Consider the following 101,056-nt stretch of genomic DNA (forward strand, 5'->3'; position numbering starts at 1 on the left):
GTTGTTGTATCATCATCAGATGGAGGAAACCTTAATGTTCTGAAGGCTATTGCAATCAGAACGTTCGTCTCCAAGTCTCAGCAAACAAACCCCTCACTCAGTCACCATGACAAGCGGTGTTCGCTTGCTTTGCTGGGGGAGGGGGCAGCGCCGTTTGTGCCGTTTACGCACAGCTGTTCCATGGCAGAATTTCAAACGTATTTACTGCTAGCGACTAAACTTAGAAAACAAAACTTGTCACGCAAAAACTGTCCCATAAAGGTGCTCCTAATACAAGAACTTGCAACGCATGAACTTCTACTTGACAGCACATCAACTGCATAGGCTTCTACACGGAACAACTTTTAACATCATGACGCAACCTTACCATAACGATTTTGTCGTTGAAGCATTATCAGCCGACCATGTAAATCTCACATCGCTATAACTAACTTTTGTTTTGCTCAATTCACCCTGTGCCGCGTAAACCGAACGACGGGAGAGCAGCATGCAGACGATGTGGTGACCCGAAAAAGTGCTGATCATCAGACTAGATTATTTTGCTGTGTGAATACGAAATCTCAATGCATACGTATTGCATGCATGCCATGCAATACGTACACTGGCAGTACATCAGCTGCCGGTACAACACACCCGTCAGACTCCGTCCTAATTTTCTTTTAGTCGACCCCTACCTCTCCCCCCCCCCCCGCCCCAACAGCGTATCATTCAATGTTCCCGGGCCGGGCTTTAGCCGTAATTTGCACAGAAACGGCGTCAAATTTCAAATACTTTGTGCGCGGGAGGTGCAAGCTTGCGCACACCATGTCACTGCGGAGGCACTCTCGGCTGGCAACGTAAACCTCATATCGGCCTTAACCTTTGTTCAAATGACCCCTTGATAGCGGAAAGGTAACGGCGGCCGGCCTGCACTTAGGGTGATGGCTAAAACACAGCGGTACGGGAGAAATATTTGTAGCACAGCCCGAAGGTTGCCACCGTGGGTATTCCACAGCACTGGTATGGGGAAATAGTTGCCAATGCAGCACATTCGTCAGATTTTGTTTCGTTTTTTTTCGGTCGACTTGTCGATGGTTTATGATTCAATGCTGGCGGGCCGGCTGGAGTGGCATTTTGCACAGATACAGACACCACTTCATTATCCTTTCACTAGTGCGCGATAGGTGAACCCTGCGATAACGATGTTATTGTGAGAGCGCAGTCGGCTGGAAACGTAAATATCGTATGGGTAGACGTCGCATGTTTGTTAAAATCGCCTCTTGACAGCGCAAGCCTAGCGGTGGACAGAAAGCACGTCCATAAAGCGACGGCCCGGGAAGGCAAGCCTAACGGTGGACAGAAAGCACGTCCATAAAGCGACGGCCCGGGAAAAATACTTGTAATCGAACTGCAGTATTGTGACTGTGTACATTCCATGGCATTGATACAGGATATCAACGGTCAGTTCAACACACATGTGATATTTTGTTTCGATTTTTTGGTCGTCGCTCCCCCTCTCCCCTCCCCCTTCCGACAGCGTATCACCCAATGCTGTTGGGTCGACTGGAGTGGTGATATGCGCAGACACGGCGTCCAATTTGAAATCCTCATTCGTTTGCGCGGAGGCCGCAACCTTGCACACAGGATGCCACATTGACAGCACTAACGAGTGGCGATGGAAATCTCGCATAAGGAGACGCGACTTTTTTGTTCAAATCATCCCTCGACAGCACAGAGCTTCAGGCGGTCGTCATGCATGTAGGGTGATGGCCACGATACGGCTGCCAGGGCAAGATTCTCATCAAACTGGAAGACGGTGACGGCGTGAATTTGACAGCATTAGTATGGGGCTATCAGCTGGCGTTACAAAAAAAAAACGCCAGTTTTGGAGCTTGATTGTATCGTTCGATTGGATTCAATTCTATTTATTCAGTCACTTCCTCCCTGCGTATAATGTAATACTCTCCGGCCGGCTGCAGCGGTGATTTGCACAGATCCAGTGGCCAATTTGAAACACTTCTACTTGTGCGCAGAAGGTGAAACCTTATCGCAACGGTGCCCTTTTGGGACCACCATCGACCGGTAATGTACATGTCGCATCAGCAGTAATGACATTTTTGTTCACACCATCCACTGACAGCACGGAGCTAACGAATGCCGGTCTGCTGGTAGAGTGATGATCAAAATACTCCGGCTCGGGAAAAGAATATTTGTGACCAAACCCCAAGATGTGAGTGTGTGCATTGGATAGCAATAGCTTCTCGCTACCAGCAGTCAGTACATCACACTGGTCAAATTTGTTCTCTCGATTTGCTTCAGCCGACGTTACGACAGGGCACCATTCCCTGCTGGTCAGCCGGCTACAGCCTTGATTTGCCCCAGCCGACCCTACGACAGCGTACCATTCCCTGCCGGCCGGCCGGCTACAGCCTTGAGTTACCTCAGCCGACCGTACGACAGCGCACCATTCCCCGCTGGCCGGCCGGCTACAGCCTTGATTTGCCTCAGCTGACCCTACGACAGCGCACCATTCCCTGCTGGCCGGCCGGCTACAGCCTTGATTTGCCTCAGCCGACCGTACGACAGCGCTCCATTCCCTGCTGGCCGGCCGGCTACAGCCTTGATTTGCACAGATATGACGTCCAACTGGAAAGACTTGGGCACAAAAGTTACAACTTTACGCACATGTAAAATTGTATGCACTTTGCAGGATGCAGCATGGATGTTATTGTAGGAGCAAATCTCGCATCGGTAGACATAATTTTTGCTGTATGGATGACCCCTTTGACAGTGCTGAGCTAATGGCGGCCGGCCTATGCCTAGAGTGATGGCTTTAATGCGGCGGCCCGGGAAAATGCCTGTGATCAAACTCAGAGATATAAAATGTGTGCGTCAACTGCCTCGTAAGGTTTTCAGCAATTTAATCAAATGAGGCAGCCAATTCGGAGAAGATCTGCTTTTTTGGTGGGATTGATAGACGCTCGATTGAAATTGACGCCTGTTCTGGAGAAGGTTAAATCGATCAAAATTTCTAGATCCGCCCGTATAGTCAGCCAGAAATCAATGTAAAGAGCATAATTTGCGCATGGTGGTCAGCTTTTCCTATACTTTTGTAACCGTTCAGCCTGAGATATTGGCGGCAAGCCAACATCGCGGCGGGGGCAATCCAGCCTTACGGGACTAGGGCCCTTCCCATCGAATACAAATCGACACCCATGTTCGCAGTAGAAAAATCATCGTTGATGGAAACATCAGGAAAAGCATACGAACATCAGCATCAGGAAAATCATCCAGTCAAAGAGACTTGCGATAAAGAAAACAGCAAAAGCTCTGTAAGCAGTACTGGTAACAATAAATGACGGATATAAAGTGAATATTTTTCGCTGCGCCGAGTGCGGAATGTGGCGAATTAAGCGCGGAGTGTGGAGTGCGGCAAATTAAGCGCGGAGTGCGGAGTGCGGAGTGCGGCGAATTGAGCGCGGTGAGCGACACAACCGTCATTGCAGCTCTGATGGCTCACGTCACAAGCGTTCTTTACCAGCTCCAGAAACAACTACACCGTGAAACTATCATCAAGCCAAAGGTTGCCCACATGAACAACGCTCTGATCCGTACAACTCAAGGTAGCCGCGACGCCCGATGCCCGTTGGACGTGATGAACGGCTGAAAATTGCGCATGGCACTGACGTGTCGAACAAAAAGCGATAGCACAAATTCTTGATGACGATCCACCGTATCTCTACTGCGGTGCGAGGGCGAGCGATCGTGTTGACCAGGAACTCCCTGGAGCGACCGGCAAGGACCTCTGTTCTGGCCTGTTCAGCGAGGACAGCCTGGTTTAGTAAGCCCGTGACGTCTGTGACCAGTGGCCTTCCATCGAACTCTCCAGACGAGATCACGTGCAGGCAAGTGCAAAGCTGGTGGCGATGCGGACGATGGCTTCGGGAATGTTGAAGTGGCTGCTGTCAGCCTTCATATGTGTTACACCGAGCCAAACATGTCGCATTAAAACAATATCAGGTCACCGCGCTTCTTCAGCATAGCAAACGACACGGTAAACGACTTTGAAAGCAAGAGAGATTTAATTGAGAAGTTTTGCCGTTCAGAGGAACCGTTATAAGCAACGTATTCCCACTGGGTACTTTGACGACACGTTGTGTGTGCCGAATATTAAATAGTCATTGGGAAGAAATGACCCTTTTGCTGTGCATCATGACTATTTTTAGAACACATTGCTACTTCAGCGCTTTGCCGTTTGCGTCTGCTTTTGCTTATAACATCATGTCAGGCTTATTCCGTATAATCAAGAAATCTTCCCGTCAAAATTCCTCAAACGAGCCGCACCGCTCCACATCCATGTTTCAACGATCTCAGTTGCAATGGGATCAGCCGGCAGGTGTAAGCTTATACCTGATATAAACCTGAAGGGTCATTCATCAAGATGCTTACGCGCCATGGGAACCATGCTGGCGGATACCTTAGAAGATCTGGAGAGATTCTCAAAAGAATTGTCTTCCTTGAGCATCGACGAAATTATGACTGTTGTCGGTTGTGGACTCCACAGTACTCGGTGGAGAGCCGGGCTTACGTTAAATCATCTTTTGATTCCTATGTTTATCTCCAACTCTTTGCAGAAGAATCCACTCAACGCATTGTCGATGATGGAAGAGGGAAATAAAGTACACATCTCAAAGGCAAACTGGCATATGATAAGGACCAAGCCGTTTGCGCCACGGCATGACGCGCGCTTGGGATACATGCTATACCTCTGCAGCTACTCTGTAGCTACGCTTTCGTATGGATGTAATTTATAGGATGCGTATCTATGTCATCCAAATCAACCAAATCAGATTGCATTATTTTTTTCTTTGAAAATCGTCTTTTTGATCGCCCTGCAACCGTCTAGGACTTTTTATCTTTGGATATATGAGATAGCAGTGTACTCGAAGCCGCATGTTTTGCTCCATCAAAATTGGGCTTCACAAATTAGGATGAAGAGCATGCTGAAGCACATGAAGTGGTGTTTGTCCCACTAAAACCGATCACGTGATTTTCAAAATCTGCGGCGCAGACTTTGCCCGCCCCATTGGTGGCAGCACAAATCTCACAGCCCGCACAGGATATGGTTGATACATCTAGCAGGTAAGATGTTTATTCGTTTAACACAATGCAATGCTAAACATCCTACAACTTCAAAGCTTGGGTCAGCACGCTGATATTATGAAATTGATGCGTTTAATAAAGCTATTTCTGCCGTTCAAAGAAAACTTCATATGTTAATTTTTGGTTATTTTGCGTTTTATGTCATATTATTCATCTGCTTACGCCGATTTCAGTTATTTAGGCAATCGGTTGAAATTTTCACAAACCTTGAACTTTTTTGGCTAAAAGTTTGTGTTTCAACCATTGGCCTAGATATCCGAAAGCAGCATGAGAAGATGAATCAGATGACATAAAAAAACGCAAAATGGCCAAAAATCAACACGTGGGATTTTTTCTTTGGAAGGCAGATTTGCTTTGGACATTTTTGCATATGCTCTAACAGACCGACTTATTGATAATAACCATAGGCTGCCACTGGAGAAAGGGCGCAGAGCAAGCGCATCAAATGTGATTTGAATCTGTTAAAAAAGATGTTGGTGCATCGTTCGGCAGGGCATGCTTTCCCACAAGCAGTGGAAAGCAGAGAAACATTGAAGTAGAGTAGTGTAGCGTAAAATTTTCTGGAGTAGGAAAAAAATCGAGAACGGCCCACGGCTTCAACAGCTGTGAAGACTCCGTTCAGTTTTTACAAAGCTTTTCTGGTTCATGGGACGTGTGAAGTCTTTTCGGTAGCTCGAGTGATGCTAAACTGGCATGTTTTCATATAGCTTTTGACAAACACGTGAGGCTTGGACGAAAGCCGTTACAGCCACTGCAGTTTAAGTGCTCTCGGACCCCGGAAATCGCTTGAGCCGGCTTCACCCACGGTGCCACACCTGATCTGCGCAGGTGCGAACGCTTCGTGGTGTAGCAACGAGAACCAAACAGCGGGCGGCTTCTCTGCCCGCGCCAATAATCGTCGCGCAGATGACAAAGACACTCACGGCGGGATGGCCGCTGTGCGGACGCTGTCCGCGGTGCTCTGCTGTGGCGCTGTGCTCGTCAGTAACTCGTACGTCCGCCGTCCGGACGTGTTCTCCGTCGCGCCGTCGTCGACGTCCGTGACGTCCTCTCTCGTGAGTTGCGCCGCCTCCTGCGAGCGCGAGCCCACCTGTCACGGCTTCACTCGCCAGGCGAACGCCTCGTGCGAGCTCTTCTCCGACACGTACGTCACCCAGTCGCCGCACGAGGGCAGCAGCGCGGTCAGCTACAGCCCGCATCGGTGGCCCGAGTTTGTGCCATGTCATCCCGGCTGGCTGCTCTTCCGCGAGAGCTGCTATTTGCGCCGCTCGGTGGACCCGCCGGTGGATTGGGAGACGGCGAGGACCGCGTGTCAGGCGCTCAGTCCCTGCTCGGACCTGGTCTCCCTCAACGACCAGCTGGAAGGAGCCTTTCTGCTGCACCATACGTCCCGACCCGCCAATGCCGAGTTCATCGGGCTCAAGTACCAGAACAGCATGTTTATCAACGTGGACAACAGCTCGCCTTCCTTCCAGCCGCTTTTAGTCACCGATTACAGCCAGGGCTGCATTAATCTGCGATATGAGTACTCCAAAAACAAATATCGGATGCGTCTTTGCTCGGACACATTGCCGGCATACATCTGCGAGTCGCCACTCAACTGCCGTACGGGCTCACCATGCCCTCACGGTTGGCTCGGCTTGGACAGCTACTGCTACCTCTACATCTCCACCCAGCTCAATTGGCAGGCGGCAGACCAGCACTGCGCGGCACTGCAGGAGAGCGCACGGCTCGCCGTCATCCCCAGCATGAACGCCTGGCGCATTCTGCACACTCACTTCTGGCAGGCCACGTCTGTCTACGTGGGCATTTCCGACGAGGCTCTTGAGGGCACCTGGCGATCGGTGGACGGTTCCATCTGGTCCCTGACCTGGCTGTCCGGTGAACCAACCAACAGCGGTGGGAACGAGGACTGCATCGAACTCCGCCCAGATGGCATGAACGACAGAGCATGCTCAGTTTCGCTCCCTTTTATGTGCCGCCTGCCCGTTGCAATGTGCTGAGCTTCATGTTTGCCGCCTTGTACACGATGCTGCTTGGTGCTTAGCACGGCTTGAAACTATTGTCATTAAGCCATAACGACGCATTCAGCAGCAGAGGATATATGGTGTTGCTTGTCTCTCGCCCTGGCAGGTGGGACTGGCGCCTCGCGGCTGGCGGCGATCGAACTGCACGCTTCAGACAGGGATTGCACCTAAATGTGATTACTGCGAGTCTGCAATGTGCTACATTTATTTTTATCAGTCCTTTGGCTATCTGTGGGAATGTTGGGCGCATGGTAGTTTTCATGGCCTATTCTGAGCGCCAATCGCCGGGGAATCAAGTCATTTCCTTGTACCGAGATACTCTGCCACTCGATTGCTCGATGTTCAACCCACACCTCCCTGCTGGTGAGCGAGGGGGTCACTTTATCAATCCTGAAAGGGACTGCTTGCCTGTTAGAGAGGTACGAAAACGCTGATGTGCTGTGCGAAGGCACCTTTCCGTGTCACGATTTCCGAAGCACAGCACTCGTCACGGTGTAGTCGATTCACGGCGATTCCCCGGAGGCGAACAGGCATATATGGTTTCGTTCATGAGCGTCGTGACCAACGAGTGAGCAAAATTCAAAGTTATTCTTTTTTAGTCTCTGACAGGCAAAACCACCTTAAAAACATGAAATGAATACAGAATGGCAACAAAAATGTCAATATGGTACATGTGAGTCATAGCGTCTCGTCCTGCGGGTTCACGAATTCGAAACTGTTCATTGTGACCTGCTGAAACGGTACAAAACGTAACTTTACTTGGCTTGATCAAAATAAGCTCAAATTGATACAAACTGAACACAAATTGGCACGATGTTGTCGGTAAAACAGAAGCAACCAAGTACGTGACGCTTGGCCCATGGACGTCGTGATTCGCTGGCCAACAGAGTCCAAAGCTATCCCAAAAGTAGTAAATGTGTTTTGCTGGCGTGCCAGCAGCCGAAAACGGATCATTCTAAACTCGGATGTCCCGCGGGTCACGACCAGAGGTGCCGTATTCTGGAAGCTCTTGCCCGGAGTCCAATCCAAAGTCCAAGGGTGGGCTAACTGCTTGTACAAAGTATTCAAAAATCAGATTGTCCAAAAATTCGCAATGACAAAGATTCCCAAATTTCTGAATTTGATCGGTACTTCAGGTCACGGCGCGTACGATCCACATGTCCCTTTTGTGTTTGCATCCGGTGAATCGCCTGTTTCCGTGTTTAATCGTGTAGGTTCTGAATTTGAACACTGGCATACGGCATTTGCTTGTGAACGTGTCTGAATTTTATCTTGACTAGGTCAAAACATCGGTACGCCCTTTTACCTAAGCCCACCAGTCGGACTCGCTGGATTTTGTGCAGTCTATTTTGCCCCACTTTCGATCGTAGCACTTCATGACATTGAACCAATTTTTTGGGAGCCGCTCAAATAGCCAAGCGGGAAGAGTGTATAATGGTGCTATCATTGCCCTAATTTCTAGTACTTATAAAACAAATTGTTTTGCAGGCAAGGTTTTGAAGCCCATTTGACATGAAATGTGCATCTGCGCGTATAGTTGTGTTACGACAGAACTATTAGCGCACAACGCAACTTACAACGTGTTTGTCAGTTGTCACAGTCTGCCTGAAGTGCGTCGGAGACTTACATCGGCGTGAGCTGCTGGCAAAGAAACATATTGATTTGGGGGAGAGGGGGAGTGCGCCAGAGACTTACATCGGCGTGAGCTGCTGGCAAAGAAACATATTGATTTGGGGGGGGGGGGGGGAGGGGGAGTGCGCCAGTGACTTACATCGGCGTGAGCTGCTGGCAAAGAAACATATTGATTTGGGGGGGAGGGGGAGTGCGCCAGAGACTTACATCGGCGTGAGCTGCTGGCAAAGAAACATATTGATTTTGGGGGGGGGGGATATATTTAGCGATCACTGGTGGAGAGCCGTTGTTGTGGATGCAAAAACAGAAGCACCAAGTGCTATGTGTTCGTACAATGACCGACAAAAGTAATAAATGGTTGCATCGAATGCATCGGAGTGGACACCAAAACATGGACCAACGCATCATTCAAAATCCATTACAATATGAATATCATACACAAGAGACACAAACTTAACACGTACCAATAAAAAATATTTACGTCTAAAAAGCAACAAATATTTTAAGAAATAGGCCATATCTTACCAAAGAAGACTATGAAGTTGAGGAGAAAAATATTTTGCCTTATGCTATACCTATCGACCTAGAAATGATCGGAAATTTAGATTCTAAAGAGACAAAACAGCCCACAATGCAGCGGAATGCATAGAAACACAGAAAAGCATAATCATCGCTGCCTTTCAAAAGTTACTAGCATGCCTTGCAACGAGATGCTCATCGCTGTTGTTTTCAAGTGTTTCACTTGTTTCTTGCTTGTATTGTATTTCTTGTCTAAAAAGTCAAGTTGTGCAACAACTTTTGACTCCAAAAATTCAAAAATTTGGAATTCAATCGGCACCTCCAGTCACGGCGCGCACGATCCACATGTCCCTTTTGTGTTTGCCCCACTTGCAAAAACAGCCCTCGCTTGTTTTCAAGCGAGGGCTGTTCATATCAAGTGAATGAAGCCAGGGACGGACTAGGGTTTGTGAACGACGCGTTACCACGTACTCGAATCCCACGACATTCTGCACGCACTCATAGCCCGGGCAGGATGACTTAGAGTTAGTTCCCAAACCGCCAACAACTTGACCACCTTTCGGCCACCTATCAGCGGTTCTTCTACTGATTCGTGTGCCGACGAAGACCTGGCCCACCGCCTGGTCGTTTTGGCACAGTCAGAGAAAGACTCGTGGGAGTACTGCGAACTGAACGGTGCCGTTCGATCCGCCGTTCGCAGCCATCGGCGCGGTGAGATCCAGAGGCAGACCAGCGAGCAGGATCTGGCCGGAGTGTGGCGGTGCATGAAGCCGATGGTAGCTGGGGAATGAAGAGTGGCTGATCCGATCGGACGCGACAACTGATCAGCTCAACGAGTTTGTGTTGCTGTTCCAGTTGGCCCGCGTTCACCTGCCGAAGTGAAGGCAGGGACCAGCCTTTGATATAACGTCACGCCCCACCCCCGTGTTGAGGCTTGCTGGCTTGGGCATCGCCTGTTACCCGGGAGATGCTTGGACACACGGTCCTCGGCGTGTGGAACTTGGCGGCCTGTGGTTCAGATGGCTCGTGTATCCGCATGCTGAGCGCCGGTTTCCCAGCTATCGGTGATGTCATCCTGCACATTGTCAACTCCCGCCTTACCCATTCAGAGATCCCTGGCGCTTGGAGATATGCCCAGGTACATCACATATTAAAGACTGGCAAGCCATGCGACCCATCCAACTTCTGTCCTCTATCCCTTGTCCCTGTTATCACCTCACTGGAAAGGCTGTGTTGAGCCGGAGCGGGCGTGTGCGACCCACTCGGCGGAATGAGCTGCTACACCTCCGTAGGCCGAGAGCCGAGGTCGGCAGGAGACGCGTCGAGTAGCACACACCAGCATTGTGCAGTATATCGCAAGCCCACATAACACGACTGACGCGGCGGTGTTTTGTGCGCGCGGTGAGAGCGCATCTGGTAAGCTCTACTGCTATTGGCGGCCGGTGAATGGGTGTCTGTGCGTTTTATGTTTTGCACCAGCATGGTTTAATCTCGCGCACCTTTGACCACGTTCCATTGTGGATGGCCCTGTGGAAGTAATGCACACATAAACATAGGCAAGGCACACGAAGGAGGCGGGTCTGTCGCAGGGGCGGATCTGTCGCAGGGGCGGGTCTGTCGCAAGGAGGCGGGTCTGTCGCAGGGGCGGGTCTGTCGCAAGGAGGCGGGTCTGTCGCAGGGGCGGGTCTGTCGCAAGGAGGCGGGTCTGTCGCAGGGGCGGATCTCGGCGGAAATGCTTATTTCGGGTACAGCAGGCCACGCCATACCACGAAACGTGGTATGGCGTGGCTGACCACCACTTCCCTGCTGGTCTGTCGCGTAGCTGACTACCACTTCCCTGTTGGTCTGTCGCGTGGCTGACCACCACCCCTCTGCTGGTCTGTCGCGTGGCTGACCACCACCCCTCTGCTGGTCTGTCGCGTGGCTGACCACCACCCCTCTGCTGGTCCGTGACGTCGTGCGCTAACATATTCCGCGTTATTATTCCACAATTGCACGGACTAGCGACAGCCTAGTAGCGGAGCGGCAAAAACAATCTGAGAACAAGCCGCTCCCAACAGCGAACGCATAGAAAAAACACAGGCACCTAACGAGGGACATTACCACCAAGACAATTTGCTTTGCAGCGAGCGTGAGACTTGCGGTAACGTAACCCCTCATTTCCCGCTGGACAGCCTGGATCCAGTCACGGTGCCAAGCTCAGCACTCAAAAATCCCTGAGAAGTGCTGCTTAAACATACCTTGCAAACATTCATCAGTTATTCGCATCACATTCGCGGCGTCTCTCCTGACGGCGTCAGGGAAATTACCAGTTGGATGGAAGTGATTTGTTTTATAAGCCGGTGCTGCCTGTGGTATCATACGTTCACAATGATGTTGTGCGGCTCGGTGGGTGTGCGTGCCGGGGCGCCTTTCGGGAGCGATATTAATCAGTGGCTGTCTGGTGGGTCAAAAACAACTTCTTTAGAGGTCCGGAAGCGACCTCCGGACCTCAGGGCCACACAGCAAGATTCGCCAATTCCCAGTGTCTGACAGGTGGTTATTTTAAAACAGTTGAAAACTAATAGTTGATCTGTCTTATGTCAGTCTGCCGCGTTATGACACCGCCCATGCGGTCTTGCACAGCCGTTTTCGCTTACGCATGCAGTCAGCCACGGTTTTTTCTCTTGTTCTCGACTACTCTATGCAATGGATCGACCGGCGCGACGGTCTGCCAGTAAAAGGCAGTTACATTATACGAGATCACATCAGATTTCCAAAAGGGGTCACGCGAGGCTATCTAATAAGTGTTACGCCAAAGGAAGTTGTCCAGCTGTTATCTCATATGCATTCATAGCCAGCTGGCATGTGATCTGGAAGAGAGAAAAATCATGTCCGATGAGATAGCCCGACCTTTATGTGACCTGGCCTTAAGCTGGCCCAATCAGACCTCGATCATTGATCTTGATCATTACAATATTGCTATGAGCCCAAGAATGCGTTATTTTCATAGTTGTCCGTTTCAGGGCGAAAGGGCCAAAATTAGGGGTCTCTGAAGCCGCTCTAAGATTTTACTGATTTTTAGGTGTTTTCTACAACCTGTGACGTTATCGTTCACTCATCCGACGTCATTTTAACGCTCGTCTCGTGAGATTGACCGGTCTGACCGATTTCCTTTTGAATTACTTTTTTCCGACTTTTTGATCCTGAAATACCGAGTTGGTCTTTTAATAGTCCCCCCTGTTCGGACTTCGTGTGCAGGCGTTCGGGAGCTAACCGCCGCCTTGGGTTGCAACGTGCTGCCATCTATTGTCCGATGATCAATCTGATAATGTTTGAGACTTAATACTGGCACGCCGCTGGCCCCGTCTATGAGATAGGTCCCTATCACCCACGCAAGTAAGTCAGTTGTACATAGCAAGGTTAGCATCGTGGAAAAGTATGCTTAAGCAACTGGCGGCTTGAAAGGGGGATGTTTCGGGGCGACGCATCGTTGGCCGTATCGCGATGATGGCTCTGCAAAGAGCAGTTTCTACAAGCGGACGTTTCGACTTTGAAGCCTAATCCTAAGGAAGAAAGTCTATGCACCCTCTGCTTTAGAAGAGGTTCCATACATCAAGGGGCGTGCCCATGGAATGTCTGCGTGTCGGCCAGAATAAGTACCCCTCCCCCCGCTGTTGTTTCAGGTCACTTACACAATACGGCATGCGGATTATCAATCCAGTCGATGGTTTAATCGGAACGTTGGAAATTTGGTCTTCATGGAAGGTTCACATACCCGCTGATGTGGCCCTCGCGAGCTAGCGCGCATGAATAGCTTGTTTTACCTGGCTTGCTGTTGGCCTGGCCGAGGCTGGTATCTTCAAAGACGAAACGTCGCAACACGAAAACGACGATGAACGACGAAAACAGCGAATGTTCAGTAATCTTTATACGATTCTAGCGACTATGAGAAAGGTGTTACTAAAATGCAAGGATTTTTCATAGGCATTGGACGCAATGAATACCATGAACCTTTGCATCTCCCTTGACCAAATCTTACTTTGTTTCAGCTAAAGCGTGTGGTATCTGAAATAGGGAAAGGTGGCATTGGCCAGTTTCTCAATGCAACATAGCGAGTATGTAGGCTGAGCAGTTTTGAGATCTGCCAATGCATTGTAACCCGTACAATTGCTGATACCATGCAGTCTGTTTTGTGTGTTTATCCCGTCTGGAATGCCTTGAATTCTCAAGAACATTCCAACCTAGGCGCCTCAATCGCTCGTCCACGGGGTCGTGATAACACGCGTTGATACCACCAGTGCGGGGGATGTGCCGACACGTAAAATAATACAGTACAATTCATATGAAAATAGTCGTTTCAACGAAGTATCACTGTCGAACTTTTAAAAAGATTGAAGGGCTCGAGCGAGTATTTCCTAACGCCTTTCATGGGCGATTTTCGGCTAGAAATGACATGTAGAGATGCAAGAACATGCTTGTCAATACGGATATGCTGATACAATTGCAATGATGTCAGGCCTCTTCTATCGAAACGTGTCTAAGCTTTTTAAAACGATTCGATGGCATGTCTGACGCAGACGCCACAAAACAGACTTCTATGTCCTGGCTGCATCCCCATCAACAGGTATAGAGTATTTACAAAGCTTACTTCCCTAGGCACGATCCACGATGAATGGCCCTTGAAGTGAATGCTCCTCAAAGCTCGCCTTGTTCCACCGGACACCGGTGTAAGCAATGGTGTCGCCAGTATCCAACGCCATTGCGCAATCCACGCCGCTACCAGCCCAGGTATCGGTCTAGAATTTGGATGACCCAAAGGCGCGGAGCGCAAAAAACAAATGTCCATCAAAAAGGCTCATTTCGTACTATAAACGTGCTTTGTGTTGGATACATGCGCTTTGGCTGTTGAATGTCAAGGCCATTGCAGGGAAACGGTTATTTCTGGGTCAGAATGTTTATTCTGTACAAAAGCTTTCAAAACAATTTATTTTTCTTAAGTCCATTTATCCATCCGAAAACAGCTAATGCGTAGCAGTCTGCAAGCATCGACACACACTTCTGCCAATACGATTGTTCGCCCCAGCCGCCACCACCCCTCCATCAGGACATAATAGCCTCATGTGGGTGCAATATTTAGCCGTCGAAATGTGAGCCTTGCTTGTAATGACCCAAGCTCAGTAATGTCAATCTTTTTATGATATTATTCCGAAGAGAGCGCAAAAAATCGGCATTCCTTATCTTGCTGTGATTTTCAACAAAGCATGCTTTACATACATATGAACGCTTATATATATATATATATATATATATATATATATATGCGCATCACTTTTGATGGATGGCATGATGAACAGATGGCATAGCCAGGTATTACATCTCGCCAGTCCTCCTGAGACGTTCGTCGGTGCTGGCCGGCCGATTGATGCGATGGGACGGTGCGCGCCCGTCAGTGAGATAGAGCCCCTCTGGAGGAGACTTGCTGCGGCTGGCAGCAGAGACTTGCCGACGCCCAGGCGTGGATCTAGAGACATGCCATGAGGCCATGAGGCCATGGCCTCCTCCTTGGTCACGTCGCCAATAGGAGCAGACGACCTGTGATGTTTCAAAACGAGTTCTTTGCATACGAAATAAATGCGTCAATACAGACTTGTCTGTTACCACGCACCGTTGAAAGTTTCGCATGCGTTTATCGTTAGGGAAGGCGTATCATTGATGTTTCTGAAGGGCACATATGGTATGACCTCTGCTAGTGACGTGCTCCCAGAATTGCGGTGATCATAGACGCGATGGTGGCACATGATGTTCGTCACAAGCAAAGTTTACAACTCGCAAGCTTACACTGCACAAAACCAGCCGGGTCGGAATGGGGTTCGTGCCCCAACATCCCAAAGATGGATTTGGGGCCATGAAAACCTGCAAGCACATGCAAGTAAGAATCTGTTGTCACTGCAGTGAGTTTGTCCGTCACTTGTTACACGTTAGTTGAAATGGTAAACAATTGTTACCAAATCTAACGGCAAGTTTTCGACACCAGTGTACCCAACCCTTAGAATAATGACGCCGTTGGGCGAGTGTAGAACCAGCTCCATATCAGGCGTGACTCAACTTTCCCCGAAAATTGCCTTCGAAATGTGTTCGAAGAACTAAACGTTGCTAGGGAGTCATAAAATTCGGCTTATTGGACGCGGTAAGTATCAACGCATATTATCCCGACATGTGCGTACGACGGCATAACTTCGGATCTTGGCATATCAGCCCAAATTCATAGGCTCTGGCTTTAGTCAGCAAACTGGTCAGCTTAAAATACTTTGCATTCAAAGACGTCTTCATGTTTTACAAATGTGAGTTGAAACGGAATCTGTCAACTCACGGCCCATAAACAGGCAAAAAGTGAACAATTTATAGCAAATAAAGGCAAGGTTTTTAGGAAGGCAATTACCTTTATCCAACCTTTTGAATGTCAAAATATTTAGCGCACAGTTTTTGGTTCACAACGTAGTTTCGTGATGTCAAATCAAAGCCATACGAGCTTTGATGCTTAATGAAGTAAAATTATCCTTTCATACATCATTTTTGGACGGAAATGATGTGTCTTAAACAAAAAAGTTTTTTTTTACTTAACCTTCATTGAAGGTTCGGGCGAAACACATCGATCATAGCGACCTATCAAGGTTGTAGTAAATAGTCCAGTGCATGTACGACAAATATTTGAAAACACTGGTGATAAACACAGCAGTCATTCTGGAAGCAAAATTGCGTGCTTCAAAACCACTGATATCTTAGGTTCCAAGGTCTTCTTTGATAGCTCACAAACCAATCCTGTAGTTTGGAGGATATCAAGGACTCTTGTTTTTTGATGGTCGCTTATTACATCCAGTATGTCTGCAAATCATGCCAAAAATGCTAATTTTTTATTTTTTGAGAGGAAGACAGACAGAAGCCTGCCTCTGAAAGACGCCAAAGTATGTGCTTGGTGGCATTTGTTGCTTCGCTCCAAAATATGATTTATAGTTAAGTTTGGAAATCTTGTTAACAAGTCCTTACAACGGCGTGGAGGTCAGAAAATGACTTGTGATGTTTATCGGATTAATTCCAGTTCGAATTAGTATTCATGCTTTTATTAGCCGGTACATCTCATTCACCGTTTCGTCTTTTCTTATTTGGTTTTCACTTCCGATAAATCTTTTTGCGGACAAATTTTTCACTTCCCATCTTCGCTCAAAACCATTTCCAGCTCACCGTGTTCTCTGCACAACTAAAAGCATCTAAAATTTGACGCAGTGTCTGTGCAAATCACCGCTGCGGAAGCGTTCGGCAGGATTCCTAAGCATTTAGTGATACGTCGCCCTAGATTCAACCGAATAATTATCGTTGAAGTCATTAACATTCAACATCTTAATTGAGCCTTTATTGTAAGCTTAACGGGGGACGGAAGGACTGTCCCATACGTCGTCAAAAAAATGAGTGCAGAAAGCAGGTACAATCGCATAACCTTGGAGACGGATGCCTCTATCAAGCCCGCAAACACTGGCGGAGTTCTGCGCTGCCAATCTGCACAGCCAACTTCCACTAAAGAGAGTGCGACACGGATGAACGTAACGAAGCAAGCGTCAAATGTGATGAAATATGCTCTCTTAAAACCATTGGTACACTTTTAAGTTGGAAATGCTACTCCAGGAAACATAATATCTCCGTTTAGTAAATATGCTGCCTAAACTGTTTTTATTTGATCATATCATCGCACCCTGCACAAAATGGATTGGTTGCCAATTGCCGGCTGTTATGTCTGGGAATCATGCTTACCAATGGCAGATTTGAATGACTCGACAATGATATTATTGCTCCATGGCTTATGGCGTGGCAGGATTTCAGTGGCGTTATTATGACGTGATAGATGCCTGGTTGACCTGAAGCAGGTGACGTGAACAGGTGACGGACGAACGGGTCCGTCATACTAATGCGAATATATATGTACCTGACCACCTTTACCTACACCATACCTGCTCCAAATAATTCCGGCTTAGGCCCAGCGTTAGAAGCAAATGAAATTTAAAAATGCATATTGAGTGTTTATTAAAAGAGGAGTGCGGTAGATGCGACTGCATCCCTTTACCCTGTCGTTCCCAAGCTACAAGCGATAGGACCTCGCGGAGAAGAAGCGTTGGATTGATCTCAACGAGGTCGCACGACTGGTAATAAGCATTATGTTGCTGTCAATAATTCACCCCACAAGGCGAGGTCAAAGACCAATGCCTGAAAAAACTTCATTCCAGTTCAATCTTACCCGCACCAGTCGCAGATTACCGTGCAGTATTGTTAAAAAAACCGTCGCTGCTAAAAAAACAGAGAAGCTAGAGACACGTTTTTGGTATTAACGCATGCATAATGAATGCCCCAGGGGCTGAAAAAATTAGGCACGGATCCACGGCGTGCTAAAGAACTATCCTTAGAAAACCTTTGGGGGTCTCATCGACCCCCCTTCCCCCTACCAGACGAGGGAGTCAACTGCCTAGTGCTTACAGCTAGTTAATCAACTGCCTAACGCAGAAGAAAATACTGCAGTGAAATGTGCTCCCACAAATGTGGTAGGTGTGCATTGCCTTTTGCACGGGATCGGAAACACTGTCATGAGCATTTGTCATGTCCTTACTGAATGAGTTTCCAAGCTCATATAAAGGAAATGTTACCTTCTTAGTGTTTTTTTTTAGGTCGCTGACTTCATGATGTCAAAAATCCACAACTTGAATTTGTGTTATCCGAGCACACCGCCAGTCATCTTCTATAGCCTTGGTCGAAGTTTCTGGCGGTTGCATGCAACTGATTGGATGCAGTTTCTGTGGGCTGCTTGGTTTTCAAGGAACACGAGCCCAAGAGGTCGTGCTTGGACTTATTGACAGCGCTTGTGTCAGAAGTCCGACATGGGCGACTCGACTCGATTGTTTCGCTGTTTACAAGCTTATATCATTTCAGTTACTAACCGTTTGTAATGACTCCGCATGTGGGGAGGTTCGTCCGCCCAGGGCATTGATGGTTGGATGGTGAGATTGGCTGGTCGGCTCGTAACAGTTTTCGACTTGGCACTATGTCTGCTTACAGTGATGAACCTGGAGCCAGCGTTCCCAGCTGGGAAGGGCTGCCTGATTATGCAGCTGCGTACGATCTAGCTGAACCACCAGTTTTTATAAGATTACCGATATATTTGTATGCAACGGCTTTTTAAGGCAGGAAATTATTCGGACAACCATCGTATTACGTCGTTGAAAATTCGCCCAAAATTCGCTGGGTTTCATGAAGATGGGACGTGATCGATATACTCTGTCTTCACCAAATTACGAAAGAAACAGTCCTGCCGAAAATCCAGCGGATTGACTCCATCGAGATCTCGCGATTGGTAGCCGGTTTGTTGTACCTAGGTCCATATTTTGTCTCACTGGGACAGACTAAATGGCAATTTTTCCTAGATATGATGTTCTTCAGCATTGCAACACATGTTAATGCAATGCGGCTTAACAGCATACAGCTTATACAAACGTGTTTCTTGCTTAATTCTTAGTGAAATCATGTATGTATATATGCAAACATTAAATTTGTGACCAGTGACGCCGTGTCTCTCCAACCCCTTTACGGCTTCATCCTCTGCTATTCCGCGCAGGTTTCAACGGATGACGCCTTTTTATAACTTTTTAGTAGGTGCAGGCTACCGTAACAGCGGCGCTGAGGCCCCGCCTCTCACGCAAAGTGTAAGCTCTTTGGTCGCGAACCATTGACTGCTTTCTTTTCCGTTGGTGTAGGGCACTTCACTGGAGTCATGAGAGCATATTCAGAGATTTCGGGAACACTAGCTGGGAGAACGCCTGTTAGCCCTGGAACGGGATCTAGTTCAGCGGATCTAGTTCAGCGGCAACGCCTTCTAATTGGCCTGGCTTCCCGCCGAAGTCTAGCTTATAACGCTGGACCGTCAGGTACTCTGGCAGTGGTGTGTCTGTGCTCTGCTCATCAGCCTTGCGGCGGGCGTCCAGCTCCCGCCTCCCGATCGCCAGTCGCGGATATGCTAGGTCCCCACCAGGAGGATCCGTTATGGTCGAGATAGCGTTTGCGGCTGACATAGTGTTGCTGACTGCTGACATGTATTGGGCGTCTGCTCACATAAAAGCCGGCTTAACAGAGCTCAGTTCATACGACGCACCGCACTAGAAATCTGCTGAAAAAAACGGAGGTGTGGGTGTGCGGTTGCACTGATGAATGGCACAGGCAACTTAAGGTAACATTTATCATGCCGTCGCGATGACCGATTGGATCCAGTCCACTGATGGTCCAAGCGCGATGTTGACATCCGGAAACTCTTCGCTACCACAACCGACTCCAGCAACAGCCAACCCCACTGCATACCACCTCGTGATGTCACCCTCCCTGACAACTTCCATTAACACAGAACCCTGGTCGCCTCCATTAATGGCACACGAGAACTCCGGTGTTGATTCAATAAACTTCGTACAAAACGAGCCTGCATCAAAATACTGGGTGTGTGACCGGATCTTCGTGTAATTGCTTCTACAACCTCCGAAATCCACCACCCTCACCCTGGCCCATTTCAGAGACAAGAGCGCAGTGTTGGCACCAAATCTGGGCGCGCCCCAGCCCGCGAAGATGACGTCATTTCCCACTGGTACAGTCGATGTGAGGGATGGGTCTGGCAGACAAAGAGGGCCCACAGTGCTGGAGAACGAAATTTTTGACGCAGTCTTCAGCAGGGCAATGTCTTGAGCTCCGTTTTCCGGCGGCGCAAACTGTGGATGTCGCACAACTTTTATGATGTCCAGTTCGAACGAAGGAGCGTTGGGATTGTCGTCAGAGGTGTCCTGCAAGTCGAGGTCACCGAGACGCACACTCAGCTGGCGGTCATCGTGAGCGCAGGTCGCCCCCGTCAACACCCATCGGTCAGAGATCACGGCGCCCCCGCAAAACGGCGTACCTCTGCCGCCCTTTCGCCTTTGGGAGATGGCCGCCATCCAGGGAAAGTTGGCGGCGTTTTTGGCGAACGCGGCGCCCAGCTGCGCCGGTGGCGAAAAGCTGGTCCGTCCGCAGTCGGCGCGGCGCGGTTCCCGTCCGGGGCAGCAGAGCAGCGGACTGGTGGCCGCGTCTAGGCCGCAGAGAGGCCGGTTTAGTGTCACTAACAGGTCCTCTCCGCCCGCCGGCAGTAGGTCGGGGCAGTCCCGTAAGTGAATGCAAAAGCCGGCTGCGCCGTCCGGGGTGGAACAAGGCCGGCCTAGGTCGCCCTGAGGCCGGTCGGCGGCATCTGGAGCTGCGGTCACTGCCGTACTCGGGGCCGCATCCTCCTCCTGGTCCAGCTCAAGGCGGCGCAACAGCCAGTCAACGTAGGCCGACAGCTTAGTGTAGAGGCCGGGTCGTTGGCCGCAGCCAAGCGGGTCGCCAGACGACACGACGCCATACGCCACGAAGCGGCCGCTGTCCGCGTCGCCACACACCAGCGGGCCGCCCGAATCGCCCTCGCAGCTGTCGGCGCCGCCACCCGTCGGGCCCGAGCAAAACATGCCGCCGGGCAGGAAGCGGTCCTGGTAGATCTCGGGCGCGCCGCAGAAGGCGTCCGACACCAGCGGCACCGAGACGCCGCGCAGCACGTCCGAGATGGGCGCGAGATCCGCGATGCGGCCCCAGCCGGACACCTCGCATGGCAGAAACGTCTCGTACTCGGTGTCGTCTGCCGGCAGGCAGGCCGGCTGCACGTAGCGGCCGAACTCGATGCCGGGTCCGACGCGGCGACGTAGCCGCAGCAGGGCCACGTCGTGCCGCAAGCCAGTACCCGTGCCGAACCGGCTGTGCACGTGGTAGCTGACGACGGCAAATTCCTGCTCGAACAGCTCGCGGTCATCAAATCGGAGGTCTCCGACACGCACCAGCAGCCGACGGGGGACCACCTCAACTACGCAGTGGGCGGCCGTCACCACGTGCTCCTGCGAGACAATGATGCCTCCGCAGTGATGTACGTAGCCCTTCACATTGGCATCGTACATGACCAGCCGCGCCTGCCACGGGTACTGGCCATAATAGGCGGAGGTGTTGCCCGGCCCGACTATGAACGGTCGGAGCGCCTCGTCCGGCCGCACAAGGCGGCGGCCGCAGTCCGTCGGCAGAAGGTCCGGCCGGTTGCTGTTGGCTGTGATAACCGCGTCCGCCAGCCACGCCGTCAGCACAAGCTGGAGCACAGCCCCGAGCTGTGTGCGCACACCGACACCCATTTGTGGTTGAAGACAAACGCCTTCCACGGCCCGACCGCCGCTCCTGCCGCCGCCCAACTGGTCAGATGGCGCAATTATGCGTGCCGCGGGCTACAGCCTGGAAATCCCAGCGTCTGAGGCATGCAGAGGCGCGCAAAGCTTTGGTGTTTGGGGGAGCGAAGCAACCCCGTAGACAGCTGCTGGAACATTTACGCAAGTTTGATGTGCTGTTCAAAACTCATGCTAAGAGACTACTAGTCCAAAAGTAACCAGTTTATGGGAAAAACGGGTGGAAAAACCGAGGCTCATGGTAGATCAACAAGGGGCATGCCATCCCAGGCAGACATAGGCGTAGGAACGTTTCAAACAGTGGGGGGGAGGGGGGGGCAAGCTCAGGGCGTACTTCAGGAACTTTCTCCGCAAAACAGGCCCGACGACCGGGGGGACTGCTATTCTAGGTATGCGCCTAAAGCTGTTTCTCGCTGGCACACACTCGCCTATCCGACTCATCGATATCATTCGGGAAATGACAGGTGTGTGCGTTCGTGGCTAAGGTGTGTGTGTGTGCGCGTGGCAAAGGTGTGTGTGTGTGTGTGTGTGTGCGTGCGTGTGTGCGTGCGTGCGTGTGTGCGTGCGTGCGTGCGTGCGTGCGTACGTGTGTGTGTGTGTGTGTGTGTGTGCGTGTGTGTGTGTGTGTGTGTGTGTGTGTGTGTGTGTGTGTGTGTGTGTGTGTGTGTGTGTGTGTGTGTGTGTGTGTGTGTGTGTGTGTGTGTGTGTGTGTGTGTGTGTGTTTAGGCGCATTTTGTTGATCAATGGGCATGCAGCTATGTCATGCATCAGAGTTCGCGCTCCGCCGGCCCTCCCTGATAGCGCCGTTGTGGTCCGGTTTGCGGAGCCCCGATCAGGCCTCGCCGGCCCTCCCTGATGGCGCCGCTGCGGCCGGTGCTGATCCGGTATGATCGGCGCCGGCGTCCCCCGGCTGCGAGACCCATCTCCGAGGCTCACCGCGTGCGTTCTCTGTGGAACGCGCATTAACGCTGCGCCGAGTGACTTATCTTCACTCATGTTAGAATTAAGTATAAGAAGTCTGCTGTCATTCGCCTGTTGGTCTCCCGCAATTTTAAAGGGAGGAACAGTAGTTTGGGTCTGCGCCACATGCGTTACTCATGATTATTACATGGTCCTTTTCATAACTTGGATTGTCCTGTTTTGTCAAAAGTTAAGACTTCAAGTGATGATGTTGTTTGGACCAGTCGTTAGTCGTGATAACCTTGTCGTCACCCTTGCGCTCTTTATATGTGAGTGAATAAAACCATTTTTCAAACATCGAAATAAGTGGTTTTTTTTCTTAACTGAACGTTTATTGCCATTCTGCAGGCAGGCACGCATCTGCCTATCATGAACAATCTGAGCTGTCCTCTTTTGCTGTTTACTTAGGTCGCGCGTTGCGTCATTCGGCTTCACGGATCGTAGTTAGGATGCAATCACCTGCGCACGCCTTCTCACCCATTTATGCACGCAGGTCTCCTATATTTTTGTATGCATTTATGCCACACCACGGTGTCACGCTCCAACAACGTGACTACACTTAGCCGTTAGCCTAGTATCGTATAAAGCTCTACATGTATGAGGCGAGATGTCCGGGAACTTGGCAATATTTCGCGATCAGCTCAGATTTCCTTGAAAATATGTCATATGACTAAGCATAGCACAGAAACATCGAAAATGGCGTGTTTCTGCAATATCATGTGGCCTTTAAGGTTAGGGACCGGGAACCTCATACCATCAAAAGATGATCAGGAATTTAACATTTGCAAGCACCAAAATATTTACAAGCCCAAGAACTAGCGTCCGTTAACAAGTCCTGACCTCTTCAGGTCGCCCTTCAAGGTCAAACTCAGGCTCGACGGGCGGGGAGCCCGGCGCGAACTTGACGTTCGTCTGCGTGCTCTGGTGCCGCGGCTTCTGCTGGACCGCAGGCCTGAGGCGGACAGCAGCAGTACGGGCCTGTGCCCGGTCTGCTGGGGCGCGGCTTATTGCGCTTGTGGGTCGCGAGCAGCGGAGTCGTGGCCACATACCTACCGCCGAAGAATAACCATGGGCTTTACCGCAAATACATGCATGATACACAGGTACATGGTACATAGTTAAGTGTTCTGTATTTGCTGGATGAAAATGTCCTCGACTCCCACAGGCTACGTATAGTCATCGACTTGCTACTGTCCGTACAGAACATAGTGCCCAGAGAAGCGGCGCGTGCCTGCGATGGAACAGCCAGGTCTCAAGAGCCGTTTAGTCAGTTCCACATGAAACACGGATCGAATAGGAGCCCAATGAACCAATGGGTCACACAGTGACGACACGACACGTGCGAAAGCCGGACACAGCACGCCCGTCGCTTGCGGAGAGAGCGCGACAGCACACACGTACGGACACTCTGCGCCCCCAAGGCCGGGGGACGGCGCGCCGGCGGGCACAGGGCGGCGCTGGAGATCGCCGGCGCGGTCCCGCCCGCCCGCCACAGCACGCCCGACGGCCGCGGCGAGACGACGGCGCGCGTCTCAGTAGCGGCCGGCGCGCCCCTCTCGGCCCTCCCGGCCGCCGCCGCCTCCTCCTCCGCCACCGCCGCCGCCGCCACGCTCACGGCTGCGTGAGCGGCGCCGCTCACGGGAGCGCGAGCGCCGACGGCGGCCGCCGCCGCCACCACCGCGGCCGCCGCCGCCGCCGCGGTCCCGCGAGCGCGAGCGGCGCCGCCCGCCGCCCACATAGGCCGGGCCGCGCCGGCCGTACAGCTCCTTGCGCAGCTCGCGCGAGATTGGCTTCAGGTGCATGAAGTTGCAGAACCCGGAGCGCGTGCACTCCCTGTAACGGAAGCGGGTGGTCAGCGGTGGCACGCACGTGGTCGAAGCAAAGTAACCCTTCGCTGCCCACCACTAGGTAATAACTGCAATGCGCAGGCCCGCCATCCAGTTTTGTAAAACACTATTTGATCCCCCACAGATGGTTCAGTGCAGCGGGCCTGCCTCTCCCACCACATGGTTTTCCTTCAACTGAATACGCGTCGTCACGTGCCCGCCCAAACAACCGCGCGTTAGCCCACATGTCACCAACTTTGTCCGTGCCGGAGGCCCAGTTGATTAGAGCACGTGCCTTCAGATTCACCCACCCGTGGCGCCCTGGGTTAGAGTCGTTTCAGGGCACTAGTATTTGCCCTTGATAGGTATGGCCAGTGGCCGATGGCAGTGGACGCACTAAAGGTCAGGTGACGTCAGAGGGCAGGACGGACCAGGCTGAGCATTGCAGCATGTAAAACTCTTGCCACCAAGCTCCGCCGTTGACATGACATTACGCGATCGAATGATAGGGGTCAGAGTTCACACAGCAAGAACTGCTTAGCAAAAGCTCTGATCCCACAGAGCCGTGTATTCGAAATGCTCGGATTACATAAAAACATCTCCAACTCCACCGCACCACCAAGGGACAAGTGCAGATATGGTCACCGGCGCGGCCGAGCCGACCGTGGCCTGCCGTCCGCTTACTCACCCGACTTCGTACTGGCGGCAGCAGGCCTCGCGGAAGTCGGTGACCGGACTAAGCTCGGCGTGCACTGGCTGGCCGCCGAACCAGCGGTTGTTCAGGTCCAGCACTGCCTTGTCGGCGTCTTCCTCGCGCCGGAACTTGATGTACACGTTGCCGACGAGGTGGTCGCCCAGGTTGTCGCAGACATTCATCTCTTCGATCTCGCCGAACTGCGGAGGGACTCTCATTAGCTAGTGCGCTCGTGATGCCGAACGGTGCGCGACGCCCACCGTCGCACTGCCGCTCGATCTGACCTCTATGCTGTTTAACAACATATGACATTGGGAGCAAAGGAAGAGGGAGCGATACTGTTTGAGCCACGCACGGAGCCTGGGAGACTGAGACCACGGGGAGCTGCACCACGCTTCACGTTCACAAGATCACGACCAACGGGTGGGACCAGTCGCGGCGCTTGTAACCACAGTGGGCACACGTGTCCCAAGACTGCAACTTTTTCCCATCCTGGGGTACCAGCAATCAAGGACATAACAAGATCCGGTGAGCTCACCTTGGTCTCGCACTCGACAAACACGTCCTCGAAGAAATTGTCAAAGTGCTCCTGCATCTCCTCGTCCGAGATGTTGGCCAGGTGGCTGCCGTCGGCCGACTTGGCCGAGTTCTGCGGGTTCACGTACAGGTTCTGCAGCACGATCGTCTGGCTGAAGGTGGGCTTGTTGTGCATCCGGGAGCAGCGTTCGCCATGGCGGCACGCACCGATCTTGAAGTAGAAGGAGCAGTTGACTCTGAAACACGTGTCAAACGTAAATGTAGCCAGTCAACGAATGTGTGAGTCGACATGACTGCGAGATGATGTCACAATTGTGATAACAAATGAGGTATTACAAGTGGTTGCCGGCTTTCTTCGCCGAGCGACGGAGTTCCTATGGACGATTTGTGTTTGCGCTGTCTTCGGATTCACTGAACACCATTCGTGGGATTACCTGGCCCTCCCGAGCTCTGGCTGTCGGAATGCGACGAGAATCGAGTGTGACATGCTGACTATCAGGGACGTAGGTGGGTGATGGGAAACAAAAATAGTTTGTAAACCTGTTTTAAGTGCAGCAGTTGAATCGCTTGTTGCTTTCACGGATATCAGTTGGCGATAGCCCATCGTTATACGTGTTTGCGTGCCCCGCCCTCGTCATACGTGTTTGCGTGCCGGTAGGTTGCTGTTCCAAATGCCTGAAGAACCCCATTCTATCTGTTTCAAGAACCAAGAAGATATTTATATTTCTGTTCTAAGAAGTTGTTTCACTGGCTGTGAAACAAGTTCTGCTGGCAGTTCACCGCAGATGCTACATGACCAACATTTAAAAATAAAACAGTAACTACATAATCAATGGAGTAAAATAGCACACCTATCTTTCTTGTTTTATGCAAATGCATGCTAGAGATGCATTATGCTCTAAATGCAGCTGTGCAAGAATGTCACCCTGGTTATAGAAACCACAGGTGATGAGGTGGGGCAGTCCTGAGAGGTGAAATCATCATATCAATGATTGACCATATCTTTTGATACCTTGCACTTCCTTGGAAAACAATGGAGCAGTAGAAAATTGTGTGTTGCATGCCATGCAATAACACAAAATGCATTTCCACTTCAAGAAACTTTCACTTCATTTCAAGTTTGACAAAGTGATCTTAGGCTGTAAATGACAAAAGGTACTAACATGCAATCCTTCACTCAGATATGCTCTTAATAAACTTTTGATCAGAAATATTTCAGATGGCTTAGCAGTGGTTTAGTGTTGAAAGGGAAAGCTTCTTAAACGCAAAAACTATTTACAAACAAGGGGTTGAGCAGAAGCCTTTCATCCCTTAGGACAATTTAAAAGCCATAGAGAAAATGTTTGACAAGCATAGCATCATCAAAAGGTCACATATTTTTCAAGTCATCATGTTGTGACCTTGGTCAGGCAACTTAACACAGCAAGCATTCTAAAACTTCATGACACTTGATGAAACATTTGGCCTAAAACATCAAAATTAGTGCTGTGAATTTGCAGTATGGCTATGTGATCCAGAAATATCAATGTCATGCATGCAACATTAGCATTTGAGTTCCTACATGGGTCTGCCTGAATTCATGCCATTTTCCCAAAGTGTCTATTTCAGGATAATAATGATAATGATTTCAGTTTGAGGGAACATAGACTGTATTTATCACATGGTGCTCATGTCTATTTAAAGAACTGTATTTTGGTTAGCTGATCATGCAGGGCCTGAGATGTCCTTCCATCTACAGGTGAGCAGTCACAACTTGTTGCATGGTTATGCAAAATTTTGCATTTCAAATCATCTTTCACTTTTTAATTGTCCATTCCACAAGTGAAGTTCAGTTCTTTAACAGGAGCATAATACAATTCCAGTGAGAGGTGCAATGCATGTCATTCATAATCTCAGCCCAGTCTGAAACTGACATATCACTTCTCTAACCAACTTCTCTGTTTTGAACAAAGAGCAACACTGAAGAGCAAAGTTTATGAAACAATAAAGACAAGGTGTAAGTATCATGAAAAAGTTATTGGACATTATCCTCATGTAATGTGATAATATATATATATATATATATATATATATATATATATATATATATATATAAACATTTCAGTCAGTGAGCTATCCAGGCATGACCACATGTTATGGAGCCTTGAGAAGGACTGGTGATGTTTGGCTTTTGGCCACCAAATGGCCACAGAAGTCAGTGTGCTCAAAAACCCCAATAAACAATAAAAATGCCTGGCTTTTAGCCCCCCATATATATATATATATATATATATATATATATATGTATATATAATATCACAACTTAAATGCAAACCAGGGTCTTCTGGATTCAAAGGATTGGAATTAGGATTAGGATTCAAACCAGGGTCATCTGGTTGTGAGGCTAGTATACTATCAACTAAGCAAGTTGGTGAGGACCGAAAAGGACCAGAAGCCCTTTCTGGATGATTGTTAGCCAAATGTTGTATAGCACAAAGTCTTTTCTTTACAATTTGAAAATAATCTGGAAGAACAGGAGGAGTTTTCCAGTCCATTTAGTTGGTAAAGTTCTTGATTCCAGTATTACATAAGTAGAGAATTTGATTTGTGACATGTGCATGCCTGAACTAAAATGTCATCCAGACCCTCTTGAGACTCAATAACACCTCAACAGTGGACAGAGTTAACTGGCCAAAGCATTATGTACATACTAATACACCAGACCAGGATGATAGTCAAAAGCAATTAGCCCATCCATGATCACTGAAGAGTGTGATGTGGTATACTGTACTGAGTGGTGTTCTCATGGGCAATACATTTTCATCATTCACCTTGCAACCTTTCTTTGACACCAGGTGAGTTCAATGCATCTTACAGAAGACAGCAGTAAAATGAGAGTGATAGAAATGGGCAATCAACTTCCAAACTAAGCTCTGGAGCATAGCTGTGGGTTATATTGAACATGACCAGCATGGCAACGGCACCATAGCCAAAATCTATGTGCACATCCATCATAAATAAAGTGCATATTCTGGTGCATGATTGCCACCAACTTCAACACATAGGGCCAGTAATTTGGGGGTCAGGGTGTACTTTCCTACCTAACATTAGAAAAAATCATTGTACACCATTCGTCATGTTTAAGGCATGACATATCATAAATAATCTCACAACAGGTAGAATCATGCTCCTACCTTCGAATTTCAATAACTTCGATGGCGGGCCTCCGAGCGCCGCGCGCACCGCACCGCCTGGACTCCCCAGCGCCGTTTCCGCGTGGCCGTTGCGTAAATACAATATTTCTGCGTGCCAAGAACTGTACAAAATGTACGGGACCAAAGTGAACCATTCGTCATGTTTAAGGCAGGACATATCGTAAATAGTCACAAAACAGGTAGATTAATGATCTTAGCTTCAATTTTTTTATAATTACGATGGCGAGCTCCCGAGCGCCGCACACACACAGCACCCGCGACACCGGCGCCATTACTGCTCGGGTCACATTACTGCGAACCATAAAAATGTACCGGGACAAGGTAGCAAGAATCCATGAAATTTGATCCTCGACGCCAACGGGACCATGGGTTGCAGGGGAATTGGGTGAGGAATGTAAAGCAAAATGAGAACATAGCAGCTAAATAAAAGCTCACTATATGGCACCTATATATGGCATGGAACATGGATGCCAATGAGATGCTGGGTTGAAGGGGATATAGGGTGGGGAGGGGAGGTTAGGTTAGGTTAGGTTAGGTTAGGTTAGGTTAGGTTAGGTTAGGTTAGGTTAGGTTAGGTTAGGTTAGGTTAGGTTAGGTTAGTTAGGTTAGGTTAGGGTAGGGTAGGTCAGCTTAGCTAAGCTTAGGTTCTGGTCTATTCTCAGGTAAGGTTAGGTTAGGTTAGGTTAGGTTAGGTTAGGTTAGGTTAGGTTAGGTTAGGTTAGGTTAGGTTAGGTTAGGTTAGGTTAGGTTAGGTTAGGTTAGGTTAGGTCAGGTCAGGTCAGGTCAGGTCAGGTCAGGTCAGGCTAGCTTAGCTTAGCTTAGCTTAGGTTCTGGTCTATTCTCAGTTAGGTTAGGTTAGGTTAGGTTAGGTTAGGTTAAGTTAGGTTTGGCTAGTTTAGGATATGTTCTGGACAATTCTGGCCTGCGTGTTTCATAAATGTACCTAAACTCGATAAGAAACGATTTTGGTTGCTTTATTATTGTTACCTTGGACCCGTACATGTTTTATGGTTCTTGATACGCAGAAATATTGTGCTTTCGCAACAACGTAGAAACAGCGCTTGGAAGTCGAGGCAGTGCGGTGCGGGGCGTGCGGCGCTCGGGAGCTCGCTATCGTATTTATTAAAATTTGAGGGTAGGAGCATGATTCTATCTGTTTTGAAACTATTTACGATATGTTCCGCCTTAAACACGACGAATGGTTTACCTTGGTCCCGTTCATTTTGTAGAGTTCTTGGTAAGCAGAAATATTGTATTTACGCAGCGGCAACGCAGAAACGGCGCTGGGGAGTCCAGGCGGTGCGGTGCGCGTGGCGCTCGGGAGCCCGCCATCGAAGTTATTGAAATTCGAAGGTAGGAGCATGATTCTACCTGTTTTGAGATTATTTACGATATGTGCCGCCTTGAACACGACGAATGGTGTGCAATGATTTTTTCTAACGTTAGGTAGGAAAGTACACCTACACCAATTTGGGGTAGCATGCTACTACCAAGTTTGGGGCAATAATGAGCCATAACATTTACCACATAGAGAACAATTTCAAAAATAGCGTAATTCGGCACGGTTCAAGTCAAGCGCACGACAGCGCGAGGTTCTGCACACCAATGTCACATAGGTGGCCTGCGTAATGAATGGATTTTTGCACACGAATCACGCTACCGGAACAGGTTCCACTCACTTGTCCTTCTCGGTTCCAAAGATCGAGGCGAGATACTCAGCCATGCTGAGAATTAACTGTTTTACTCGACGTAACTGGCAACTGTTGGTCCCATTCCCTGAAGGGTGTCAGCTTCAATAAGAATCGCAGTTATCACCCACAGGCCTACGCTCACTTGCCACACAATTTTGGCGTTGGCAATTTTGACGCGCAATGCGCGCACTGCTTGTAAACGTTCTAGATTCGAACGTGGTTTGGACAAATACCGAGTCTGGCATTTTTGATGACGTATGCATTATTAAGAATGTACTTTTCTCACAAGAAAATAGTCAACTGCGTAACACCTTTCCTGAAAAATATACTTATTTTTAAAGCTTTTGTCTCCTTATTCTCCCTTAGTACAAGACTGTATTGATTTTCCGCAGTTCTGTTCCTGCGGCGTTTGACCGTTTTCTGCAGTTGGTTACCACTTCCAGTATTTTCGAATGCAGGTGATATTAATGCAGTCAATTTCAGACACGATGATGATGAGAGCCGCGCAACCTTTTGTGAATTTATGTGATTAATGTTTGATGCATCCTAGTGACGTCATCAAGGGCGTTGGCAGAAAACCTTGGCAGCAGCTGACTGAGGCACGGAGGCTGATGCAGCGATGCCGAGACTCGGTATCGAGTACGCGCACTGCGTGTTTGGGGTTCTGGAAGGGTATGGGCGTACATGTCTGTGTTACAACAGTTTCAGTTTGGTTGATGTCAGGGTGGTTGATATCAGGGTTGATATCATACTGAGATCCTTGTTCATCTGTGTGACTTAGTTGTCATGTGTGTGACTTACCATAGGTTGCCTTGTAAGTTAGGAATATTTGTGATGTGTAGGAATACAAGAAAACGAATCTTTGGTGGTCTGACCAACAGGTCTCCTCCCTACCGCGTCCATATGCAGTTGTATCGTTGAACGTCAACGCATGCCTTCAGTGCAGCCTGCAAAATTCGTCTACTGTGCTGAATTTTGTTGCTGCATCATTGTAGTGTATTTGACACAACTTAAGCCAAGCCATATTTGTGCAGAATTTGGCATTGTGTTTTTCAAAATGCTTTGGAAAGTATGTCTGCCTGAAATTATTTTTGCAACTTCATATTTTTTGGTGATGGTCCACAATGCAATGAAAGTGGGCATCAAACCTGCAAGAAGCTGAGTTGCCAGATTTGCAGTGTGTGTGTGTGTGCCAGTTGCCAAAACATGACAGATTTTGGACAAAATTTTGGGGTAGGTTTGGGACAGTAAGGTATGTTTTGGGGCTGGAATTCCTTAATAAGGGCAGCCTATTGTACCCCTGGGCTGGCATCAAGCTTAGTCAAAGATGGGTGGAGCAGGAAACAGCATGGTGCTTAAGAGAAACAAATAATGGACACTTACAGAAGGCAGTTGCAGCCATGAAACCCATGTGTCTTATTTGTCCTAACTGTGTCAGAGTGGCCTTTGACACCATCTTCTGTTCTGCTCAGGGTGCAACTACTCGTTCAACTCATTATGTGGTTAGAGGTCCTTCAATACTTGAGAAGGCAATTGACTGTCAATGGCCTTGTCAGACTAGGTGAACCAGCCACAAACAACTAGATACCAGCTAGGCTAGTGTCCTACAAAATGGCTTCAAAACCATGGTGGCTCTGAAACAAAATATTGTTTGCATTGTGAACTGTGTGATGCGTTTTTTAGATGCTGTGAATTTGGTAATGTTATAGTCCAATGCATGATGTTGAATGGTTAATTCAGTATGCACCCGACCAATCTTGAGTGGAGTTATAGGGGTAATCAGCTAGGAAGTGCAAATTAGATTGGAAGGTGTTGGAGATGATCCCCCAGTCTTCAAATATCTTTGGCTCAGTCCCAGACAAAGAAGATGGCTGCCACATTCAGAACTGGATCGAACATGCCCCAGATATTTTGACTGGTTTGCCACCTTTTGCAGTGTGCATGTGTTGACATTGCTGGCAAGATGTCTTGCTCTAGCTGCTGCAACAAATATGGATTCTTCACAAAGGAGGTAAAGTGAGAAGTTGCTGATGGAACCTTTGCACACAAAATGAATTTGGCTTTAAGCTGCATGATTTTTGTATTTTCAAAACCAATTTTTCATGCGTCAGTGTTTTTTAGCAATTCAAGTTGATATGTTCCTGCATCAATGGTCAGTGCACTGTGCCAGCTGTTACCTTAAAATATCACATTGCACTAATATTGGCCACATGATTGCATCATAGTTGAGATTGATGCATGCTTGTTCCACCTGCCGCATGGTACGGGTGTGCGGATCTGGATGGGTTTGTTTAGCATTCACGGCGGAGTGGTCCCTGCATAGCGCACCAGGAATGGAAAGATCAGCTTGCTGCATCTGTTAATTATGCTTGTTACTCGACCAATCATTAGGAGTTTTTGTAGCCAACAGACAATTATGAATGCACATTTTATGTGAACAAAAACATAGAGTGCGGATATTCAGGGACATGTGAAGGAATCCCCCCCCCCGCCCGTAAAGGCCGTGGAGTCTCACGCGGAGTGCCTCAAGAAACCGCGCATCACGTCCCACGTCGTGCCCGCCCGGGGATGCGACTTTCGCATGCTCGCGCATGCGCAGCACTTGGCGCGGCACCCAGAATGCCTGGTACAGTTGTTTCTGCCACCTAGCGGCCGGCCGCGTTTCCAGCGCCGGCGTTGCCGACAGCCCGGGTGAGAGCCGCCTGGCGACAGATCTCCGAACCAACCGCCCCGAGGTTTTGGGTGCAACCGGGCCCGCGCCCTACACGGGACGGTGCCCGCGCTCCTTCCCTCCTGAAAGCACAATACCGACCGCGAGCGGCAAGCAAGTCCCGCACCGCGGCGGGCGAAACACAAAGTGAACCGACGATAGACACAAACTGCCGCGCCTATATTGACCATGGTTGTGAGCCAGGGCAAAGCACTTTGAGTGGGATACAAGTGCTTAACGTGTTTTAAATAAGAGTGTGCCACCCATGAAATGTTCAAATCTATGAATTTAACATTTTTGTTCCAAAGGAGGAGCTCCACCATGGCAAGGAACAGTTGAAATTTTTCAGGTATACTGCCATTAATTCCCTGTGTGATGTCTGTTGCAGGATGGATTGGGAGGATGTATTTTCTGATCGTCAATATTCATATGCAAAAATTATCAGATTAGCTTAAATATACATGACCAAAATGTTGCTAACTGATACATGCTTAAGATCAAATATGTACAGGCATCCAGTTAAGTTTTAGGCATTGCAGTCTACAACAACACTGCATGGCCTTTGGTGGCATCTAGCAACAGCTACTAACTTTGGCTGTTTGGCTGGGATGGTAGTAATGCCATTAAAGTTCATGGGCCAGCCACTGACCTTTTTTTAGGTAGATGTAAGTGCCAGATTAGATCCCAGTGGATTCACACAACAGCAGAAAGAGTGTATCAAATCGAATATGTCACTTCTACTTGTTTCTTCTTTGCCTCTTTACATACAGTTTTTGCTCCCATGCCACAGGACACTGAACTGCTTTCTGCATTTGACCATTTCATTATTGGCTATTGGCCACTGGAGTTGTTCTTTGTTTCCATAATCCATCTAGGTGTTTTGTTGTGATTGACCATGCAGAGTTCCTCATCAAGTTCCAAACCAATTGCACCAATTCACTGTGGTTCTCTTAATGTATCCGTGGTCAGACTCGGTCTGTTCCTATGGGCGGTAAATGACCACTGCAGTTGGCGCCCCCGAAAACCCCAATAGACAACAGCAAAAGATCAATCTGCGCAGCTGACAGGCATTGCAACCTGCACCTATCCAGACTCCTGCCTAATCCCATTACTGTATTCCAGGGCTTCTGACTCGGCCCTCCCCTGTTCCAGAGGTCCACCAATGACATATCCCTCCATACTCCTGAGGCACGCATGGTACAGCGTGGTAACAGCACCCAAGTTTTGGTTAGTGCCAAAAGTTCTGGTATGCTCATTCAATGTTTGGTTCCACTTTCAAAGTTTTTTTGGACAATGAGTCCGAACCTCTTGACCGCGTAGATTTTTACGATCAGCGCCCATGCTAAGTAGTGCTTGTTATGCGAGCCCTTACCCCAATATTTGACTGTGAATTTCCGGGTCAACACCAGAATTTTGCGGCGAGAGCGTAACGTGCCGCAATGCCCGGTATGGTCCGTCCTGCCCTCTGTGTTGACCCGATCTTTTAGCGCAGCCGCTGTCACCAACCGCAGGCCATCCTAGTCAGGGGCAAATAGTGAGCCTATAAAGCAACTCGAACCCAGCCCGCCACGGGTGGGTGAGTCGGAAGGCAGGCGTTCTAACCATCTAAGCTATCGGGACGAACAGCTCTGTAAAATTGCCATCGGAGTTTGAAAGCTAACGTCAGGAAAGTGGACCACATTGTTTTTGCTTTTGATTACGATTGTCACTGGGTAGCCTTGAGCACGGCGGTTCGGTGAGGATAAAACAGTTATACTTTTATCCTTGTGATGGCATTACAAGCCTCCGGCCTCGGTATCGCTATCTCAAGTGTCCGATCTGCCGCCTGTCGCTCTGTTCACATCCCCTGTGATGAGCTGCCCGTCGTTTCTGGTGCCGGCAGCACGAGTATCCGATCTGCCGCGTGTCGCTCCGTTCGTGCCGCCTGTGATGAGCCGCCTGTGGTTATCGATACCGGCAGCACGAGTGTCCGATCTGCCGCTTGTCGTTCTGTTCGTGCCGCCTGTGATGAGCAGCCTGTCGTTATCGATGCCGGCAGCACGAGTGTCCGATCTGCCGCTTGTCGTTCTGTTCATGCCGCCTGTGATGAGCAGCCTGTCGTTATCGATGCCGGCAGCACGAGTGTCCGATCTGCCGCCTGTCGTTCTGTTCGCGCTGCCTGCCCGAGAAGTTGCCGGTGCCGGTGCTCGGTGGAAAGAAGCTGGCCGTCTGCAGGAAGTGCTACAATAATGCCACCACCATTGAGGACGAGGCGCCGCCGCTGCTGCCGCCCGCGGCACTCGAAAGGTACACGGCGCACTGAGCGGTACAGCAATTCACAAACTGTACAGTCTGTATCCTACAAAACCGCTCAAGGCAGGGAACACACGGGAACGTTTTGATCAGTTGTGCTCGGTGCGGCGGCTTTTCAGTTGGATATGCACAGCTTTGAGTGCCGGCCTCACGCTGAGTTTACGCGGACCCGAACGATGCCATCTGATGTGAGTGTGACCGTGGCCATGCGGTTGTGAGTGTCCCATATGAAGCGGTGGCCGTGACCGTGCGCCCCCTGTGATGCCGTCACATCGGCTGCCAGGCGTCTGGAGGAGCTGGAGAACCCGGCGCGGCCGCCCTATCACCGTCTACCGCGAGTCGTCGCGTGCTGCCTCCCTGAAGCAGGGCCTCAGTCGCCAGGACTCGGAGCTGGTGGACCGGCTCGAGGCGCTGAAGGCCGACAGGAAGGCCAAACAGTGAGTGGGCGCTCGGCACGGCCGGTCGGCACGCTGCTGTTAGCCTTTTCAGACAGTGCCCGTAGTGTCCAAGATGTCTTGTTGAAACTCAATGATCCATTCATTCCGTTGTGGTTTATAGTTGGTACCAAAAAATTAGAGACTAAATGACGACTCACAGTTTTTTCACGTTGCAATGCGGTCAGGCCTCCGGCACGTGTGGCACTAAACAACCCCATTTTGTAACTGGTCTGATTGCGAGAGGAACTTTTCGCATACGCGATTACGATTAACGCGATAACGCGATAACGATTCGCATACGCGATTTCTACCGTTTCGCATACGCGAACGGTAGAAACGTGCCGGACAAGCGCGGCCAAAGATTGCATCGGTAGATTCATTGTTGCTGGGATCTGGCCTAGTTTGATGTCATTTTCTGTAGTGAAATATGAGCAGACTTTCCTTAATTGTACTGGGTGCCTGACCAGCGACGCCAGCGATAGTTAGGCTCAGCCACCCAGAGGAGCGCCACACCACCCACTGGGTCAGCCAGTGGAGCCCGAGCAGTTCCCTAAAGACATGTGACGGGCTGCGACGTCAGCTGACCAGCTCTGTTTGATCAGTGTGCCCACAGAGCGGGAGATGGAGGAGCGGCTGTCGGCGCTGAAGGGAGAAGCTGGCGGCGCCGGACCGTCGCAGGCCTCCAACCTACCGGTCAGTGCAGCGGTACTAGCCAGGCTGACCTGGCGCTGCATACCCGGGTCTCCATATACCAATTTATGCAGCAGATATTGCTCCAGCTGTTGAGTGGTAACCGTAGACTTATGATTATAGAGGAGCGTAATCAGATGTCGGTCATAAAATTCATTGATGTAAGTTCCTTCTCATAGCCACACAATATCCACTGTATCTAAGGAGAACGGATTTGTTTTAAAAAGGTCCATGGTGTTTTATGGGTAAAAAGGCCCACAACTATTTGTGGATGCATTGGCAGTAATCTTGGACCGCACGGCTTTGTCTGATTCGAACCGCCGTCGAAGTGGGCGTCATTGGAGCAGAGTACGACGTTGCGGTGTGCTCTTGACGGCGTCCAGGGCTTGATAACCTCGGTCGACGGGAAGGAGAACCGACGGGATAGTAGGCGGCCAGCGTGTCAAAATCGCCTCAGCAGAAGATGTGACAGAGATCGAAACGTCGTCTTCAAAGCTGTGAATGAGGCCGAACCAAATGAGCGGAAAATTCTAGGTTTCCATGGATTGAGACCGAAGTCTTTAAAGGTTCCGAAATAAGGGCTCGAAATCTTCCTTAAAGTTATCATTTTTAGCGAAACTCTTGAATTTCGACACATTAAAAGGTGTCACTCGCGATCGTAATTAATCAAAGAAAAAAAAACTTAAAAAGGGAGGTATCAGGTGGGTGGTTCAGAGCCACGTTGAACATTTAACATTCTGGCGCATGACTTCGGCTTTTGTCGGCTGCAGCTTCATGCTGCAACTTTCTTTGAGACAAGTGCACCCCAAAGTGGTGATCTTTCTTTAGGTAGCATGGCTGGAGTAAAACACCGAGGGTATGTACCCACCCATGTTTTTTTTCTCTCCTTTTGGTGTTGCGCGGGATACAGACATGTGGTTTGATCATGCGACGCCAGCGTTATGCACAATGTCCTGGAGAAGATCACGGTAACCTCCCCACTTCGCTCCTGCGAGAAGCCGCAGTCACCAGATCGGTCCTCGGAGGAGCGGCGCCGGCCCTGACCCCGTCCGGCGCGTCTCACCGTGTCCCTGTGCACCACCGACAGCCCGAGGAGCACCGCTCGGCGGCCGAGCAGGAGGCGGCGCTGCTGGCGCAGACGCGCGGTGAACTGGCCATCGCCGGCCGGTACCGGCCCGAGGAGGGCCTGCACGAGCGGCTGGCCCGGTTGCGCGGTCTCTCCACGGACGAGCCGGCCGAGCGCGACCAGGTCAGGGTGCGGGCGGCCCGGCGTGGGCCTCAGCGCTGGGCCAGGAGAGGGTGCAGTGGGCCGCCGTCGGCACGGCAGCCACGGCTGGTGTGTGGGCACGTCACACCACTCACTCATCCGCTCTATGGTGAAGACAGGCCCGCGGCACGGCGCTGTGGAGCTGCACAACTGCGAGCGGTGCAACGATTGTCATTGTTCTTCCAAGGCTGCAGGGTTGAAAGCACTCTTTATTTTTGCTGCATTGCTTTATGATGTTTCATCACCTGGGGTGGCGTGTTATGAGGTGGTTTGTCATCCATGGGGTGAATTATTGTGTTCTTCGCAAACATAGGTTTCTTGGTCTTGTACACACTTCCTAACATGAAGGTATCTGGTTTGTTGTATTTGTTCTGACGGCGAATTTGCCTCTTGCTGAGAACCATGATTGCTTTACCATCCCCTTTGCTGCTTGAGACCTGTGCTATCGGCTCTGCGTAACCACGCATTTGAAGCGGTCTTCAGTCTTCCAGGCCGTCGTGAGCTGCTTCACATTTGGTTATGTTTGGTTTGGTAAGAATCCCGATCATCGTCAGTATCGGCGGTTCCAGCCTGTTCGCTAGCCGAGCGCGGAATCGGATGACAGTCCAGGTCTGCCTCTCCGGGTGGGCACTGGCAGCCCCTGAGTCCGTGCCCCCGCCTCCGCGTGTTCCTATTCGTGTGCAACCGCCGGCCCCATGACCAGCGGAGTGGCTGTTGCGCTGCAGCCGCCCGAGCTGCCGCCCAGCACCGACGGCCAGACGGCCGACGAGCTGATGACGGTCGTCAGCCGCGAACTTAACACCGAGGTCGAGCGCGCCGACCGGCTGGCGCAGAAGGTCGCCGACATTCACCATAGGTCAGTCGCAGAAGGTCGCTGACATACACCACAGGTCAGTCGCAGAAGGTCGCTGACGTACACCACAGGTCAGTCGCAGAAGGTCGCTGACATACACCACAGGTCAGTCGCGGAAGGTCGCTGACATTCACCACAGGTCAATCGAAGAAAAGTAGAAGAGGGCGCCGATACCTAGCACGAGTAAGCGGCAGAAGGTGCCGACTTCCACCACCGGTAAGTAACAGAAAGCGCCGACAGACACCACATGCAACATGTAAGTGGCCGAAGACGCCGACATCCATCACAGGTAATTGGTTGAGAGTGCTGGCACCCATCACAGGTAAGTGGCAGAAGCTCGCCGACGGACACCACAGGTAAGTGGTAGAAGGCGCTGATATCCACCATAGGTGAGTGGCAGAAGGTCGCCGACAGACACCACAGGTAAGTGGCAGAGGGCGCCGACATTCACCACAGGTAAGTGGCAGAAGGTGCTGACATTCATGACAGGTAAGTGGAAGGTGTCGACATCCACCACAGATTAGTGGCAGAAGGCGCCGACAGACACCATAGCAAGTAGTAGGTAAGTGGCGACAGGCACCATAGTAAGTAGGTAAGTGGCAGAAGGTGACGATATCCACCACAAGTAAGTGGAAGGTGTCGACATCCACCACAGGTAAGTGGCAGAAGGCGCCGACACCCACCACAGGTAAGTGACAGAACGCGCCGAAATTCACCACAGATAAATGGAAGAAGGTGTCGACATCAACCCAGGTTTCAAAATTCACCACAGGTAAATGGAAGAAGGTGTCGACATCGACCACAGGTAAGTGGCAGAAAGCGCTGGCAGACAGCACAGGTAAGTGGCAGAAGGCGCCGACATCCACCACAGGTAAGCGACAGAAGATGCAGACATCCGCCAAAGGTAGTGGCAGAAGGTGCTGACATCCAGCACATGTAAGTGGCAGAAGGTGCCGACATTCGCCACAGGTAAGTGGAAGAAGGTATCGATATCCACCACAGGTAAATGGCAGAAGGCGCTGACATCCACGAAAGGTAACTGACAGAAGGTGCCGACAGACACCACAGGTAAGTGGCAGAAGGTGCTGATATCTACCACATGTAAGTGACGGAAGGTACCGACGTCCATCACAGGTAAGTGGCAGACCGCGCCGACATTCACCGCAGGTAAGTGGAAGAAGTTGTCGACATATTCCACAGGTAAGTGGCAGGAAGCGCCGACATCCACCACAAGTAAGTGGCAGAAGACGCCGGCATTCACCACAGGTAAGTGACAGAAGACGCCGACATACTGCACAGGTCAGAGATAGAAGGGCACTGACATCCCAAAGGTCAGTCGCAGAAATTCATCAGTCCTCGTGTGGAGGATAGGTATGTGGGGCTGTGATCCGTTCTTCCGTGTCTTTAGCTTAGCTGATTATTTCGCAAGCGGAAGGTCGTAGCGCGGCCCGCCGGCTCTCGCCGTGCTCCGCTGCGTGAGCTGCGCCGCACCATCGCTGACTCGCCGTGCTCCGCTGCGTGAGCCGCACCATCGCCGGCTCTCGCCGTGCTCCGCTGCGTGAGCCGCGCCGCACCATCGTCGGCTCTCGCCGTGCTCCGCTGCGTGAGCCGCGCCGCACCATCGCCGGGTCTCGCCGTGCTCCGCTGCGTGAGCCGCGCCGCACCATCGCCGGCTCTCGCCGTGCTCCCCTGCGTGAGCCGCGCCGCACCATCGCCAGCTTTCGCCGTGCTCCGCTGCGTGAGCCGCGCCGCACCATCGCCGGCTCTCGCCGTGCTCCCCTGCGTGAGCCGCGCCGCACCATCGCCGGCTCTCGCCGTGCTCCGCTGCGTGAGCCGCGCCGCACCATCGCCGGCTCTCGCCGTGCTCCGCTGCGTGAGCCGCGCCGCACCATCGCTGACTCTCGCGTGGCCGCTTGACCGCCAGACTGGAGGAGGTGAAAGGAGCGGCGCACGGGCCTGGCCGGGGCGCGTCGCCGCCGCCGCCGACGCCGCCGGACACCGCCGACCCGTCCGAAGAGGAGGAGGTGCAGAGGCTGATACAGCAGGTGAGCGGCGCGGGCACTGGCCCGGTGCAGTGCAGCCTGCGCTGGCACTGGTATCGACGCTCGAGGCCCGGTGCAGTGCAGCCTGCGCTGGCGCTGGCATTTACGCTCCTGGCTTACGGTCTATGGTGCCTGATGATTGCTTCTCAGCATGATTTGTGCCCGTGTATTGACAACCACAAGATGTGGAACGAGCTCTATAGGCTGCTCGAAGAAAATGGTGTCGCGTTGGTGCGCGCACTCTGTTTTCATCCAAGTACACTCCACGCTAGCGTTGTGATGTGCAACAAACGTGACGGACTCCGAGCAGACCTTCTTGTGAGCGTGTCTGAAGTCACGTTATTTTTTTTTTTTGTCAATTGGTTGGTTTGCATTTAACTCGTTACTCTCCCGATTTCAGTCAGGTGTGCTTCCGGACGGTTTGTCACTTGCTGCTATGCCTCATTAGTGATGAAAGTAGTTGATTTCTACTAATATCAACTCTCGTGGTACGGTGATGCCATACTCCGTAGCTGTTGTGTCTTTATGTTGGCGTAACGATCGTTTTACCCTCTTCACCCCGCGCTTCTACCTCCTCAGATACAGGAGAGGGCAAAACTGGAGGAAAAGGAGATGGAGGAGGAGCTCGAGTCGATCTCTTCAGTGGACGACGAGGTAAGACTGCAGCTGGGTTTGTCTGACGGCACATCCGCCTGCCTTGAACACGGAGGGTACGAATAGGTGGAAGACTGGCGGTACGTAAACAGTGAGGGCCCAGCTTGGGCTCTTAGGCGGTGGCGAAACCATTCATGGTGCCCCCTTTGTCGCTTCATCGATGGCTGGTGTTCAGGGGACCGGGCTTGCGCCATGTCGCGTCCCTGTGGTCTGGGCCGCTACCTATGCTTGGTAGTATGGCATGCTGTTCGCCCACATCGGGCGTAAGTTCGTTTTGGTGGAGCTGTATGTAAACGTAACTGGATTTGCCCAGCTTGGACAGTCACCAACATGACGTTAGTAAATGATGGCAATGTTAGCAACAGTGCTGGTGCTCATTTGCGACACCGACGACACAGAGGAGAAAGTATATCATGGAGCATTGTCTTACAACTGTGTGTTCCAGATCGATGCGGCTCCCATCCCTCTCTTAGTCGCGCTTCAGTCTAGCCAGGGGCGTGAGTGGATAACTCCACGCTGTGTGGTGGGGTGCTGGTAGTGTAGTGGTTAGCGCGTCTGCGTTAACCACTGCGCGTCTGGGAAACCAGAGGTACGGGGTTCGATTCCCCGCGGTGCCCGCCCTTCCTGCCAGGGTGGGAGGCCGGCGACGCCATATAGCCTCAGCAGCTGGGTGCGTCGTAAAGCCCCAATGACACACACACACGCTGTGTGGTCGTGTGCCATACCTCCAGTCCAGGACTGGCGATGGGCGCAATGTGGCGTGAGAGCTCCGGGTCAGCACCAGCAGTGCGGGCCGCGCCGTGACCGTGCACCGTCCTCTCGTCGCGCAGGAGCTGCCCTGGTGCTGTATCTGTAACGCGGACGCCACCGTGCGGTGCGGGGGCTGCTCGGGCGATCTCTACTGCCGTGCCTGCTTCCGCGAGGGACACAACGCCGAGCTTCGCGACCACGAGCACGAGCCGTTCCCGGCGCCCAAGTAGCACCCACGCGGCCTTGTCGTGTCTCCTCATCATAATTGGTGTCAGAGTGCTGTGCTCAGGCACTCGGGCAGTGTCAGCAGGTCTGCAGTTCGGCCTGAAGTGTGCCGCGCCGTGCCGCAGCGGCCGGGGTTCATCGCTGGACGATGAGATGCGGGGGCGGCAGGAGTCGGCCTCCGGACCACGTCGGCTCTTGGTCTAGAGGCCGACGAGTGGTCGAGTCGCGCCGCCCGGGGGTGGCAACGCCGCGGCAGCTGAAGGTGGTGTTGAAGATGAATATGGAAGAAGGCGCTGAATGTGTGGTTCGCACCGGCTACGAGGACGCCTAATGAGCTATCTGCGAGACACACTGCCGGCGCCGTGGTCGGCGTTCCTGGGCGGCTGCGGCTGGGCCGTGGGTGGCTGCAGCATTGCTGTGTGTCCGGTCAGTTAGGATGTAGTCACGACATCCAGGGCTGGCAGGCCGGTATGCCGGTGAAAAGCTAACGTGCTGCTGTTGAGCTGTCACCATGGGCTTTGTCTTGCAATTATATATATACATACACCAAATATACACGTGATATAGATGTGACAATTTGGTGCTTGAGGTATAAGTTTGATGAAAAACGGTTTCGACTCCGGAAAACTGCATGGAATCGCGGAGTCATTGCGGTACGCGCGGAACATGGTAGTCACGGAGGTGACCTTTGCCAGCCACAGCCAGGTTATTCTATCAGTTTATGTGGTCTCACATTCTACAGATGTGTCGAGTACGAGCTGATGAACCGAATGATGAATCACACCGTGACGATGAGATTCTTGGAGAAGGCGACATCCCGCTCGGCTGGACCAGGCTAGCCCGGGCGGGACGCACAGTAACCCGGGGCCGCGCCTTGACCTACCGCGTAGTAACGTGCAGGGCAGCCCCAGAGGCCCCTAGTGTGGCCTTTTCCCAATGGCTGGTCAGAGGATGCGCGGGAGTATAGAGCTGCCGGTGCCGGCGTGAGCCGCCTGGCCCGGCTCAGCTGCTCGACCCTGCTGCCAGTGACTGGAGAGCAGGCTGTGCCGTCTGCACGCAGGGTGCCAGCCTGCGGAGATGTCCCTGGTCCACGCTGGTGTCAGCGCAGATCTCGGGCCGTATTTCTGTAACGCTCCCTAGAGTAGTCTGAAGCCTGACAACCGGCAGATGGTCAGCCGATCTGGCCACGCTTCCCGATTTGGCCGAGAAAGGCTCGGGGGCGGTGGCCACACCGTCCGACTGTACAAGTAATACCTCTCGGAGATTGAGCCCGTTGGTGTGCCATTGACACTCCAACCGGTGCACGAGGTGTCTGTGACCCACCACGACCAGGCGGTGTACTTTTCCATCTAATTGGTTCCGCCGTTGTGACCCGTGTTCACCTCTGTTCTACCGTACCCGGGGGCAGAAGTATCCAGTAAAGCCTCAAGCAATTGAGTGCAGCTCCAAGTGTACTTAAGCGCCTTTCGTTGAGTGCCGACACGAACATCACTCCATGGACAAGAGCCTTACAGTCGCTTGGTGCTTTCGTCCGGCGGCATGCGTTCATTCTCCATTCAGCACATCCAGATGAGCGTTTGCAGCTATCCTCTGGAAACGATCTCGAGCTGTCGCGATCTGTGTACTATCTACTAAGTTGTTACTTAGTTGTTACTGTACTAAGTTGTTCAGTGCATTAGCGAGGGGCATTAGTCACATAGATAAGACAGTAGTATTAGCCTTACCTTCCTTCCTTCCTTCCTACTTACCTTCCTAGCCTAGCCTTCCTCGGAAAAATCAGGAGAATATAGATAAAGTTAGGTTGATAATTCGGCAACATGCCTTTCTCGAAACAATAGCAAATGCTTCTGCTATTGTTTCGGGAAATGGATGTTGCCAAAATATCAACCTAGCTATTTCTCTATTCTCCTGTTTTTGTTATTGTCGAGGAATAAGACTAATACTACTAATGTTTATCTAAGTGCGTTTTTGAAGGACATTTTCCTCAATAGTTAGCGTTACTTTCGATGTCAGCCGCCGAGATCTGAATGTCCTGAAGTTTTGACAAAATTAGCAGCTGTTTGTAACTTTCTGTTTATTCCAAATATACCCTTGTATCTGCGTCATCATTGCGGGAAACGCACCGATAAATGTAAGAGTTTGGCATGCCGGCCAGATTTCGTGCGACCTGGGCTGTACTTTTCGCACTTTGTCGGGATTTCGGTCGTATTGCGAATTTTTAGAGCCCTCCGCGTCTGAGGCAAGTGTACGTAAAAGAAGATGTGTTTGGTAAGCGTGGATAATTATGGCGAATAGAAAATCTCAACGATGGATAATTTTCTATCGCTTTGATTTTATACCGATAACTCGCGTAAGCATTAGTTATATACCTTTTCGTAACCAACTTGATTCAACAGAAAAGCAGGCTGCAGTTTCGCACTCACTTCGATGCTCGTCTCCTTTCCGGTCCTCCATCTTGGTTCGATGTTGGTCTCCATTCCGTAACACCACTTATGAGAAACGGGCGATCAGATTCAAAATATATTCTAAAGTTCAATGTAAAGGCGAATCTGACTTAACAAAACAGCTGTCTTCGCATACAAGACCAAGAACAAGCACGTTTCGGCAGGCACTGCATACGAGGAGAAAGCTATATCCACCTGATTCAACCACGAATCAGTCACACGAATGCGCACGCCCTTGAGAAAAGCACATACAAACTGGGGCCGACCGGGACCCGTAAAGAACAGCGGCTAAGGCCAGTATACCGAAGTCTAGAAGTCCATCTACGGAGCAGAGGTTCAGATGCAGTTGCAAGCCTCGCGATCCAGGCTGGAAGTGGAGATGCGCTGCGCGAACACGAAGGCCACCTAGTGGCGGTGTCGGCCGGCCCGCATGGGGGCGCCGCCCGCGGTTAGTACCACGCGTATCTCGCTGAGTGCTGTCGCGTTAGCGCCGGCCGACGGCGCGTGCCACGTCTTCGCGCCGAGCCGGCCGTCCTGACTCCTGCCGGGAGGGGCGGCGCCGCGAGCCACAGCTGCCCGGCCGGTCAAACTCCTACCGGGACAGGCGGCGCCGCGAGCCGCGGCTGTCCCGGCGCTGGCACGGACTACGAGCGGGCGGCACAGCGACCTCACACCCGCGCGCATAGCGACGCGGCACACTGCGGCCCAGCCCGGCTCGGCTCGGCTCGGCTCGGCTCGGCTCGGGTCGGCCCGCCCGGCCCGGCCCGGCCCCAGCGAAACGTCCTGGGTGGCAGGCAGGCCCCGCGCGTGACAGCTGACCCGCGCTGGTGTGAGTCGACGGGCGGGATACTGCGGGCGGTCCTCGCACCAGTGGCGTCTAAGCCGCTTACGAGTACATGTTGTACTCCATCCAGTCCTCCAGCGAGAAGATGGCCTGATTTGTCTTCTCCGGGTCACGGTCGCGGAAGATCTCTGCGAAGAATGCCGCATATTTAAGATTGTCAACGCTTTTAACCGCACTTGCAATATTCCTCACGAACTTAAAAGCCGTAAGAAACACTTAACCGCTATCAAGTAATCCATTTGATTCAGTCATACATGATAAGCAAAAGGTCGGCTTCAAATCGCTGACGACACAATTAATAAAACATCAGTGGAAGCCAGTGGCAAGCACATGTTCAACCGATCTCGGCTTTGCTCACATGCAACTGGACACCCGTTAACTGGATCAAGGCACCAACAGAGCAATCACAAAATAAGACAGTGGTGATTATTATGCTGGAGCGGTGAACCAGTATAGAACCAGTAGAACCAACCAGAACCAGACAATGTCCTCACCTATGCAGGTCTTCATCTTCACAGCGCACGCCATGAAGTCGTCGAAAGCCACTCGGCCCTCCTTATCGCCGTACCTGAAATACGCCATAATGGCATGATCGGCGACCGAATAATTCATATCGAAAGTGGCAATCAAACACTTCGGTGATAGCCGAACAACAACCCCACAACGAAACTATCGAACAAAACAACACGTCGTGTTTCAAGACTCGCTACCGGCTTCATTTTTTTTCTGGTGAGATAAGCGTGCCAAATTGTAAAAAAAAAACATACATGGATCGTCAACAAGGACGAGCAAGATCTTGAACAGAAACGGCAGCGACGGTCTGCACCACAAAGTGCCTCATTCTTAGCCAAGCGGCGACCATCCGACCCTTAGGGGTAGCAATAGTGGGGTGGTTAAGCTGCGCGTCTGGGAAACCGGAGGAACGGTGTTAGATTCCTCATGGTGCGCGTCCTTCCGGCCATGGTGAGAGGCAGGCCACGCCACACAGCCTCAGCAGCTGTGGGCGTCGTAAAGCCCCAATGCCAGCGCCAATGATGTCCGTCCGGCGAGCGCCGCCCGACAGCCCGTCAGTTCCCCGGCGAGCGCCGCCCGACAGCCCGTCCGTTCCCCGGTCGCCGCCCGGCAGACCGTCCGTTCGCCGGCGAGCGCCGCCGACAGCTCGTCCGTTCGCCTGCGAGCGTCGCCCGACAGCCCGTCCGTTCGCCGGTCGCCGCCCGGCAGACCGTCCGTTCGCCTGCCAGCGCTGCCGACACCCCGTCCGTTCGCCTGCGAGCGTCGCCCGACAGCCCGTCCGTTCGCCTGCGAGCACCGCCCGGCAGACCGTCCGTTCGCCTGCGAGCGCCGCCCGGCAGACCGTCCGTTCGCCTGCGAGCGCCGCCGACAGCTCGTCCGTTCGCCTGCGAGCACCGCCCGGCAGACCGTCCGTTCGCCTGCGAGCGCCGCCGACAGCTCGTCCGTTCGCCTGCGAGCACCGCCCGGCAGACCGTCCGTTCGCCTGCGAGCGCCGCTCGGCAGACCGTACGTTCGCCTGCGAGCGCCGCCGACACCCCGTCCGTTCGCCTGCGAGCGTCGCCGACAGCTCGTCCGTTCGCCTGCGAGCACCGCCCGGCAGACCGTCCGTTCGCCTGCGAGCGCCGCCCGGCAGACCGTCCGTTCGCCTGCGAGCGCCGCCGACACCCCGTCCGTTCGCCTGCGAGCGGCGCCCGACAGCCCGTCCGTTCGCCTGCGAGCGTCGCCCGACAGACCGTCCGTTCGCCTGCGAGCGCCGCCGACACCCCGTCCGTTCGCCTGCGAGCGTCGCCCGACAGCCCGTCCGTTCGCCTGCGAGCGCCGCCCGGCAGACCGTCCGTTCGCCTGCGAGCGCCGCCCGGCAGACCGTCCGTTCGCCTGCGAGCGCCGCCGACAGCTCGTCTGTTCGCCGGTCGCCGCCCGACAGCCCGTCCGTTCGCCTGCGAGCGCCGCCCGGCAGACCGTCCGTTCGCCGGTCACCGCCCGACAGCCCGTCCGTTCGCCGGTCACCGCCCGACAGCCCATCCGTTCGCCGTTCGTCCGCAGGCCGACAGCTAACCTGTGCATCAAGGAGCCAAGCAGGTTGTTGTTGACCCGGTAGCCGGCCTCGTTCAGCGCCGACCGCAGCTCGAAGGCGCTGAGGAACCCGGTGCCGTCGGCGTCGTGCTGCTTGAACACCGTCTTCCAGACGCGGATGCAGTTCCACAGCGTCTTGAACTCCTCCAAGCCGAGCTTGCCCGAGTTGTCTACGTCCATGAGTGCGATCATGGAGCGCGCCGTGTCCTTGCTGAAGCCCTCAAATTCGAACTCTGCGGGGAGGACATGGTAAGTACTATGCTTTAAAGACCAGCGCCCAAAAGCTCCATCACACATGCGACAGCATGACATTTGGAAATCGCAGGCCAGTGGAGATGTGGGTTTTCCATTACTGTTAATGGAAGGGCATACTGATATGTGCTCTTGTCGGCCATCTTGGTAGTCTCACTCTGTAGCATAGCGCGCACACTGAGCTCCAATGCAAATATACAATGGCAAGCGCAAACACCGGCAATGCTTGCAGTGGCTCCTTGTGAGCGAAAGGCATGCTGTGTCCAATGAGACTGCCGAACACCACATAACGTTGGATTCCTTAGGTTACTTGATCTAAGCAATCGAGTTACAGAGCCTGCATAAAATACTTACGACTGAATTCTGTTCGGTGGCGTGGAAAGATGGGGTAAAGCAAATTAGGGGCGTATTTGCAGGTGCCCGTTTGCCTCCGCGACATACTTTGCATTGCACATGAAACCTGAGATGTTTTCTGTACTTGGAAATGTGCAGCAATATAAAACGACCGTTGTTAAGTCTCAAGCAGGAAGAAATGGCAATCAAGTTTCTGTTGACTAGAGCACTGATATGACGAAAGTGTTCAGCCGCGATTACGCACATCTGCAGAACGTGCACATCATGTTAAAACTACGCGAAACTTTTACCAGTTGCACACCGACAACCTTCGTCAGCAGCCGCCGTCCTTACCCTTCTTCAGGGCGTAGTCCAGCACTTGTTTGAGCTCCTGCCAGTCAATCTCCAGGTCGTCTCCGGCGATTTTGTTGAAGAACTCGCGGACCATCTGGTCGTACTCGGACTCCTCCTCCAGCTCGGGTTTCACCTGGTGAGTCACAGACCGAGGGGGAGGCGTCACCCAGGGTTCAGACCGCGAGGCGCGGGCCCTCCGCCCACAAACGGATGACGGTCTGTCAACATGGAGCGTCCAGCACAACCGGCGCCGGCCGGCCGGGCGGTTTGTGCCATTGCCAGCTACCGCAGTACCAGCTGTCAACATTGAGCGAGCGTTAACAATCAAACGTGATTGTGTGGTTCAGCCGAGGATGGCTGTCAACAGAAAGCACTTAGCCCCTTATGAGGCGTCTGTGAAAAGCGTCTGCAACTCGGCAGAGACTGTCCGACAGCGCTGGCTCTTACGTGGATCAACCCTGGCAGCAATGTATGGCGCTTAACGACGCAATTAACACCTTGGGTCATTTGGGGCCGACATCGTTCGCGTCACTTGACGCGGAGCATGGCCAAACGTTCGGCCGAAGATCAGTCTGGAGCCTCGTGACTCTGCACACTGTCACACCAAGGTCTTCACAACTGAGCAGTCCATGATTCGTTCACTCCACCCGAGATCTCAGAGACAACCTGGCAACACTTCCCGCAAGCAATCTACGATGAATTTTCGTTGTACAAACACTTCGGAACAAAACAGAGATCACCAGCGGATTCCGCACGCAAACCTGGGCAGGCATATCAACATAACCGCAAGCAACATTCACTTCGGCACAGCTCCAAATGTAATGCACCTGTTTCGTTGTGGCTGAAAATGTTCAGTATGCCCCACCAGACTTCGAAAAAACAATAATTTAAAGAAAAAGAAAATCGCGCGTCAAAATCTGATGACCTTTCCACGTTGTACGCTGTTTTGCCGAGGAAACGATGATGTTTTTGTACAGATAGACAGGCATTTAGCAGCTTCCACAAAGTGGATTTTCTACCTTCCACGTCAATGTACATGTAAAAGTCGCGGAAAATAAACAGTTAAAACATTTTTATGTCTCCAAACCTTCCTGACGTGCCAGTAAATGTCCCATATAGGGTATGAAAGTACGTATCACTAGACAACATTACTTTACATAATTCAGACGTCTTGCATTGCAGTATATCATTTCCTTTCCCTCGATTAGAGGGCTACAAGAATGCCCAGAGTTTCGTGACTACGCTCATCCAAACCACCCTCTGCAGTCGCCACTGATTACATAACTCTTTCTTTCTTGTTTTTGTTTCTTTCTTGAATTGTTAAAAAAGTATTTCTAAAAAGCATAAGAAAAGTCCTTCTCGAATTGTTAACTTGATGACATGTCAAGAGTCAAAATATTTGTAAAGCGAATGATCAATACGTCACTACGTTTCATAACTCTGGTCTACTACGTTTCAAGACCCTGGTCTCGAATGGTTCATTAACTGCGCAGCGGAAATCCTCAGACTACGGGTCTTTCAGTTCTCTCTTACAAGGCCTTAATTACAGCACACCGAAACAGGCAATTTTCTGTCAGAAACAAAACGCACAGCAAAGAATAGTTGGCAGAGAGAAAACAGAACAAACAGAGAATAGTTAACAAAAATCTCCCGTATCGCGAACATGGGAGGCCTCCATCAACAAGCATGGTTCGTGCTGCGACGTAGTGGTTTAGGTATACTTACCTGTTCTGTGCTAATTAAACCCTCGCCCTCAACTGAATCGTAGCCACCCGTACCGTCCGACCAAACGAGAGCAGACCAGACCAGACCAGACCAGACCAGACGAGACCAGGTGGACCACCGCCCGCCTACGCTTTCCTCAGTTATCATCTGGAATATTTAGTGGACAGGACGGCTGGACGGCGCGCTGACCAGTGATCATCGGAGGCTGCCGACCAAGCGGGTACCGAACGTCGGCTTTGCAGCACATGCAGACATCACACAGCTGGTCAGCCCACGAACGGCTTCTCTTCAGAACAGTGTACATGTCACGACTCTGGACACTTGCCAGGCAAACTCAGGCAACCACATGCAGATGATGTCCACTTGAGCCGGCCAAGCCAAAGCGATCAAACTGCATGGGGAGGCACTGCTCGCAGGTCACAGATGCCCGTGAACTCTGACCTGTTCTTGACAAAAACATACGTCCATGGATACTTAGGAATTGACGAAACTGACGAAACAGCACAATGTGTCAAACATGGTCACAAGTCAAGAGAGCTGACGGCATTTACCAAGCAATGCAGTAGAAAGCGAATACTGCGTGTTTACCAGGCAATGGAGCAGAATGCGAATAATGCATGCATTGAATGTACCTGGAAGCTTCACAGATAACTGCGAAGCAGGGATAGGCGTTGCCAATATAAAGTGGCGCGCGAGCCAACGTGACACGACAACCGCAGGGCACGTGCCTCAAGTTGACCCAGGACACCTGTAAACCCTACATAGCCGCGTACTTAGGTGTACGGTATTATGTGATGCGCAGGCGCGCTAAGCATAACGCGGCAAAACGCAGGCACCGGATTGTGTGAAGCGGCAATGAGCCCGATAGCTGATAAGACACGGATAATTTGTCATTGGCGCATGCTTCGAGATAAATACGTTCTGAACCAGAGCAAGTGTCCAACTACGGGAACTCGCATTGCCCGCGCAGGCTTCAGCGCATTTCTGGGTGGTGACGGTTGTGGCCAAGGGTAGCAACACATGTTCATAAAACTGACAAAGCGCCTATGTTTAGGTATCATTCAATGAAACCGCATTTACATTTACACTACATTGAATCAAGAATCAAAGCTATCTAAATGTTGAATAATGCTAAAGCTATCTAAATGCTAAATGCTCATCCCAACTGACCATGCCATTTCGGTCCGCATCATTTACGACTGTCAACGAAAATACGGTGTGGTTTAATAGCCAGCCAACCACTATGAACAAATTGATTATTTTCACGCATATCGTACAAACCTAACTCGCACTTCACGCCGTACAACAGGTTGAGTGATTTGCCAGGTGTGTCCTTCAACTAACACCCAATGCGGTCGAACTAATGGCACCACCAGCGGCGCGCAGCAGCAGCAGCGAACATAGCGCCCAGCAGCAGCGCGAGCGGCGTCAGCAACTACCCCGACGAGCATGGCACCCTCGACACGGCACGGCCCCCCCCCCCCCCCCTCCGTCACTCGACAGTCCCGACAGAACTCAGGACGGACAGGCAGCCCCGAGCCAAGCGATGAGCGGTCCCCAGGCGCCGGCCTGCGGCGGCGGCGGCCGCCGCGCCACCCCCGACTCACAACGTTCATGGCTCCCTCCCGCACGCCGAGCCCAGCCGCTATCTGTGGACGGCGCGCCGCTGCCGTTAGTGGGACCGGGCGCGGCCCATGCACGCCTGGGGCGCCACTGCACGCGGCCACTGCCTCCGCTGCTGGACTGGTGACGGTAGTAAGAAGTGCACATCGGCGTCAGAGATGCCCGTGAGTGGCGGTGAGGCGGCACACCGAAGGTGACGGACGGTGTGCAGCGTGACATGACCAGTGCAAGAGCCGGGTGAGTTTGGAAACTGGTGCGACGCGACGGAAAACGTCCAGCGCGGCAGGCACTGGCAGCCGCTCCAGCACATAACATGCAGATGGAGATTAGTACGGTCCGATTTTACGCAACGTATCACTGCGTTCTCATATTGCAGACGCCCGGGACAACGTTCCAATCTAGCTTCAATTTTCGGAGATCAATCTTAAACTGCTGAAAGAATTTTCAAGGCGAATTACATCGGTGACAAAAATGCACCGAACCATAAACCTGTCGATAAAAAATCCCGAATCATCGATGAAGATGTGCCGGGGGAGTACACTCCCTATGTGCCGGGAGTAGGTACTAAAAATCATAAATCTATCCCCAACTTTACGCCATTTGTCTTACACCCATTGGCACGATAGAGAGTGCATTCATCAAGCCTAAACGGAACTGAAAAATACGACTGGTATCACGGTCGCACACCGCGCGAAAACAACCTGTTTACAAACTGCTCCAATTAGAGCACAAGCCGGCGGAGGCTGCCATGCTCTACGTCATCACATCGGCATGCTCTTCAGGCGCATCAATATCTGCCGCTTGGAATTCCGCTGTAAACACTGGGATGTGCAGTTGGGCAACTGGAAGCTGCAAAATCTGCCAATCTCAAGAGATCGATTCCAGGGATGATGTCGCACCAAACATAGACAGAGTTCCCTCCAAACTGAGCCTCCAGAGAGCAGCTATGAAAATCCTAGCACTTCTGTACAAGGTCCGTCGTTTAGGATTTAACTCGGGCTGCGTTCTCCTTTTTCAAGGAAGAAGCGGAAGACAGACAGCTACACTGAGCTTTCAAAGAAAACGCGCCTACAGCACAGCAGGCGTCAGTTATGTACATCCGGTGCTGGCGACTCTTCACATCAGCTGAAAACACGGAGTGATGTGGTGACCTCACATCCGTGTCAGTGTGCAGCCCGGCCGGTCCAGCGTGCTCCGTATCGGCGCCCGCGCCCAACCCGGCCATATACACGCCCCGGAGTCGCCCTCCTAGGCCGACTGCACGCGCCGTCTGGTGCCTGGCCGGACCGACCCCAGCCGCTAGCGACCCGGGGTCAACTAACACGGCTGCCGTCACCGGACCGACCCCAGCCGCTAGCGACCCGGGGTTGACTAACACGGCTGCCGTCACCGGACCGACCCCAGCCGCTGGCAGCTGGGGTCGACTGAGACGGCCGCCGTCACCGGACCGACCCACACCACTCACCGAGAGCGTCCCGGGCACCGCCGGTCGCCCGGCGTCCGCCACTCACCGAGTCGTCCACCTTGCCGGGGCCGACCTCCTGGTCGTTCTCCTCCATGTTGTTCTTCTTCTCGGAGAAGACGCGGATGAGGAACTCGCCCTCCTCGTTCGGCTCGAACGTGCTCGGCACGATGCAGTAGGTGCCCGGCGGCAGCTTGAAGCGGCATGACACCTCGCGCAGGTTGATGAAGCTCGGCGCGCGCGCCACCGACGAGTTGTACCGGAAGTAGCTGGTGTCGAGCGGCGTGGGCGCGCCACTTGGGTCCGACACCTGGTGGCGCCACCAGGCGGAGCTCAGCCAACACGCCCGGCTGTCTGCGCCGGTGGTGCCGCAGAACGAGATCACGGCAAGCTGCTCTTTAAGTCGTTACCCCGGAACAGGTAACTGGGAGTTTTGCAGGAGGTCAAAACGTGAGTGTCTTGATAGCAAATATTTATTGGCAAATAAATAATATTGGCCAATTTGCAGCGGGTGAGACAACATTTGGACAGATCGGAAGCTATTCAAAATCGCTCGCTGTGGACCCTATACATTAAAACGCATTACTTTAAAAGGATTGCACAAAGGTCTTTCACTACACATCTCTTAATCGCAGCGCAGTAAAGTTAAGCTGGATTCAACAGTTCCCTCCGCCTAACGACGTTCTCTGCACGCGGCACGCCCCTCCCCAGACCGCAGCGAGGCGGCCGACGCCGCCGAGACTCACGTGATAGATGGCGAAGCCGACGGTGAGGCAGTCGAGGCCGAGCTTGCGCTGGGCGCGCCGGTTCTTTTGCATCAGCGCCACGATCACGGTACACTTATCCTCGTCGTCGTCCTCGTCCGGGTCCGTCAGGTTGACCATGTACTGCGGGTTGTAGGCGAACGTGCCTGCGGCGGCCCCCCGGCGACGGGTCAGCGCGGGTCAGCGGGGCACCGAGCGGCGGCCCCCGGGGACGGGTCAGCGCGGGTCAGCGGGGCACCGAGCGGCGGCCCCAGGGGACGGGCCAGCGCGGGTCAGCGGGGCACCGAGCGGCGGCCCCAGGGGACGGGCCAGCGCGGGTCAGCGGGGCGACGGAGACGGGCCCCCGGGGGACGGCCAGCGCGGGGTCAGCGGGGGCACCGAAGCGGCGGCCCCAGGGGACGGGCCAGCGCGGGTCAGCGGGGCACCGAGCGGCGGCCCCCGGGGACGGGTCAGCGCAGGTCAGCGGGGCACCGAGCGGCGGCCCCCGGGGACGGGCCAGCGCGGGTCAGCGGGGCACCGAGCGACGGCCCCAGGGGCGGGCAGCGGGGTCAGCGGCACCGAGCGGCGGCCCCCGGGGAGGGCCAGCGGGTCAGCGGACGGGCACGACCCAGGGACGGGCAGCGCGGTCAGCGGCCCGGGCGGCAGCGCCAGGGGACTGGCGCGGGGTCCAGCGGGACCCGCGGCGGCCCCGGGGACGGGCCAGCGCGGGTCAGCGAGGCACCGAGCGGCGGCCCACGGGGACGGGCCAGCGCGGGTCAGCGGGGCACCGAGCGGCGGCCCCAGGGGACGGGTCAGCGGGGCACCGAGCGACGGCCCCAGGGGACGGGTCAGCGGGGCACCGAGCGACGGCCCCAGGGGACGGGTCAGCGGGGCACCGAGCGACGGCCCCAGGGGACGGGTCAGCGGGGCACTGAGGGGCGGCCCCGGCGAGCCAGTCACCGTGGTGCAGGTCTGCACGTCCGAGGACGCGCACAGCGCTGACTGCAACCGACGGTCTCAGTTCGCCCCAACAGACGGACGCAAAACAGAAAAACAGACTGTTTTGACGGTAAAGCACCATTCTCAACAGAAATAATGAGGTGTGTGAATACCAGTCGAATCCAACACGCCAGGATACATGAGCAAAAGAATATAACGCGAACCTGCCGACGGGCAAAGCAGTATAAACAGAGCAGCGGACACGGAGCGGGATACAGGCCTACACAAGCCTTACTGATGTAGTTCCTGCAGCCGCCGGCGGTGGCGCCGCGCACCCAGGCGCCCTCGAACACGGACATCTCCCAGCGTTTGGTCTTGATCTCCTCGTCGTCGTCCTCCAGACTGTCGGGGCTCAGGTTGCACACCTCCAGACGCTGCGGGCGACCGATCAGAGCCATCAGCACGCCAATCTTATCTCATCTCACGCAGCCGCGACAGGGCTGAACTAAGTTACCCATGTCGTTTTCCGTGTGATGGTCGGCGCCCTGGGTTATTCAACAGCAAGCTTGCACACATGCATACATCGGCTCCGAGCGCCCAGCGCGCACACTCGCCTGGAAGTTGCCCAGGAAGTCCTTGAAGGTCATCCAGAACTCTCCGTCAGCGTCGAACGTCAGCCCGATCTGCTGCCGCGACTCCTCGGGAATGTACTGCCACTCCGGAGAGCTGCCGACGCACACAGACACGGCCACGTGGTCACAGCTGCTCACAACGGGCTGGTTCGCGACCAGCTGCGGCGCCGCGCGAGACATGGCCGATCTGTTGCCGCGACTCCTCGGGAATGTACTGCCACTCCGGAGAGCTGCCGACGCACACAGACACGGCCACGTGGCCACAGCTGCTCACAACGGGCTGGTTCGCGACCAGCTGCGGCGCCGCGCGAGACATGGCCGATCTGTTGCCGCGACTCCTCGGGAATGTACTGCCACTCCGGAGAGACGCCGACGCACACAGACACGGCCACGTGGTCACAGCTGCTCACAACGGGCTGGTTCGCGACCAGCTGCGGCGCCGCGCGAGACAGTGTGCGCTATGTTTAGTCCATAACTCACAGGAACAATGGACAACAGTGCGACTCCACCGCAAGCTCCGGGGATATGTGCATTCATTTCCATTATTTGCACCTCGTCCCCTGCAGTGTTTCTTTCAGATGTTGCAATCATGGGCGGAGAGCGCGGTATGGCAGGCGTTACAGCGGTCCGTCAAGCTTAATTGGAACATTCTCAATTTTGGGATTTATCATTGAAAGTTTCCGTTTTGCGACTTTGCCCCACTAACTGTTACCAGCAATCTCCACTCCTGTCCTTGACAGACAATAATTGATAATAAAGAAAAAATAATTGATACTAAAGAAAATCAGTCAAGTTGATCCTTAAGGCACAACAAATAATTCATTTGGATGCTTTATATCTAGCGATCATGACAACTTGCTTAAATCGTAACAAGACTGACGGGATTGTATCAGCTTATAACGCCCCGTAAAAATGAAAGCGACTGGTAACAGTGTTTACCGGTTCGGCTGAGTCGGGCCAATTCGCGCCACAATAACGGAGCGAATGGCGACGCCAATGCACCAGCGTCACCAGGCGGGCACGGCCAGGCCGGCTCCGGCTCCCGCTGCTGTGATTACTCACGAGTCGGAGAAGGCGCCCTTCCACTCGGCCTCGTTGCCCCACGGGTTGCGGATGCGGATCATGGGGATCTGGCCGCTGACACGCGGCGTCTCGATGTCGGCCAGGCACACCTTGGTGATGGAGTAGGCGTGGCCGCGGATCAGGCCGTTCGGCAGCTCGGCCTCCAGCACGTTCGGGTCCGGCTGCGGAGGCGGCGTCAGACCGTCACAGGCCGCAGCGCCCGCACCGTGAGCCGTGCACAGATGCGTGTGCATACGACCGGATCGCGAGCCGTGCACAGATGCGTGTGCATACGACCGGATCGCCGACTTATAACCGATAAATGTCAATTATTACCGATAAATTTCAGACGCTCCATCCACATGCATGCGTCGTGCAGTGCAATGAAATGTATTAAGAAGACAAGTCAAGCCCAATATCATCAGTGTTGCCCCGTTTCCACTCTGCAAAAGTTCACGGTTGGTCTCCAGACAATCAAATGGAGTCCCTCGTCAGTCGCTGGTCCGTGCCCACCTCGATGGAGCAGCCCATCAGCGACTTTCTCTCGTCGGCCTTCTGCAGGATCTGGAACAGGTTGTCAGGCGCCTTGTCGATGTCGTACATCTCGGTGACGCCGCCGCTGAAGTCCTCCATGGCCTCGCACGTGGTGCCGCCCTTCAGCGCCTCGTAGGAGCCGTGCAGCCTAGCCGGAGAGACGACAGCATGGTTCAGGGGACCAGCTCTGTCAGCGGCACCGGGGCCGGGGGCCGACGACACCAACAGACCGGAGAGCAGACAGCATGGGGCTCAGGGGACCAGCTCTGTCAGTGTCACCGGGGCCGGGGGCCGACGGCACCAACGGGACGGAGGGCAGACAGCATGGGGTTCAGGGGACCAGCTCTGTCAGCGGCACCGGGGCCGGGGGCCGACGGCACCAACGGCACGGAGGGCAGACAGCATGGGGTTCAGGGGACCAGCTATGTCAGCGGCACCGGGGCTGGAGGCGACGGCACCAACGGGACGGAGGGCAGACAGCATGGGGCTCAGGGGACCAGCTATGTCAGCGGCACCGGGGCCGGGGGCCGACGGCACCAACAGACCGGAGGGCAGACAGCATGGGGCTCAGGGGACCAGCTCTGTCAGCGGCACCGGGGCCGGGGGCCGACGGCACCAACGGGACGGAGGGCAGACAGCATGGTTCAGGGGACCAGCTGTCAGCGGCACCGGGGCCGGGGGCCGACGGCACCAACGGGACGGAGGGCAGACAGCATGGGGCTCAGGGGACCAGCTCTGTCAGCGGCACCGGGGCTGGAGGCGACAGCACCAACGGGACGGAGGGCAGACAGCATGGGGCTCAGGGAACCAGCTATGCCAGCGGCACCAGGGCCGGGGGCCGACGGCACCAACGGGACGGAGGGCAGACAGCATGGGGCTCAGGGGACCAGCTCTGTCAGTGTCACCGGGGCCGGGGGCCGACGGCACCAACGGGACGGAGGGCAGACAGCATGGGTTCGGGGGACCAGCTCTGTCAGCGGCACCGGGGCTGGAGGCGACGGCACCAACGGGACGGAGGGCAGACAGCATGGTTCAGGGGACCAGCTCTGTCAGCGGCACCGGGGCTGGAGGCGACGGCACCAACGGGACGGAGGGCAGACAGCATGGGTTCGGGGGACCAGCTCTGTCAGCGGCACCGGGGCTACGGCCAACGGCGCCAACACACCGCTTGGAATCTGAAAAAGTCTGCTACAGGTTTACGTCAGGGTTCAGCCTCTGTTATGGCAGACATCAGCCACTGGGAGCGCAGTACCAAGCCCCGTGCAGTGTTGCTGGTCTGGCACAGCGTCGCAGCCGACAGCATGGACCACAGCACGGACACGTTTGCCCGCTTTCAATAATTTTGGGCGAGAGAGATCACTAAAGACAGCTGAATGAGTGCGCATACAGTCGTGGAAGGCCTTGCGTCAAACAATATCTTATTGAAATTATAGTGCTACAGACTGTATTTTCGTCTATATTTTTTAGGAAGCCAAATAGGTCCAAGAAGTTAGAGCATTATAATAAATCGAACCCATTTTGCGGTCCCAGATGATGTGGACGGAGCATGTAAAAAACCTGGAGCTGCGCATCTGTCCAACGGAACACATGTGAGGGGAGGGGTGGAGGCGGGCGAAGATCACGAGCCATTTTCAGCAACACAAGTGTCTCCGGCTGCTATTTTTACTGACTTTTTTGGACGGATCAGCCAGAAAAACTTGGGTAGAGAGGGGGAGCGGCCCAGCCGGGACGCTGCTTTTCTATAGCACGCAATACATTGGATTGTACCTGTCCGATGATGTCAAGACACAAAATATTCTGCCCCAGGTGTTCCACAGTAGCACCACCACAAATCAACCGCAGTAAATATCGGCGAGACACACAATAACGAACATCAAACGTTCATCGCTTCGCGTTTACGAAAACTAACTGCCACGGTTATCTGATGATGTGGACATACCTGTGCAGTTTTCCCTGTGATCACAGTGACCGTGACTGAGACTTTGGACCCTAAGCCCGTTGCACTGAGCGGCCTTTGGACCTTAAGTCCGTTGCACTGAGCGGCCTTTGGACCTTAAGTCCGTTGCACTGAGCGGCCTTTGGACCTTAAGTCCGTTGCACTGAGCGGCCTTTGGACCTGAAGTCCGTTGCACTGAGCGGCCTTTGGACCTGAAGTCCGTTGCACTGAGCGGCCTTTGGACCTGAAGTCCGTTGCACTGAGCGGCCTTTGGACCTTATGCCCGCGACACTGTGTGGTTATCGGTGACGTCAGACCGTACCTCGTGCCGACAATGGCAATGTATTCACTGTTGAAATTGCATTGCAGCATGGAATAATTCCACACTTAAGTTAGCCTTCTTTGAGACCTTCTGACCTTGCAGTCTCGCATGGTTTGGCATTGAGCGCAGCAGATATGTGAACATTTTCTGGTATCTCAGCTGTTCTCATTTGAGGTAAACGCTAATTAAAATACACATTTCGAAACTGTGTGACCGCTTTCTTAACGCTAGAGATCGGTCAATGTCAAACTCACCTCGTTCAAAGCAACAATGTCGGATTCAGAGCAGAGCATACTCGACTGAGCATATCTTCACTCTAATATGAAACGCCAGCTCTCACAGCAAATTTAACGGCTAGCATTTGCCAACAGTTTGTCCACACGAGCACGTCTTAATATGAAAACAATCCACGAACATGTCGGTCATTTGACCAGTCCTCACTTGGCATAGGCCTTCTCGAGCAGGGCCGACCAGAACTCGTTGTTGTCCTCGGAGTGCATGAACACCAGCTGGCCATTGTAGGTGGGTAGCCGGTCATCGACGACCACGTCCACCCAGCGGCCGTATTGCCAGAACCTGGCGACCGGTGGCAAAGGAGGCGTCACACAGTGGCCATCTTCACCCAGTGGCCGTACTGGCAGAACATGGCGACCGGTGGCAAATGGAGCGTCACACAGTGGCCATCTTCACCCAGTGGCCGTACTGGCAGAACATGGCGACCGGCGGCAAAGGGAGCGTCACACAGTGGCCATCTTCACCCAGTGGCCGTACTGGCAGAACATGGCGACCGGTGGCAAAGGGAGTGTCACACAGTGGCCATCTTCACCCAGTGGCCGTACTGGCAGAACATGGCGACCGGCGGCAAAGGGAGCGGTACGCAGTGGCCATCTTCAACCAGCAGCTGTACTGCCAGAATCCGACAGCGGACGGGGACACAACAGCTACATAACTACTATCTACGAGTTTATCACTTAAATCAACCTGAATACGTCAAGCGCCGAATAATAATCCTTCTATTTCAGTCGAGCTCCACTTCCACAAAGACGAAAGAACTACATAATACACACTGAAGGACGTTCGCAGGCCATCACGACCTCTTCACAGCCGACGCGGAGCTAAACAAAAACTGACAGGCCGTTGGAGGAGAATGCGTAGGTTGTTTTACAGGCAAGCTGATGTAAAGCAGACGGTCTCAAGAGAAACAGACGATAACAATTACAACATCAGATTGGAGAACTCGTGACTAGCGACCAAAACAAACCACAAAACTGACGTAAAATAACCACATCGGCATACTTACCAATCAACGCTTCAGTAGGACACAACAGTTATGTCACATTACTCCGACATGCAGCGTGCCGGCCCGAATAAAACGCACTACGCCAAACGACGGTGACGAGCCGGTGTGGGCGCGACGTGGAGCAACACATCGCACGGCGTTCATATTGTAATATCGCCCGCGCCAGTCCTGGACCAACGGCATCGCCTCGCCAGCGGCAGCCGTCCGAGGTCGTCACCACCTACCGGAAGTGGAAGATGCCGGCGTACTGGTCGTCGAAGCTCTGGTTGTCCGGGACGATCTGGGCGAATAGGTCGCCGTTGAGGGTCAGGTTGGCCACAGCCGCCAGCAGCCAGCAGTCGCCTGAGGTCGACGCCGGTCAGGTCAGGTCACGCGGCGAGGTCACACCGTCACGCCAAGCCAGCACGGACGTGGGGGCAGGCTCAGCGGCCGGTGAACCGGAGAACACGCAGACCCGACACGCCGGTCAGGTCAGGTCACGCGGCGAGGTCACACCGTCACGCCAAGCCAGCACGGACGTGGGGGCAGGCTCCAAGCTGGACATGATCCCAGACCGATGTTACGTCCCGGGAGCAGCTCCCAAACCAGGGACAGGGATCCGGATCCGGACCCGGGTCCGGGCTGGTACCGTCAATGGACCGAGGGCGTGGCAGCTGGCTTCCAAGCACAAACCAAACCATGAATAATAGCCTTTCACAATAATAAGGCCCACCCAAAACTTGAATTGAACCCATAAGACCCCGCACTGCGTGAACCGCTTGGCGATTAACATTATTTCTGCTAAATGCGTCTCAAAATGGCTACAATTTGTTGTTGTTGTTTATTGGAGTTTAGGGGCGCGCCGACTGCGGTGGTCATATGTTTTAATCATCACAGCAACTGTGGCGACGTACCCAGCTCTCCCTGCTGCACATCGAAGCGGGACGCATCCTTGGAGATGAACTGGGGGCTGCGCACTATTTCCTGTTGGGAAAGGCACGGACGTCAGGCGCGTCAAATAGCCGTCTAACGCCAGTCTCACATAAATAAAATCGTTGGATAATTTTTGTCCAAGTAATTTTGCTTCGCTTAACAGCGATCACGCTGGGAACGTAAACCTGTTCCAGCAAAACAGCACATGACAAGGTCAGCGAGACGAGCCTCTAACTTAACCAATCAGCGGACCGATCTGTCTAATCTGCAGCGGCATCTTCTTCTAACCCATGACCTTGAAACAACCGTGACGGCGATCAGACGTCACCGAGACCGTGACGGGAGTGATACAACACCGCGACCAGATGGCACCGAGACCGTGACGGGAGTGATACAACGCCGCGACCAGATGGCACCGAGACCGTGACGGGAGTGATACAACGCCGCGATAAGACAGTACCGAGACCGTGACGGGAGTGATACAACGCCGCGATCAGACAGTACCGAGACCGTGACGGGAGTGATACAAAGCCGCGATAAGACAGTACCGAGACCGTGACGGGAGTGATACAACGCCGCGATCAGACAGTACCGAGACCGTGACGGGAGTGATACAAAGCCGCGATAAGACAGTACCGAGACCGTGACGGGAGTGATACAACGCCGCGATAGGACAGTACCGAGACCGTGACGGGAGTGATACAACGCCGCGATAAGACAGTACCGAGACCGTGACGGGAGTGATACAACGCCGCGATAGGACAGTACCGAGACCGTGACGGGAGTGATACAACGCCGCGATAGGACAGTACCAAGACCGTGACGGGCCCGCGACACGGCCGTTACGTGGCGGCGCACTCACGCTGGGCCTGAGCCAGTCGAAGGGGCGCGGCGGCGAGCGGGAGAAGAAGATGGAGCAGTCCTCGGCGGTGAACTCGGGGTCCTCGAACATCTGGCCGGAGCGGAGCGCCTCGCTGCGCAGCTTGTCAAAGTCCTGCACGGTGCCGCGCGGCCGCAGACCGGAGCCGCGCTCGTTCATCTGCCGCAGGGACGCGCAGGGTCACACGGGGTCACGGGGTCAAACATGTGAAAAATCAGGTCAATATCGATTACCATACTTGATACACTACGAAGTAACATAACCCGCTACTCTCAAGTACCTACGTCGTTGCATGTTGGATACTCTTAGATCACCACGTGCACTAGGGCGCAATACCCACCATAGTAGCTTACTGTGTCAGTTTTACCTATTATACTATCTGGCCTATTCTAAACTTATTGTAAACGTTTTCATCCTTTGGACTTCACTGGGCGTTTAGGCCAATTTCCATGTCACCTTTGCTTCTATTCTAAGACCACCCTTCATACACGAAATATAACGATATGTATTGCTCCTGAAAGCATCGAGCCTGGTCTGCCGGCACGATCATTTGGCTGCTGCACAGGAGTCAGGCGGTGATCACGATCTCGCCCGTATTGTGCAAGGTCCGAAAGCTCTAACGCCCGGCAATGAGCTCAGTGCGTCGTAGCGCGAGAACGGCCGCAAAAATACGGGTCTGGCCGTGCAGCATACGCAGCGCGACGGGCCTCAGAGCGGGGGGACAGCGCCAGCACGGCACAGCGGCTCCGACGCTGCGACGTTGGAATCGCACGCCACCCATGCCTCCACAAAAGCAACGCAGATACATTCAAAAATATATGAAAACGGGCCTCGATAGCGTGAATTAATCAGCAATTGTGTGGATTCAACTAGCTGGTTCGGTCAGTAACGCTCTCGACGGGATTACCTTTGTAGCCGCAGATCGCACTGCCGTGAAATTTTAGCAACAGGTAGGATAATACTTCCTACGATCTAATTCAGTATTTTGAAGACATCTAAATACAACGTGCTAGACCAGGCGGCACATTCCTGCAGACTTGCAACATTTTTACAATTCCACTGCCTTATTTCATAAACATGGGAAACCTAGTCTTTAAATCGCAATAAAAGCTGAATGCAGGTCAGGGAGAGGGCCGCATCTCTGCAACCACACATCATCGTTACCTGATAACATCTAATGACGAGGAAAACATAGCCAAACGTAGCGGTGAATGTGTGGGTGGGTGGCGCGGGCCCCTGCGCAGCACCGAGCGCCAAACATGGGTCTGCCTGTTCTGGAGCCTTTTTGGGACCTAGGTCCGATCACAGCAATCCAATAGTAAATCTGAAGACGTGCAACCACTTGCAAGGCTAGGCCAATGTGCCGGCTCCAACTGAGTGACACACCCCGAACATGTCCGCGCCATCAGTGCTCCCGCGGTCAACCGGAAAGCGGGTAACGCCTCCTTTTCCCAAACCAATCCCGAGCACTAGCGTGACCTATACCGGGACAGATTGCGCCATGCAAACAAGACGGGCGTCCAGCACAGACCGTGGTGCCCAATATCCAACATAAATGTTTGCGTATTTCCCAACCCTGTGGCCGTCCTCACCAGAACTGAGAATGATTGGAAATTCATCGATTTCGTCGACCATTTATGCCAGGCCAGGCCAGACAAACAGGCAGCGGAATTTTCAAGTTACGCTGTTTGTTGTTGCGAATCTGTGCGCGGACACCAAACCATCAGCTCACCGCTCCCACCTCCGAAAGGGTTCATAAAGCAGCGGGCTCTACTGGCTTGCGCCTTATTACGCACACAGTGATCGCGACCACTTTTGGCATCCCACCCTTAACCCTGCGCCAAACGGCCATGACCAGTCGAACCACGAACACAACCTGGCTTCATCACAACTGCAGCTGCCCCTCAGATAACGACCCAGGAACCAAATGCAGACAATGGCGCATTTGTAGCAGCTTTGAACACCTGGCACAGGAAATATCTGCGTGGGATCTAAAAATGTCGGTGTGCAGAAACGCGACGGGCTGGCTGATGGTCGTGACCAGGCGCCAGAATGGAACCTGTTGCTCTTCCGTTCAGTTCACTGGTCTGGAGCAAGTTACAGTACGTGGGCATTTGAACCTCGCAGTTAACACAAGGCTTCGCTACGTCACAGCGAAGGCCATGGTCCATTATAATTGGTCTCTAACAAGAGGCGAGGGAGGCCATTCAAAGGGGCGACAGAGGTCATTCGCTAATTGAGACGAAACTGATGGTTTTTAGGACATCCTTTAATGCAAGGTCACGTACCAAAATACCTTCAAGTTATCTGGAGGGCGGGATATTCATCCCGCTTCACGTGGGACCATCGCCAGCAGTGTCACGTATGCCAGCGCCTAGAAATGCTCATCTCTGTAGGGCGCAGTTGATCCATGCGACCTACTGGCTCAGCCAACGATGTCGCTGAAATCTCAGAAAAGACTGGCGGGACCGACTGGTCTCCGACGAGTTTAGCGTCTGTTTATCCTCCCACATAACTGTAAGGTCCTAATCAGAGGAGAAACCCGACCTCGGTCTCAAGGTCTCGGTTGTTTTGAAGTCCTTGGATAAGCAGCGCCGCGAAGATGCACCCACCGGGACAGCGCGGTCGACTGTGGCGGCGCGTGGCGGCCGCCGGCCCCGGTCTCCCCCGGCGGCGGCGGTCCGATCCATCCGCGCCCGCTCGGCGCGGCCGGTGGGCGCCACCGCAGGCCGCTCCGCCAGAGGGAGGCGGCGCCTCGACGGCCAACGGCGGCACTCCCCTCCCGCAGACTCAGACAAAAGGTCACCAGCCTTGTCTGTAGGGGGACGAGGCTCCGCTGGAGGGAGCCGAGCCTCCACTGGAGGGAGATAGGCCGTTACCGGGCGGAGACGAGCCTCCGACGGACGGGGACGAGCCTCTGCCGGAGGCACATAAGTCTTCACTGAGGACAGCCGACTCTCTGTCGAATGCGGGCGATCCTCCATTGAACATTTGCGTGGCCCATCCTCTGCCGACCGTCGGCGGGTCCCAGCAGCGGAGGCAGAGCGACTCTGTTGCTCCGTCGCCGGCTCCTCCCGGGCTCGCCAGACCTGCTCCGGCGCCAGCTCCTCCCGGGCCAGCTCGGACCAGGCAGGCGGCGCCGGCCGCGGCTCCGGCGCTCCGCTGAACTTGGTGATCAGGTGCTCGAGGCTGGCGCCGGCCCGCCGACGGCTCCAGGGCCGGGGCACACGCTGCAGCGGCACGCTGACCACGCCCAGCTGGCGCTCGCCGGTCACGTGCCCCGCCTCTCCAGGCGCGGACCCCTGCCGACTCTCCCCGCCCAGGTCCGCAGCCTGTTCCTGGTCCTGGTCCACAGCCTGGTCCTGGTCACGGTCTTGGTCTTGGTCCTGGTCCTGGTCCCGGCCACGGTCCTGGTCTCGGGTTCGGCCGACCACCGCCAGGGTCTCGCGGAACAGACGCGGTCGGGCGGCGGCCGGCCGGCTGCGCGGATCGGGCTCTGCCATGCTCACGTGACGGACTGAGGCGCCGCCGCAGCTGGCGCAGTCGGCGCGATCCGCGAGGGGACGGCGCGTCAGCACTCAGCACTTCAGCTGGACGTCTGCTGACAAGTGCGGTCCAGCGTGGGCACGTGTAGCCCGGCCCAGAGCGGAGATGATCCGGCCCCACCGGCTGGCGCAGGTGGTGTCCTCCCGCTCCCCTCCGCCGCGCAGCTCGCCGCACCACTGCGCCGCCAGCTGAGTCGGCTCGGCCGGCCGCGCCACTATCTGTATCGCGGCGCTGGCCAGATAACGGCCTGACACGCCCCGACCCCGGCCGGCGGTCAACCTACGCCAGGGGCGGCAGACAGCTGGCCAGGCAAGACCACGCGGATACAGCTGGGTCACTGATGTCTGGCTGGCCGCACAGCCGCCAGACAGGACCACGCGGAGACTGCTGGGCCACTGATGTCTGGCTGACCGGATAGCCGCCAGACAAACCCACGCCGAGACAGCTGGGGCACGTGCCTCAGGCTGTTTTGCGGTCCAGACAGGCGGCCGATCTGACAACGCGTGGAGAGCTATGTCATGACTGCCTGGCCGGCTGACGATCGTTTGACCTCGCCCAATACCACGTGACGGCATCAAGGTCAGACTGCCCCACCAGTCACAACACCAGCCAAACTGTCAAACTTCCACAAGCACTCAGACAGCTGGTGCACCCAGCGTCAGCGCCGTGCCACCGCAGCCCAAAAATCATTACAGATTTAGCTCCCCCGACCCGACACAATGAGGCATAATGGACGGACAGCGTGCCTGTAGTCCAACGTTAACCATTGAACGGGGACGGCTGCGGGATTTGTTTAAACTGCCTGGCATTCCAGACAGGAGAGAAGCCAGCGCTCAGTTCCGGCCAGTGCTCCCAAACCCACCGGACGGTGCGCAATACACCAGACCAATCGGCTGCGCCCTGCACCAGCCAACTGTGAACTGGACACCTCTCAAGCAGAAGATCGAGCTTCCGATCCTCGAACGGCAGATGCTTCACAGGTGCAGCTGCGCCACTGCGGTTTTACGTCTCAACAGCGCTGCTACAGCACTAGCTTCCAGAGCGGGCCCTTCGCTGGGGCGCGGACACGACACCTATCCGTGAGCGCTGCGGCGGTCACGCTTTGTGCAGGTCCTTGAACACGCCGACTCCCCCGCTACAGCCGCCAAGCCGCCGACCGCGGCAGACACCGCCATTACAGTATTAGCTGGCCGTCTGCCGCAGCGGACGCCGCGGACGCCGCACGCGACATCCATCAGAGGTAGAGCGGACAGGAGCACAGCAGCAGACCACAGAGTGGTTACACGTGCGGCGAGCGGTGGCGAGGACCCCCTGACAACGCACACGCACTCGCACTCGCACACACACCCACTTCCCTCGCCGCGGTGGCCATGGCGGCCGGAAACCAGCTAGCGGACACATTCTTGATGACCTGGACGCCGGTGAACGCAAAACAATGTCAGCGGCTTCGAAGGTCAGACAGTCTTTATTGTTCCACGCACTGTGACAAAGCATAGACAGCATCATTAAATTACTTCCGGGAAATAGCTGATTGAATCCTAACTCATATGTTCTTTTTAGCTAAAAATGGTTCAAAGTGCGGCGACAAAGAGATATCATTGAGGATAATTCACCCTTTTTTGTACATATTGAGGACAAGTGAATAGTGCGGAGCTGAGCCAATGTGAGTATTAATAAAATTTATTTTGCCTCTCGACGCAACAGCAAGGCACCTCTTTGAACCCCTAACAAGCCTTGTTGGCGAACGGCGGGCAAGCCGACGGCCCGCATCGAACGGAGGGACCCGGCGCTGGCGACTCCGCATCTAATCAACCCAAAATGTGATCAATGGAAGGGCTCGAATAAAATGAAATGTGGGTAATAAACGTTTGACATAAAACTTCCGAGTCATATTCCCCAAGCGTCGAAGGGAACTACTGCGTCCCAACACGCAGCTCGGGCCTGTTATTTTATCATCACTGATGCCAGCGATACTGATACAAACTCTAAAAGCATACGGCTCAGGAAACCAGGCAGGAAAATGTCGGAGGCCGAATTTCCTGTGCCACCACGATCGGCATCAGATCAAATCGGCATCACGCACACCTAGAATACGCACCCCGAGTCCGCTGAGGACGTTTGGGAGCTGTGCGTGCGAAGAGCTACTCGTAGGACGGTTGAGAGCAAACGAAACAGATGCATCGGTGGCTGAAAGGAATGTCCAGTGGCGGATGATGTTTGGGGTGCAACCTTTCTTGAACGCCAGACGAGTGCGACAACAAAAATCAACTACACACTTGTGGCCACTGGTACGCAAACGAAAATGGCGAACTTGTTCACATTTCCCCACCTCGCACGAGAACGTGGCCAAGGAGTGGGGACGAAAAGGGCGATCGCCCTCCCCTTGAGGAATTGTGGACCCTGGGCTGCTCGACGGGTGCCCAAATTTGCTTTTGTGGATGCGTCGCCTGATAAATTGAAATACAACAATGGTGGACGATCCCTAATGAAGACTTCAGACACATCTCCCACCGCGCTTGGCGAAATCCTGGAAACAAGTCTGACCTCGCAACACAGAGTTCCCAGTTGCCAAGCATTGTATCGCTCGATCAGACGCCAGCGCTGCACGGCCTGGCGCTAAGACGAACGCCACGGTTAACAGGCGCGGTCCCGTGGCGCGTGGAACGGAGATCGCTCTGAATGAGAAGCTTGATGTAATATGACTCTGCACGACAGCAGGAAAGCATATGGGTGGGGATGTGCCAGGTGCATTGCTGCGCCTAGCTTTCTCTAGCTGAAAGGTGCTTCCGTAGGTCAACGGCAACGTCGTGCAGGATAACAACGACCGAGATCAAGTGATCGAGACCTCAGTCAAGCCCGAATAATTGAATCACAACCGAGATGGAGACTGGAGCGACCCGTAGATATCAAATCGCTCCATTTGCTTCGAAAATGCAAGTTACTTGTGGTCCTAACAGGAATACCACGCACGTAAGATGCCAAGCGCGTTAAGAGCGTTAACTTCGCATTGCGATTTTCACATGCAGACCTCAAACCGAACGCTACGCAAACAATCCAAAGTGCAGAGTCGCAGCGGAAATCCATGTCGCCGCTCAGAGCGTCAGCACTACGTGACGCTTGACAGCTACTCACGCGAAAGGTCGGATTGATCTGAGCCTTCAGACGCATTGTGGCGGATCACCAGCTGTGACGGGTCCCACTCGATCCGCCGGCGGCGGAGTCACGGGAGCGGCCCACCGCCGCCGTCCGCGGACGGCCTGGGCGGGAGGATGCAGCGCGCGGCCGGCGCACACCGCCGTCCCACGGGGACCTCGCCCGCCGGCCGAGAAGGCCACGCTCGGGGCGGCGCCGCTGCCACGTAGAACAGGCGCGCGCCAGTGCGAGCTCGCTTCCGGCGTCTGTTGCGCTCGACCGGTGAGCGGCTCCACCCAGTTGGCCCAGTTGGCCCGTATCGATTTTCATGCGGCGGGAGAGGCGCCCGGCGACAGGGGGTCACTGTTGCCGGGGGAGGAACCGCACGCCGGCCGGACTCGGCGAGCTCCGTCTCCAACGGCGCCGCTGCCGCTGACACGGCCGTCCTGACGTCACGCAGGGCCGCCTCCGTCTCACGCAGAGACCCGGCGCGGACTGGACAGTGGTCTGCGACCGCCGGCGGGACGGCCGAGCGACCCTGGCGCCATCTGTGGGGGGCGCCACCGGCCGAGCGCTGCGCTGGGTCAAGGCGGAGGTCCGTGGGTGAGTCCACCGCAGATACCAGGACCATTTCTCCGTCCACGGGCACCACGTCAGACACGTTACATCACCATCGTGGCGTTGGAGCCAACTGTGGTCATACTTTGGTCGCCGTCAACAGTCCGTGGCGTTCCTGTCCTCGTAATCACAGGCCATGCCTGGACACACCCGATTCTTCCGGAACACGTGCTCGCTGGCCGGAGCCGCACCTCACAAACAGCAACGGAGAGTGTGCGGCAACTACCGTGGGGGACAAGGGTAACCTGTGTTCGACGACTGATGCCAAATGTGGGAGAAATGGGTAAAATGCCGGATGGCGCCCACGAAAGTGTGACAAAGCTCTGACCTGCGGCCCGGTAGCGCAGGCCAGCTATTTAACACACATCTTGAAAACACAGCTCCAAAACGGAGGAAAAAGCGTGTCGCAAATCAATGGCCCCAAGAGCTATTGCTGGTCCCTGGTCAGTGATATTCGCGGCGAAGCCATATCCTCGAGCAACGTACAGCTGGTAGATGAAAACAGCCCAGCGCAAAGGATGGGAGCCAAGACAAGCCGAACCAGCGAATGTTCAATCGTTTGGTCTCAGTACAAACGCTAGTTATGAAAACAAATAACTGGTTCTTGATTCAAGCCTCGTCCAGCAGCAAGCGCCATACCATCGGAGGATTGAATACGATGGCGAGATCGTACAGATCATGCCGCCCAGAGGTGCAAGACCTTTGCGCAATATAGGTCAAGATCGTTACGATAAGCCATAGCAGCATCCAGCATCCCATGGCCGGAGCCGCCGGGCTCCGCCATCTTGTTCCTGATTGCTCCCTCCACTCCACGGTCGGGCAGTCATCCTTTTCTCGGCCGCACTGCCTCACTACGCTCTGTGCATGCAGCCGCAATCTAAATATCACCTGTTGGTTCGCTGCTGCTGAATGAATTGCCTTTCGCAACTGAGAGGCGCTGGGGCGGTAATGTAGTTTAATTTTTGGCAGGTCTCGCATGCTTAATGCCATGTCCATCCTTTGTGAATATCCTTCAATCACCATAAAGAACGGTCCGCCAAACTGCACACAGCGTAGTACCAATATCCCCGCTGCAATCCGCCTACGGCTAAAACCCGGCGTTAAGAACCGGTTGCGCGCAGGAGCGAAGTCCGGCACTCACTGCCGTTGAGTGGTCCCGCTTCCAGCGATGCGATAGCCTACGAACGCTACTGAGGTTGCAGTGAATCTGTGTGCCAAACGGCGGCGCACTGTGTATCGTCATTTCTGAGATCAGTGGTGACGTACACACAGGTGGAGAGACAGACGGGAAGGGCTGCATGACAAATTTGAATTAGGCATAATGCAAGCATCGCGGATGAATTACGAGGCAGACGTTATGCAGGGAGTGTGGGGGGGGGGGGGGGGGGCGGACTGCCCGCCGCCGCGTTGTAGCAGAGCTGTAGCCCGCTAGTCCCTCCGAACAGACAAACGCTCCGAGACTGGAAAGGCTTTGGTCTAGGCCACGGCTCATGCACGGCTACACGATAAAGGAAGGGCATGCACATGAATTGGCAATGGAGAGGTACAATTTAAAAATTCACTGAAAACCAACATACGCGCGTTGTGCGCCCGCGAAATTATTCCCGTGGCGTAAAGCAATGTGACATGTTCTTCACTTGCTTTAAGTTATTTGCCTCTCAAATTTGAATTTACAGCAGGCATTCACACACTACGCATGCAATAAATGTGACAAGGTAGAGCAGGGGCACACGTCCTTGGAGGCTCCTACTTGCGTACGCCCCTCCACCGAGCCAATTCAGCGACGCTATTTGTTATTCAGTGGGGGCGTGTGAAATTTTAAGAAGAAAATATTCTACCTTCAGAGAGATATTGGTGGCATTTTATGTGTATTTTGGTAGTGGGTTAGCCGATTATCCTTGTTAGGCCGGCCCCTGTAACTTGTTTTGCTAAACTAAGCCGCTGGACCGCCTTCTTTCCGGGTGAATATATACGCAACGCAGTTTGATTGTAACAGCGTTGCTAATTAATATAACTCCTCAATGACCATGCGCTTATGCTTATGTACACATACTCGATGCTCAATGAGCTCGCCCAAGCAGGGGCGCAGTCTATCTTGGTAAGGCGGGGAGGGACTCAGGGATTGCAAAGGGCAAGGGTCCTGGCAACCAGCTCCCTCCAAAAAAATCAACGGATATGGCCCACTTGATTTAGAGGGGCGCAATTTTCTTTTTGCCCTTCAATATTTATATCTAACTGAAACAGAAGCAGGAAGCCACCAAAAACGCAATTCTGCAGTATTTTTGATTTCAGCACACTGACGGAACAAGGCGTTTAATGATTGCCGAGAATCCACCGACGGCACTTCTCATTTTGCCGGCGGAATTCGTTTGGGTTGTGGAGCTTTGTGAACGAAGGTGACAACTGTTTGGGTCTGCTACTGTGACTTCATTCACGTGGGCGGGCTGTCGCCGTCGCGTAAACATGGCAGGACGTCGGTAGCGATAGGTTGCCGCCCGAACGTGGGCGGCAACCTAGTCCGAATCATGACGTCATTGCTGAATACCACGAGCCAACGGCACCAGCTTACCGACGCCGTCTGCCGGCCGAACCTCCCGGCGACGCTCGAGCGCAGCCTGTCGAGCTTGGAGCTGATGCCCAGCGCCACCTGGTACTGGTGCGAGCGCTGGTAGTGGAAGTGGTCCGGGTTGTCACACCACGTGTGCCGCTGGGCCGCAACCACGCTCTCACGGATCTCCGCCGTCACCTCCTGCTCCTCCACCTCCACAAGCTCATCCTCTTGCACCTCTTCCTCTTCTGCCTCCTCATGCTCCTCCGATTCCTCCGGCTCTTCCGGCTCCTCTGGCTCCTCTCCCGCCTCGGACGAGGAGCCTGAGGACGAGCCCGAGCCCGAGGACGAGTCCTCATCATCGCTCGTCAACGAGTCGGACTCATCAACGCCCGCGGCGTTCGAGCCTGCGACGGCACTCAAGTCGTCTGTGACCTTCATTCTGAGAACGTTCTTTTGAGACCCGAGGTCAAACTACAGCCGGAAGACGGCGAAGGTGGCCGTCCACAACTTCCACAGGCGGCGCGTTATCACAGCTGTCCACACGTTTTCCAGCAAACTGGACGACTCACTGCACCGACGATCCGCTCGGACTGCTACGACGAATACAACTAGCCAAAAAATCCCGCACCGGTCGCTGTTACCACAGTCCTTTCAAGCTACCAAAGCTCCGCTCACAGCCTGCAGCGCCAGACACAGCCACTAACCCACTTCTGAACCGCACGAGCCACGTTCACAAGCCTCAGGGCCACCCCTCCTGCGGCCAAGGTCACGGGTATCGACCCGGCACTGCAGTGCGCCACCGTACTCGCCCAGTGCCCCGCCCACACCCGAAGTGAATCACGGATGTCACTCCCGCGCTTCCATCCAAGGGACGCCGCGTGCGCGCAGTCGGGGACGCGCAAGATCCGCCCGATAGCCAGCTGACTGCTGCCACCGCCCCGGACCCCTGGCGGCCTGATCCTGGACTATGGCGGCGCGGGCAGAGGCGTTCTCGCCCGTCTGTTTATGGCGGCTCGGGCCGACCTTCACGGCCGGCACAAGCGGCGAGACGTCGCCTGCCGCCACTGCTCCATCGTATCAACAGCGCCGCGCCACGGCCGTGCGTTTAGAAGCCGTCGGTAAAAATAGGGGTGCGGCACGCCGCGGCGAGTCGACGTAGACAGCCATTGACCGTCGAGACGGCCGGCCGCGGCGCCGGCGCCGGCGGAGCTCGCGGAGCGGGTCACGCTTGCCGCTGATCATGCCTGACGGGGCGCCGCTGGCACGCAGCGACACATCCGGCAGCAAGCGCTCTGAATCAGCCGAAGGGTATTCGCTGTTATCACGTGCAAACGGTACGGCGGTGGCAAAAATTCCGCCAGCATTGTCACGGCGGTGCGTCATGCGCAGCAGTTTTGTCCTTCCTCGTAACCTCGCAGCCAGAATTGCCCGTCGTGGGAACTGTGAGCCCCTGTCTGCATCCATGACCGCAGCAGTGAGCGGTAAACCAGGAGGACAACTCATCGGCATCGCCCGCGCACTTAAATTCCTCGGTGGACGGCTGCCCGTCACTTCCCTGCATGTGACCTTGAGGCCCGGCCCAAGCCAAGTGCGGCCTTCGGTCCAGCCTCCGGCCGGCCGGCGGCCATCGAAAAATCCCCAGCTCGCGGACGTTCCCGCCCGTCGCTCCACATGACTTGCATATGCGGGTGTTGATGGCAGAGACTCACGTGGGCAGGTGGTCCGAGCTTTCTCGTTCATGGCGACATTGGTTACGTCTCAAGGGACCGTGACTTGCCAACTTTCGTAGAACTTACAGATGTATGTCACCAACCAGTCCTGAGTCATACAAGTATCGTAGTGGAGCAAATGAAGCCAGGTTCAACTTGAAATGATTTGATCACAAAGCGGGGCATCTGGCGGCATATACCGACACCATTATGTCACGTGCGGCTTGTTGACGTTCAGCTGTCCCAGCTGCCCAAATCACGTCAGGTATTTCAACTGAAGCATTTTTCGTGCACGTAAAGAGTGTGAAATAGCACTACCAGCAGCCTTAGGTCACGAAAGTTCTGGCAGACGTGCGCACCGACGGTCACCGCGTCAGCGTCGCGCGCGCGCCCGTCACGGCCGCCGATTATGAAACACTCCGAGGGAGAAAGAACGACTTTTTCATTTCTTGAAATATGCGAAAACCATAAGCTGGTCCGATGCGGAACTGAACCTTTAAAAACTGAGGTGCGAATGTCATTATTAGGCTTAACCTTGAGTGTTAACCCAAGATGAACGACATGCCATAGAGCTAGCGTTAATTTCTGACCTGCTGAGGATGTAGTTACATCCTCAATTTGTTCGAAAGTTACACCAATGGTATGGTGCATTTCTTGCAAGCAAATGAGCTACTTCTAGCAAACGTCACTGGTTCTCTGACGAATGATCAGCCCTGCCGAAATAAATGAAGGCACAATTACAAGGTCAACAGGACACTAATCGATGCACACTACTACGGCGAAAAACAATGCGACTGTTTCTTGCCAGTCATTTTCAGCTCAGATTGCTGTCAGATATAATCAATTATGCCTTCGGCTAACCAGTTCACCACTAAGCTGCTTGTCCGGCTTCAGTAAAGCGGAATGTTAATTAAAAATCAAGCGATGTCAAATCAACGGAACGTTAAAAATTGCTCGACCTGGTTTAGAACTGTGACAATTGATGGCCGGTGTTGATGCTGGCGTCACCTTCCACCAGCGCGACCCGGACGTCGGACAGAACATGACGCTGCGACCCCGGCGCCCGGTGCGGGATGCCAACACAAGCGTGCGCCGTGGGGGGGGGGGGGGGGTCACGGTGCGGTGCCTCCCAGAGACGCGGCGTCCATGCCAGCAGCACAAAACACGGCCGTGTGTTGGCTTCAGCTGGCGCTGTCCACCGCATCGACGTCTCCCCGGCCGCGGCCGCTGGGACCGAGGCCAGCGCCGCCCCGCTGCCAGGAGCGCGGAGCGCGGGACAGAGATGGCCGGGGAGGGCACGCGGCCGGCCGAGCTCTGCCACTGGGGCGCCGGTGGCCGGGCATCGATCGCCTTCCGTCTGGCCGGGGCGGGGGGGGGGGGGGGCCGTCCCGTGGTCTGGCCTTGGCCGCAGGGCAGAGACGTCACGCCGAGGGACGGACGGAGAGACGGAGAACACCCGCCGCGGCAATTCGGACCTTCCCTGGCCGCGCAGCGCAGACGACGATGCAATTGCTGCCATTCATTCAGGGGACGAGCCGAAACAAGACGACGCTTAGTCTGCTTGCCGTAAAATTTATCATTCAATAATTAGCTCCATTACTGCTGCATCAGACTTTCATCTAACGAATCAACGGCAAATCAGTTAGATTTGCTGGTTGTGTCGCAAGCGAGTGGCGTTCGTCCGACACGCACGTAGCGCAACAGAGGCCCTAATTAGTCAACACAAACTAGCGCCAGTCCGTGACAGATTCGCTGCCGCATCACCTACTAGCCAACGTGCAAACGATGTCGGATGGGTAACACCAGACCGTCATATGGCTCGTTACTGGACCTGCGTTCTGATAAAAGCCCGCCCCAGCACCAAAATGGGCTACCATTCTAGCTATGCTGATTCAAAGGAAGCACGGCATGGCCTTAACATCAAAGCAGATCATCATTACAGCCATGCAGACCGTACATTGCCGCCCAGCATAACAAGTTAACCATTTGAGCTATGTTGCCAGGAAAGAGCATCCCAAACGTCACGACGGCCCGCCGCTCGACCTGAGCACGACTGGCAGCGGCTGGCGGCCGGCCCGTCCGCCGGCCGCCGGTGACAGACCGGTGCCAGCGGCGGCAGGGGTCGGCCAGGCACGCCTGACACCGTCTGCCGGCGTTCAGAATCGCCCCAGCAGAGGTGCCATGGGAACCGGAATAACTCCGCCAAAGCGCCAACGGGGACCAAGAGCAACGGCAAATTAAATCATCTATGAATGGGGCACCGAGATTACGCGAAGTCTAAAGAACTTGACATCCACAAATACTTGAATTCTGACGCATCGGTGCGCCGGCCAGGAGCGAAAGGTCCCGCCCACCCGGTAGGGAGGGTGGGCGGATGGGAAGGCGGGCGGGCGGGCGGTGGCCCTAGCTGGCCGGCCGGCAGCCGCTGGTGGTGACATCTGGCGGACCTCGCGGTACAGCGGCCGCGTTCGGTGGAGCTCGGGTGTCGCTGCTGGACACGGGGCATTCCAACAAACGAAATGGGATCGGCTGGGTCGGCTGTCGTTTACACTCGCCGCGTCCCTATCGGCAGGTGGTGGGAATGCATCGTTCAGCGATTCCGGGGTGTCTTGCCCCGTTTTCCGGCGTCCGAGCGGAGCCGGAGCGATCAAGTAAGCGCTTGATTCGACTGGCCGAGGGTAAGATCGGAGAAGATTACCACGTCATGCTAATTTACAGGAGGAAAGCTCTATAAAAGCCCAATACATATGGATGAAAAGCAGTCAATGAGGTCGAACTGGTGAGTATAAACTGCCCCATCATACGCGTTGTGAAGGTTAGAAATGGCCTTCATCAGTGAAACTGGCTGCATTCCTTCTTTCCCCTCACCTCCACTTCCAGCCATAATGTCAACGTCAACGGCCCTTATAAAAGATAGCCAGCGACGGCCAGATATACGACATGCAGCAGCTGGGGCCCAGCACCAAGACGAGTACTCACATTGAAGACGGTGGCGGCCGGGTTGAAGGCGTCGCCGCGACGTGACTTCAGGGCGTACTTCCCCTTGAGGTTGAAGAACTTCTCCACGATCCAGCCGATGGCCTTCTTCACCAGGTCTCCGATGATGCCGATGCCGCCCGAGCCGGGATTGGAGTTCAGCGTGTGTCCCACCGCCGTCTTGAACATGTCGCCCATGGCGTTGCCACCCTTGGTGACGTCCGACTGGTTACCCATGTTCTTGCCGCCCGAGAGGGCGCCGATGATGGTGCCCAGGAGGTTACCGCTGGCGGCATTGCCGCCGCCCTGGCCGTGGCCGCCGCCAGCACCGCTGACAGCGCCCGAGATGAGGCCCTGCAGGAGGCCTGCGGCGCCGCCGCCACCTCCGCCGCCGCCGCCGCCACCCAGAGCGTTGCCGAACGCCGACTGGATGAGGGATCCCATGTTGACACCGCCCACACCCTTGCCGCCGTGCTTCATGGAGGGATGGGCGGGCGCCGCGCCGCCGCCTCCTCCGCCGCCGCCGCCGCCGATCATGCCCATGATGCCACCCAGGATGTCGGAGGCGCCGCCGCCGCCGCCCTGGCCGCCGTACCCGCCGCCGCCGCCGCCGCCTCCACCGCTGCAACGAAGGCACAGGAGACGGGCGTTAAGCGACACGTCACGGCACGAACACGACGCTCTGGGTGTCATCGAACGGTGCGCGGCAGCCGGCGACGGTCCAATGTCAGCGATGAGATGTCATCTCTGTCACATTAAAACAAACTTCGCATAAAGAGATTCGAAGGCAAATGCGGCCTTGGAAACACCAGTCCACAAAGGGGCAATGTTCGTAACGCGAATGCCCGTAACCACAAATGCTCATCCATGCGATTTCTTCAAGATTGTTCGCATGTGCAAACATTTGTTATTGACTGATGTGCTGTAAGATTCATATGGAGGTATCTCTCATGCAATATGTGCTGCTACGCTCGGGAACACTTCCGGCCCATGCGCCAATAGCTGCATACGTTGATGGCACCTAGGACCCTTAACTGATGTGTAAATCAATGTGCTGCCTCAACGTAAGTCAATCACAAATGAGCATGCGAAACGAGCCCAACCAAGCCCCCCCCCCCCAAAAAAAAACAAGATGCGCTGAAAACTTGGGTCAAGTTTTTCACAAATGTGACGCATCAGACGTGCAAGTTTTCATTATCCTCAGGTTGGGTGGCTTCGTCATCCTTCCTACTACCTCCGTGCGATGAGTATACGCCTAATGGACCATAGCATGACATCCCATTTGGTTGGTCTGTCGGGGAACGTCGCACGAGTTCAGATCGCTTCTTGTCTGTCTTCATGTGGTAGTGCAAATGGCTGGAGTCATATCATGACATAGACCATGGAACATCATGAACTTACAGCTGATTTATACCTTACACGGCCATTGAAACTCCAAAATATATACTCTGACGCTGCTATGGGATACTTTAACAGCTTCGCTGTAAAGTACTCCCTGAAATTGTTGCGGGAGATATTTACGACTTGAACCGGCGTGAAATTGGTCGTAAAGTGCCGTAAGGTCGCGATCGGCATGACCGGTGTACATGTCTACATAGTCGCCGACAGGCTAGTGTCGGCGACTATGGTAAATGATCAAATGAGCCAGAGCCGCCGACACGAGCATACACCAAACTGATGAAAAACATTTGACGGATGGTCTGTCGGTCAAGTCAAGCTTCAGGACTTGACCTCATAAGCCATCCATCCGTTAGCTGTAGGCCTCCAGCCGACCATCCCTGCAGCGTATCGCCACTGTAGTCCGGCTGGTACAGCGACGAGCCCTCTGACCGGTACGTGACAGACATGTGGGATCGCGTCCCAGAGCGGCGCTCGTGGCAGACATGTGGGATCGCGTCCCACAGAGGCGCTTGTGGCAGACATGTGGGATCGCGCCCCAGAGCGGCGCTCGAGCGGCTCGTCCTTGAGGGCGAATTGGCGACGGGCCAAGATCAGGCGGACAGCGGCAGCGACGATCCCGTCGCGCCGGGAAGCAGCGAAGTCGGAAAAATATGTCAGTTGAACTCAAACTGCTCTCCTGGGCCGGATGTCAACGTCTTCGTGACAAACTGCAGCTACTATGGATAGTGATCCCGAAGCCATCCATGTAGAACATTCGATGAAGATTTCCAATAAAAAGATGTCGCTCGGCTCCAAATTCCAACAATTCTACCAGACTTATCAGAGCAGGCTGTTCCCACCGCCTCGGTGAACAAGAACTGTGGACCCGGTGCAAGGCAACCAGAATCTAACAACATTCACGGGAAGGCCAGAGTGGACAGGTTGGGCGACATGAACTGGGCGTCAGTCCGGTCCCGGGACCTCGCAGCCGTGGCCGACACCGAGTTTCGGCCTCGGGGTGTTTTCGCCGCCGCCGCCGCCCCCACCCGGCTGTTCCGAGCCCGTCGGACGACAGCCGTCCGGAGCCAGCACCCGCACTCGGAGGGTGGGGGACTGCCCGCGGCGGTGCCCGCCCCAGTGTCGGCACCGCGTCTCCGCCGCCGCCCGGCGCACCGGACTTGGCCGGCGGCCCAGGGGCGTCGCCGGAGCGTGGGCGCGCGCACGGCTGCCAGCCGGTCCGGCGTCAGCGCACCCACAGGACAGCCGCGCACGCACCGTCGCTCCATCCAGGCCTCCGGCGTCGGCCACAGCCGGCCCTGCGGCCGGCGCCAGTCGCTGCCCGGCGCGCCCGGATCGTCCCAGGACAGCCAGAAACGTAACATGAAGCGGTGCAAACGGGTGAAGTACGCCAGCGATGTCTGTTAGCTTGGGGACCACGACAGAGATGTGGATCACCAGCCAGGAGCTTAATGCAATGTCGTAACGAAACTCCGAAATGTGGCATCTGGCAGCAAAATAGGCACTCGGCCCCCGCCAACGGCCAAACGCACAGACAGGTGCGCCGAAAAGGGACATCGGCGGCACACACACCAGCCAGCCAGCCCCGACGGCTGAAGATGATCGGGCGCCTGTCTGTGTAGTGTCCAGCATTGCACGGAGCTGGAGCCAATCTCCAAAGAACACACAGGCCGATCTTCAGAGTATGCTGGTTGGATGTCACCACTACTCGCAGCTGACCTCCTGGACACACAAACAAAACAAGATTTCCCTGCGAGTGTTCTGAACAAACACACGCAAGAACCCCAAAAGAACTTATGAAGCGAAATTCAAAGGTGCTACGAATCCCCATAAGCAGACACAGACAAAATAATTCACAACTGGCAGGAACGAAAGTATCATCCCAAACAAGCCCACCTGGAGACAACCCTGTCGAAAGGCACAGTAAAGCCAGATAAGCAGTGCACATCCCGACAACGACGGTGTGGACTTGACATTGTGTAGTGCCATCACTTCATGCATGTATCACAATAATTGTGCAAGATTCCTTCTTGGTGATGCAAAGCACATGTCCAACCAAATACGAATGTCGCCCGTGTCTAAACAAAGTGATTAACCCTCTACCCTTCCATTCTGGATCTCATGCTGCGAAGGATAGACGCAAATGCAGTGCGCATGCGCGATCCGACCCCGCTGTGGACGCCGACGCGCCGCCCACTCACCCTCCACCGAGAAACTGTCCGATCAACTGGGTAGGGTCGAACCCTCCCCCTCCTCCGCCGCCGCCGCCGCCGCCCTGGTTCTGTCGGTGTGGCGCGTTGGGGTTAAAGGACGAGTCCTGGCCGGGCAGCTGCGGGTACATTCCACCGCTGCTGCCGCCTCCGCCGCCGCCGGAGTACCTGTTGCGCTCCTCGTCCGTGCGGTCGTCCCGCGTCTTGTTGGACATGGCGCCGATGATGTCGTCCATGCCGCCGCCACCGCCACCACTGCTGCCGCCGCCGCCGCCGCCGCCGCCGAAGTGCTTCACGCCGGCTCCAATGATGTCGCCCAGGTCCAGGGTGCCACCAGCCTCCACCTGCGGACGAGGTAACAGTGTGATTCAGAGTGGCACAGGCTGCCACCTGGGAACAAGGGACTGATCACAACGGGATTGGTCACAACGGGACTGGTCACAACGATCACCCACAGGTCCGAAGCTGGAACAGAGACAACAGGTGCTACTGGCCGCCATATGGGGACCTGGCAACGGACCCTCACGGCCTATTGAGGGAGTTGGTGTTAATGTGTAGGTAATGTGATGCCCGGAGACTGACATTTACGCAACCGCATAGGTCGAGCGCAGTCGGCGTTGTTGGGGCTCAACGACTCACTCAGCTGCTGAGGCCATATGGCGTCGCCTCGCTCTCATCCTGGCAGGAAGGGCGGTCGGGTCGATCTTCACTACACATCGCCACGCCCCGGGCGCCAAACCGTCCTTACAGGAGTGAGTGAGGCCTTGGGGACAACGATGACCCTGCCTTATCCTGTCATCTTCCATAACCGTAAGGCTACGTTCAGTCACTTTTATCTTATCCATGGTGAGAGGAGATCGGTGGTTAGAACCAAACGAATACGACCCTCCCCAGCTAATTAGGAGCAGTACCGTCATCGGACCACAAACACTGTCGCCGTCGGTCCAGACGCGTCTCTGTGTACCTGGTTACTCCTCGTGCGTCGCTCACGTCCATCCTGACCGTCGTCCTGGATGTTATCGATGACTTCGTTAGCCACGGCTCCCACGAGGTCACCGAAAAACCCTCCGCCTCCTCCGCCACGACGGTCATCTCTGTAACGTAAGATTGACAGCAGGGTTAGCGACGGTCCAACAGACAGGTCAGGCGGGCACCTGCATAACGCTCCGGTTCTCTTGGAGCGGGACTCCCGAGTGACACGCAGGTGATGGTCACCGGTATACAGGTGTACAGCCCCAGGTACACAGGTAATAGATGTAAGTATAACTCCTAACTACTGCACAGCTTCACGCAGGTGATGCCCGGCGGTATACAGATGTACAGCCCCAGGTACACAGGTAATAGATGTAAGCATAACTCCCAACTACTGCACAGCTTCACGCAGGTGATGGTCACCCGTATACAGATGTACAGCCCCAGGTACACAGGTAATAGATGTAAGTATAACTCCTAACTACTGCACAGCTTCACGCAGGTGATGCCCGGCGGTATACAGATGTACAGCCCCAGGTACACAGGTAATAGATGTAAGTATAACTCCTAACTACTGCACAGCTTCACGCAGGTGATGGTCACCCGTATACAGGTGTACAGCCCCAGGTACACAGGTAATAGATGTAAGCATAACTCCCAACTACTGCACAGCTTCACGCAGGTGATGGTCACCCGTATACAGGTGTACAGCCCCAGGTACACAGGTAATAGATGTAAGCATAACTCCAGGTACATAGGTAATAGATGTAAGTATAACTCCTAACTACTGCACAGCTTCACGCAGGTGATGCCCGGCAGTATACAGATGTACAGCACCAGGTACATAGGTAATAGATGCAAGTATAACCTCCAACTACTGCACAACTTCACGCAGGTGATGGTCACCGGTATACAGATGTACAGCCCCAGGTACATAGGTAATAGATGTAAGTATAACTCCCAACTAATGTACAGCTCAGGTGCCAGCAATGCATAGCAGTAGACTCCATTTGACAACGAATATGACTGCCAATGACACTTCACCATGGCTCTATTTGTATAGGACGCGCTGTCACCAGAACAAATATTTGGGCTACAATAGCCCTTTGTGAAAGGAGAGACAGTTCCTAATCACCGTATCGTCATGGATGTTTTCCGTCTCGACATCCTGAAGGTGTCGTTTCCATTCCAATCTTGGCAAAAATGCCCTGCCCATCATAGGCAAGCATGCGTTTTCATGAGACCAAGAGTCCTCCAATCGGTGTGTACTTGTGCCAGACCGCTCTGACGGGGCTTCGAGCAGCGGACGGACAAGGCGCACGACCCTGTCTTCGTGACAGATAACACTGATATACCTATGCGCATGTCAGATGATTTAAATAGTGTATCTCAACGCAACCGACAGGTAAACTGGGCATGAATAAACAACGGAGTGATGCAACCGCATTCACGCATCGGCATTACCAACCGCTGACGACGTCAAGTTAAAAAAGGTCCCAAATCGATACGGCTGAACTGTCTCCGTCGCCACTGCAATGCAGACCTGGTATTGACCGCTTCCTAGCTTCAGTTTCGAGAACAGAGCCCTGTCTGACGTGGAAAGCATGGGGTCGAGCCAAACTAGCGTCAAACGCTGTGTCAGGTCACTAATCGACCTGCCACCCTGCATATCTCGAATTCGAAACGTGTAATTAACAGTAGTCTCTCACCCTCACAAACACCCTCATTCCATGTTGGTTCTCAACTGATCGGTGGTTCGCCACCGCCCTACACGAGCTCGCTTCGGTTGGGCAGCACCACGATCAGACTTCTCGGCCACGCGACCTCACAGATGATACAGGATCCCGCGGACCGCGACCTCCCTTCCTCCCTCCCCTCTTGAAACCTGCTGGGCGTTGCCAGACGAAAGGACTTCAGTAAATAAGACGCCGCACGACGCGTCCCCATGTAAGCAGCCAGACTGCGGTGCTTGGGCGCCTCGGTCCTCCGGCTGGGTGGTCGCACAATGGTCCCTTTCGCGGCTAGCAGAGCCTTATTCGCCTCGCGCACGTCATGGCAGCGTCTGAGAGGTCTCCGCCAACAACTTGACAAATTAACATATTCGTACTTTACTCGCATGTCTCTTCGGACGCCGGTCCATCCGCACGATCAGTCGATGAACTTGCCTAGCACGATCAAACCAGGCACACAACCCAGGGCGGTCTGTCAGATCAATACAATCACGCCAACTGCTCCGGCCAGCTGTCCTCGGAGTAGCCGTACTGCTCCGGCCAGCTGTCCTCGGAGAGGCCGACGGCTCCCGATCGCGTTGTTGAACGCCATTATTCGCAACTGGTATAACAATTCACACAGCCCCTGTCAGCGTCAAGGAAAGCCGAGATATTTCGAGATGCAGGCTTGGGCTAGCCAACCGCCACTGTTTGACGGGGTTGTTACCAGAGCAGCCCTGTGCTCATTGCACGCGACCTAAGGACCGCCTCACCACGAGCGATCTGGTGCACGTCGCATGTGAACGACAGTATTATCCATTCTCGGGAGATCCGACATTCCCGACCTCGTCTCCCCATCCCCTAAATATTCGAGCGTCGCCGCGTCGTTCGTTTGAAGGAATTCGCAATCTTAAACCCGCAGAAATTAATAACCTACAACTTGCAGAGCTTAGCGCGTTACATCAGTGCTTGCACAATCCACGTGCACAATGTGCTCCCGAAGACCGTGACCTGTCTGGCTCCGGTCGCGCCACCCGCCAGCCAGCCAAACACCCGGGCCGCACGGCACGGCAGGTGTTGCGCACCTCCAGAGAGCAGAACTCTGCTGACATGCCGACACAGAATTAAAGAAGCAGCCGTTTCAATCCATTCGGAACAAGCCAGCTGCGTTTAAAGATAAGAACAGGCAGCTACTGTGAAAGTGAAAGGCATCGATACGGTCGTGCTTACAACCACCGAACTACTTCCGAGCCTCTAAACAAGACTATGCGGTGTATTTCGTGCCAAGAATGCGTCTCAAAGCGCCGATTCTCCGCATTTTGGCAGCGCAGACTTTTGAAAATGAGCCACATGTCGGTGACTTAACACAGTGGGAAATCTGAGCTCTAACGTGCACAGAATTCTCAAATCCAGCCAGCCCAAGTTTCAGCACCACACACCGAATGGTTTGGAAGGTTACTCCGAAACATTTATTAGGTGCACTAACTATCCTGACAGCCACTGAGCCGCTCACCAATGACGCAGACTTCACTTCGTGAATACTTAACACTAACGGTCCGACGGCTCCCACCCCGAACTGAAAGCCCAGAACTGAACCGCTGGCTGGCACTGAAGCGCTCACGAGTGACGAGGGCCTCACTTCGGAATACTTTAAACGAAGGGCCCCGCCCTGAACAAGTCCGCCAAACCATGACGAATAGGTGATGCACGTGTTCCCCGAAAGTGTGGCCCACGCATGAAGGCCATCGTGCTGGCACGGTGCCATCACTACCGGCACCGGTCAGCGCTGCACCAGCATGCATACATGCATCTGGCGTGTTGCTATGCGACCGAACGAAGCCGCGCTGCCCCCTGTCAGAAGAAGTCGGCCGCGCCGCCGTCGCTGGGAATGCCCTCAGGCGTGACGGTCTGGCCAAGGTCACGTGTCGCGGGCGGCGCGGCGCTGCGCCGCTCGTCGCCAGCGCCAGCGCCCTCCCCCCCCCCCCCCCCCCCGCCCGCCGGCCGCGGCGGGCCGGCCCCCGCGCGTGACGTAACCGCCGCGCCGCGCACCGCTCGCTCGCGGGCGACAGGCACACCCCGGGCCCAGTCCCGGAACCAGCCTGGCCCGCGCGGCGATCCGGTGCGTCAGCACGTGGGTGTGGGCGGGCGAGTACGAGCACACGCGGCCGGGCCGGCCGGCCGGCACCGCTTACTACAGGTGGGCAGCGTGTCGGTAGTAACGACGCTCATTATCCGACAGGGCACACAGGCTGACGACTGGCTCGAGACATAGTACACAGCCGCCGATCAGCTGTACCAACGGGCACAAGTGTAGTCCGGTCGATCAAATGTTTGCGAAGCGGCAACATTGGGACCCGGATTGAGGTGCTATAACCTATCAGTCTGATTTTCGCAGATGAAAATAAGACTGATAAGTTGTAGCGATTATCAGTGGTAGGTCTCATAACCTACCACTGTGGTACCCAGTGATCACACAACTTATGTGAATGTATTTAATGGACCTGTGGTGATGAAGGAAAAGTGATTCCTTCACGAGTCTGGACAAAGCCCCTGCTAATACGTAATTTACATGGCATGCTGACAGGTTGAATTGTAATGCAGGTTTAGAGCAGCAGAAACATGCGAAAGGTAGTCAAGTTTGCACCATCTCATCATGTAGAGCATGAATTCCTAACAGCTCTGCTACGCATCCACATAAGTCACAGCGAAGAAGAACGTAAGTGATGCGCGTTAACTCTGTGGGTTTCTTAGCAGTGGCTCTTTGCAGAATTGAGCTAGCAAGCGTAACGTCACATTAGAAGAATAGGTTACATACTCCGAACTGAATTATGACTTAAACCATGCGGTCTCAGTCTCTAGACTACCGCCGGAAGTTTGCGTACCTGCGACGATATTAACTGCTTGGTAACTCCGCCGACGGTAATGACTTTCGTAACGACTGACTTATCTTTACGTGAGCATCTGGGGCGTGTCCTGCGTCGACCAAACCACCAAACGAAATCGCATCGATGTTGTCCATCGCGCAAACATAAAAACACAGTCCATCTTTTACGTATTCCGTCTTGGGCCGCCGCGCGGGGCTGTGCTGCTGCCGCGTGTGCCAATAACAACAGGGCGTGAGTCTGGCCGCCGGAGCAGCGGGAGCTGAGACTGGCCTCCGGCCCGAGCGGCCTCCGGCCCGGGCCGGGGCAGCGGGAGCTGGGACTGGTCTCCGGCCCGGGCCAGAGCAGCGGGAGCTGGGACTGGCCTCCGGCCCGGGCCAGAGCAGCGGGAGCTGGGACTGGCCTCCGGCCCGGGCCAGAGCAGCGGGAGCTGGGACTGGCCTCCGGCCCGGGCCAGAGCAGCGGGAGCTGGGACTGGCCTCCGGCCCGGGCCAGAGCAGCGGGAGCTGGGACTGGCCTCCGGCCCGGGCCGGAGCAGCGGGAGCTGGGACTGGCCTCCGGCCCGAGCGGCCTCCGGCCTGGGCCGGAGCAGCGGGAGCTGGGACTGGCCTCTGGCCCGAGCGGCCTCCGGCCCGGGCCGGAGCAGCGGGAGCTGGGACTGGCCTCCGGCCCGGGCCAGAGCAGCGGGAGCTGGGACTGGCCTCCGGCCCGAGCGGCCTCCGGCCCGGGCCGGAGCAGCGGGAGCTGGGACTGGCCTCCGGCCCGGGCCAGAGCAGCGGGAGCTGGGACTGGCCTCCGGCCCGGGCCAGAGCAGCGGGAGCTGGGACGGGCCTGGCCGTCGGCGCACAGCGAAGACCGACGCCGCCGGAGTCGGCCGCGCGGCGGAAGAGCGCCGCCGCCGCCGCCGCCGCCGATCGATATGGCCCGAGGCTGAGTCGAGGTCGGATGGAGGTCGGGTCCGACCCACCGACGGACCAAACAGGCTGCAACCGGGCCCCCGGCACAACACCGACATCGACCCACCGCCCCGCGCCCAGGCACTACTTCCCACTGATTGTCATCGACCGCGAAACGCCGCTGCACGACACGTGCCGACGTCAAGCGTCAAGCCGACGCGTTCGCCATCGATCGTCAAGTCACCTGCTGATCGCCCGCTGTCCGCAGTGAAAGCCTTCCGTCATGTGTCAGCCGCGTACTGTGATACTCGGCGCTCCATATCGCCCTTCAACACACAAACCGAGCTCCCCGTGTGGGTGTTGCATTCGACAATTGTCTCGCGTGTTTAGAACATGAGCATGTCAACACCAGTGAATGGACAACTTCACGCTGCAGTTACGCCAGTTCTGCATGCACGTATGGAGCGGGCATAACACGCACCTGACTTTAAAGCAAACCGTAAATGTGGTGTTGAAAGTTACAAAACATCATCAATACCGTGCATTGTTCTGACTCACACGTCAGCTTAGCATGCGTTCGCTCTCCAGCTCCCTGGCCTTGGCTGGCGGGAAAAGCGTGACAAAGCCTCAACTCGTCAGTGTTTCCTCGCCTCAGCGCAGCAGGTTGGCAGCGGAGGATTACGCGGCACGCCCAGACGTCTGATTACAGCACGTCGAGCGGTGGATATACGATGGTGTGCCCCAAACGAAAACACGCCGCTGGTCGCTTAAGGAGACTACAGGCACGATCAAAATCCCTGTTTACATTTGAATATAGCTATGCTGAGTAGGTAGCCCATTCTGCAATGGGTATCAGAGTATTTAGGAGGCATGTTTCCGGCGGCTCCCTCCGGTGCGACTACGTTACAGTCAGGCGAACTACAGCGCGGGCTCCCTCCAGTGAGACTACGTTACAGTGAGGCGAACTACAGCGTGGGCTCCCTCCAGTGAGACTACATTACAGTGAGGTGAACTACAGCGCGGGTGACCTACAGACCCCGCGCAGGAGCCAGCTCAATATCGCGTGCCGGCTGCCCGTGTCGGGAGCCGGCCACCGAGTCATCACGCATCGACCCACGCCACCCTACCCTGGCACGTCCAGTTCCACTCACCCGCCTCCGAACAGGAACGACATGGTGGGCGTGTGCTGGCGCCGCCGGCCGGTCCACCGTCTGCCGCACTCCTGTAACGCACGGACGGAGCGTCACCCGCTGCCACGCCCACGCGAGCTGCCACTGCGGCCAGCTGGCGCACCGCGGCACCTCACACGGCGCTGTCCGCCGCCGCCGCCGCCGCCGCCAGCGGCGCACGAATACCATAGGCGTGACGGCAGGTCGACGGGCGAGGGGGCGACGCGCATGGGCGCGTCCAGGCACAGCGGTGGGGAGGGACAGAGGGTCGCCGAGGGCAGCCATATCTGGGAGGAGTAAGTGTGGGGACCGCAATGGACGGGCGACCACGTGGCCACGCGGAGCTCACGGCCGAGTCCAGGTCGAGCGCTGGTCCGACATGGACTCGTTCGACTTCACCCACTGTGGCAAGTAATCGCTGCAGGAAGACCACGTCGCCACTGTGCGACCGACTGTTCCGACTCCACCCAGAGCAGCACTGACAGCCAGGGGCGACTCTAGGTCGAGGGCTCATCAAACTGACGTCACCGAAGGCAGGATCACACCGTGTCTTGGCTCCGCGGCAGGACTCAGACTAGGCGGAATGCACATGACATCCCGTGGGTGGCCCGAAGGAGTTGTGAAACAACGGATAAGCCAGTCGCTCAGCAGGGAAGCACGTGGGTCTGCCCCGCCCCCTGGGGGCGCCCCTGACTCCCGAGATCCCAATCCCGGCGTGGCTGGACGTGGGAGAGAGGCATCGATCCTGCCCGCCCACCACACGCACGAGCGGTCCCTGGCATGGATGGCCTTGGCGATTACCAGCTGACTGGCGTGGCAGATGAGGGACATTGGACTTCGTTCATGCTAGAGCAAGGCTTGCAGCTTATACGGAGAACACCTCAAACTTACATTCGCGGAAGACCTGATCATGCGCCGAAATGTTGACGGCTAGACAGCGCACTTGATACGCATGATAAGGAGGTAGGTACGACGGAAACTTATCAAATCCACGGCGTGGCCTTCCCAAATCGGGAGCAAAGTGAAAGCTACTAGAGTTACCTATACACAGGCTCTTCTCTTCACATACGTGGTTAACAAATCTTCCTGAGCAACGAAGCGCCGGTGGCAGACATCCAGATGGTAAAAAACGTGCTCTGCACTCTGTTCCAGTTGGAAGGTTTGTCCCTGATCAGATGAATGTCCTGTGACAACAGCCGAACTGAGCCTCCAGGACAATCCGCTGTCACCCGTTAACCTTATCTTTTAACTGCCATCGGCTCACTGCCGATTCTTCCGGAGGCAGGAATCCGGTAGCTGCCTGCAATGAGCGTGCCCCGCTCCGTTGCTTTCACACGGGGGCGTATGTAAAATTCTACGATGGTGTGTGTGTGGGGGGGGGGGGGGGGTAGCAACTCAAGATGCTCAGACCATTTGAGAGCGTTGCAGGCGCACGGAGTTTCTTGCATGCCACGTAACACCAGTGCATGTTTTTAAGCTACTTTATTTGCGCGGCTACTGCGATTTCGGAGTTGTTGACAGTTATTGCACGCTAACGTGCATACAACATTGATAAAAGAGAGACATGTGCCTCCGGCACCCGCCCATTGAATGCGTTTGCTGCGTACAGAGCTGACCAGCGGTCGGCCGCTGGCCTGCGTCCGCCGTCCAGCCAGCCGTCGGCCGCTAGCCGCTGGCGCCGCCGCCGCCCGCCCGCGCGCGGTGCAGACGGCAGGCACCGCCGCCGGGCCGGGGGCGCCTGTCGGCACCTCTGACGCGGTCACCGGCCGGCGGCGGGGGCGCCAGGTCCAGTGCGCGGGGGCGGCGCGGCCCGGTGCGCGGCGGCGGGGGCGGGGATTCAGCCCGTCCAGAGACAGCCGGCATGACTCACGGCACGAGCTTGAGGTCACACGTGGCCGCGTTGCCTAATCACCGGCTCCGCAAGGTCGGCGCCGGAGTCGGTGGCTTGCTCGCCTACTCTCGGCAGCCAGCGGCAGCAGCAGGTCATTATGGCACGGTCAAGTTGAAGGGATTGTGTCTGTCAAAAACGTACCCCCCATTGGGCCTGTGTTAAGCCAAGCCTCGGCGGAACTATTATATAAATTACGCATCACGTAAAAAGAAAACCTAGCAAATGAAAAATAGCAAATGCGTCGGGAGTTTTGCCAACAAATAAATACACGTTTAAACACAAAAAACGACCCCTGACCTGGACATACCCAATCACTTCAAATAAAAATTTCCACGCATGTTTTGTATGTATGGTTAAGAATAATCACGTTTTATTCAAAAGAACAACATATCACGAGCAGCGTGCAGTAGCAGGATCTAAACACAAAATGTGGGTAATGAGCGTGGTCCGTGTGAACGCATCCCTCAGTCAGACATAACAGATTAGCATTCAGGTTTAGGCGATCTCTTGGGAATATCCAAGATGTGAAAACCCTCGATCATTCGAAAGCCAACAAGGGAACAAATGAACGCTTAAGTTACAGGGCCCTCAAACTTTCGCGGGGCGGCAGTACGTCCATGTAATAATTATTGTTGACCGCTTTGATCAGGGTAGGCATCCCTTACCATACAACGCCCAGTGCATTCAATAAACAGACTAGCGTGAATGACAGTTTACGTGTTCTGAGAAGGCATGTGGCTGCAATGATGTACAACGCTCACAAATTTGTGTAGGGCAAAGATGTCCGCGAGAAAGCGCTACCGTATCACAGCAGGCGCTGATCGTTGACGGCGAATGAAGGCAGATGTAAGCTTGTGGCACGTACTGGGTAACCGTTCAGGGATTCCCGTCATGAAATTCCACAAGCACTATATGATACATTTGGTCATTGAGTGACACAAGTACTATTTGATACGTTTGGTCATTGAGTGACACCCGCTGTGTTGGTGGCGTAGTTCTGCCCGATTCTGGGATAACAATGTAGAACATTTTTTCAAGCTGTCTAGGACTTCTGCTGGGCGCCCACAAAGCTGTAATAGACCAATGTCCCTAATGAAGGCACTTCACCGAATACGTACGTCCACTGTGTTTCATTGCTGTCACTGCAATGTAATATTATGCAATGAGAGCCGGCGCGATGATGCACTGAATACCCACACGCCAGGAAGCGAAAACAACCTGATCTATCGTTCGGGAGAGCCGGGTTGCAAAATATTGACATTTACTATCACCGTGCACCGGGATAATACCTACCTCCACCTAGAGCCACACCTAAGCACGGGCTTCGTCTCAAAGTACACCCGGCCACCTGCTGCACCGGCTGCGAGGACCCGTACGTGAGCGAGCCCCACAGGATGGCGTCTGGGGCTGGGCCGGGGGGACGCCGCAGAGCACGGCAGGGCGCGCATCAGGGCGCATAGCGGGAGGGTCCGTCCCGTGCACCGCCATTAATGCGCCTAACCGCGCCCATCACAGGCCTGCTGAAATAGTTTTGCCAGAGACTGGGGCCCCTCCCACATTCTCCGTCACCACGGTGTGCCACGATGTGGCTTCCGCACCCACCCGTCTGCCGTACCTGAACTGCAAAACCGAAGTTATCCGCTCTTGCCCAGGCGCCGCAAGGTCGCGGGGGACGGTTCTCGTGGGCGCTGCTCGCACAGTCGCGCCAGGAGGACGGTCTCGCGCGTTCTCACCCTACGGAGCGGTGCCACCGACTGCGCCGAGGCCGCCCAGCCGCCCATGCGCGGGCGGAATCGTTCCACGAACCGCCCCTGCATCGATGCCCCAGAGCCAGGCTATCCAGCTTTTTCCGTGTCATGATCTGCAAGTAACGTCAATTTAGCTGCCTAAAAATGTATAAAGAAGACTTAAAGCTGGTGGCGCTCAGAGTAAGGGGTAGCATATATTCAATTCACTTTAGGACGACCAATGCCGAGTTTGCGGCACTTGCCGCCAGTTGGCGTGCGCGTCGCACCAAGAGATGACGTCACCATGCTTGGCCGGCCGGCCGGCAGCGACGGGAGGCTCGGATTCAGTACAGACGACCCGAAACCGCATGTGGGCGGGATGGATGCCGAGAACTGGAAATGCACCCGGGCCTCTGCGAACCCGCGTGCCGCCGGCGCAGCCGCGTTTGGGCGGTAATGGCCGCCCGGCGAGTAGCACACAGATGCGGAAGCTGAATACACGAGCTGTTCGTTTTGCGTTTTGAAACAAAACCGAATCCTAGGGGTCTAGAAATGTTTGGCCTCTAACACGTGTTAGGGAGGTGGTCGATTTGACCCTCCCCCAAGGTTTTCCAGAATGCGGACGCAAAGTAGCTGCGTAAAATTTTGCAAAGTTGTAGAAAATTTAATGGCAGATTGTGTGGCATCAGAAATTTAGATGTACCATGCATGGTCACTGACATACGGCAGGTCAAAGTCAGGTCATGGATTCAGCTAAGACATTTCTAGAGAATCGTTTAATCTGATGCAACAACAGGGTGTCAGACGAAGCTATACAGCTGTAACATAGTTTCTTAAGCAGCACAACAATTGAATGAAAAACTTGCATTGACCTAGGGTCGGATGTGGAAGTCAGGCCAAGGTAAAAACCAACCTGTTTTACTACTCTAGAGCAGTAAATGGGGTCGTTTCCGGTACTCATTTAGAATATATTGATAACAGGGACTGCATTTTACATCTTTCATGGGCTTCTTAAAGACCAGGGTAGGTCCCTGACCTAAAATGACATTTTGTCGTTAGGAACATACTGCCTAGCGTAATTTTTGACGTTTATTCAAATGCGAAATTCAAAGCAGTCTTGTATGAGTTGGTCACTATGACCTGCGAGAGATCAAACAAAGTCACTGACCTTGAATGAGCAGCAGTGACCCTTTGCTCAGAACAGGTATATTTGTCCTGGGGGCGCATTGGACACCAATCTTGAGTTCGACCTTGTTTGACCTTATTTGACCCGAAGGTCATGACCGAATAACCCCAAGTTTTGACACAAGGGAGTTAACATACTGGCTAACACACCGTAACGTTCGTGTTTTTGGCTCTCTTAGTTGCTGAGATCTCAAGGGGGTCAAATTGACCTCCACCCAAGCGAAAAGTGTTTAGCCGGCCACCCGGGCGTGGGTCGAATGAAACGGCATTTTTAGCATAAAAAGGGCCATCAATACATTACTTTGCGCATTGTTGGCTGCCTTCCATTCCTCCTTACCCCTGGTTATGAACTGGGTACGCTGGGCGAACTTTCTCTCTCCCTGGCTACTTTGTGCTAACCGTGGTGTAGTAAAAAAGGTGATGTCCATTCGACCCTAATTGAGCGAGAGAGGAGATAAATGCCGCCGTCCGTAATGTCCGGCATCTCGCAAATGTGGGACATAAATTCTGTTCATCAGGGATACAGTCATCGTGGGCATAAGGACTTATTCATAAGCGTGTACACTTGGAACACATATAAGTGCAAACAATATGAAAGGTGCCAAGGTAACCCTGCGTGCATTGATATTGGAACAGGGATTTGTTGTATTGCTTTCGCTAAGTATTTTTGTACTTACGCACTTATTTGCACGCATTATGATGCGAAGCTTTTTGTGTATTTTTGGAACTGTAAGACGTTCCGTGGCATATTTAATGTTGTATGGGAGGCATCTTGCAGGTTGCATTTGGACGATTTGTCACCCCGATCCCATGGCTTTCTCACTGTGTGGGCGTTGAAGTGTATCAAACGTGTATCGACTAAATTATTGCAGTCGCCCAGAGTATTTTACACCTTCCAGCGATCTGGCATTGTTTTTTAAGCGCGCGATGCTCACCTAAAACAGATGAATCACCGAGTTGCGTGTGACGTGCGCAATATGCTCGTTATGCTAGTGTCAATGCAGCTTTTGGTGTGCAGCCACCATGCTTCTGTGTATCTTGCATCGCGCAGAACACGAGTGATACTCTGCACTTTCCAACGAAGCCGGCCAGATGGCGTCCATAAGCCGATCCTATGCGGATGCTGCGGCAAACCACCATCCGGGCAGACATCGCCAAACCGGGAAGTGAATCCGTTGCTTTCCTGGTCGTAACAGGCGAGGTGTTTAACGGATAACGTTCGAAGCGAAAGGTGCTTGTGTGTGTGAAAGCCTCACACGCAGAATCCTCTAGATAAAAGGTTTATATCTGGCGGGCTTCGTGAGGACTACTTGCGCGAAGGTCCATGTTCGTAATGGGAAATGGAATGGTAGAAATACAACAGTGTTCGTGATGGAGAATGCTTGCAGCGTATAACGTTCGTTTTGGTAAAAACTTGCAATGGAAAATGTCCGCAAGCAGCATTTGTGTAAGGAAACGATCAGGACAGGCAAGATTTAGTGGGGGTAATTTGTGAAGCATAAAGTTCGCAATTGAAACGGTTCGAGACGGACAAAATTCGTACATGAAATGTGCATGGTTTGAAAAAGATACAAGGTTCACTGATTAAATTACCGTTAAGATTAGTTTTTTCCGGATGCATGAATGACTGGGTTGCAAAAGCCGTCAAGGAACGACGTGGAACAGCCCGAGGAGTCTGGCACCTTAGAATTGCTGCGGAATTGGCTTTTGCGCAGGCTTTCTCCAACGCTGAATAATCATACAACACCTTGAATAAGGCTAACGTGTGCACTTTATTTAACTCAGATAGGTCGTGCGAAGGAGCATCGCCATGTTCTACTCATCAACTCGTGAGAGAGGAATTTTCTGATGCATTGATTGGCCGTATTCGTATGCACTCCTGAAGACGAAGGGGCAAAAAATGAAAGGCACCTTTCTGGCACCCATAACCCACCAATGCAATTGAGTACATATGTCTTGTCATGCAGTGACTTAAATTTGATACACATATGAGCGGGGCAGACCTTAACACGCGCTCAGGCGGGGTTCAATTTGACCTCTGACCAGGTAATTCTCCAGAATAATTGCTGAACGGCGCGGCGAAGCAAAGCCAAACGTTGACTTGCTAGAGGCATTTCAATAGTCGATCTTTCGGTGGAGACAATTAGATGCGCGTCGTAAAGTTGTTGAACTACGGTACGTTAAAACAGGCTATGTCTGTTAGCCAATGTAATTCCTGGGGAATGGTTCAATATGATGCGACCATTGATCCTACAACTTTGAGAGAGTTTCTTAGACAATAAGATATTTCAACTTAAGATCACGAATTATTTAATTCACCTAAGGTCGGGTATAAAGATCAAATAAGGTCAAAACTAAATAGTTTTTTACTGGGAAACTTGGAACGTTCCGGAGTTTTTCAAGCTCATATCGAATAACTGCGCCACAAGGACATCAATAAATTTCTGTACATGACTTCATGGAGCTCAGTCGTCAGGTGTTAGTTGGTCCAGAGAATGACCGGCTGGTTTGTGACATTCAGCTATGTACGCGCGGTAGCCTCGAAAAGTTGTGTTGAAACAAATTAGGATGACAGAATGGGCGAAACGATTTTTGATAAAATCCACACCGAGGCAAAAGAAACGCGGCGACAAAGCTGAGGACACCAGTTTAAGATCCGTGTCGCCGAAACCGAAGCCTCAGTTAAAAAATTAGCTGTCTGAAGCCGAAGCCAAAGCCGAAGCCTGCAGTGAGAGATGGTACAAATATGCAACCAAAGCCGTAGCCAACCGTTTAAAGGGGCTTGAAGCTGGAGCTAAAGCCAGCTGTGGAGCTTGGCACAAAGCCGATGCTGAAGGAGAAGCCATTGGGGAAAGCCTACATTGTCTCCACACTTGTATACAGTACAAGTCGCACTGTATTTTCCACATTCAGCCGTGTCCTCTGGGTAATTATGTCTACCCTCGGCATTTACGGCATAGGCATGGCATGGCATTTACGGCACAGGTACAATTCAAATTTTGCTTCTCGTACACTGCAGCGCGGAGTCAGCCAGACATTTGATATGTTTGGGAAGAAGATTCCACGAGAATATGACAAACATTCGTGTCTGTTTTGAAAAAGTACGTTTAGGATATCGATCATGTGATAAATTTTAAAGCACCACAAAGTGCTAGGGGTAAAATATCTGAGAGAGCGGTAAAATTACATTCTTCCCGTGCTGGTATCAGGAAAGGATCAATCTGCCGACGATAACTCGGTTTCCGAATAGGAACGTCAGAAACATGCGGTAAGTTTGCGAAAATGGATGCTAGCACAATTCGACAGGAGAGTGCTACACTCTCATGTTCTCTTAAAGAGAATGTCCCATCTTTAGTGCATATTTCAAAAGTGTACGCTAGTAAAACCTCAGGACTAAATAGCATTATGATATCCCTAAACAGTGTTACTGCAGCACCGTCAAGACACAAAAAGGGTATCCCTTTTAATAATATCCGAGCCCAAGTACGCTGTCGACGATTTGTAACAGCATTACCCTTCTTTCCTGGCAAAGTCGAAAAATGCCTGCATATGAAGCAGACACGCTCTTTCTTCGAAACGGCTGGTCTGATCGCCTTGAAAGCTTCACCAATCAACTTCGTGCAATAGGTGATTCATGGGGAGGCAATATTGAGACCTGACCTGAGGTCGAACACCTGGAAAACGTGAAGGGAAAATTTTACATGCAAATGCAGACGACTCAGATCTCAGTGCCTGCTGTGCACCCATCGCTGTAACACCTTCACCATTGGATGTGCCGTACCTGATACCCGCTTGCAGTAGAAAATTCGGTGGCCTAGTTTGGGTCAAAATTCATGAAATTTCACAAATTCCAAAACTGCTGCTTGCAGACAATTCGGATCCCAGAACCTGCCCAAACGGTCGCTGCGAAACGTTTACCATTGGATGCACCAGCCTGATTCCTCATATAGTTAAAAATTCGGTGACCCTGGGCCGGGTCAAAAGTCGTCAAAGTTTACAAATTTCAAAATGTTTAGCTGTAGATGACTTGTTCATAATTTATTGTGCCGATCGTCTTCAAACCTTCACCATTGGATGGGACATTTCTAGCAGTTGCAATGGATGCCACGAAGTCACACGCTGCTGTTTTTTCTTGTGGTGCACAGGCGCACGGCATTTATTTCTATTTTTACGGTCCTGCACACTACAGCAATAACATTTCTCCACATTTTGCGCGCAAATGGAAGTGTGTCGTCTTCTTTTTTGGTGAGCAGGCATACAAAGTACGCTACACAAGAGATATACTGTACAAGGATATACTCAATACACTCTATATAGATATACTCAATATAGATATACCCAATTGGAGATATTTGGGACAGTCGTAATCGTCGAATCATGCATTGACGCGGCTGTGCACAACACGTGCGGTGAAATTCAAAGTTCCCATTAACCAAAGCAGTGGTGCCTTTCTGGTCATTTCGCCCTGTTTCTTTTGGTACTTGTAAGCTCGGTGACAAACTATACACAGAGTGCAAAAAACATGTCCCCAAGAAAGATTCTGAGGTCATGGATCTGTCGCAGCAGGGCATTGACCAAACCGGTCCGTTTCGGTCTGACCCATCCAGTTTGCTCTCACAGGCGAGCACATCAAATCTACAGCAGCCGTCACAATGGTGGCCTATTCTCAGTTCGATTCAGCGCACTGAATGAAATCACGTGCGTTGTTCAGTGCATTAGCGAGGAACATTATTCACATAAATAAGAGAGTACTAATAGCCCTTTTCCTCGGAGAAAAACCAAGAAACCCCATCCATATCTCTATTGTCCTGGTTTTTCTCAGAGGAATAAGCCTTTTACTACTGTCTTATCTATGACTTCTGAATGACTTTGAGCCAGCAGCCAACCAAAGGGTGCTGAGGAGGCCGGTACATAATCATGATATAACGGGATTCGCACGTCACATACATCGACCAGCCACCACCACGTCGACCATGGCCACGGTTCTGCTAACCCTGACGACACTACGCACAATTCAGCGCGTGATTTTCAGTACAACACATCTGCTAAGGAGAAATTCAACTGACAAATGATGTCACTAGCCTCATACGGCCAGCCCGCACAAGCTACACGTTTTTTTGGCATTAAACGTAAAGGGAAAAGGCATAATGGCAAATGACACGATACATGTAGCTTCAACAGGGAATCAGGGTGAGTGACGTACTGAATGGAAAGGTTTGGAAACGATGGGAGCAATAAATTCTGCACGAGTTTTCTGGGAGGAAGAATTCTTGAACTTACAAATTTTGACTTCTTTTTACCTGCCCTAAGGTCACCGAACTTTCAACCGACAGCAGGAGTCAGGTATGACGAACGGTGGAGATTTTACAGCGATGGGTGCAGTAAGCTCTGAGATATTGGTTGTCCGCATCTGCATGTAAAATTTTCCCTTCGCGTTTCTGAGGCGTTTGACCCCAGTTTAGGTCTCGATATTGCCTCATACGTTTATGACTCATCATTCACAGAGGCAAGTGACATACATGCCCCATATATACCCCCCCCCCCCTCATCGGGAGAGAGAGCGCATCTGCTTAATATGCCGGTTTTTTTAGATCCGCCTTCTTTCTTACAGTCGCGACCGCCGTTGTCATGACAACCACCGTGCGCATCTCTACTAGCATGAATAGAAGAACGTTTGTAATTGGCCCAGCAGGCAAGGGCCTGTTACCTTAAGTTTGAACCATTGCCTCACATGGATCATGTGATGCACCCATCCCGAAGCCAACGTGCTCTTCGCAAAGGGCCCTTGTGGTAAACACCATAGAAGAGAAACCAAAGTCGTAGTATAACGTTTCTTTGAATTTGCGGGATAGTAGCTTCATGATCGCATATGCATTTGCCTGCACAGACTGTATCAAGCTTTCGTAGCATTTGTTACATAAACATTTGCACTCAAGTGTGTCGCAAACATGACAGAATACACAAGTTGGAAAAGCAAGGCAAATTAAATGTATTTCATTCATAACGGTGAACAGGGAGCCGGATGAGATTTCTCCCGCAAGTCTAGCTTCTTCAAATTGACTTAATGAGGTATTCAGCAGGATTTCTAAAAACTGGTAGCACGGATCAAATATATCATTGGTGATATATGAAAATGAATATGAATTGAAATATAATGTTAAGTACGCAAATGATATTTAAGGTGTAACAAGTGAAAAGTACAAAAATATAATAAAATGCAATGTAAATGTAATGTACCGTAAAACTGGGATACCCCTCTAAACATTCACCTGGGTGGCCGGTTGAGCATCCTCCGCTCGGGTGGGAGGGGTCAATTTAAACCCTCGAGATCTCAAAAACTAAGAAAGCTAGGTGCATCAATTGTACAGGGTGGGTTGGCCTGTATGTGATCTCATTTGTGCATGAGAAGTTCGTGGGTCGTGACGTTTGGTTTAAATAAGGTCAAACAAGGTCAAACTATAGAATGGTGTTCACCGCCCCCCCAGACCACCTCATACAACTGCCCTGGACCTACAGATACCTGTTCTGGGCAAGAGGTCACTGATGTTTATTTCAGGTTAGTGACCTAAATTTAAATTCAATGCAAGTACATTTTATGTTTGCAGTACATTTAATTTGTATTCCAAAAGATCTGTTTTCAATTGCCTACACCTACGGCAAGTTTCGCGTGGTTTCACCGCGCCGTTCGAAAATTATTTTTGGGAAGTATTTCGGGGTCAAACTGACCCCCATTATACGAGCATAAGTGAAATATGCCACGACGACACGGAAACGGAGCTGAAGCTCCTATAAACCTCCAGCGGTTGATTCTTGTAAAAATCGGCAGACGCGCCTTCCAAAATGTCATGCCAGGTCTAAGCGGTGAGAGTTATTATCCCATTGCTCCGTCCAATTACATGAAAAACTGTACAATACAAACCAATCCGAGTTGCTCTTTGCCCGTATCAACATTGGTTTCAACCCACCAACCCCTTTCACGCGAATTACAAGCCAAGCACCATCCCCAAGGTTTCCTGGCTTCATCGCTTCAAGCTAATTTTCAGTCCTTCAATTCACATCTCGAACATTATTTTAGCTAACTTACCATTTGACGAATTTGTGTTCGTCTAGTTGTCGTGCATCAAACTGAAATTTCGCCAAAAAGACATTCGGCCATTCGGGGGTCTCCATTCGTCACATTCACGTCCATGAATTCACTTTCTATAAAAGTTATTTGGGTACTTCACCATTCGGAGATTTTCCATTCGTTAAACTTAAATTTTCTCAATCCTTTTTAAGCATGACATTCGCCTTTTCAGTATTTCGGTCAATTACGATTTATTTTCATTCCAATAAGCTGCTATTAGTCGTCAAAAAGTCATGTGGATGTGATGTCGCCTTTTAGCAAGCCCTCTTTTGACACGGTCGACGAAAGGGTGGAGGGGAAAGACATTCAGCTTTTTACGTTCAGTGCGTTAGCGTCCGGTAAAAATACGTCACTGAACAATTTGTTCTTGGAAACTTTCAGTCATATACTAGGTGCGAAGATTTTATTATCTTTTGAACAAAATGACACCGTCGGCCGAGTCTGATATTTGAGTGTTGTTTGATGAGTTGTTTAATGGTCTTTAAGTGTTGTCAAACCGCAGCACACAAACCCACTTTTGGCATTGGTGATTGGCACAGCAAACCCAC

The 101,056-nt window shown here is 53.5% G+C and overlaps 4 protein-coding genes across 7 annotated transcripts; 1 reads left to right on the plus strand and 3 right to left on the minus strand.

Moving 5' to 3' along the window:
• Positions 1-19,420: 19,420 nt before the first annotated feature.
• On the minus strand, positions 19,421-21,606 carry LOC119105755 (transmembrane protease serine 9). Its single transcript, XM_037229253.1, has one exon. The coding sequence runs from the start codon at positions 21,557-21,559 to the stop codon at positions 19,574-19,576; it is 1,986 nt and encodes a 661-aa protein (XP_037085148.1). The 5' UTR covers positions 21,560-21,606; the 3' UTR covers positions 19,421-19,573.
• Positions 21,607-24,180: 2,574 nt separating this feature from the next.
• LOC119105762 (splicing factor U2AF 35 kDa subunit) lies at positions 24,181-30,688 on the minus strand (the record flags this gene model as incomplete). The annotated part of the gene is made up of 4 exons (XM_037229266.1): positions 30,498-30,688; positions 25,626-25,860; positions 25,082-25,287; positions 24,181-24,400 (listed from the first exon to the last, which is right to left on the minus strand). Coding segments are annotated over exons 1-4 (705 nt in total), but the record flags the coding sequence as incomplete, so codon positions are not given.
• A 4,559-nt stretch (positions 30,689-35,247) lies between these two features.
• LOC119098664 (abscission/NoCut checkpoint regulator) lies at positions 35,248-42,993 on the plus strand. Its single transcript, XM_037221648.1, is given in 10 exon segments — positions 35,248-35,301; positions 35,336-35,505; positions 35,795-35,828; positions 35,830-35,948; positions 36,551-36,641; positions 37,726-37,887; positions 38,631-38,761; positions 40,683-40,803; positions 41,380-41,454; positions 42,285-42,993. Coding segments are annotated over 10 exon segments (1,107 nt in total). The 3' UTR covers positions 42,435-42,993.
• Positions 42,994-44,934: 1,941 nt separating this feature from the next.
• On the minus strand, positions 44,935-92,235 carry LOC119107646 (calpain-B). 4 transcript variants are annotated; one of them, XM_037231161.1, is made up of 20 exons: positions 92,086-92,235; positions 88,562-88,632; positions 81,916-82,045; positions 81,120-81,295; positions 77,347-77,965; positions 62,794-62,970; positions 61,913-61,982; positions 61,244-61,361; positions 60,161-60,295; positions 57,441-57,609; positions 56,928-57,109; positions 55,848-55,959; positions 55,529-55,667; positions 54,298-54,461; positions 53,601-53,861; positions 48,742-48,874; positions 48,409-48,417; positions 47,786-48,035; positions 46,212-46,285; positions 44,935-45,845 (listed from the first exon to the last, which is right to left on the minus strand). In XM_037231161.1, exons 2-20 carry the CDS (start codon positions 88,582-88,584, stop codon positions 45,760-45,762), a joined length of 3,027 nt encoding a protein of 1,008 aa, XP_037087056.1. In that variant the 5' UTR covers positions 88,585-88,632; positions 92,086-92,235; the 3' UTR covers positions 44,935-45,759. The 4 variants fall into 4 exon arrangements, with proteins under 4 accessions (XP_037087056.1, XP_037087064.1, XP_037087071.1 ...); XM_037231169.1 differs by lacking the exon at positions 92,086-92,235 and adding an exon at positions 91,764-91,782; XM_037231176.1 differs by lacking the exons at positions 48,409-48,417; positions 92,086-92,235 and having other exon boundaries at positions 88,562-88,694.
• Between the last annotated feature and the right edge of the window lie 8,821 nt (positions 92,236-101,056).

Source organism: Pollicipes pollicipes, unplaced genomic scaffold (genome assembly GCF_011947565.3).
Source record: "Pollicipes pollicipes isolate AB1234 unplaced genomic scaffold, Ppol_2.1 Scaffold_2555;HRSCAF=2994_pilon_pilon_pilon, whole genome shotgun sequence".
Classification (NCBI taxonomy): Eukaryota; Metazoa; Arthropoda; class Thecostraca; order Pollicipedomorpha; family Pollicipedidae; genus Pollicipes; species Pollicipes pollicipes.

Bases quoted from the DNA above. Each gene is read 5' to 3' on its own strand.
- LOC119105755 (XM_037229253.1), bottom strand. From the start codon at position 21,559: ATGGGTGTCGGTGTGCGCACACAGCTCGGGGCTGTGCTCCAGCTTGTG.
- LOC119107646 (XM_037231161.1), bottom strand. From the start codon at position 88,584: ATGTCGTTCCTGTTCGGAGGCGG. The intron at 60,296-61,243 runs GTAGGTGGTGAC...ACCGGTCGCCAG, and splicing joins GCCGGCATCTTCCACTTCCG to GTTCTGGCAATACGGCCGCT. The intron at 57,610-60,160 runs GTGAGGACTGGT...CTCTCCGGCTAG, and splicing joins CTCGAGAAGGCCTATGCCAA to GCTGCACGGCTCCTACGAGG.